Source organism: Clarias gariepinus, chromosome 14 (assembly GCF_024256425.1).
Source record: "Clarias gariepinus isolate MV-2021 ecotype Netherlands chromosome 14, CGAR_prim_01v2, whole genome shotgun sequence".
Classification (NCBI taxonomy): domain Eukaryota; kingdom Metazoa; phylum Chordata; class Actinopteri; order Siluriformes; family Clariidae; genus Clarias; species Clarias gariepinus.
The window spans coordinates 22,161,728-22,305,906 of record NC_071113.1 but is presented as its reverse complement, the minus strand read 5'-3'; the positions used below and the strand labels follow the sequence as shown (position 1 = coordinate 22,305,906).

The following is a 144,179-nucleotide window of genomic DNA, read 5'->3' as shown; positions in this document are numbered from 1 at the left end:
ATCTCAACTGAATGTGATGTAGAGAACAGACGTTATGTTGTTTTCTTTTCTGTCTGGAAATGTCATTAAGGCAGTTGTAAAACACACAGTTCCACGTTCATCTGCATGTTCTTATAGGTTCCTGCCAGCCATCCAAATAAGCCTATAGCTGATTCACAGTGGAAACTCGGGGTTGTTAAAATATGGCTATGGACATATGGTGCTCATGAAACCGGTACAGGAATTGGTCCATTTACTACCATGGAGTGTAACTACACTTCATGGACTTGGTTTGTAATGAACAGCATGCCACGGTTTAGTAGCATATGTGTAAACATGGCAGGGTTACACAGTTCTGAAAACAGATAACAGTAATGAGGAAAAAAAGTATGAATGCAACCAGATTTAAACTAATGAAGAAGCGTTGATGAGGTGGCATTTTCTTCTATTTTCTGGTAAAAAAAAAAAAAAATGGCCTGTATCATATGGCTTAAAATTATGTGAACACCTAACCATCACAATCAAATGTGTTATCCTAAATATCTTCTTCTGTTATAATAACCTCTACTCTTCTGTAAAGGCTTTCTGCCACAAGGACTTTGGTGAAACAACGTATTGATATCCAGTGTCATAAAAAGGCCTTTTTTTTTAGCCTTGGCAAAGTGAGTTGTTATTGAGCATGATTTGTGCACAAATGTATTGTCATGCTGGTGCTAGTAGAGGAAAAACTTTAAACTGCAGCATAAAACAACACATACTAGATAATTGTGTACTTCTGATTTTGGAATCTGTTCATCTTCCATCAATTTATGTTCTTTACTAATTAATTAAATAAAAGAATTTATGAAGGAATTTGCAAACCCAGCTGTCCTACCCCCATTGAATCCTGCTTGAACTGGGCTTGGGACACACAGACACACTCACACACTCATCTACACACTATGGACAATTATAAAATGCCAATCAGCCTACCGTGCATGTCCCTGAACAGTGGGAAAAAAACGGGGCACCTGGAGGAAACCCACCAAGTACGCAGAAAACATATAAACTGCACGTACAAATACCCAAGGCCTTCAGTGGGACTCAAACCATCATCCTGAAGGACAAGACTACAGTGCTAACTATACTATGCCAAAGGGCTGCAGTATATCATGTTATAAGCCATTATGTACTCATAAGAAATGTACTCCCAGGGTTTTATATTAATTATTGAGCTCTTTAAGTTATTTATACTGTTTATAGATAACTTTAAGCTCCTTTTATAGCATTAGAAAGGAGGCTCATAAAATAATTCAATAGCGAGGGGGTCCGTGGAATATAATTTAAAGATAAAGGGGGGACTCAGCTGTAAAGAATGCGAGCAGATAAACATTATATTACACTGTTGCATGTACTTAAAAGAATGAACAGGAGAACGAAAAAGAATGTCTCGCTCTTTACTGTAGCTGAGAAAATAGATTTAGGGGGGGGGGGGGGGAGTGAGATTTTACACTGTTTTAGAGCCAGTTGTGGCATGTTTCCCTGAAATGTGTCTTGAATTGATTTACTTTGCCATAACCCTATTCTAATCCGTATTCCTACCACAAATTTCACAACATTTTATGCAGGCTGGGTTTTGAGGTTTAAAAACTGTTACAAATGAGAGTGTGAAACGATGTAGGACGAACAATGGTACACAAAGTGTTTTACAGATCTCATGATGTGATTAATGTAATTATGTAGGTAAACATTTTTTTTTTTTCGACTCACCAGAGCCAATTTTTCTCACTGCAGTCTTTGTGATTTATTCAGGGGCTGGAGGTCATTCCAGCAACTGCTTTCAAGCTTGTCGTGATGAAAATGTTAGATATCTAGCACAACGTTTTTTGTGTAATGTGAAAGTGAGGGTATTACATTCAATTTAAACATTTCAGAACTTGTTTGGCACCTTAAGAAAAAAGGTGTAAATTTTTTATTTGTTTTGAATTCTGTAAGGACACATCTTTTTTGAGATTACTACTTTGAGAGTCAAAATAATATGAAGATTTCTTTATGTTTTAAAAATGACTTAGAGCACAGCTGTTTGATATCTATAAAATATGTTTGTCCAGATTGCTTTAAGCTTGAAGAGTTAAACTCGAGGATTGAGCTGTTTTTAGGACCTTGATAGTGGAAGCTTTAAAACATGGTGCAGTGAAGTTAATGGGTAGCCAGAGGCCTGCGCACACCTGAACATGATCAGAGCACAGAGGGAGGGAAGGCTATAGGGGGAATATCGGCACACGCTGACACACCCATTCTCATGAGCCCTATGTTTACACATCTGTGCACCGTCTCGCCGCTGTTTCTCTCACAATCTCTGCCCTTTGACGTTACAGAAAAGGAGGCAAATATGGGATGCTTGTTTAATCTTTTCCTGGAGTTTAGAAGAGAGAGAAAAAGGAGGGGGGGCGGGACTTTTCCTGCCTATTCTAAGCCAAGATTCTCCCAGGTCATGCCAAAGTCAATATTTATGGAGCTCGGTTGATGAAAAGAAGATGTAGGGGGTGGGGTCAATTGAATGGCTTCTGACCTTCTTTCCGATAGTCCTCATATATTAAGAGAGTGCAGGAGGCAGTCAAAAATGAGAAAACACTTATCAGCACTGCCTTTAGGCCAAGACCAAGCATGTAGTACAATTTGTCTCTGTCCATAATGTGTCAAATGTATACAACTAATACTTTCAAACGAAAACTAAAAAACAAAAAAAAACATTGCTAACTGAATGGAAGTGACAAAAGAAATGATTAGAACATGCAGTGACAACGCCATCCAAGTGGTCTGCTTCTAGCATTTAATTTCCTCCTCCCCTTTTCCACTTCCATTTCCAAGCACGACTTTGTCTGTTCTTCCCTATAAAAATAAACCACAACCATGGGAATCTTGAATTGTTAATCCAAGCTATCTTCACTGGGGCAACATCACTCTTGCTTTTGGAGCATGCAACCTAAAATCCTTGCATCACTGTACACATTTTCAGCTTTTAAAAGGGAAACTAGCTGAGCCATATAAAGCTCAGTATTTATAAATTGCTCACAGCCGTCATCAGCGGAACCTCACTCCTTCCTCGTTTTAAAGTGTGTGTGTGTGTGTGTGTGTGTGTGTGTGTGTGTGTGTGTGTGTGTGTGTGTGTGTGTGTGTGTGTGTGTGTGTGTACAGTATGTGTGTGTATGTGTGTGTGGCTTATAAAAGAATTATGCACCAAATATTATGGAAAAAATGAAGGCACAGAAAAAAATAAAAGTGAGCAATGTGAAAATTTGTGGTTGCGTATATGACCAACATTTAGTCAGAGCTTAAAATGTCCACTCAGTGGACATTTCACCCTTCTGCCTGTTACACAGAGCCTCTAAAATTAGCCCTAATTGCAGCCTGAAATGGGAGTAAAAACAGAAATGACATCCAGTCATGGCCGCAGCCTCGCAGATACTCATCCTCCCAGGGTTCGGAGGGCCAAGAACGGCATGTCCTCCGCTGGAGTTACGGGGCCCGCGGCTCAGGGAGGGCCAATCTGAGTACATTCTCTGTGACCACAGATACCACAGTCTTTAGAAACATCAGCCCATTCACACGCTCCCTGTCTGGCCCCATCCAGTTTGATCCAGAGTGCCGCAAGGTTCGTCCATCATCTGACACGGGGAAAAAAAACAGCAATATATTATCTTCATCCTGTGCAATATAATCCCTGTAGGTTCGCACTTCCTGAAACTTGAAAACAAGTAAAATGAGATGTTAAAGGAACTTTAAACTAAAAGAAATGTTTAAAATTCTGTCCGTCTCAGCTTGCATTCAATAGAGGAGAAAATGTGAGTAGGATGGGTGTGCAGAGAAGTTGCGATTTAGACGTACAGGTCTGTGATTACATGTTAATAAACACTCAACAGGCTGTGTCTCAGAAGATAGTAATGCTGATTGAGATGAGGACCTGCTATGATGACAGTCAGCTGGACTGGACTGAATTACTGTGAAATGTAAAACCCAGCATTAAACACCACAAAACTGCATGTGAAAATGCTTTACTTGTTACCCCACTGGGAGAGAAGCGCAGAGCAGAGATGGCCCTACTCTCCGATTGTGTGCGTGACGAAGATCCCTAGAGTCTCCAGTCATGTACATACAATTACACTCCCTCCCGACATTTTGGAGCTCATATGATTTTTTCATCCCCGCTACAGTTTGAGGTCATTTCCAGAGCTTGGCCTATAAACTAATTCTATTTGAATCCATGTGCATCCAATCAGAAATGACTGCACATTTCCAGGAAAATATGCAGTTTTGATTAAAATGCTGCATGTCTATTTTTCCCCCCATTTTGAAAGGCTAAAACATTCCTTAGGAACAGTCTGGGGGTTCTGCAGTTTCGTTTGGAGAAGGGAGGATGAGTGGTGGAGTAGTGATTACAATTACAATGATTATAATACCATGTCGGTCCTGTCACACAGAAGACGTCAGATGTACAGCTGTTTAATCCACTCTGCTTCACATTTCAGTCTGCTGCACTGTTAACTATTACATTACTTATATTCCTCCTCATATACAGTACTGCTATTAACAATGGATGTAGTGCTTCAAACTACGTCTATAAACTCTTTATGTATGTCATCTTGTCTTTTGCAAATTTAGGTCAGGGCTGTTTTAAGAAATCTATCTTTATATGAGGGGCTGAATGTGATTATACAGTATACTTGTGAAAACTTTCTCCAATGGTGAGTCCAGACTCACATGTATCTTACAGTTAACAACAAACCATTACTCTACTAAGTTTAATAAGTTTTGCAGAAGTTACTCATTCTTACATATGTATTAGAATTTTTTTAAACAGGAGAATAAGAAAAGAATTAGGTCTTAGAATGTTAAGTCCATCTACACTATACAGTACTGTGCACAACTTAAAATCTTAGGCAATGACAATAAATGACAATAAATGCTACAGTATAGAGCAAGAATGCCTTCCAAAAATAAATAAGCAAAATACAGTCCAGTAAACGGTATTTAATGAAACAAAGTCAGTATTTGGTGTGACAATGCTTTGAGGACCCTTCAGTCTCAGAAACAATTTGTGCACTCGTATAAGGAAATTACCTACTAAGTTTTCCTAAGCATCCTGCAGAACCACCCACAGTCCTTCTGAGGACGTTGCACCTGCTTTTGTTTGGATGCAAAATACAGCAGCTTACATTTTATTTTTGTCTAAAAATTGTTCACTTACAGTATATAATATGCTCCCCTCTTTTTTTCCGTAAATTTCAATTTTGTGGTGGAATACTCACTCACTCACTCATCTTCTATACCGCTTTATCCTGTATTGAGGGTCGTGGGGACCTGGAGCCTATCCCAGGAGGCTTAGGGCATGAGGCAGAGTACACCCTGGACAGGGTGCCAATCCATTAGAGGGCACACATATACACACACTCACACACCCATTTACACACTATGGGCAATTTGGGAACACCAACTAGCCTAACCTGTATATCTTTGGACTGTGGAAGGAAACTGGAGTACTTGGAGGAAACCCGCCAAGCACAGGGAAAACATGCATGCACACAGAGACTGGAATTGAGCCTGGCTGGGAATCGAACCCAGACTGGTGGAATACTAAAATTTGAAATCAAAAATGTTTTGTTGTGAATTAATAATAAAGTCATAATTAAAAAAAAAAGCAATAATAAAGTTTGTACTAAAAAAACAGGGTGCCTAAGACTTCTGCACAGTACTGTAAATAATTCTGTTGTTTCAATAAGAATTCACATGTTGTAGAATCAGAGCTCTAGTGATTAAAACATATGGGTGGGGATTCTAGCAGACGTCTGCCATTGGGTTAATTAAGAACATTTCAGTGTTTTAATCACACATTCCATAGGGTTTATCCTCCAAATTTATTCATGACTCATTCGACAAACTAAATCCAGATGCCCCCCTTTGGGCGTGAGCAGAAGATACCCTAATAGGCACATCAACAGCTAGAACAGGCCTTAATAAAGTGATCATTATGGAGTAAGGAAGTCACAAATTCACTTTATCACAGATACACAAACGCACGCACTAAAATAAATGACAGCTCCAGTCCCGGTGAGGAGTGGATGGACTTGTATTGAATGAGAAATCAGTGGGAAAGAGTGGGAACAGAATGTCTCAGGCACTAAACGGCTCAGCAGCTGTAAGAGATTTAGCCAAAGAAACAAAGAAAGGAAAAGATTGTGGTGCGGTTCCAACAGTTCTGCTGTGAGTTAGAAAGCGCACAACAGTATTCAGACTGAATGAACGTAGCTTAATACTCTTTAATAAAAGGTGAATCTGGAAGAACAACTCGAGCTTGCTAAGATGCACTAAACCTAAAGCGATATGTTGAAGACAATTCAATAACAAGTTCTTTTGTTGCTTTTGTCTGACAGTAAAAGAACAAGATTAGTGCCTGAGCATCTGATGACAGCTGGATGCCTGTGTATCAGATTTAACGTTGATGGCCGCTTTAAAGAAGTATGAGGCTGCTGTTGACTAGACCTTTCTTCATGTGCAATCGTGACAAAGCATTAGGATGTCCAATGTATAATGAAATGGTGAGCAAAGAGCACAAATAACCCTGACAAGAATATGCCATGATGTCAGTAAAATAAAACAGAGAGAGGTATGGCAGAATCAAATCACTGGTTAACAGTTTAGGAGATGAGGGCAAAAAAAAAAATCACTTGTAAACCACCAAAGCAAAACTCCTGGCCTTAGATCCTAAGCAAAGATTTAATACAATCAAGTCTCTACAGAGCACAGATGCTGCCTCAAAGCCCTACAGCAAGCCTCCAGGTCCCAGCATGCTGTTAAACAGAGAGAAAGAGAGATGCTCAGAGGAAAGCGGTTGGCTCGGCTCCTGTCTGCACTTGCACACCAGATGCGCTGTGCCTCAGCTCTGGAATGTGTTTGTGAGAGCAGTTTAACCACCGTCCCGCCCAACCATTACCACAGAAATCTGATCCTGTCAATTCACTCCGCCTCCTGCTCAATGTGTTTGTCTCTACATTTATGTGTGTGTGTGTGCGTGTGTGTGTGTGTGTGTGTGTGTGTGTCTTGCATACTCATTTTGCTTTCTCTTCCTCATGATTTCTCTTTGCTAGCTTTGATTTTGTCCTGAACATTTCTCAAAATTGTTACATGACGGCTGTGTTTTAATGGTGCTCATGGATCTTGTCATGGCAGGAAAATAAAACTTGATAGGGCTTAATGGAATTTCTCAAAAGAATTACAAAAAAAGGCAACTTAAGGAAAAGTTGAGAAAGGAGCCAAACTCATTTTGCCTTCCTGCTGTTTCTGTTATCCATCCTGTGATCACAAATGTCTGTCTGGTAGTGTTCTCAGTGGGAAAACTTTTAGAAATTGAATGCTGTTTGAAAACCTGTCCAAATGAATAAAGTATGTGTCTTCTATCATACATTACTTAGGGGTTCTATTATGGTCGGCTACAAAAAGGACATAACTAGAAATAATGAACAAATTTGAGTGAAGGAAGCTAATGTGGCTGGATTACATTTAATTTCATACAAAAGCACTGAGTTCTGTAAACAAATTACAGTGATTCCCAAAGTACAGATTTATGTTAAAGTTACATAATCCAACAATTCAGGTATTAGGCAAATTATATTGAAGTGTAAAATAATTGTCAATTGAATTATGGGTGAGTTTTTTTTTCACACACAGAAAGTGTTTACAGTACTGTGCAAAAATCTTGTGCCACCCCTTATTTCTTCATATTGTGCTTCAAAAGAGCCAGACTTTCTTGTATTTTAATGTAGTCTTAAGGAATAGTTATCCAGGCTTCCTGAAGGACTTTTTTGGCTCTCATGTTTGGCATGTTTTGGCTCTCATTTTCAGCCCTGTCCATGACCATTTTTTAGATGAATGTTGACCTATGAATCATTCAATAATAAAAATCATCTACCTTGAGGCAAGAACTATTGAGAAACAGGTGCAGGTAATGACAGATGATCAGGGCAGTGATGAGTATACTGGAACAGACGAAGGGGAAATTAAGTTGCTGCCGAGGTTGTTACATAAAAAATTATAATACATTTTATCTTAAGGCATTTTGCAGCCTTTCACAGTAAAACATTTGTTCAATTTTCTTTTCATTTATAATTTAATAATTTTAATCATGGATCCCTCTGGTTATACTTCATACTGTATGCCCCTGAGGATCACCAGACCCCTCTAACAAAACTGTTTATTAGCAAATGTTTGTTTCTGTTAATTCTGGGGTCAAAACACTAAACTCTTTTTTTATATTTTCATACATTCCTCATTCCCCCCCCCTTTCATAATTCCATGAGCCTGCACAAAAGGATTCATCTTATTCCATAGACCTTTGAATTAAATGCAAAGTAAGTCTGTTTTTCTTCATTGTGGAACAGAAAGCGCCATGGCTTTTCCCTCACTTCTACCATTTTAGTCGATCTCTCCGTTATCTGTCTGAAAGCTCTTTAAAGTCTATCCAAGAAGAACTGTCACCCATCCAAGTATTCCAGCCTCACGTCTCTTGGCCCGTCTCACCTGCATTATGTGCTGACTGATGCCACAGTTTTATTAGGCTGTTAGGAATCCAAACAGCTCAGGAATGTAACCGGAGGAACGAAAACAACCATAAACGTGAGATAATGTTCACAAGCTGAACATTATTCCTCATTCCTCATATACTGAGCAACGTTTAACACTTATGAGAGTGCTTCGAATTTAGCGCATGTGCATGTGGGCGACAAAATGTAATCAGTTTTTCCTCTGACTACATATCAGTAGGAACATCAGCAGGACAGCAGAAAAAGTTTGGAAAGACATTAATAGTTGTATACATGTGCTTTCCTACAAAGTAAATTATTATGACAGAAAGTTACATGATTCAAGTTTAAGTTTTGTTAAGGTTCCCAAAATGACTTATACAGTACACTTCAGGGGGGGAAAAGCTTGAGTAGTTTTTTTTTGTTTTGTTTTTTTGTTTGTTTTTTTGTAGCATTTAAATACAGCTCATTTTGTGAGTTTTCTATCTGTGGTTTACAAAAAGGAGATTAAAAAAAATTGCATAAATACATTAATAATCACAAAAAAGATAAATCAGTTTATACTGTCCCAGTTGAAATTCTGTCCAATGTCTCTATAACTAAACTTTATTTTAGGTGAAGACATTAACATTTGGTTTGAGGCTGCAGATAAACCAGGTTATAGAAAAGTAGCTAAATAGAATTATATTACAGGCCTTAAGGGTGAACTAAAATGATCTTCAGCAGAACACTTGCTCTTGATTATTGCTCTTGTACTTGGGGTGGCTTGAAATGTTAAAAACAGATATTAACCTGTGCCCTATCAGCAATGCCAGAGACTCTGGAGCTTGTCAGGGAGTGTGGGAGAAGTTAAAGGATAGCAGAGGAAAATGACTTTTTTGAAAGATTTGTACATTATTTGCTATATGATATATATTGAATATATGTACATTATATATATATATGCTTGCACAGAACCATGTGTTCCATAGATTTTTCAAGTAGGAATATTATAAATTACAGCTGAATAATTAAGAATTTCAGTATATATATTTTCATTTATTTTGGCATATATCACTTTTTAAAAAATTTACACTTTATTTAGTATAGTTTAATCAGAATTTGCCATAATTCTTTAAATATGAATGCTGTAACTTTGAGATACAAAATGCAGATTTCTCACACATAACATTACAAAGACTTCTCAATCTCTCTAAAACTGGTGCTTAATGTGCATGTGTTAATGTGTGCAGTCCAAATAAATACTTTTTAAAACATATTAATAGTTTCCTAAATGTGACATGACTGGTCTGATCATAAAAATCATCTATTATTATTTTAAAGGATCTAATCACAGTAAGATGTGGAAGTTCTGTAGAAATGACAAATTTTTAAATAACCCCAAATTACTGTAAGTAAGTCATAATAATAGAGGTCGGGGGAGTTTATTGTTCGAATTGTACAAGTATAAGGAATTTCTAAATAATCTACACAGGTTCTAGGCTCAATTAATAAAAACTGTTTTGATATCCACTGAGTTGCCAGCAGCGGTTGTGATATTAAATGGAAGACGTAATTTAAATGGAAGGGATAAGAAGAATGCTAAGCTTTTACACACACACACACACAAAAAAAATAAAAAATTAATTAAGGTAACTGTATTTGTGATATCTATGTTTGGGTGTGTTTAGATTCTCCAATGCTCTCCTGGTTCATATCACATTTACTCCAAATGCCAAATGAAAACAGAAAGGATGTAATCCTTTTGTTGGAACTAAAAAGCATCAGGTGTAAACAGTTCTGTTATCTGTCCTTTCGCCACATTTGTACTTTGGGAGAAAAATATTTTAGCTTCCTTATCAGGGACAATCTGATCATTTTTATTTATACGTATTTTCTCACAAACTTTGTACTAATTTCCCTTATTTTCTTTTGGAATTTGTAAAGCTGCTTTGTGACAATGACCATTGTTAAAAGCACTATACAAATAAAATTGAATTAAACTGAATTAAATTGACTTGAGGCAGCACAGTGGTCCAGTGGTTAGCACTGTCGCCTTGCACCTCCAAAATCCGGGGTCGTTTTCCCCCTCGGCTCTATGTGCATGGAGTTTTCATGTTCTCCCTGTGCTTGATGGGTTTTCTCTGGGTACTCTGGTTTCCTCCTGCATGTAGTATATAAATGTGTGTGTATGTGTTTCCTGCAATGGATTGGCATCCTGTCCAGGGTGTTCCCCACCTTGTGCCCTAAGTCTCCTGAGATAGGCTCCAGGCCCCTGCGACCCTGTATACAGGATAAAGCGGTATAGAATATGAAAAAGACCAATTGAATTGAAAAGTATTAAGAAAATAATCCATATTTTTTGCACTCATTTGCACACATCTTCTTAAATCACCATTAAGGACCGGTTAACTGATGTATCAGTAGGCTCATCATGGGATAAAAAGTCTTAGCCCAAATGGTGATTAAACCTAGTGTGCATTTAACTCTGTGTAATCACCTGATATGACTGTTGCTCATCAGCTGTAAAAATCTACAGCGTGGGTGAAAAAGAAATCAATCCCTGCTTTCGCTTTTCACTCTGATTATTATTGTATTTATGCCTTTATTTATTTAGCTAGCTGGTTAGCTAGTTTAGTCAGTCAGTGAGTTAGTGAGTGAGTTAGTTAGTTAGTTGACATCGGTGGTACTCTTGTGCTTCTTTCCACAAATTAAAAAATAATGATTAACCTTGATCCATTTGTTGTGGCTGCAAAAAAAAGTAACCATACTTAATAAAAACAGAGACAATCTGATTATTTTGATTTATACATTTATTTATTTTCTCACAAATTTCATACTCATTTACCTAATTTTCTGTAAAGCTGCTTTGCGCTTACAAAGAAGCGTTATACAAAACAAAAAAATACTGAAATAAATGTGCTGGCTGGAATTATCACTATTTATAATCAATTCATAAACTCCATATATTCGTTGCCTTGAGACTGGATTCCGTCAGTCGAATGTAAATGCAATGCTGCCCCCAAGCGGCTACATTCTTAACAACACAAATGTTAACCAAAAACCATCTACAAAATCTGGGTTTAAATCCGCACCGTGCGTGTTTTATAGCTTCTGGTGTGGACCCCGACTGCTTGAATAAACACTCTAACAATTACAATACATGCACTGCAGCAGGTCAAGTGTTTAAATTATTTAACCATACTCGCTAATTGTTAAAACAAAACATATATATTTCCAACACATATTAAACAAACATACCCGATGCTACACGATGCTCAGGGACTGTTGTTCTACTCTGAGAGAATCAGGAAGATCATTCCAGACGATTTCCGTTCAGGATCAAATGCGTGCAAAACACTGCTCCAGGTGAGGCTCGAACTCACAACCTCGGCATTGCTCAGCTTCGTACTGTCATATAAGTACCGCGCGCTAACCGATTGCGCCACTGGAGCTCGAATACAGCGGCTCATCAAAACCGCTTAAGAACGTACCGACGCCTATGTTATGTCTTTAGCAATCGCGTGGTTTCAGCCGTTAGAATATGCGACTTAATAATTTACTAAATGTAGTTTATCGTGTACTGTAACTGGTTGAGATTATTTTGTTGCTTACTGATTAAATTTCAATAAACAGTTGCTTTGATTGTGGGATAATTTTAAGCTTCCCTATTACTCGTCCTAACACGAGTACACAGTTTACTCTCGGTATTAGTGTCACTCCTGTACTAAACTCCTTGTAAAGAGAGCGCCATGTTAACACAGGGAGTTTCGTAATTTCCCTCTAACTCTTTGACATTTTGAGCATTAGGAGGAAACATCCGGTTAAAGAATGCTAGTGAGGTCTGAATTTATACAAGAGATCAGTAATCCTGCTGCTGAACAGCTTGTGGGTAAGTCTTACTATGATTTCTGTATTTAAAGACACACCAATGACCTATTTATCCAAGTATAACAATGTATCTTTGTACTTCAAAAACGTTTTCTTCATTTACAGTAAAGTTCAGGACTGTGCGAGCTAAAGCCTCTCGTGAGAAAGGTTTCAGATTAGATTGTAACACTTAAAAGATTAATTGATTACAAAAATTGTCATAACACCTTCCCTAAATCGTCCTTATTCACCAAAATTTATTAAATTCAGTTTCAGAGAAAGAGCCACACCTTTATCAGCCATTTAACTACTATTAATCATGACAGTCTTTATCACTACCCTGTGTGTTTTAACTTCTGCACATAGATCCTAAGCTGATAATCAGTTGATTTGTACTCCTTTCCAGATTCTGCATGATCATTGATACATTTAGTTTCTGTTATATTTCGGTGTTAATCTTTGATAATCTGTTAAATAGCTACATTTTAGTCATGTAAGAACTTGATCTGATTGTTTGTTTTTTCCGCACGTTTACTCATGTGATGATAATATTAGATGATGTGACTGCTTTCTTGGAAGGAACCTTTGCTTTCATAGCTTATCAGTAAACTCTGTGAGCACACAACGCTCGCCCATCTGGAGGAAAGGACATTTATTGGCTTGCCATTTCATACATAGTAGAGCATCTAACCAATCATAGATGAGACCGAATTCTTGTAACCAATCGTAAAACGGAAGATAGGTGTCAGATCAGCTTCCATGTTCCCAGATGGAATCTCTAATCAGAATAATTTCAAATGGATTGAAGAAGCGTTGTCCATAAAAGCTGCTACTGACATTCATTGTTAAAAATATAGACAGGTATCGATTGTCAAATAGCTCCACAGCCATTACAGTGAATAAACAGGAAGTAGAGGAAACATTGTGGCCCTAATTAAACTTAGCCCAGTAACGTACTTTGATTATTGTTAAAGATAAGCCAATACGCAAGTCCGATACTTCCACTTTACAGAAGAGCCAGGCACTTACTACACAAATGAAGCAAGCTCTCACACTTCTCTTGTGTCAGGTTCAACTTCAGCTTGGAAAGGATAACTGAATTGTGCATGAAAATATCCTATAAAAAATATTTTCCTTTCAAACGTTGCCAGAGGTGGCAAATACATGTCCTTCTTTATAGACATGTAGATTTTAAACCTTTATATAATATGAATTCTCTCTCTTTAAATGTAGTTCATTTATACTTATTTAGTTTATTTTGTTTTAACTTCAGCAGTAACATTGTAATGCTGTTGTTGTTACATGTCGGTGCCACGGTGCCCAAAAAGAGAAAAAAGGCTATTCCTATTTAATTAGAAGTATCAAATATGTAATATTACCCAATAGTTAGTGCCATCCAAGTAATTTGATTAATAAATACCTTATTTTTCTTAACCTTCAACATAATCGAGAATGTTTAAAAAGCACTTTAATGAACACTATACAAGCTGGCTACTCAAGTTGTGATAGGAAACCAACCATGCATTTTTTTATCTTAAGGATAGAAAAGAAAACTCAGGATGTGCCCTGGTGCCTAAAACCACATCATAGCCAAGCTCTTATAAAACAGGGGTAGCTTAATGGTTGAAGGTCCCAAGTTCAAACACCAACACCACCAAATTGTTACTGTTGGGCTCTTGAGCAAGGTCCTTAACCCTCAACTTCTCAGGTATTTAAAATGATAAAATTTAAGTCACTCCTGATACGGGTGTCTGCCAAATGCTGTTAAGGTAAATTTTCATGAACATACAGAAAACGCAATCCCTCACATGTCATATTACATGAAAATTTGGATTTCCCAGTAAGCGCAAATGCATGCAATAGAAGTGTGAAGCCAGGTAAATTGGGCAATTTTTCTGCTAAATGTTAAAAGAATCATAAAAATGCCAATGGACATAAAAATAAAACCTTAAAGAAAGGTCAGTTTTCCTTAAATAATATTTCCTCTTTCATTATATATTGACAATACTTTAAGTGTGCATATTACTCATATTACTTATATTACTTATGTTACTGTAACCATAATTGTAATATGTAATTATAACCATGTTCCTCTGACACCTGAATTCAATGCCATATTAATAACATTTAATAACAGTTAATTAATGAACAGTTAATTAATGAACAGTTAATAACAACTTTTTTGGTTCAGAATTGTTGATTAAAAATATATGAATCTTATTATAGAGATTATACTGCATATGTCTAGGCACTCACCTTTAGATTTTTCTCACCAGTATCTACTCAAGGAATAGTTCTACCCACCTCTCAGACCAATTAAATCAATTGAAAGACATCAAGTGCTGTTGTGGAAACAAATTGAATGGATTTAGTGATTGGCTGTTAAACTTTCGAGAGAAATTTCAATTTATCTGGTCCATTTTAGCTGATGGCCTAGTTTACCTGATTTCACATAATACAAATCAGAAAAAAACACACAACCACAAAAGTTTTTTGTAAAAAAAAAAAAAAAAAAAAAAGGCTTTTGCCAATGTTTGCTACCAAGCACTTTTAACGGTTCAAGCTTGGGTTATGTACAAAGAGCATTATTTGATGGCAATATTTGTCTACCAGAATATGCTACCAATATTTTTTATATAGTGGCAGTGGTGTAGTAGTTAGCACTGTCACTTTGCACCTTCAGGGTCCGCGTTCGATTCCTGGCCAGACTCGATTCCCGTCTCTTCGTGTGCATGGAGTTTGCATGTAATCCCTGTGCTTAGTGGGTTTCCTTCCACAGTCCAAAGACATGCATACTAGGTTAATTGGCAATCCCAAATTGGCATTCACAATTGTGTGTGTGTGTGTGTGTGTGTGTGTGTGTGTGTGTGTGTGTGTGTGTCGCAATGGATTGGCACCCTGTCCAGGGTGTACCCCGCCTTGTGTCCTAAGTCTACTGGGATAGGCACCAGGCACCCGCAATCCTAAATACAGGACAAATGTATACAGTATAGACAATGTACAATGTCTATACTGTATGTATACAGTATAGACAATGAATGAGTGAGTTATAAGTTATGAGTTATAGTTGCAAAAGAACGGTGATCGGGCCCGAGCAACTGCGCTATCACCTCCCAGGCGCACAACATAGCATGTCTCAGGTCTTCTTGCTGACAGTAACAGTAGGCAGCGGCAACCCCAGCTTTTATATAAATAAGGAAGTTATTGGTCACCTTTTACCATAAGTTTAAGGCATCGCCATGGCTGGAACTGTTTGAGATATCAGAAATCCCTTTGCAATTTCTATCCGCAATGTCAAAATACTGTATATTTCATCCATATGAATATAATATAAATAATATAATATAGGAGTTCTGCATGTTACCATCCACGCTACCTAGCAGTTCTAATGGTTCAGTGCAGGCAAACACCATCTAGCATGGGAATTAATTCATTCATTTTGTTGGTTATGTGCAGGCATCATTATTTGATAGGGATATCTGACTATCAGAATATGCTACCCTTAATTTCTAGATACAAGAAGAATGTTATACCTAATAAAGTATTAGAAGATGCTCCATGTACTGCTATAGTACATTTACCTGTTCAGCATTGAGCATTTTCAATAGGGTAGCGCGCATCGACAGACTGCTAGCTACGGTTGCATTTTTTGACAAGGCAGCACGAATTGACAGAACAACGCGTAAATTCCCGCAAATTTCGCAAAGCTCCGCCTTTCCCGACGTCAAAAAGCGGGTGTAAATGTTAACAAGGATGGAAGGATAAAGCGGAGTTACCCTCCTTGAAACACGAATCGCCTTAATAGTGATTTGTGGGAACTGTAGTCAGGGCAGTGTGTGTTCTCTGCTCTCCAAGTTTAATATCAGCGAAGGTTAATGTGATGTGTTCGCTCGCAGTGCATCTTTCTACGTCTGTTTTGCTTATCTCGTGTACTTTGCGGTGTTTTGGTCTGTCTGTCATCTCTTGGTCTGTCTGTGTCCTGCTTGTTTGCCAGCCAACTTATCTATGATTTAATACATGATAAAACGAAAGTAGAGGCTGCTTCTGCTGCGTTTCACGCGGGTTTATTTTTTATTTTTTCGGAGACCGTGTCGCGCGCACGACATAAAACTCATCAGCAGCAACATCTGTGCGGATCCGTTCAGGCAATATAGGAGGATAAAGGCAATCCTAACGGGGATAATTACTTTAAAAACAAGAAAAATGATTATCTAGTCTGACAGTCATGGTTTATCTCACAACTCAATGGGTTGACATTGATTATTGATTCAATAATGGATTTAATATGTGAATTAAGTAGGCATGTGTGGCAATGTGATTAATATTGCGATTCGGTAAGTATCCCGTTTTTATAAATATCCAGATTCAGTACTAATTTTTTTTATTTTGTTACATTTTTTTATTTGAAAAATTATTTAAAAAGTTGTCATTACTCAAACGTTTTATACTTTAGCTTTTTTCAACAGCTTCACAATTGAATTGAACATCAATAATTAAATGTAGCTTGGCAAGCTTATAGTATTATTTTTCTCACTTAAAAAACAATTGCAGCAAACACTAATATTTTAGCATTTAACAATTTACCTAAAATTAAATTAAACAAAAAGTTATTTCTTTTACTGAGCAGCACATATCTCTGTCATTCGCAGAGATACTTATTATTTTTTAAATAATTCACTTCTACCACACAGGATGCCAGCGTGGGAATAGTGAGTGAGTGCCTGTAGAGAAACAGCAATGTTCTTACCGCTTCAATCACCTCAGAAGTCTTGAGTGCATGTTGAACAACTGTAAGCAATATGGAGAGCCGCACAACGAGATGTTTTAAAGATTATAAGAGCCCTGACGCAGGGCTTTAGAGAAGGTAAATGAAATAGAAGGTAGTGAGAGTGCTTATGATAGGCATGGGAAGACCTTCCCATTTGGAGATGGCATGGGATTATTAATTAAGAAACTTAGAAGGGAACAAATGAAAAGTGATAACACAAAAATAAACACCGCTGTCTACACGAGAACGGACGGGGCTCTGGAAACGAAAACAAAAAACTATATCCTCACGGGGCCTACACCGTTACCAAGGATTTATATAGAGAGAGGGTTTGTGTTTTTTATGTGAACTTTATACTTAACCTAAGAGTGCACGCTACACGGCTGGGTGATGCTCTCTCTCTCTCTCTCGCCGGCGTCTTAGTGAGGCAGAGGCTGGGGCTTTGCCTCTGTCTCTTTACTTTCTGCGCGCTTGCCATTTGTTGTCTTTTTTTTTCTTTGACTTTGTCTTTGGCCCTGATACCTTACCGGTGCTACCTAAATGATCAAACAAAGTGCGGAGATATCAGGACCCTTATATAGACACGCCACCAGGTGCAGCATATCCAGGCTGATTGCGGTGTTGCCTGGAAACCACGCGTCTATAAATGCCCGCGACTTTGCCTGTTTAGAACTCTGTGTGGTAGCAGCCTGCGGATCTGCTAGTTCCAAACAATGCAAAGCATTTTTGCGCGGCTTTGTCCCTCATGAGACCCGCATCGTTACAGTACTCCCCCCCCACCCCTCTACGGACAGCCCTTGATGTCCGAGAGGCAATATGGACCCTGCGCAACTCTTTGATGGGTTCGGGGTCCAGTGTTTGCTGAGCACTCGATTGCCCAGATTCTTGGTCCCGAACCTTGTGCTCCGCCGCTCAGTCACCATGGGTGGGTTTATGGGGGAAATAAGGTGCATGGTGTAAACTGGTTTGGTACAGGCCTATGACGGCCCAGGACGGTTTTACATCCCAGTAGCCCTGAGGGGCAGTAGTAAGGGGTACAGGGGTAGGAGGCACTGGAACTGGGGGTTGGGCACCCTTAAGGCAGCTTAGGGCGCATTGACATCCCCAGTTCAAGATGGAACGGGTTGGCCAGTCAATGCAAGGGTTGTAATGACGTAGCCAGGGGACCCCCAGCACTGCTCTCTGCTCTGGCACCCGGGTTACCAGAAACGAGATTCGCTCGGAATGATGTCCGAGCCGTAGTATCACTGGGGCTGTCCTCTGCGTCACACACCCTGATCTAATTGGCTGGCCGCCCAGGGAGACCAACGGGATGTCGGAAGGGAGCGGGCAAAATGCAATGCCCAGTGCCATGGCTAGCATCCCGTCAATAAAATTTCCCATGGCCCCTGAGTCGCTTAGCGCCTCCGTTCGGCTCTCCGGATCCCGGTCCCTGAATGCATAGCTGTAGGAAGAGCCCTGTATGACGGGGTTTTGACTTTTGGGTCCTACCTGACCCCAACCCCCAGCCCTACCCCCCCCACTGGGGTGACCCCGTCTGTGGCTTGCTGCGCCACACGTGTCGCTTGCCCTCTGTGAGCCCCGTGGGCTACTATACTGAGGGACAAGCGTAGCAATGCCTATCTGCATGGGCTCTCCCATCTCTTCCAGCTTTTCTTTAGGCTCAAAATCAGGGATGGGATACAAAACCTCAAGCTCTGTCTCCATGAGCGGAGGTGAGGCATCGCACCTATAGCCAGGGGAGTGACCAGCTAGGCACTTGAAGTGGCTTTTGTGATGTGGAGATGTTTCCCACCTGGAGCCGCCGAAATGTCCAGCCTGACGCTTACGAAGGCGGATATCCACCCGAATGGCTAGCCTATAAAATTCTGTCAGATCCTGTGGAGGATCACGTATGGCTAGCTCATCCTTCAGCCGCTCGGAGAGCCCTTGAATATATGCAGCCATAAGGGCTGCATCATTTTACCCCGACCTGTCGGCCCGGGTACGAAACTCGACTGTGTAGTCAGCTACCGATCGCCCCTCTTGACGAATGGAAAGGAGGGGCGATGCTACACTACTCGCCATATGCAGATCGTGAAAAGTGGCCCTAAGTGCCTCAACGAAGGCAACAAAGGGTGGCGTGTTCAAAGAAAAGGTGCTGCCACACTGCAGTAGTCCACTCTAGTGCTCTGCCTGTGAGCAGAGACAACATAAATGCAACCTTCGACCGTTCAGATGGAAATGGGGAAGGTTGCAGTTCGAAAATTAGTGAGCACTGCAGGATAAAGGCATTGCACCTCTCTGACTTGCCCGCATACGGCTGTGGGGATGGTAGTCGAGTTTCGGCCACCAGATGGGGTAGTTGAGCCAGTGATCGGGGGGGGGGGGCGCGAGTCGACTCGACCATAAGCGGCCAGATGTAAACCTGGAAGTGGCGCCCGCCTCGAGCTGCCCAAAAATTAGCTTGAGGCGCTTATTAATCCCACGCATCTTCGAATTTAAAGCGGTTAGGGCTTCCTCATGCTTATCAAGCACTCTCGCTTGACCCTCGACTATTTCCTGCACCCACTTGAAGCCCGCGGGCTCTTCTGGTGGTGCGATCATTCTCTTACGTTGGTGAGGTATGGAGAGCCGTACAACAAGATGTTTTAAAGATTATAACAGGGCTTTAGAGGGGGTCAGTGAAATAGGAGGTAGTGAGAAGGCTTATGACAGGCACGGAAGGGCCTTTCCTGTTTGGAGATGGCGTAGGATTATTAATTAAGAAGGGAACAAATGAAAACTGATAACACAAAAATAAACAGAGTTTCACCGTCTACGCGAGAACAGTTGGGGCTCTGGAAAACAAAAAGGCATAGTATAAATAGTACTGTATTTTACATTTGAAAATGGAGAAGTTCATTTGTATGTGCCTGAAGCCATTGATTGAATGAATAATACTATTGTTATCTATAATTTATAGTAAAAAAAAAAGATTTTTTTATAGTGTTGAAGGAGCAATCAGATGTGGCATTTGACTGTTCGGGTGTCTTGCAGGTCAGGTAGGAGGGACCCTTTGCAGTATTTTTCTAGATAGATACTTTATTGATCCCAAAGCAGAGTACATTAGTACATTATGTACTTCATTTAAATGATATCATTATATCACTCAGATATACCATAATGGTTAGTCACTTGCCATAGCAGACTAAGTTTTACACTGGCTAAATTATAAGTCTACATAATGTCAACAAAATATAAAAGAATTTAAATTATATAATTAATAATTTCAGATAATTGTAATTTACAGACTATGCACAAATGTTATTTCTAATCTGTTTATCTTTCTTTAAATTATAAAACAGGCGAGGAACCAAATCCAGAGCTTTGTTGCTTCATAGGCAGGACGTCTCTATGCTGTACAACATGACCAACAACAGGACTTGCATGGAAACTCAGAGCCCTGTTGCTTCTGCGTTACCCCCCTTGTTGATCATGGACTTCATTTTGGGCATGCCAGGAAATATCCTAGCATTATTGCTCCTTGGCTTTAAGGCTCCCTGGAAGCCGGCCAATATTTACCTCCTCAACTTAGCGCTGGCTGATGTCCTGCTGCTCCTCGCCCTTCTCTTTCATATTGACAGTGTGCTCCGTGGGAGCTGGATTTTTGGGGATCCCTTTTGCCGCATCAGCTTCTTCATGCTGTCAATAAACCAGTCAGGAAGCATTGCTTTTTTGACTGTTTTGGTAGTGGATCGCTTCTACAGAATAGTTCACCCACACCATCCTGTTTGCCACATGAGAATTCAGACCATAGTAATGGTGGTCTGTGGAATCTGGGGAGCTGTGGTAACTCTTCGTCTTCCTCTGCTTGTGACTCGACTACAGAGATCATCAGAAAACGTATCTGCCTTACTTTGCCAACATATCGACATATGGACAAACACTGGTGCAGGAATGAGGGTTCATAATTCACTCCTTATGATAGAGTTTGTCATAGCTTTCCTGTTAGTAGTCATTTCATCTCTTCGTATCTGTTACCATATACAGGGCAACAGGAAGCTGAGAGAGCATCGGAGAGTGAAACGGACCTTGTGCTTACTTCTGGCTATTGTGATCATGTTTACATTTTGCTTTCTGCCCAACTACATCACAGGTTTTGTGGCTTTCTTCCTTGGAGATGTCTCGTCATGCTCCTCATACAGTGTTTTGGGTCAGGTGTTTAGTGTTTCTTTATGCCTTGTCTTTTTAAACTGTGCTCTGCACACAATTCTGTATGTTTTAACAAGTGAATACTTTAGAAACACTGTAAAAGAAACAGCTAACTCTACAGGGATCACCAAGTTTCGAGTAAGTGTCAAGGAGCTCAGGTCTCCTCGACGATTTTAAAAAAGTAATTTTTGAGAAGGAACATTCCTAACCACAGCTAAAAGACTTTCTAATTACTATCACCAGGACAGTACTTTTTCTAATTTTACTGGGTATGGCTGTCTTCAGTCATGCTTTTCCACTCTAGCCTAATAAGGGAGCGCTTTCAGAAAGTTAAGAGCATAAATTACAGCACAGCCTGCTGTACAAGTTCAAATCTATGAGCTTCTGAGCTAGAATACAAAATATACATAAATTTAGCTGTATTTGTAAAAGTATGCTAGCTACAGATAATTAGTGGCAAAGTCATTGTTATGGCATAGCTTTTCCATTGAAAGAAAGCCATGCTGTTTTATGGAGACACAGCACTACTTTAGGCAGTGGACACCGCTTGGTTTTAACACTCAGTCCAGGATCAAACAAATATAATTTTATCCTTTTTATTACTGGTATTTGAATTCAACAAGTGAGATACACCCTTGCATACTTTTGATTTGCAAAGCAAAAGTTATTCACTTTGCATGTTGGTTAAATAACAGCTGGCACTACCAATGCATAAAAAGCGGACAGTTACTATATATGGTGTAATATATGCTGTACTGTGTTGTATGATTTATGTCATTATTTATTCATTTTATTTGGTAAAAACTCTTTCAAGACATCATGAGAAACTCATCTAAAATTATTTGTGTGCCTTGTACATTTTTACTTTTGTATATATATTTTTTTTCTTGAAAATTGATTTAAAGTTGAATATATGTTTTTTTTAAGCACTGTTCTCTGTTTCTGCTACTGTACCACTAATTTCTTCCAGGATCAATATACCTGTAAATGTATTATATCTATATAAGTAAACCAAAGTATATCATCATGAATGCTGCCTTATTTACCAGTTTGTACTCTAAATGATAAGGATTCACATTTTCGTCTTTTTACTGTATCCAAGCTTAACAGAATAATGGACGTTATGCATTCAATCTGCCAGCGTACAGTATTTATAGAATCACTTATTCTTTTTTTTATTAAATTTAGTTTAAACCCAAATAGCCAGTGTGACTGTAAGCATTCTTAAAAAAAAATTTAACAATTGTAAGCCATAGTTTTTGACACATTCATATTCGAAAAGCTGAAAGACTTTAAAAACTAACTACAAACACATGAAAGAAAGAAATATCATCGCAATTATATACAATCTTTTTTTTTATTATTCTGCATGTTTCACTTAACACATGACATACAAGTAAACACAACACAATATATGAAGCATAAAAAAGTAAGTTGCTGATCATTATGACTGTCACATGCAGTATAAACAGCCTGAATTTGCATTATGGTGACTCCCATTCTGCATTATTTATTTAACTTGTGTCAAATCTGAAAGTTTCTATGAACATATAGTATGGAGGGGGAAAAATAGCCATCTGTGAACAAACTGCCAATATCAGGTTCTTTTTTTAAGTTCCTTTTTTTAAAAAAAAGCTTTTTTTCTTTCCTTATTTCTAACTGGGAACTCAAATTTTTCTTTACTTACAGCTGAAGAACAGCATTTCCCTGGCATATGGATAAAGTCATATACTTAGTGTACCTCATAATTTTACACCATCAAATCCCCCTTGCCATTCAGCACTCATGAAAGTGTATAGCAGTCCCTTAGAGTAACATGAACCTTCATTGATGAGCGTGATCAGAAACACATTACATAGTCTGAAATAGAAAACATGAACATAAGGAAATGTATCAAACTGGTGGCTTTTCCATCAGATAAGACTGGAGTGAAAAGGCTGCACCTTGTGTCCAGAGGTTCCATGCTATTTACATAATTCTGCTTTCCAGTAATGCCCAACACATTAAACCTTCATTCCTGTTCAAAACAGCACATGAATCTGTATTCATAATACTCACAAAAGGTAAGAGAAATAAAGGACTTGTAAAAGACTGTAATGCAGTGCTAAAGTAAAATACAAAAAAAAATAGCACACAAATACTTTACAGAATAATCTGTCAAAAGAAAGAAATGCTTTGTACATTATAACGTCATTTCATTTGACCACTGACTTACAGGACCGTGATGATTTGATCCTTACATCCACAAAATATTAAATTAAGAAAGCTGATCAGTTCCGAGTTTACAGAAGCTTAATTGAGACTTAATGGAGCCCTAGAGTTACTTTAAGTGCTTGATTCTATGGCATAGTGCATGGTGTTGGTTAACCATGCTTCACTGAATGCACTGTTTCTGTATTTCCAGAGAGAACAGAGCTGTGGTGTATGACCACTGTGTTGTATGATTAGGGGCAAGAATCAAAGAGAAGAGGCAGGCAGGTGAAACAGCATAGATGTGGGTCAGTCGTGGATCACAATGGGACCTCGCATCCGTAGACTAGGGTGAGGGGGCACGAGGATGGGTCCCTGCACTGGCCCCTGGGGGACCCTTCGCAAATTAATCTGCTCGCATGGCTGCCTACAGGCTCTTCTTAACTGGGAACGAGTGAGCAGCCTCCGGGCTTTCCTGTGACCACAACACAAGAGAAAATGATGACTGTTCACTCCTGCAACATTACTGCATCCAAGACTGTAGCTGAAGACTGAGGTTTACAAAATGACACTACAACAAAAGCAATAGTATTTCAGAAAAAACAAAGGAAGATGGAGCACATATGAGGTGACATGGTGTTTTTTAATATATTGCAGCCCCAAGTTAATAGTGTGGAGTGTCACATTACTACAAACGAGTTGAAGAGAACTTTAGAGAGAATCTACTCCAGTTTGAGAAATTGCTTAATGTGACATATCCATATCCAGATCACAAGTGTTCAGTAACTCCAATATGTTTTTATAAATTATTCACACAATGGCCAGAATGGTCTAAATTTATTGATTTCCTTGTCTCATTCATTTTAAAATGTAAGGGATATGCAAGTCAAACCAGGACTTTTGATTGTACAGAATAACAACTCAGTTATGTGAGTAAAACTCTCTATGTAATCCTGTCCTACACACTAATGCACTTATGGGAAATGTGGCAATAACTCCCAGCCGTCTTCCTCTATTCTGCAACTGATGTTCGTTAATGATTGTGCGTACACTTCCCACAGACAGATGTGTCTCTTCTTCTGCAACTTGGAGGTGTTCCACTTGCTGAATTTTCACAAGAGCGGCCTCCTTTAAAACATTTCTCATCCACCTACTGTACTTGAAGTCTTCTGTAAATGTCAATCGGATTTCCTCCTTCATTCATAATAAAAATTTCAGGTCCCGGTTTGACTTGACTTAAAGAAACGTCGTGACCTTAAAAATGTATCACAAAAAACCCACCATGTCACCTGACCAACTCCATAAAGAAAGCATTATTACAAATTTCCTCTTTCAGAGAGGAACCTAGAAGACATGCAGGAAGGATCTGGTTACATAACAGATCAATGATTTGCAATCTTAACACATTTTTTTTTTATACATAATTCCATTTTCCAATTACAAACAATAGTTTGATATAGCAGCAGTTAAAGGCTAATCTATCTATGTTTTTTTGTTGTTGTTTTTTTTTTGTTGAGGAAAACATATGATTTGTTACTGACTAATGGAATAAAAAAAAATATTCCCGAACACTAGTGACGGCTCAGTAGAAAAACACATAAATCTTTCTTAGTGGAACTGGCATGCTGTTATTGTATTACTGCAAGCTAATGTTGCCATTGTGTTATCATGACATGGGGCATTTGTGTTTGTCTAAACCACAGAAAACAACATTACCAACTGGATGCTAATTCTTTCCCTTGAGAGAAAGACCACTCTGTTACAGAGAAAACAGGGAGTATACAATATGCAAATGCACATAAACACACGCACATACACTATCCTGCAGTTCCTGAAATATCACATTATGAGGATTAAAATACAGTAGAACATGAATAAAAAAAAGTTTTTCTCAATCATTCTGTAACAGGTTGTATTATATACAGTACTCTGACACTGCCATGGTTCAGTAATGGTATTAGTGTGAATTTCCCCCTCAGGTAAACACAAGGCCAGTTAATTTGTGAGAGTAATGCTCATCTGAATGCGCTGCCTTCCAAAGTGATTACAAGCATTAAGTTTTGTAATATGAGCCAGTGACGACTGATTATATAAATATAATTTGATATAACGTTGAGAGTATAATTGCAATAATCAGGCTAATGGATGAACCCTCGAGTCCTGTGTTCATGCACAATTTATAAGGCTTGCAGCCACTGTTGCCTCTGATTGAGTCTGATGAAGATGCCATGATCAAGACTCCTAACATCAAATCCTTTTAAAAGATTTAAAATTGGCTAAGTGTATTAGTGAGCACTCGGATTAATGCAAATGCATGAATGTGCATTAATATGTTAAATAGCCATCCTGTAGAACAAAAAAATCTAGATATCTATCGTCTTCTAAAGACAGCCAACATTAACCATGGCGTGGTCTCTTGTGGAAATATCAGGGTATATGACTTGTCTATCAAGGTTACACATGCGGTTTTTCACTTTTCTTTCCTTGTGCATGTTCTAGATACTAGAAACAATACAAGTGTGAGATAACAACCATCATTTCCTGGTCACTGTATGATGAGGTAAAACATGAGTGCCAGGCCCAGCCTCAGAGTGACTCTCATTTGTCTCAGCTTCTCTGAAGCCAGTTACAGGCTAATCTTTCAGAGCAGGGGCTCTAAATTTAGCCTGGCATCCGCTCCGGCGAGCACAGACGCGCCGGTCATGTCTCATCCAGACAGGGCCCTAATGGAGAAGCATTTTCTTACAGCTTTCTCCCTTTTCTAAAAACTAGTAGTCTTGAACTAAAGTACTATCATGATGTTAGGATGACACAACATTTTGAGACGAGCTCCTGAAAGCAACTAATAAATAAGCACAAGCAACAGAACAGCAGACTTTGTGTGTGAAAGGTAACCAATCCGTCTTGTCTATGTCGTATCCATTTAAAGCATAAAAATCTTGAAATATCTAAAGAACTATTTTTATTGCACATCATGTAATTAAATGCAGCCCCAGTCTGTGAGTGTGTGTATGTGTTGTTTGTGCATGTGTTGGTGTGGATGCAGTAATGGGCCAAGGTCTTACCATGAGCAGATGTCTAACAGCTACAGCACTGAAATGAGACAAGCCGCCAGTCAATCATAGGAAGTCACAAACACACTGTGACCCACGATCTATTTGGGCATTAAATAGTCTTCTTGCTCCTCTAAGGTACCCCCTCCCCCCCAAAGCAGACTTTATTTCTTAGGATTAATTTTGGTGCCTTATTAATTTTATTTAATTAAAAAGAAAAAAGAAAGGAATCCAAATTTTAAAAGAAAAATGTATAATTTCATTAATAATCACCAGAAGTTGAGCACAGATCTAGGCAGACAGTGTACTATAGATCAAATTATTACAGACTGAGAAATGATCATTATGACTCAGAAGAGACATTTGTTGCTGCAGAACATATTTGGTAAGAAATGAGCTCCTTAATTTTGGAGACGTTTATACCTCGGTGTCTCTTGAATGAAAAATAATGAGTAAAAATCAACTAAAACTGATCGACATGTTAAAAATTGACACCAATGTTAAATGGGATGGGTGGATTAAAATCCATCTCGTCAAGGTACACAAATTTTTCTGCATATAGTTAACAACATTTAAAGACTTTTGTGTTGGAAGGAGTGGGTATCATTAATAATATGCTAACTTTCAGGTTATCTGTGGAGTCCTGCCACTCCCTGTTGGGACATTACAAACAAATGAGCATTCTATTCTATCCAAGATACCACCACAATCTCACTAATCAACTAAAACAACCTTGTTTCTGACTTCCAGTTTGACCAACTTGAGTCAATCGATAATAACCACTTTTCAGGATTAAAGAGCAAACTAATCATTCTGACACTCTTTGATGGTGTTTGTTACACTTTTACTCTAAGACCAAGGGTGTCATGTTCTGAGGTAAGCCTCTTGATTTACTGGCTGCTATCAGTGGTTTATTATTTAAAAAGAAAAAGAAAAATTATATGTAGCTTGTAACTCAATATCCACATCAAAAGGCACACATAGAGAAAACATGCTTCACATTAGGTAGGCGTACCTGGTTTCTCGGGAAACAAGGAAAAAGCTGTCATCTGGCGCATCGATCCAATTGGGCCGCCTCTTGCGCATTATCATGTTGCTGGCTTGTAAGCTTGGGCTGCCACTGCTGCGTCCATTGTGCTGCTAAGAGAAAGAGAAGTGTTAGATGTGAAAGGTGAGCATGATGCATAAGGCACTTGGTAGACACTCTCGTCCAGAGCGACTTAAGTTTCCATCCATAGACATATCCTTACACTGGTTTACTAGGTTACTACTGTAACTAGAAGTACTATCAGTCAAACACTGTTGGGAGAGTTTTTTGTTTTGTTTTTTTGTCAACCCAAATACCTAAAAAAACAGAAAGGTATTAAGTCATTGTTTAAAGATTGCCAATGAGTCTTACCCTGACAAGCCCATTGGTCTAGAATAGGATCAATCTTGACTTATCAAACCACATGACTTTCTTCCATTGCTCCAACTCCAAGTCCAACTTTTATAATCCCTTGCAAACCGAGGCCTTTTTTCTTGTTAGTCTGATTAACAAGTGGTTTTCTTATGACCACAAAGGTATTTAGTAAGAATCACAGGCTGTCATCACATTGTGTCTGTAGAAAAACTTTCACTATTAAAGGCTCTTTGAATGACTTTGAATGTCATTTTAAATTATGTAACCTCAAGCATAAGTGTTCTTCAATCAGTTCCTTGTTTAATTTTTATTCTGACCACATTTATTTAACATTGTTTACCTCTATCCTTCCAGGTTTTAATAGTGTGTTTGACCATCCTTTACTCAATTGCTGTTTGTTCCCAATTTTAGAAGTTTCCTTAGATGTTTTCTTTCCTTGATGCAGGCCAATAATTTGAATTTGGAAATGCGGTCACTAGTAAACCCACAATACAATGTACGTTTTCAATTTCCAAGTGTGACTAAAAAGCAGGATTAAATAGAAATAAATTGTATCCAGAGCTGCAGAATTAGAAAACACAGAGGGAAGTAATACAACTAAATCAAAGTTAAAACCATTTAAGTTCGTAACCTAGGAAGTAAAAACTAGTAAAATATGCTGACATTCTAACCTGCAGTAATGAACAATCGAATTTATTCAACATGAATGCTGTTTTGTTAAAAATGTCATCATTCATTTTACAAATGATGCATGCATGATGTGTTACACAACATGTCTTTCTATGGTTGCTTGTTTAAACTACAGGTGCATCTCAATAAATTAGAATATCATCGAAAGTTGATTTATTTCAGTAAGTCAATTCCAAAAGTAAAACTCACATTAAATAAATTTATTACATATAGACTGATATATTTCAAGTGTTTATTTCTTTTAATTTTGATGATTTCGACTTACATCTAAAGAAAACTACAAAAATTTTGAATTAGAATATTGTAACAAAGGTCAATATTGGAGACTCATGGTGTCACTATAATCAGCTAATTAACTCAAGCACCTGCAAAAGTTTCCTGAGACTTTAAATGTTTTCTTAGGCCGGTTCAGTCAGCTAGATGTTTACAAAGTGCTGTATCCAAGCACATTAACAGGATGTTGAATGGGAAAAAAAGAAAAACATGGTAGGGCAACACGATAAGCCGCAGTCGTGGGAGGATCGTGAAACAAAGCCAATTCAAGAATTTGGGGGAAATTCACAAGGAATGGACTGCTGCTGGAGTAAGTGCTTCAAGAGCCAGAGACGTATCTAGGACATGGGCTACAACTGTCGCATTCCTAGTGTCAAGCCACTCTTAAACCATAGATATTGTCAGACTTTTGACTAAGGACAAAAAGGACTGGACTGTTGCTCAGTGGGTCAAAGTCCTCTTTTCAGATGAAAGTAAATTTTCTAAAAGTAAATTAAATCAAGGTCCCAGAGTCTAGATAAAAAGGGGAAGCACAGTTGCCTGTGGTCCAATGAAAAGTTTGCGCAGTCATTGGTGGTTTGGGGAGCCATGTCATCTGCTGGTGTTGGTCCACTGTGTTTTATCAGGTCCAAGGTCAGCGCAGCCGTCTACCAAGACATTTTAGAGCATTTCCAGCAGGACTTAGGGTTAGGACACCTGCGCACACTGCTTAAAGTACTAATACCTGGTTTAAGGACTATGGTATCCCTGTGCTTGACAGCCCAGCAAACTCACCCAAACTAAACCCTGTAGAGAATCTATCGGGTACCGTGATAAGTAAGATGCGAGACACCAGACCCAATCGCAGAAGAGCTTAAGGCCACTATCTGAGCAATCTCCAAAACTGACCACCTCCATGCCAGTAATTCATGCAAAGTGAGCACTGACCAAGTATTGAGTGCTTTACATGTTCATATTTTTCAGTAATCCAACATTTCTGTGTTAAAAATCCTTTTTTTTTTTAAGATACTATTATAATTTTCCGGGATACAGAATTTGGGGTTTTCATTAGTTGTAAGGCATTTTCATCAAATTAAAAAGAAACAGACACTTGAAATCTATCAGTCTGTGTGTAATGAATCTATACGAGTTTCACTTTCTGTATTGAATTACCTAAATGAATTAACTTTTCACTGATATTCTAAGTTATTGAAATGCAACCGTAAATAATATGCTGTTCAGCTGCATCTTTGTCGTCTCTGATACTGTATATACCAACACTAGAAAGGTTTACGTACCAGAATGGGACCCACGATGTGACCCTGATTTTCTGTAATAAAAACAAACATAAATGTGCGTTTAAATTAAAAACATCACAAATAGTGATGACAACCAGATAATATGCTTATGGATATGTGTTTAGTGCGAGCACCTTGCCCTTGTGCATTTGCTCTTCTCTCAGAGTCCATCCTGCTGCTATGGTGGTAACTGCGTTTTCCCAGCATGCCAAGTGGTCCATGGCTGGGTAGGGAGGAAAGAAGCCGACGTGGTGGTTGGATCTGTAGACCAGGTGTACGATGAGAGCGCTGGACATGGGGTGCTGGACGTGACTCTGAAACAACACAGACCAAATCACTGTTGGTCCCATTTTCCCTTCAAGAAAATCAGGCCAGCAGCAATGGGGGACATGGTGTGACTTACCGAGATACTGCAGGACACTGGTTAGTGTGCTCCTCTGGGAAGGTTTGGGCTTGGTGGATCGCCCGGTTGTGCCTTCTGCGACTCGAATCATGTCTACACATCAACCGGCAGCATTGGACACACAGAGAACAGGGCGTAGTCAATATGTCGCAGCAAGCAAGAGAGAGATTCGTCATGTCGCTGTGTATCACCAGCCTCTTTGATAGACAAAGAGGCAAATCACTTGTTCTGCAGTCATTTCTTCAGGCATAAGCCATATGTTTGTTCTCCCTGGACTCTAGCACATTGATTTGACCATAGCTCATTAAAATCCCTGTCCAACTATGTTCAGCTCATTATAAAATTCATTAAAAACTTCAAGAATGCCGTTGCAATATATCCTGAAACAAGCCATTCTGTTGCCGGGGCAAATGAAGGCCTGTCTTAAAGGGCTCTGAAATGTCCTCGAAACATTCCCTCTCTAACAATGCATCTAATTGGATCACACATCACTGAGCCGACTGCAGTAGCAAAGAACTGCATCGAGCAAAGAAAATGCAATCTAAGAGTTGTTTTCGTTCTAGAGAAAACCTGTATTACAGCTCATAAGGTGCATGCTGATCAGCCACTCACTAACCAATAGAATATTGCTGTAATATCTCGGAAATTGGCAATTTCTTGTAAAGTAGCAGGCTTTGTCAGCAGTCTTTGTCTTTTTAGATTTAAGTGATTCTTCTATGCTACATTTAGTAGCTGTTATGTGATATTTACGTGGGTATTGAGGTTGAAATCTTGTATGCATTCCTTTTAGATCTAACGCACCAGTTAACCCTTAAACAAAATAAAATTAAGTAAAATGACTCATACCTTAGCAGGACTGTTATATTTTTACAGGCAGCATGCTGATTATTATGCAGAATAATCCAAATAGCCAACCTATTCACATTCACACGCCATTTAAAAAAAAAAAAAAAACACAAAACACGCTTGATGAGGGCATGAACAGAGCAGAATGACAGGACCTAATGGATCAGAGCTCATGCTGTCAGTGGAGGTGAACTTCATACGACTGCATCTCCACACAGAATATCAAGTGCGAGTGTGGCACAGTGATGGACAGTTACACAAGACACATGAAACTACAAGGACTCAGAAAGAATGGTTTCAGCCATGGCTTTATTTTTGTTTGTTTGATTGCCCACAGGACATTTACACCAGGAAAACAAAGATATGATAGAAAAGAAGGAAACAAATCAAAGAGCATGCCCCAAGGGTCACCATGCCATATAGCACAGAGGTGCCACAAGATCTTCTCACGGGTGCGACACAAAACACACTTCTAGGGTGGGTGGGTGTAGAAAGGAGTGGAATGAAAGCACAGAATGAAAGATGTGGTAGAAGCAACACAAAAACGTAGTGCAACTTCAGCTGAGGCGAGATGCAAATAGGAGAGATAAGGGACTATGAAATTAAATGAGACTTTAAATTCTGTAAAAACTAAATTAATATGACTAATTTGGCTGTCAGGAACTGCAGCCCTATAGAAATACACAAAAAAATTCTGTAATATTATACTTCTAACTTGGAATATTTTTTCCAAAAGCTGGTTACATGAAATGATGGCTTTCAATACCAACAACTAACTGTGTGTGTGAAATTAGCAGATAAACCCCTCAATATTCTGCACAACCTGGTAGACCAAATACATATTTCATTAAAGGCCAACATTTACATGGGAGCCACAATTTGTCTTATTGCCTATTTGACAGACCACTGGTGGAAGAGCATTATAAAATTAATATAAATAATTGCTGCCCAGTGTGCTTTTTAACATCCGTATACATTTATTTCAGGCCTTACCAGAAGGCCAAGTGCCTCATGTCCATAATACAATCTTTAGCCTGTCTGCACTGCACTGACATGAGACTGCTAGACACTTTAATGTCCAAACTATTTCTTACCACCACCATCAATCTGCTCCTTAATTTTATTTTCTCATCTAACAAAATACATAAAGCAGCAGAAATCATTAATTGTTCTTAAGACATAGTTGAACATTCCAAACCATTTCAATACATTGAAGCTAACTTCACTGAAGACTCAGATTTTTATCTGAAATCTATTTTTGCATTTTAGCTTTCCTTCTATTATTGCATCTACTAACCGCATAGAGTAGGAGTCACACAAATTTCACTCTGGAGTGATGCACTGAAGCGATGACATTATTTATGATCTCATTACAAAGGCACATAAGGCCTCAACAGCTTGTCAGTGGCTTCTTCTTAACACGAGTCATTTGCTAAATAAAGCAATTTGAGTAGTCCAGCTTTTATTTGCTTTCTCATTCCTTGAGGACAAATGATTTTAGTCTAGATGATTTTCATTTCCGCTACGACTAGGAACTCCTTTCTCAGGGCCATCGTTTGGAGCAGTACCATCATCCACCAACTGATGCAATGAACAGCTCATACAAATGAGATGCTCTTCTATTACACAATTTATTCTTTAGATTAGATGGTACCTAAAGAAAATGATCTTGATAAGCCACAAACCTACATGTTTTCCTGACCATTATTTAACATCAAATAATTTTAATCATGGAATTGGGCATATTTACATTCCTACATAATTTAAACTCATGATCATATAAGCAGTTTTCATATCCTTAAGTATTCTAAGTAAAAAAAAAAAAAAAAATTTTTTAGCTGATTGATGGTTTACACCAACAGACTTTATCTTTGGAAATTTAAAATTTCTGGAGTAATCCAAAAGATTACTTAGTTTGATAGTCAATGCATTAAATTATGTTTTTTCTAGTGCATGCAGACAAAACAGATTTTTTTTTTAATCCTTCCTGAGGTATTCTTTTCTCATCCAAGCTGTTCCTCCTACACTAAATTCCTTAAGGTGCTTAAGACCCCTAACCTGTCAAAGACATATATGGGGATTTTATCTACTCAGTCACTGTTTTATAAAACTCAGTTCAAAAGACCAGAGAGATTATGCATTCACAACTTGTGGACAGATATTAATTACACCCCCAGTGACAGCCTGAATCTGTTACAGATGCAGGACAAGGCACAGGAACTACATTCAAAACCATTTTATATAGGTGTTTAAATTTCTTATACTTTACAAACATCTTGAAGTACAGCACAAATATCACGCAGAAACATGACAAAAAGACAAGTGCTGTGTATGACCTTAATAATGAAATGGAGCTAGAAACAGTACAATGAACTGTGGCAGGGGAGGACAGGTTCACAGTGAGCATTATGTAGTAAACATCATGAAGGGTGTGCAAAATACAGTTTCTTGTAGGCAAAATAGACGTAAAAGGGCTCTGTAAACGCAATGTTAATAATTACAAGTCTCACATTATTCGCACTTCCAAGTACAACTAAAAGCTAGAGTAAAGGCAATCGAAAATGGGATCTACTTAATTTTATGTTATCAAACCCTTTTTCACAGACATTATAAATGTATTTTACTTTTTTATTTTAAGAAATGACAACAGCAAACCAAAAAAACGTTAAAAAAAAAAAATCAAATAATAATAATAATAATAATAAAAAAATAAAAAAACTGAACTGAAATGAAAAGATGATTGCAACCCAAAATGATGGAGGACAGGCTTTCTTTATTGGAAACGAGGTGGGGGGGAATACAAAAAACAAAATAATATAATAATAATATAACAACAAAAACAGTAAAAGACAGAAATGAAGGGGAGGAATGACTGCGAGATGTTGAGGTGGATGTGAGGAAGACAGCAAAGAGGGTGCATTGATGAGCGTGTGTGTGTTTGTGTGCATGTGTGTGTGTAAAGGGGCAAGGTTTAGAGAAAGACTGAAGTTAGGAATTTAAAGAGCTCTTACACTCCGCCTTTATGGCGCCACAGTTAATGGGCACAAAGGGGCGGCGCGCTGCCCGGCGCAGCCTGATGAGGTCACGGCACATGTGACGCGCCAGCTTGGTGAGGCGTGTGGCCTGTAGCAGAAAAGCCTGCTTAGTCTTCATGGAGGATTTGGGACTTCTGTTCCTCATTGGAACCATGTGGGAACCCTGACGCAGGCTATGGCCACGTGAACGCATCTCCTACAGACAGACAGACGGACAATAAAGGGAAAAGTAAGTAGGCCAGAAGCATGAAAAAGAGAAAACCGCAGGAACCAGAGATGCAGACAGATAAGGAGACGAGAGCAAGACAAACAGATTGATAAAGATGGAAAGATGGAACATGCAGTGCTTTGCTTATAACAAATATGGCACCACTATCTAGATCATATTTTTGATATGGCTTCTGTCAATAATGATCGTGACAGAAGCAATTACACTTCAGTGAACTAATTATTCTACTTTTTCAGCCATATATCCAGCGTTTGCTGTTTGTTTTATTTGTGGTATAAAGCACCTTTCAATCCCATGCATGGTCAAAATATCCAATTTCTAGCTGTCTAGAGATTATAAAGCCCCCCTATCATCTTACTGACTCCTACAATGCTAACCCTTACATTTGAAGCAGGGCTTGGAGGCGTTTTCTCTTCTGTTCCCTCAGCTCGGCTTGGCATCTTCAGGCCACCATACTTTTTCCAGTACATCCAACAGGAGACACAGAGACGACACTGCATGTTCGGAGGACCCCACGAGTACCACTGAGGAGACTGCATGGCTGGGGAGGTAAGAAAGACACTCAACCCGTTAACCCTTAATCGGTGCTGGAAACAAACATTGGTCAATGAACGTTTTTTTTTTTTTTTTTTTTTTTTTAAATGTCCTGTCAGTGCGTGTTCAAAGGCAGGCTTCAGACATCACACGTGTATTGCTGTGTTTATGGATATGTCATGTATGTAAATTATGTTGAAATAATTACATAAATTATGATTAAATTAAGATTAAATTAGGTTTTTACATTTATAATGAGCAAATGTTAAACTTTCAAAATGCTTAAATTACTATTATTTTCTGGCCATAGAAACAAACGAAAAAACAACCATAAAAAAAGAAATGATCATACGTGTCCAGTATTTCTCTGGTATTTTGCTCAGGTGACAAGTCATGTTATAAAGTTGATTAAAATGAAATAAAATCAATCCATCATATTGCCAGCCAAGTCAAGCAGAAAAAAATGATAAGACAATCTTTAATGCACGATCCTCGCCACTCATATATGTATTTATAAAAATAGGAATGCTAAAAAAAAAAAAAAAAACTGCTAAAAATGCTCTGGGTTTTAAGGGTTAAACCCCTAAACATGTGCAAGACACTGCTAATCATCTATTAAGGAATTTATCACTAATGCTCACTATTGACTGTTTCAATGATCTTTGAAGGTCATTTGGATTGCACTTGACCAGTCATGTCGATTTGATTAGGAAACATGCACAGCTCTTGACTGATTTAAGAAGTAAGTGGTCAGTTGTAAAGGGCATGGCATGCTTTAAGTGAACTACTGATTATAAAAAATTAAAATAAAAAAATAATTTTAAAAAAGGGGGGGAGTGATAAGATATTTACCAAAACAGCTTTCACATGCACGACCCCCACTGGCTGCATGAAAGCTGCCCGGTCCTGCTGCGCCATTCACGGTGGTCATCTTCCCGTTGCTGACTGAGATCTGATTAGGATTTGGCTTATTACTGCAGATTTAAAACAAAAAAAAAAATGTAATGAGTGAATAAAGGTTGGCTTTAGGGAAGATAAATCAAGAAAAATCAAAACGCAAGGCAGATGGTAAACTCACTATGTGGGGATATAGACTTGTTTCAACTTGCTTTCTGCTTCAGCTGCCTTCAGTCGCTTCTAAATCAAGAAACGACATTTAGCACCATGTGTAAAGTCTATAATCTATACCATCAGCATTACATTTATAGCAATCTTTTTCAGTGCTGTTTGTTTACCTGCTGCACGTATCTGTCTGTAGTTTTCCACATGTAGTAATACTCAATAATGCTAGTCAGGGACTTCCATGGGAGCTGAAATAAAGCAAGAAGGTACAAGCATAGAGTAAGAACTACTGTGGAAGTGATGTGTATACGCACACACACACCATTGAAGTCTTTGTCTGTCCCCGGTGAACTGTGTGCCTGCTTTGACTTTAGCAACACCAATCGACAGACTGGAACGACCCCAAGACACCTTCATATTTCTAAGCTTATTCTAAGACATGAAAATGTCTGGCTTTGCATGCTGATGAACAAATTTATTCATGAGCACCTGCCTTTGGCAGATGCCTAAAGGATGAATGCTAAAAACACTTCAGCATATCCTGATATACATCTTTACCACTGGTACTTAATTTAAAAGGCTATCAGACGGCGACAACGCAGAAGTTTTTTTTTTGAGAACTGTTGGTACCACTGCACACAGAAGGTAATGTGGATTTTCTGTACATTTTCCCATGTTTGTGTTTTGGGAAAATGATACCTGCCTTAATTGATTAGATCTGTCTGAGCCCACAAGACAAACAAGATGAAAGTCGAGGCAGAATCTTAAACAATGTGAAAGCTTATAAAATTCTACTCGTACACCAGTCACCTTGTGGACTCTAGATGGAGAGTGCCTGATGTGGCAGACTGCATGTTGAGATGAGAGCCCTCATCAGCCTGAAGGCTTGATTAGGAACAAATCCCTGCAGCTTGAAAAAAAATAATAAAATCAGCCATGTACCTATGAAGGTAGGTTTAGTGTGGCTGGTCATGCAAACATTACATTTTCATTTATTAAAATTTGGCATATGGCAAATCGTATTAAAAAGCACGCCATTTGCTTACCAGTTTGTTCAACTTTTATTTGAGGAACAGAACTGCCCTACAGAAAGATAAATAACGCTGCTTCTATATTAGCCAAGAACAATACTGATTACTGGCGCATATTCACTAATAGCACTCTACTGATCCTTATCCAAGACGCCCAAGAAAAAAAATGAGATAGAGGCCAAGCCTCTAGCCTCCACAGAATATCTCATTCATATCCAACTGAAAGCCAACAGAGCTTTGTGGCCATATCAGCTCACTGGGATTGTTCTTGCAACCCATGAATGTATGAATAACGATTTACTCTCCAATCATCATCCTCATCATCTGCTACCTTGCTCCTCCAAGTACAGGTCAACCCAAGGGCAGCTCTCCCTTTAGATGCCAAGTGGAAAGAAAGCAATTTCCCCAGAGAGCTAAAACAGTATTGTTCATCCTGATCTTAGCCTGACAAAGCCACTCAGACCAGACCCTAAGACTTGGGTACACATGAGGGCGCACTTGAGGTTTTCTATCTGGATTAACCTGATTAGGCCTTTTTTACTTTTAGGCCAAGTTCTAAGTCTACAGACAAAGAACTTGCTTGTAGACAATACTGTATTGGGGCACCATCATTCTGTCTCACACAAAAACTTTTTCATTTCATTATCACTCTTAAAACAAGGCCCATGAAGCATTGACTGTCAATCATTAGATTTCATTACAGTGGTAGAAATCATAACCCACATGATCCAAGTTAGTATATTTGGGTAGATTTAGACCTGCACTCTATCAGTAGAAAATTGTGAGACAAAGCTTTATAATCTCCCAAAAAATATGAACAAATTTTCACTAATGTAAAATAATGAAAATATTTTTTTTACTAAAAGGGTCGATTGGGATTTTCTTTTTACAGTTAAAGCAGTTCCTGGCTACAAAAGGTTTGATGCACAGACCTTCCTTTGCTTTTCAAAGAGCTTTGTTTTGTGGAGTTTGGACTTACAAAGTCTTGCCGGATGTCGTTGAAATCCTTGCCGTACTTTTCCAATGCTTCCTCAAACAGGTTGGCCTCCGAAGAGCTCCACTCCTCCATCTCATCCCTGCAGAGCACAGGCCCTCCCTGTGGCACCAGAACACTCAGCGCGCTTGAAAGGTCATAGCCATGCCGGTGTAGTGTGTCCATGGCATGGAACTACAATGCAGTGAGCACAAGGAGAAAAAAAAAATTAAGGCCACACACGAAGAACATTAATAAGGCAAAAGAGACAGAAATGAGCTCTGTAAACTTAAGTGCTGTTGAGCATGGTACCAGTGTGATGTCCCGTGATGCCGCTGCAGCACTCATGTGTAAACTGGGCTGTCTGACGGAACTGCTGCAGTCCAGCGCTCGAGCAAAAGTCCCCACCGCCCTGCGCACACATTGACAGATTTACTATCGTGTGTGGTCTCCACAAAAACATTACACCAGACACAATCTAATTATCGTCATTATTATAATTATAATCAGTAGCTTCTCTGTTTATAAACAAAACATTCTACTTCAAAGCACATGGCTTAATGAATGACCTTGAAACTTTTTTAAAGGTAGGCAGAATAATGACAAACATATTGACTATGATTTTATGTTAAAATTATTTTAAAGCACAAAGTTTTTTGCCGTAGTCACGACATCCAATATTTTATGCCATTGATTCTGTGAAAGGATGCATCTTGTTACTGAGTCAGAACACATACCGAGCCACCACTAGGAACTGGTCTATCTGCTTATTGGTCAGTGGACATTCTGGGTCCCACATCTTCACCTCCAGCTTGGACTGGTCCCTGTCATCTGCTTCCCCTGGATAAAAGAGGGCAGTTTCATTCAAGTAATTTCATGAATCATTAGATATAAGGGCTTGTGTCCCTGAAAAAGAGACTGGTGAGGGCCTCAAATTATCAATTATTTACTGATATTTGTAATATCATAATATTGTGTATACAGTATCTATTGTATTAAAACTACATTCCTAACATATCCAGAATGATTCCGTATAGCACAAAGTTTTATTTGTTTGGTTATTTATTAATTAAACTACCCACAATCAGAGTGTCAGATTTAGCTTAAACTTAAGAGACTTGGTGAGCAAAGCCCTAAAAGTCAACAAGAATGGAAAGCAGATCCTCAGATCGTCTTAAGAAAGAGGTGGGTAAGAATGGATAATCCAACAATATGCAATTGTTTTGCTGCAAATTTATTTTAATAACAAAATAAACTGTATTGGGGCACTGGAAGACTAATATGACTAATCCTGAATCATGATTATTTCCAATCCTTTTTTTGATTAAATATACAGCACTTTAAAAAGTTAGCCAAGTTCAATTCACTGTCATCAGATTCAGTGGCATTTTAAATGATCTGAAAAAGCATAAATGCAAATTAAATTGTAAACTTGTTTAAACTGAAGACCACCAGTGACTTTTTTTCCGGTAGTCATCTTAAGTCAGTCTACCAGTATCAGATTATATAAAGAACAATCTTTGCACTAAAGTTGAAGATCATCTCCATATGCAACATTACTTCTCATAAATTAAGAAATAATAAACTTTCTTGTGTTCAATATACACACAAGTGCCAAACACCATAAATTTGATTATTTACAGTCATTTACATTTTAGACATATAATTTGCCTACAAGTCCAGACTTTTGGGTCATCCTGTATTACACATGCCTACAATCCATACATAACCCATCATCCGAATCAGAAATACAACTTGAAAAATGGAGGCATGTGAGTTAGTTCTTCTAGCAATAAACAGAACAATTTCTACATTCTATACATTTTCAATTTTTTTTTGGCATACAATTGATATTATACAGTATTAAACACAGTCAATAACCATTTACATCACAGTTATTATGAAACAAGAAAAAAATTCAGAATAAGAGGACACTTTCAGAAGCAAAGAATCACTCTGACCTTCATGGTACCATCTTTTGCATTCCATAAAGCATCTGTGGTAGAGATGCAACGGCAGCAAATTTCTTGACTGATGCTGATTTCCAATTTATTATATTTATTAGTTATTTATTAATTATATATATATTAATCAGTGCCTCTCTAATCAGTATTACGAACACCAGTTTGCAAAGTATTTAGTCTAGAAACTACAGCATTACCGAATGTGTCTACTGCATGAACTATAAAACAAATGAAGGCAAAAATAACTATATTAATAAATGTTTGTGCCGTTCTGCTTTCTCTCTGTAGAAATGATGTGTACAACACATTTTGTCTTCAGAATAGTCTTCCACATCGACATCCAAAACACGGTTCATTTGTATGCAAATGTACCAAGAGAACAGGGAGATCTTTGAGTTAAGATTTTGGCAACTGGGAATATAAACAGTGAAACAGTGCAAGTGGCAAAGCAAAGCCAATGAGATTGATAGAAGAGCAATTTCACACTTGACTAATTGTAAGTGCTGATATAGTAATCTACCCTGTTCCTTTTGTAATGCACCAGAAGTCACTAATGAAACTTGTCCTGATACTCTGCAAATACTAAGCACCATAATTTAAACTATCCCAGTCAGTGTCAGGAGAAAAGTTTTACTACCCAGCCTCTTAATCTTATTAACAGAGTTTGACTGTAATTCGGTTTGAAGGCAGATGAAATCCAACAGAAAACTGAATAAAGGATAGTGGCACAGAAGGTGAAGAAAGTGATGGCTCGGTGATATGGGCTACTGATTAGTATGTCAGGGGTTAAAGCCCTAGCACCACCAAGCTGCCACTGTTAACCCCTTAAGCAAAGCTTTTAAACCTCTCTGCTCCAGGAGCATTGAACCATAGCCCATTGTGCGGCAACCATACGAGTCTTAAGTTGGCATATGTGAAGAAAGGAACTAAACTGTACTGCAAGCATGAAAAATAAAAGATTTTTAATTCAAAATTAAGCAAAAAAAACATACAATAATAATCTTCTAGCTGGATTTGTCAATGTGTGTCAGAGTGTACACTGATCACCTTCTTGAAGCATATCAGGGACGTCAGCCTGAAAGCGAGGACCCACACGGATCTCCCCTTTGTCTGCCAGCAGGGTCTTCTGTGTTGGGTCGTACACCAAGGAATAAAAAAAGGCATCCTGTAAACAAGAGAGAGAGAGACACAAGCATGACAGTTTTTTTTAAGAATGACATTGTCACACAGCATCTTCAAAGAACTGCATACATAGATTCATATTACTAATGTGCAAGCCAGAGGATATAGAGGCAAGAAAATACTCCTCGAGTCGACATTAAGTTTTTAAATCGCAGCTTCAGTTGAAGGAACTCTTCAGTTTTCTCCATCTACCCAATCTGTAGAGTATGGCTGATCACCAGAGTTCATAATTTTGCAACGGCCGTTACTGTAGCTGGCAAAAGTGTAAACCTTAAGTGCAGCTGTTCAGGTCAAAGATATGCTTGCAGAATGCAAAATTAAATCATTAACTAACATGTAAATGAAATAAAAAAATAATCCTTTTAAGATGGAAAAAAAAAAATACATCGTTTGTATTTTAATCATGCATAAATAAAACTAACTTTAGGGCTGGGCGATTAATCGAAAAGTAATTGTAATTGAAACTGAATTGACATTCAGAACCTATAATCGATCAGATTTTCCCAGGTCGATTATTTCGATTACTTTCCCTTTAAAAACACTACCGTGTGTGGAGTTATGTGACCCCGCTCTGTTACGTTATGTTATTCCGCTGACATGTCGAGCATGGAGAGCTTAAACACTGAGACAACTGAGCAACAAGAGCAGCTTGTACCAAAGAAAAACGCAGTCTCTGTTATTTGGACACATTTTGGCTTCAGTAAGGATGACATCGAACAAAATGTCAGATGTAGACACTGTAGAAAAACAGTTTTGACGCTCGAAGGTAACACCACCAATTTGTTTGAACACTGTGACTGTTTTAGGCAATGTGTGCTTTATTTATTGAACGTCAATGCTGAACAACTGAAATTAATTATAGATAGTAGATAGTGTGTGTTTCCTTCATTTTTTTAACATCAAGGAATGCACCCTTCATTCAAAAATCTCTCACTTGTAATATGTGAGCATATTTACTGTACATAACTTTTACAATCTGTATGAGGGCAATGAAAAAAAAATCATTTTTGATTTTAGGCCAGATCGCCCAGCCCTAACTAACTCCTTCAAAAATTGCAAGTAATTAGAATGGACACTGATGAACAGTGCCAAAAAACTTCAGTTTAAAAATTTGTATAAGTAATAAATCTACAAACATCAGCTTTGGAAAGGATTTATCGCTTATCTTTCGCATCCAAAAAAATACCTCTTAGAATCATTTTAAAAAAATTATCTGTATGCATCACAAATTATATATAAATTGCAAAAAAAGAATCGCTTGAAACCATGTTTGATTATTTCTTTATAATTTGCGCCATAAAATTGCAGCTGTAAAAGCAGGAACTCCGGTACCTCTTTGTCCAGATAGGAGAGTACTGATTCTGTCTCATTCAGGAGGGCCACGCTGCACTTCCCCCTGGAAAAACACAAATACAAAGCAGCTTTCGGAATTAGACACGCATATACACATACGTGCACACATACAGAAGGCAAGCCCTACACACAAGCACCTTGGCGCAGCGGGGGGAGGAGGAAGAACATGAAGTGCAAGATTACAGGGAAAAAAGTGTGAATGAAAAGAAAGTGTGAAAAGATGAGGAATGCGAGGTGAGGTGGGAAAGGGTGACACGGAGGGGGAAAAGATTATTCTGGTAGGCGGATGGAGGTTGAAAAGGAGCATGCTTTTTCAAGGTACACAGGAGCAATAACATAGGATTTCATTCTTCACCTAAAACTGGGCGAGTGTGAAATACAGAGAAGTGCCACAACCGGTTCCAAGTGGGAACTCGTTTTAAATGAGTGAACCCAAGAGTGAGATAACAGCAGGCATTATAAGATCTGTATTGGACTTGGAAGTGGCGTATGACTTAATGCTGAATCTTTCATCTCTCTCTCTCACTCTCTCTCTCTCTCACATCACTCATTTATACTCAGGGTGAAAAGAACAAAACAAATAATAGGTGTGGTTGTACATGAGTCAATAGTGTATGACAAAACATTTGCTTGTCTTGAATGCTATCAATGCAGCTCACCTTCTCCCATTTTTCCAAATTATTACACGGTGGACAAAATAATAAAAGGCTAAATCTTAATAGGTTTTTCAATTACACATGAAAAATCAGGAAACGTCTTGTAGAGGGTCAGGTTTTTGTCATTGTCAGTACTGTATTATAAATTTAACTTACTGTCAATTAAATATTACATTGCTAACTTTTTCTGGATGATGAATATAAGAAAAGTTTATTCACAATAAAAAATAAAACATTGTGTCATAAAACTAGACTGATTCCACTGTTAATGGATTTTCCTGATATTTAACTGATAAATGTACAGACCCGATTATATCATGAACAAAAGTAGTATTAGTACAATCCTAACAAAAATAATCCCTAGAATTCCAGATTGTGTACGTGAAACTGATCATGCACGTGAAACTGATCATGCACGTGAAACTGATCATCAATTAGATCGGACTAAACCAGACAGGTGTGTAACTGCAGTCATTGGCTAAGCATACCAAGTTCAATCTTAATTAAAGTTTAAAAAATGATTACAAGAGTTTTGGCAGGTTCAAGTGCTGATGTGTGCTAGACTTTTTTCAAGCCCATTAGCTTATACATCACGCTATAAAGGTGCTTAACATACCCCTCTTCATGCCACCAACCCTAGTGTTTAGTCATCGGATATAATGTGTCCATTGTGGTGATTTTAAATTCTATCATTTCTATGGAAATTTTAAAGCATTTATAATTCTGTAACTAATAAAAAAAACATGGATTTAAACTGTACTTTAATAGAAGGAGTCTTTAATAAACACGAGTCTCTTGATACAGATGAATAAAAAACCCTTCAGACACTTATGGCTGTGCTGTCAACACCTTTATCTCTTTTTGCTTTACATTTCCTAGAAACTCTGGATTAGTTCATGTGACACTGCCCCTAAAGTAAAAACAGCCATCTATGCAAGAGTCCACGCACAGCGCATGTAGAAACCTGGTCTATGTTGCAGGATCCCCTTTATGCTGACTATGCACGAGTATTCTGGAAGTAAGCCTGTCTGTGTTTACCTGATGTGTGTGGCGGGGAGAGATTCGTACTGGCGAGACAGAAAAAGCTCTCTGTGTCGGAGCTGGTGCTTCTGCTTCTCACTAAGCTCTGGCTCTGTAGGTGTTTCCTTCTCTTCCTCCAAGTCTTCTGCTCTCACACACACACACACACACACACACACACACACACACACACACACACAAATACATATAAGCACACACACAAAGAGCATTAGAAAAAGCCAAGTGCTGCAAGAGACATTCAGAAAATTCACCAGAAATGCAGTACACACACACATACACAAAACACAATATTTTAAGATTAACTACTACACAAGTGTAAGAAAAGCAAACGCCTGAATAAACAATATTCATGCACAACAAACAGAGGACAGTGACTTATGAGGTATGAGGTCCAAAAGTTTAAAAAAAGTTTCTGCAAGGTTAATAGAAAAAAAAAAAACAACTGATGCTCGTTTATCAAGTCCAGCTATCCATTTTGAAAGTGAAATGATCTAAAAAATATATTTTCTAAGTACTAAAAAATCGTTCCAACATATGATTCATTATCGTTATTACACAAACCATCAGATGGTGAAATGGAAGACAAGACACTAGTGATAATAGCACTGCATTGGGACATGAATCAAACTGACTGGCGGAAAAAGCACTACAAAAGGTATTAGCAAAAAAAGCATTTCAGCCTTGGCCAATTTCCCTATTCTTTTAGATGAATCCCTGCCAGCATCATTTCTTAGTGCTGGAAGTGAGGTCTTCCAAAAAAAACATGACAGGGGTAACCTTCTTCCAAAAAAGTAACATACTGCAATTATGCTACTGCGACACCAGGGACTCAGTGGTGTGCTATTTTTACAGTCTGGCATCATTTGGATCATATCATATCAACCCATGTCCATGATTTATCAAAGCACCCATAGAAACTGAGAACACAAGGCACTCGTTTTCTTCTGAGAACAAACTAAGTGTTTATAAAACAATAATAAAATTTTGTTAACATGCTCATATCCATATGGCAAGATTTTGTAATATTACCACTGAAAAGTCCATAATGATTAACAAATAATACTTTATGTGTCCTTATTCACCAGCAGAACACTTTAATTAAGCATTCTTGCAGCTGCCAATATCAATTAGTTAAGCATCTCTAGCCACACTGGATTAGAAAGGCCCACCATACAATTAGGACTGTAAGGAATTTGCAACTCTATAAAGATCACAAGACCCCTGCTGACACACAGGGATATGACATGGATCCTGGCTTGCTATGAAAAAGGAGACACAAACACAGACACAGACACACACATATATACACATACACAGGATATGCGTGGACGGCTTTTGTTTTTAGTAAAACACAGCCTCATTAAAACACATTCTCAACCACCAACACAAAACAGTACTCAGTCTCTCACAACCTCACTCACTCGCATGCTTGTCTGCCAGCTGGATGAGGCTCTGTGAGATGTCCCTTCTCCTGTAGAAACATACCACCTTCGCCTCCACATTGCCGCTCGCTGTCTGAAAGCAGTGACACGCATGATCGATGGTGACTTACGGTTTCACATGTGAACCACACATTGCTTAAAGAAGACAGGAACAGAAACAACAAAAAAAAAAAAGCTTGTAAAACTGATCAGTACAGGGCTCAGTACAGGCACCAGGGTGCTATTCTTTTGATAAGCCATGCTGCCAGTTTATTCAAGCTTTAATGAACAATCCATGTAAGGACTCTCTACAGTCGCAGTAAGATGGTAAACAGAGGAAAACAGATGAACTTTTAATGACCAGAATAATGCTAACTTTAAACCAGTCCACTCTTGGTCATTTCTGCAGTGTGACAGCACTTTGCAGAAATTCGGGTCATTACAAAAAGACTGGTGTTGTGTATCCGGGTTTTCACACTTGTGATTTCCCATTAGACAACCGCACAATTAATGTTTGTTTTGTTTTATCGGTGCACTTGTTCACCCCTGGCACTCTCTTCTATCAGCCACTGGATAATCAGCCAACAAGCGAAATAGCAGTCTGCATTGTCATCGCATTAAATATGCTGGATAAGTGTTATGCTTATTTTTAAAACAATAAAAGTCACATCAAAATATAGTGGACTGCCGACATTTTAGATCATTAATACCTTATTACTTTTATTTACATAAATGAACGTTCTGAATGAAAAAAAAAAAACAATTTGATCTTTAACCACGCTAATTTATTTACTAACAGACTCTTTAAATTACAATAAATAAAAGTAGCATTAAGGAGAGCTCCATGTAATGTTTCTCCAGGCTGTGTGACCTGGGCATCACTGTTTTACTATTTTACAGCTGCTGTGATTTATTGAAATATATTAAGATAAAATTTGATTGAGAAGAATAATTCTATTGCTGACAACCAGCTACAGATGGCACAGGTGTGCATCACTTTAACCTTTTTAGTTGTCACGGGAACACCACATTTAACACCCGTCACCAAATATTATATTACGGCCTGCATCAGAAACAAACACGAGCAGATATTGAAAGATATAATTTTTATATAAAATGTGTGTGTATATGTATAGTTTGAATCAGAAACATCATATTTTTTATTTAACATGAACAACATGGCCAACACAATTAGTCTGAATCCAACGCTTTTTAAATTGTGTCCTTAAGCGCAAAAACTAACCAGAGCAAACATATGTTGCGATACTTTTAAGGGATTTAGTATTGGATTAGCATGCTTTGATTCCTATTTTAAAACAGGCATGTGTGGACCACAGAGAACAAAATAATAATCAAGTCATAAAAGTTATTTGATTTTTGCTGCTTACCAAGCGAAAAAACAGGACTTTTATTTGCGTTAATCCCACTTCAATTAAGACAGTTAATTAGTTCATTGCTTAAATAAACCAGGTGTGCAGGGAGCTGGGAAAACACTAAAATGTGCATTTTACATTTCGGTACTACTGTTGTGATTTTTTTTAGTCTCCCACAAACCAACACCGTATATCATGCATCCAAACCTTACCTTGTTCAGCTCCTCTATTCTCCGGATCAGATAAGGATTGCTTGATGAGTTCTCAAAAAAGACATAATCTGCAACAATAAACATGGCATTTCATTCATTTATTGCTTTTGTATGGCTTGTGTGATCAAATTAGCAAGTACCTAAAGGAAAGCCTGTTAGAAAATGTTGTTATGCAGAATATAAACACATATCCTGTCACTCAGAAACTCATGTTACATGCAAACCATTTTTTTAATCAGACATCTAAGACCCATTTCTTTTATCATTCAAAACAGCTGCACACATTAGGAATAACTTATTTATATTTATTGTTATTATTATTTACATGTTTACTATACAGTATTATGTTTCCATTTAAATAATTCAACACTACTATAAAAAGTATATAATCAGTTATTCATTTTTCTTTACACTAAATAAACAAATGTTTGTGGACACCTGACAAATCACACCCATTTGTGCTTTTTGAAAATTCCATTCCAAAGTCAAGCCCACTTTTGTTGTTATAATAAGTTCCAGTTTTTAGGGAAGACGATAAGATATTGCAGTATGGCTGTAAGGATTTGTTTCTTTAGCCATAAGAGCATTAGTAAGGTCAGGAACATCACTAGGTCTGGGGTGCAGATGGCATTCCTGTTCATCAAGTTTAGTGGCGGTTGAGGTCGGAACCACTCAAGTTAGTTCTTTTCTAACCTTGACAGAACATGTCTTCACTGAATCTGTGTTATACACGGGGCGTTGTCATGCTGGAACAGGGTTAGGCTAAAAGCCTTTAGTTCTAGTGAAAGGAAATTGTAATGCTATGGCATTTAAAGACATCCTGTACAAATGGGTGTCTTGATGGTACTTTTTTTGTCCATGTAGTGTAACTAGTATTGTGGGTAACTGAAGACTTATGACTAAGATTGTAGAATTTCCCCAGCACTGAGATCTAACTCTAAATAAACCAGCACCCTGCAAGCTCTGTTGTTCGATTGTGCAAAACATACGTTAAAATAATTATAAGATACATGCTTTAAGAAAGATCATTATAAGAAACATACTTTATGATTGTGGCTTATATTCACACATGCGTGTTGTTTTATACATCACCACATGCATTCTCAGAACACTGCACCAGAAAATGTATGTAATGAGTTCCTGTAAGCTACAGCCTCACATCTCTCAATAGAGATGATAACCCAAACTGTTAAACCACAACCAAAACTTTATTCCTGTATCACTTGACACTAGAGATGGGAGGGGGCAGAAGAATAAGGAAAAAGAAAAAAATTATCAATTCAGTCATGAATCGCGCTTCTTTGTGTGGCAATTCATGTATCGCCACACTAACTCCATAATCTATTTTTAAAAGAATTTCTACATTTATTATAGAGGTAAACCAGTCGATCAGCCAGTAACCGGAATAGACCGGTTTTCAGTTTAATTGGCCATGACTGGCGATTGGTCAGTCAGCCCCAGACATTAAAGACTCTAAACCGAGGGCACAAGCTTCCGAGTGGCACAACAGAAACACATATTTATAGTATCGCTGCATTATCAAAAATCTTACGTGTTAAAAGCCTCCTATCTTCTTTTCTTTTAAACCGAGTGAATTACTCTCAAACCCACTCATTACACACGCTTACAGCAGTCTCAAAACACCACAAGCAAAAAATGAATTGAAAATCACATGCATTAGAAGCCCTGCATAGCCGCGTAAGAGCTACACACTCACATTTTCGCTGTCGAGTTGAGACGAGACTTTGGAGGCGTTTAGGGGGCAAACCGGCGCCATTTCTTTATAATCCTAAAGGAGGTACACTAAACTATTTATACATTTTCAACCTGTTTGTAGGAGGGCATTATTTGCTAAATTTGTTTAGAAATTATAATTATGGAATATGATAGAAAAAAAAAAACTTTGTTGAAGTTAATTTGAAATTATCTGTTCAGCTGTTTTATCTGAAGTTTGTAGGATTGTTTGCTCTGGCCTTTATTAAACTTTTTTTTTTAAGTTTTTAAATTGTAACAAAATCAGGATGTAAATGTAATATCGCATCGGGATATTTATAAAATCGTGATACTCAGAGAATCGCAATACAAATCGAATCGGCACCGAGGTATCGTGATAGTATCGTATCGGGAGGTGACTGGTGATTCCCATTCCTACTTGCACACACTGGACAAGGTGTGAATATGTCCTGGTGATAAAAGCACTTTTGTAAGGAGTATTTTATTCGCATGCACGGAGGTTTTGTGTAAGACTGGAAAGGCCCAGAGGTTAAAAAGCACAGACATGCATTTCTCATTCCGATACACTGGGATAAACCGAAAGCACTAGATTTGCCTAATAGTGTTGGGATTTTCACTTGTGCTTGTAAAACAGATTCAACCACAAACAGTCATGTAATCCACTTTTGGGTAGATGCATTACACAAATATTCCGGTTGTCTTCTGGCGTTAAATCTTTGCCACGGTTTAACGCCGCCATGTAACAATGTCGTATTCACCGGCACGCCACAGCTAATCACTGCCGTGTCTGGCTAATTGTATTAACAATGAGGATAGAAATATCAAGACTGGGATGAGGTCGATAAATGAGTTCGTGCTGGATAAATGCAAAGTTATAAACATTCGTCTTGTGGTTGTTTAGATAAATCTTGCTCAGTGGGAATAAAACCGATACGTCTGCTCGGTAGTTAATGATAGCGATAAACTAAGCTTTAAAATGCTAGTTAGCTAGCACGCCGTTAAAACCCGTAACTAATGAAAATATGCAAAATAGTGAAGGTTATTAAGAAATATACCTGCCTAAAATCCATACAGACATTCCTTCAAAGAAAACCAGTTACAGCCTGAAAAGTAAACATGCAACAACCGCAGTTAATTTGGCCCGTTCCTGCATCTTTAATAGCGTTAGCTAGCTAGATTAGCTGATGATGTGTTTATGATAGCTAGCTACGAGTAAAACTAGCATTCTTTTGCTAGTGCGGCTAAAGGCCTCAGACATCCCAAATCATTTGCAATACATTTAATTACAGGTCAATTTTAGTGTCTTCGTTTGTTTTTAGAAGTCAATCATATACCTGCTAAAAGTCAGAAATACAACTCACTAGTCCTTCGGCTATCAAGAAATCCGAAATCCGGATTGTAATAGCCTACCTCCGACCCGGTACATGTTGGCCGCCATTTCTGCCCTCCCGGAGTGGTAAAAAAACAAACCATAAACTAAAAAAAGATAATAAATAGGAAAATAAAAATATGTAATAATTATAAGTTATTAAAAGGTTACAGACTCGTGTAGAAAGGGGATAAACCGCGATATAAGCCTGAAATTTCTCTCCCTCGTTTGGGTTTCTTTTTTTTGTTAGTGGGGAGCCCCTTTCTCGGCACACTCTCTCTCACCGAGACACACAATACAGTAATTTAATGGTGAAAGGGAGGAGGAGTGCACACGGGAAGGGAACAAAGGGAGAGCACAAAATTTTACACTCTATACTGATAATACAGGTGAACCATTTTTCCCATATGTGCTTTTTTCTGTATTATCTCTTCCTCAGGTAAGCGTACTACATTTCTCAGGTTAATTAGCCCAGATGCTGAGTGAGCCCCTACCCTGTTGGACAGTATTTACACCATTTACAGTACATGCCCAATTTGTTTTCATCACCATCTGTCACTTTGTCCATCTGTTTCTGACCAAAACCAGCTGGATGGAGAAACCATACAGCAGAAGGTTATTTAAGGATTAGTTTGATAACTAGAAGTCTTTTCAAAAGGAAAACAGAGTAACTTGCAGGTAACCTCACCTGCATGACTGGGAATGCACAGACACAAGGAAACAGAGTACTGTTGGAAGTAAAATCTTGTACGGGTTTACTTAGCATGAGTGATTTCCTATACAATTTTCTAATTTATATGCCTCAGCAGTTGAGGGTTTAAGACCTTGCTTAAGGGACCATTAGCATGGCAGTGTCAGGTTTGAACTTTCCACACAGTGTTGGAGGTTTGACGCTCACCTCCAGTTTTATTTTATTTTTTTGCATGCGATTAAATGGCATTTCCTAATTGCCTGCACCGTACTGTATGAATACTGCAATAGGTTGGCACCAAATCCAGGGTATACCTGTAGATTTTATTCAAGGCAACTTATAGTTGAGAAAACAAACAGTTGACAGAAAGGGTCTTGTTTAAGGATCCAACAATGGCAGATGGGCAGTGCTTGAATTTGAAGAAGGGAGGTGACAATCTGCCCACAGATTTGTAGGTGTTCTTAATAAAGTGGCAACTGAGTCTATACTGAAATATGAACTGAATAATTTGAACTGAAACAGGGATTTCTATTTCTATATATTTAATTTTTTTGTTATCTTCAAAGAATATAACTGGACATATTAAGGGGATAAGTTTTTTAAGGGTTCTTCACAATCCCCACAAGGAGTTTACCCTAAATGATAATTACATTCATTTTTCTCCGTGTCATTTATGGAAGGAACCAATTTTCTTAGTTTGTGACACACAAAAGGCACACAGTCACGAATCAATACATACATAGTTACTGAATGAAACCTTCTGTTCATTAATTTCCTGCTGGACTTTTATGAACACAGTCTATGTTAATTTAACCCTGGGCTTTTTGCCGCTTTAATAATAAACTGCTGTGTAAACGCTCAGTAGAAATCGACAAACAAAACCAAACATGTTCTGTGGGATTAAATACACAGTTGGCAGTATTAGAAAAAGCACCTGATTCATTTGTTACGCTTGAACTGCCGGAAAGGTCCCTTCCCCCTGGTGCGTAAAATATGCGTAATGGGAACCGAGAGCCGCTGAAGAAGTGACGAGTGAGACAGGGTGAGAGAGCGAGAGAGAGAGGGAGCGAGATGGAGTTAGGATGGGATGGGAGAGATAGGCTACGTACAGAGCACACAGCTACTACGCCTAAAAATCCCACCGAGACTCCACACAAAAGCTGTGCAACTCTGTTTTTTTTCTTTTCTTGTCATTTTCTGAAACCATCGTGCCAAAAGTGCATGCAGCATTGCAATGGTTATCCAAAAGACCACGATTTTGCGCGACTTCTGCTTTTTACCTGAACGTCAGTAGCCACGCCGAGATGAAGTTCGGCAAGAATATATGCATCTTAAACGTCGGCGGCACCAAATACGCGTTCACCCGCGAAGTGATCAAGGATTTCCCACTCCGCAGAGTAAGCCGCTTGCACAGCTGCTCGTCGGAGAAGGAAGTGCTGGAGGTGTGCGATGACTACGACCGGGAACGGAACGAGTTCTTTTTTGACCGTCACTCCGAGGCGTTCGTGTTCATCATGCTGTACGTGCGCTCGGGGAAGCTGCGCTTCGTGCCGCGGATGTGCGAGCTCTCCTTCTACAACGAGATGGTATACTGGGGCTTGGAGAGCTCGCATCTGGAGTTTTGCTGTCAGAGACGCCTGGATGATCGCATGTCCGACACGTACACGTACTTCTCGGATGAGGACGGTAGAGCCGATGAAGAGTCTCGAGTGGGCGACGAAGAGTCCGACGCGAGGGGCTCGTGCGCGGAGCGCGCAAACCCGGGCTGGCTCGAGCGCATGCGGAGGACCTTCGAAGAGCCCGCGTCGTCCGTGGCCGCGCAGATCCTCGCCTCGGTCTCCGTGATTTTTGTCATCATCTCAATGGTCATCCTATGTGCCAGCACTTTGCCCGACTGGGACACTGCAAAGAACAACACCGTAGAGGAGCACAGGTAAAACACAGGGCGCTGATTTGGAGTGAACATGAAGTATACTTTATGTAGTGCTCGTACTTCAAACGTCAGCAATAGTAAAGTGGTAAATCATTATCAAGTGCATTGATAAAGTAAAGCGTTCTCTTATTCCTACACCCTTGCACTGTTTCTGTGGGATATTTCCTAATGTCTTGTCTCTGTGTCCACGTTGTGTCCAAATTGTGACGCTTTCTGTTTTACTGTCATTTTCATTTTGTTTGTCTTCCTTAAGCTCTATAAAACATTTTCCCACTACATTCTGCATAGACTACATTATGAGTTTACTGCATATTACCATAATGGTTAGAAATAATCTTAAAATATATTGTTGGATCAATAACCCTAAAACTACATTTAATCATTTATTTATCTTGCATTAATATAGGCTATATATTTGAACTTGCGGTTTTAATTTTTTTTTTTTGGTCACAGAATAAAAAGTTTCAGTAAAATCTTTTTATAGCAGTTTTAAAGGCTGCAAACCAGACTGACTGAGACAGGTCTTAAAGAGGGGTGTCCTTGTTGTCCAATAGGCGGCGCTAAAAATCTTCCGTGCGGAGCCAAGATAATAATCGAGCAAAATCAGGTGTTCAATGCGAAAAGTCTCCCTATATACAGTACATGCATAGTGCACTACAAATAGAAAAGCAGTAATGAGGTACTGTTATATATAAATGCAGGTAGACATGTGGCATCACTGGAGCAGGCTAAACACCAGGGACCTTAAATTATAACACAATTATTATACTGTACATGTTATATGCATTGGATGCAAAAAAAAAAAAGAAGCTTTTTTTTTGGTTTAATTTCTTTTGTTCAGATGAGCATTTCCACATCAACAGAAAGCAATTTTAATTTAAATGTAAAACCAAATACATATCTTTTTTTCATATATGCCTTATATTTAGGCAGTAATTTATCACATAATCATTACCAATCTTCACAGTTTTAATATTGTTGTGTTTCTGTTTCTGACTTATTTATTCCGTATTACAAAATGATTATTAACATATTTTGCCTGTTATTACTAATTGCTCTGAAAAAACACACTCTGACAGCATGATTAATGAAAGACTGAATCCATAAATCAAAACAACATAAATCCTTGTGCACATGAGAGTCTTGATTTATTTTTTCTTACCAGGCTTGATTTATACTTTATGTTGTATTTTATTGATCATCCTGCACTGCACTGTAACTTAGGTCCAAAATCTTTCCGACTTTTAATTTATGCATATTAAGTCTCTCTCTGTCTGTCTCTCTTTCTCTCTCTCTCTCTCTCTCTCTCTCTGCAAAGCAGCTGCCTATAGCTGTTTTATTTTTCTTTGCATCCAATAAAAATGCTCAGTTCTTTGATGGTGCATTTTTATGTCTTTATATTTATGCCTCCAAGTGTAATGAGCAGTGTAAAAAAAAATCGTCCTTATTTAACTGAGTTGACAGATTGTCCAAGAAGCAAATGAGCCGTGTTACTCTCTTTCACTGACTAATGTTTCTCCCTCATTGTTTCCAGCCTGTATGTTTACTGGCATTTGTCCCTTTTCTCCTGGTCTGTTTGGACAGTTTGTGTGTCCTCATGCTTATATCCTGTGCATTCTTGATTCCATGTCCTTCAGTATCACGAGGTCAGATATGTGTCACTCTGTGTTTATGAGGCATTTACAGGAGATACATTTAAAAGTGTTGAGGTTTGTAATGCATGCGCATATGAATAATGCCAGAAATGCCAGAGATGGTAGCCATCATGTTTTCAAGAGAGTGTGAACAGCATATATACTAATCCTAATATATTAAATACTAAACAGTACAATTGCTGGTTTTGGCAGTGGGATGGATGTTCTTTTAATGTGGCATAAATTTAGTGCACTAGTGTACTTAAGAACATGGCATGCATTTTAAAGGTACAGTACTTTTATAACCTGAGGTATAAATTACCTTTAGGGATACAACCCTAGTAGCAAGGCTTTTTTCTGGGATTATTTTACTTCTTAGTTTTACATATGCTTGGAGAAATACTTTACTGTCCTGTCCTCTGTACTGGTTCTTTGATTCTCTGGCATTTGTGAGCAAAAAGAAATGTGGTTTACTTAAGTGCATCATTACTAAACTTTTCTTTTTCACAATTAAGCTTGATGTTGATATGTTCTTACTACAGTGTCTGTTCTGTTTTCATGAATATGTCAGTCCAATGAAACTTGTAAAATTATTCAATTATTCAAGTCTGTAATTCATAGCAACAATAAAATATACCGCAGCATGATTTTACTGTAATATAACCTTTGAGCAGCATCAAGCTTTTCATCTGTGTAGCTATTTACGTCCAAAAGACACTCATTATCTGCATGATGATAATTAAGCTTATGATCCCCAGATTGCATGGTTGCATTTAAAATGCTGTAATTTAGACATAAGCTTAAATCACCTGTCAAAGAGCAGACAGTAGGGCTATTAGCGTGAGTTGTAACCATTGCTTTTTGCTCACTTTCTCTCTCTCTCTCTTTTTCTCTCTCTGCCAGGATCATTGAAGCGGTATGCATTGGCTGGTTTACCGCTGAGTGCATAGTGCGTTTTATTGTCTCACGGGACAAATGTGAGTTTGTACGCCGGCCTCTGAACATCATCGACCTCCTGGCTATAACACCTTACTATGTATCAGTGGCCATGACAGCCCTGACTGGGGAAAACCCGCAGCTTCAAAGAGCAGGAGTCACACTGCGTGTGCTCAGGATGATGCGCATCTTCTGGTTAATTAAGTTGGCGCGCCACTTCCTTGGCCTGCAGACTCTGGGGCTGACACTGCGTCGTTGCTACCGCGAGATGGTCATGCTGCTGGTGTTTGTGTGTGTTGCCATGGCCATCTTCAGTGCTCTTGCTCAGCTCCTGGAGCACGGGCTGGACCTGGAAAGCAGCAATGAGGACTACGCCAGCATCCCGGCAGCGTGCTGGTGGGTTATTATCTCCATGACCACCGTAGGCTATGGAGACATGTATCCCATCACAATGCCGGGCCGCGTGCTGGGTGGTGTGTGTGTTGTGAGTGGCATTGTGCTCCTGGCTCTCCCAATTACCTTTATCTACCACAGTTTTGTGCAGTGCTACCACGAACTCAAATTCCGCTCAGCACGCTGCGTGCGAAGTCTCTCTGCTGAGTTTCTCAACTGATATAGGTTTCTCTGGGACATATTGGTCCATAGCCCAGCTCATCTGATCTTTCTGTGCCTTTGTTTTGAAACCTTTATCAGCCTCATGAACGGTAAGATAAACTTTAGACATAATGATCTCATCTACAAAGAAAATGACTACTAATGACTACTTAAATGCAGCATCTCTCCATTCTGAAAACAAGTACCTCAGACAACTGTGATATATATACTTTAAAAAAATACAAAGAGTGCCAATCTGCATAGCACACAGTTATCAAAACAACCCAAAGGAACTTCATAAGCCAGTGTTTGCATTATAACCCCATTTCTGTAAAAAAAAAAAAAAAAAAAGAAAGAAAGAAAGAAAGAAAGAAACAATGAAACTGACCCAAAGAGACAGAGTTTCCTGTGTTTGGTGATATTTAAAAAGAAAAATTGTGGCAATAGCCGGCACCAGATGGCATGGCTGTCTGTGAGGGCCGTCTGGCAAGCCCTTTTAGGGTCTTGACAGTTCTCTGGACCTTTGTTGGATTTTGCTTAAATGCCTTGGCTTTACAAACAGAAACACTTTGTTCCCATGTAGAAAGTTCTCCAGCTTGATACATCAATCACATCAATTTGGATTTGAAATCACTCCAGAAATGACGTTTGTTAGAACAGAGAGGGACCACATAGGAACGAAATTAATAATAAGGACTGAAGGGATAGTGTGAAAAGATTAGGGGGAAAAACATTCAGCATGTTGTAGTCCAAGTAGATAATGCTATAATTGAGACAAAATACAGTCAGTGTTGCAGGCTCATTATGAAGATCAGATCCTTAACTTCAAGACACAAACATCAGACGTTTAGCTACACAAGGATAAAGCCACCACCTGCCCATATCTCAATCGAAGAAAATGACTGTGTGGACCGAGAGGTGTTAACCAAATTGATTAGCAAACACCTCACCCACACACTCAGCAGCCAGAGAGCTGTCACTCTCCTCCCCCTTCACTATACACACAGCAAGCACAAAAGCTAGTGTCTTTCTATCCCTGTGTCCTGTCTATTCTGTTGTTAAGGGTTTACTAAAATCAATTACACAGTTCTTGTACCTGTAGATTAGTTTTGCTTGATAGTATCAAATGAAATGTTGGAGCAAAATCTTAGATGGAATGGCACGTAATTAATGACACATCCAATAGTTTGTCAAAAAAACGTTATAAATGTTTGCTTTGCTTGGTAAGTGGAAAAAATCTGAAACAGAAAGAAAGGACAGAAAAGTTGATCCTGCACATTTATGATGTAGTTAATATTACCCAGTGAGCACCATCTGTCTGGATACATGCATGGACACTGGACTGTCCTGGCTGTAAGAGGTCAGGGATTCAAGCTAAGATTTTGCTGGTCCTATTGTGTCCATTTATATATAAAAATGTTTTTTTTTTTTTTACAGTAGAGTGCAAAAGTTTCCAGCTCAGCAGATGGACTTTAAAACAAAATTAATATGAGGACAATTAAATTATGGCATAAGATATTTAGTGTGTGAATTTTCACAGGAGTTTATCATGTAAAAAATACAAAAAGGCAAATAGTAAGATAGAAATAAAACATATTTAATGAATAAAAAAAGTGCTACCCTTGCAAGTGCTACCCTACCTTTTACTTCTTCAGCTGTCTTAAACCTCTGCCAGGCCCAGAGGCAGTTCTGGGAGTTGGGGCTGTGGATTACTGATTAAAAGGTTGGTGGTTCAGGCCCCAGCACCACTAGTTTGCAAATGTTGGGCCCTTCAGCAAGGCCCTTGAGGTGCTGTGCCATAGCTGACCCTCCCCTCCCTTCTGACCCCAGCTTTCTACCTAGGATATGCGAAGAAAAGAATTTCACTGTACTGTAATGTATATGTGACAAATAAAGGCTTCATCTTTCATACTGTTTGTTTAAAAAAAAAATCTGTTGGGAAATTGAAGGTTTGCTGTATGCAAAATGGTGGAATATTCTCTTTTTATTTTTTAATCAAATTTAGAACCTCCTATCAGAATCAACAGAAAGGTTGTTTAGTAATAAAGTTCAAGCTATGATGTTCTGTGTTTCACCATTCACCATTAACTTCTTTAAATAAAGTATAAATATATATTGAGAATATTGTACAAATATTTGGACAGAAAAGATATTTTCATTTATCAGCAAAATAGTGTAAAGACTTATTTTTATACTCTGTGAATGCTCAGATCTACAAAACATGTCAGTTGAGAGTTAAGGGTAAATATCTTTAAATACAGTTTAAACAGTTTATTATTATAAACTGTCTAAACCTGTTTATTAATATAACAGTTTATTTTACATATTGGTAAAATGTAGGCATGAACCAATTTGCTTATCAATTTCATTCCCAATTTTAAGTTAATCTATAGGTTTTATGGTTATATTTTTGTCTGCTACAATCCTTTTTTTAGCAGTGTTGGCAGACCTTCCCTGAGAAACCATGGGAAATACAAACTTTTGCATCAATTGTTTAGTTTTCCACCTCCACAGTGAATAGAATACAAATTTCTCCTTTGGGAAAAAAAATCATGTCTTTTTAAACTTATTTGTATTTGTGTACATGTTTATATTTGTGCTCATTGGGTAATCATTCACCAGGTTTCACCCTTTTAACGATTCTGCTATGTAACTGTGAAGCTATGACTATTGCAAAAGTGTCATAAAATCTTTTATGCAGCTATTTATAGATCCGAAAAATAAACCAGAAACCATTTGTTTGTTGTGTGAAAAATGTAATTTCCCTCTACTGAAAAAACATTTGTACATATGTTTTATAATTAGCATACATTTTGGCAGGCTTTATTCCAGAAATACACTTGGACACTTAGAAAATAAAGAGATGCATTTGCAAAAAAAAAAAAAAGCGTGATTATGTGTCCTTTCTTCTATGCACATTTCGTAGATAGATAGATAGATAGATAGATAGATAGATAGATAGATAGATAGATAGATAGATAGATAGATAGATAGAAATAGCATCTTAGATTAGAGCCATTATGAAACCTTTACACAGCATATGTAGCAGACACATCTCAATATCAACTGTTCGAAGAGGATTCTTAGATGTTTTTGATACCTTCAGCATTGTTTTACAATGTGGAAAGAAATAAAAATCAGGAAAATTCATCTGGACAGAAGATGCTGTCTAAACTTGACTGGTAGTGCATTAAAGGGAAAAAAAGATGAAATATATATAAATAAATTTAATGCATGAATAAATGTAATGTATGTAATGTATGTATTATATGTAATGCATGTATGGAATGTATTTACTGAACACTGGCAAGATACTATACTATGGTCTCTTGCCAATATTCAGTAAAACACCTAAAATAAATTTTAGAAGCTTGACATTTTTACAGCAAATAGTGTTTATTATCATGAATGTTTTATACTGAAGATTCTGCACTATTTCTAGGTCCCTAATTAAACATAAGCAAATTTATGGTACTGGCCATGTTTACTGATCATATTTTCTTCATGCCTACTCTCTTCTAACTGAAGCGTGTGTTCAGATGTCACTCCCATTGAAAATAAATAAAAATGTCTGCACAAACTTGTTTATTCCATGCCAGCTGGAATGCACACTACATTACATCCATTACTCACTCATACCGCTTTATCCTGTATATTGCGGGGGGCCTGGAGCCTATCTCAGCAGACTTAGGACACGAGGCGGGGTAGATCCTGGTTGGGGCGCCAATCCATCTCAGGGCACACACATACTATAGGCAATTTGGGAACGCAATTTAGTGTAACCTGCATGTTTTTGGACTGTGGGAGGAAACCGGGGTATCCAGAGGAAACCCACCAAGCATGTGGAGAACATGCAAACTCCATGCATGCAGACCCAAGGTGTGAATTAAACCCACTACGCCACCTATACATCACATATTCAAGTAACCTTAAAAGCCAAAAACTCATGTACTTCATGTACATATTGACATTTATAAACATATAAAAAGAAAAACAGAAAAAGCCGGTCGGTTGCGTGCAAAATACTGTGGTCGCGTTGTGCAGCCGGTGTGATGTATTACAGATTCAGCAGTTTCACTTAGAGTCTGACAGGGTCTGTGTCAACTACGGCATACAGTACACTTATCAGGTAATTAGTCGAAACAGTTATCCGGAAAAATGAAAACATTTGGGGCTGGCTAACTGGAGCTGAACGAGCTAGCAGTGAAAGTGAACGGTGTCGTGACCTGAAATCTGTCAGTGAGAGTGTATTTCTCTCACCTGGTTTATTTGTCACTTCATGTAATTTTTTTTTCCAGTCACTGCAGTTTTGCATTAATTTGTAAGCTGAGTTAGATTAAGTTGAGTATAATAATAATAATAAAAGATTACCCATTCCTTGTCACTAGAGTGGTAGCATTATACTGATCTCTCTGTATAACTGCAGTTTTTTTACATACTTTTAAGATATCTTTTACCTCAATTCAGCATACATAAATATTACCCCAAAACTCAAAGATCCACCATAGACGTCTTGCCTTATAATAAGGGTGCACAAAGTATTGCCTTTCTGTACCACCTCAGTTTTTTTCCCTAAGAGTGTAAGTATGTACTGATCTGTCTGTTTTACATTAGTGATACAGTCATGGTATCAATAGTTTATTTTATGTAATAAAAAAAAATAATACAAAAAATTATAGCAGACATATTTTGGGAACCACCTACTTCCGATCAGTAACTCAGAGCCTTAACATACTTAGTTACCTCTCGTCCCTAAAGTAAGTATATATTTTGGTACTAGTTTGTTGTCATAGGGTCACATGACCTGGAAGGTATTGACAAACTTCTTTGTCTTTCGGCTGTTCCCTTTCAGGGGTCGCCACAGCGAATCATCTGCCTCCATCTAACCCTATCCTCTGCATCCTCTTCTCTCACACCAACTAACTTCATGTCCTCTCTCACTGCATCCATAAATCTCCTCTTTGGTCTTCCTCTAGACCTCCTGCCTGGCAGTTCCAACCTCAGCATCCTTCTGCCAATATATTCACAATCTCTCCTCTGAACATGTCCAAACCACCTCAATCTGGCCTCTCTGACTTTATCTCCAAAACATCTAAGGTGGGTTGTCCCTCTGATGAACTCATTCTTAATCCTATCCATCCTTGTCACTCCTAAAGAGAACCTCAACATCTTTAGCTCTGCTACCTCCAACTCTGCCTCCTGTCTTTTCTTCAGCGCCATTGTCTCTAAGCCGTAGAGCATTGCTGGTCTCACCACTGTCCTGTACACCTTTCCTTTCATTCTCGCTGATACTCTTTTATCGCACAACACACCTGACACTTTTCTCCACCCATTCCAACCTGCCTGTACCCGCCTCTTCACCTCCTTTCCACACTCTCCGTTGCTCTGGACCGTTGGAAGGTATTGACAAACAAATGTTAAAAATCAAAGCAGACTTATTTTGGAATATCAAGAGGGGTTCCTTGTGGGGTTGAGCAAGTAGATTTCGATACTACTTTGCGTCACAAGGTTACATGGCCTAGAAGGTATTGAATAAATAGTGTAAGAAATTACATAAAAATCAGTGCAGATATATTTTAGGATATGAATAAGTGTACCTTGTGCGTGTGACCGAGTAAATTATCTTGGTACTAGGTTGGGGTCCCAGGGTTACATGACCTGGAAGGTATTGAAAGAAGGACAGTAAAAATGTTCTACAAATTATTAATGATAAATTTACAACATGGCATGTCATGATATATGAGAAGATACGTAGCCTGGTGTGAACCACACTTCATTCATACAGAAATCTGTGACGGTCCCTAAAATACCTCTTCTGAATGTTTGTTTAAAGTCAGAGCTCTGAGTATCACCCCTTACGTAGTGTTTATTTTAAATCGACACCTTCAGAGTAACCAAGCTGACTTTTTAAAAACTTCTGGTTTGCATAAAGTTATGCAAGGTATCAAGGACACAACACACATTGTGGTCGGTGTTGTCGAGGAAGATCTGTGTCGTGTCAGTCACCCCACAAATGTGTCAATTCGATGCAATTAGGCCAGTATTGACCCACATACTGTCAGTCTCTACGGGACTGGTCCATCTCCGCTGGAGCAAACTGAGTGAGAAAGGTTTAATAGGAAACCAGGTTTTTGCATTTAATAGCAAAATATTAATTATGTTATGTGTATCTGTGCCTGAAATGTAATGAATTTTAAATAATTCTTAGCTTTAGTGATTTATGGAATTTTAGTATGAACTATGTTATGTGTATGTGAAGTATAAGAAAAGCTTAATCATGTATTACAAATTTAAGTCTAGTGATATTTCCAGTAACCACATCATGCAGTTAGTTATGCAATGTCTATATTTTGTGTGTTTGTCTACAGCTGATTTGACAGTCTCTGAAGGTTGTTCTTATTTTAACAGGTCTCAACAGTCTATGATGGAGTTATGATCAGTTATGAATTTACAAAAGAATAAAATAATTAACTAAATGAATCTCAGACTTATTGATCTGTTTGGCAAATTTGTCTCGCCCAAATCTATAACCAGCATTTTGTTGAGTGGTTCGGAAAACTATAACACGACTTATCTGAACTGAATGTAATTTGATTTCAGGGTTTAAGGACAAGCATATTATCTAAAGCCTCTGCATTGACCTTTGCTACCCCGACCAAAATAATTTGAAGAGTTTGAATTTGAAGAGTCAGGAGCATCTCTCAAGTATATGGGTTCCAGGGTTCCAGACCTTCACAGGATATTTCAGGTGTTCACATAAAAAAATAATAAATATTACTGAAGTAATTTATATTCTGTTAATGATTGGGTTATTTGCCATATTTATTTGCCAGTCTTCTGATGGGATCCAGGTACACCTTAAGCGCAGTGTTCTTGACCGCCTCCTGTACAGGACCACCATGGCTTTGACCGTCGGAGGTGCTCTTTACTCTTTGGTGACTCTTTACATAGCTGCACAGCCTAAAAATAAGCAAAGACGTGCACGTCCTCAGACTGGTATTGGTGAACTTTTAAAGAGGCAGTAATGTGTTTGTGGATATATTTATCATCATGTGACAAATGTCAGTTCTGTGTGAAGATCATGGGGAGGACTCAGAACTTGTTCTGTGAACGTACTTTACAGTACTCAATAATGATTTGGTTAATGCAAAGGGATTAATGGTTAGCTTCTCTAACAGCAATAAGTCTGAGTGGGTGAATAATAGAAAATATTGAGTATTCATTTGCAAACGTTTTTTTTTTTAAGTGAAAGGATGTCTTACAGTAAAGGTTGTAAAGATTTCTCTGCATTGTAGGTTTCTGCAATGAAATGACATTCACACACAGTGATCACATACAGTCGGGATTTCATTTATATGCTATGGTTTTATTGAGGTTTGAGTGACAGTCGGTCTGTTTTGAGAATGAGATTGCTGAAACACCCGAACAAAACCAGTCAACCAGTCTCACCTCTGAATCAGTTCTATAAAGAATATGACAGTATGTGTATAGTGCAGTATGTATAGATAACAGTGTAAGATACCTTTTAGTATGAATGGCCTTGTTAATTAAAATGATTTTAAATAAGAAAAAAGTACATTGATATATTTCTACATTTCTTTGTTTATTCATACAAACTTTATTATGATCACTGAAAATGATCTGTTTTCTTTTCCCTGAGCCTCTAAATATGTCACTCTGTTACTCGTTCACATGGCAACGAGAGTTAGAACTAAATTCAGAGTTGTAAAAGGATTCTGTGACAAACAAAAGACTTTTTCGCTTCGCTTCTTTTTTTTTCTCAACCAAAACGATCAAGAACTTTGTATATGCTACCGATGACAACAGAGGTGCATTGTTCCTCCAGATCTTATTTTCATAAATGCCTTTGCAGTCGACGGTAATAATACACGGTGAAACTGACAGTTTGCATGACTGTTGTCTGAAGTTTGATAGGCTGTCACAATACAAAGCAGTGCAAGGCATTCTATGACAATGAGAGATGATAATTCATTCGCTATGGCTTGACGGCTGTGCTAATGAAAGACCATTTATTCCCGGCCCTAGACAGAGTCATCAGTAGCTGAAATGATCCATCACACTAGGTTTAAAAGCTCCACTCCAAACAACAAGTAATGTGTAGATACAGACAAAGAAAGCATGACAAAGACTGAACTGGCATAGTGATTCTAGAACAGATAGTACGTGGATGGTTAAATGTGAATCAATAAACACTTTGGAGGTTTCAGTAATGGGGTGGAGACGACGACTTTTTATTCCTTGCCGATCAATGGTAATCTTCCTCAGTTTGAGACTGAAATGTAAGAGAAATCTGGTAACCATGGAAACGTAAGGACTCTTTCCAGGTGTGTCCCAGTTTCCCTGAAATGTATTAATTCTAATCCAGCGAACGACTTTGCCAATGATATTGATCTTACGTCTAAATCAATTTGCCAGCAGCCGCAGCCGGTAACAAGCGTAATAGGTCAGGTGTGAGAGGGAAAGCGGTTCAGTTTGCACAGGACACTACCGCTTTATCCCTGTCTTTCTCTCCAACCAATCCATTATGGATATCTTTTATCTATTGTGGATATAAATATATGCACAAAACAAAACAGATGCCCCTCTTTCACCCAATTTATAGTTTGCACATCTTACTGACCTGTGATTTCTCATTAAAATTACAAACACACACAAGAATGAACCAGCAGGTGAGGAAAGAGCATGGAAAGAGCAGACATTGCGGGGGTGCAGGGAGCTGGGAGAGTCGGATTGGTGTGAGACCCCCCAGCCTGTGGAACTGACTGGTGGAAGGAGAGCCATCGCTCTTCTCCATCTGCAGCCCTGCTGCTCTCTTGGCTCGGACAAGCTTGTTGTCACACTGCTCTGGGGAATATGTGCTTGCGTGTGTTTTTTTTCCCAGAACAATTTGTCATTTACTTTCCCCCGCTCTCTCACACGTTGTTCCTGGGCTTTTACAAATGTAGTAAGGGAGACTTAAAGAGCATGGATAGTGAAACAGGTAGATACTGGATAAGCAACATCTCTTTATCTGATGATGCACCCGGTACAAAGTATAATCACACACAATGAGTTTTGATTGTGATTAACATTTCTTCTATCAGGCTTCATCCATGCTCGCTTCATAACAATGTACCTCATTTATCTTCATCTGCTTTGTATACATGTTGCCTTAAATGTGATTTAATATTCACTCTATTCTGGTTGGTTCATGGAGCATCCAGAACCTTTCGCAGGGATACAGGGTGCTAAGTGAAAATACACCCGGGATACATGGGAGGGCACCAGACACACTCACTTTCACACCTAGGGTCAATTTAGAGTCACCAGTCCATTTTCTATCATGTCTCTTCAAGGTGGGAAGAAACCCACATGGACATGGGGGGAATATGTTAAACCTCTACAGATAGTAGCTTAAGCGTGTGGGCAAACCAAGCTGTGAGGCTGCAAGTTCACCTCAAAGAGACTGGAGTCAAGATTTAAATCCCTGTAAATCCATAGTGGGCATTGATAGTGTTTGCGCGCAGGTAGTCCTGTCACAGCTGTGCCACAGATGCATTCTTTACAGACTTTAATGGTAGGCATCATCATCATCTGCTTTTATGTCTTTCTGTGAGAAACGGTAGCAAAAACGTGTACTTTACATCAGGCTGACCTTAGGGCTACTGGAACCCCGGTTGAGATGACGATGCATCTATAACAATGGCGCATATGACAGGCAGAAGTAAAGGCTGCAGAAACATTGTAGAAGCGTGAGGAACTACAGCAAGTTGACTCCCCATGTGTGAAGCCACGGGTACTCTCTAGTGCTTGTACAAAATAACAATTACACACGCTGTGCAAAAAACTACAGAGCCCCGGAGTGGTTTTTTTTTTTTTTTTTTTTTTTTTTAAATCAATCTCTCATTTAACTAAACTGTTCCCACCTGCAGACAATGTACAAATATATTAAAATATATTGTATATTTTACTATATTACATAATTTAGTAAAACAAGTAAATTAGTAAAAAACAAATATTATGTGTCCATTTTTGATTTAGTAAAACAAGCAAGGAAATTAAACAAACTAATAAATAAATAAGTTGTGACCATTCTGGGGCTCAGTTGTCATGAACGGGGTGTTGTGGCAGGTGTTGAACGCCATGGGTGGAAGGAGCAGGCATCCACCCATAGAGGCAGAGGGGTGGTGTAACCCAAAAGAGTCTTTTTAATAATAGTTCAACACAAAGTATAAATAAAGATGCAAACAAAGGAACAAACAAACTCAAACCATACTTAACTTTGTGCTAACAGGGGCTCTCTGGCAAGACACAGGCAGGAGGAGACACAAAACACGTCCTGTGGCGAGACACAGGCAGGGGGACAAACACATAACAGGACACAAACGAGGCGTGGAGCTGAAACTGGACACTAGAGAAGAACGGGAGACACTAGAGAAGAACGGGAGACACTAGAGAAGAACGGGAGACACTAGAGAAGAACGGGAGACACTAGAGAAGAACGGGAGACACTAGAGAAGAACGGGAGACACTAGAGAAGAACGGGAGACACTAGAGAAGAACGGGAGACACTAGAGAAGAACGGGAGACACTAGAGAAGAACGGGAGACACTAGAGAAGAACGGGAGACACTAGAGAAGAACGGGAGACACTAGAGAAGAACGGGAGACACGTAAAGACTAGAGACAAGAGAGGGACGGGACGAGGGCTAAAGACATGGCAATCAGCTAGGCATGGCTTTTAGCTAAACATGGTTAAGCTAAGCTTAACCATGGCAGTCAGCTACACATACACCTAGCTAAGCATTTCTTTAGCCCCAACATGCACTAAGCTATACTTACCTAATAGCTTAAACACACTAGGGAATAGGGGCACAGAAACACAGACAAAGGATACCCAGTGGCTAGGCAAGGCAGCCCTCCATGACTAAGCGAGGCGGCACTCACAAGCTAGTCGTTACTCCAAAGCCAGGAGGGACAGCACTCTAAACCTAGGCACACTGGGACACTAGGGGGAGAGGAAACACAGGATAGCTAGAGACACCGAGGGGCTATGGCTAGAAGCATGCTAGTACTGTAACTGTACTATAACTCAACATAGAATTTAGCTAATCATGCTCCTAGCCACACACACCTAACTACTTACCTGCTCTAGCTAACCACAAGAACACAGGAGGACAGGACTGAATCAGCTCCACTAACACAGACACACAAACATACACAGAGACATTGCCAATAAGAGAGCCCTAGTCAACACAACTAAAATCAAAGTACAAACTAAACATATAACAAAACAGAACAAAAAGCCCACACAAATGACAGTGGTGTTACCAAAAATGCTCGACCCAGTTTCCCAGTCTAAGCAGCTATTTATAGATTGATTGATGGCTACCTCGGTTCAGGTGTGCACCCGCATCACCTGACCGAGGTGCCTGCTGGGAAACTGAGTCGGCCAACAAAACTACAAAATAAAAACAGTGGCCTCTAGTGGCGGACCCTTACATCAGTAAAAATCTAATTATGCTTCATTAATCACTTTGAAATGACATTAACAGCAGGATTGCAGGATTGAAAATATCTTAAATATGATCAAATTTATTGTTTTTAATTTATTTATTATTAAATCTATTTTAAGTATTGTTTTACATATTTTACGTTTTACATTTTCTTAGTTAATCATTGGGGTTTTTTAAAACTTTTTTTTTAACATAGGAAATACTAAATAAATTTTTACTAAATTTTTTTACTTGCTACGATATACTTTCTGCAGAGCACAAGCAATTAATAAAGCATGGTCAAGAGCATAATATTTCAAAAAGTTTGAATTGGCTGAACTTTTGGGACATTGAAGGAAGCAGAGGAAAGAAGCTTTTCCTGTGAACAAGTCACGGAATACAGCTTCTGAACACTATCAGTCATCATTCTAACTATACGATGAATCATGTCCTGGTCAGATGAGAACTTTTGGCACACCATTGGCGTGTTTGGGTAAAAAGTGGATTGCATTCAGGGAGAAGCATCCAAACCGACTGTAGGATATGAATCATCTAAATTAAGCATCTAAATCAATATGACTGCAGGACAGATAATAAATGGCCACGTCGATATGTGGTTTTAAAAGATGGAAACAGCTTGGTCGGAAATGAAGAAAAGTCCACATGCACAACCCTAAGAATATGAAGTCATTTAAAATGTTTTATACCAGGAAAAGATTTAATGAAATACAGTTTGTAAGGTTGACTTTTTGCAGAAATTCAAAAATTCTGTAAACGCTTATCAATCGATACCATCTTCTTGTCATTTAGAGGTTATTCAAACAAAAAGAAGGCTCTGTGAACATTTTTTCTCACTAGTTTTCTCCCCCTACTGAAAAAAAATTCACCAGAGACCACGCAGAATTCCATTGAGATAATACTTTAATAATCACAAACTGTTCCTTTTTCTCCTTTAGATATCCACATGGAGAGAATACAAAGTGCTTTGTATAATGAAATTATACCCTTGTTTGAAGGCTGTTATAGGAAAATAATCAACAAAGTGTAAATATATATTTTCAATAAAAGCATGTCCCAAGGAGGTTAAATACCTCGTATACTTTAATGATTTGCCAGCATGAACTATTTGGTTTTATTAAAGATGAATTATATGCCATGCAGTTTATTCATGCATTAGTGGTGGTGGACTCAGGGCACCCCTACTATTATTATTGTATTTTTCAAAGTGGAAAAAATTTGGAAAAATGCATTTCACACAGATGGAGCAATTGTGCTGAAAATCGGCACAATCATTCCTCCCCCACTGGCAGATGTGCTATTGCTTTTCTAAGGGATCAGACTGACAGTTTTCTTAAAATTCTGGACTGAACGGCCATATTGCCCTGAATTTTGCAAGCACGCCCATAAAGCTTACAACAAAACGTTGAGCAGGGTCTCTTGAGTGCAGTGGAATGACACCCTTTTTTTGATTCATGTTTTTCTAATAATCCATTTGGTACTCATTCTGAACCACTTTGTTCCCAAGCTTTTTATTCCTAGCTCACTTGTGCTTGGTTTGATTGGAAAAAGAGACATGGTCGAAGGGTAAAAATCAAGTTAATAAAAATTATTCAACCATTCTAAAATGGTTCCTGAATTCAGTGCAAAACTCTCCCTCTCTCTCTCTCTGTCTATATACATTGCACAATTGTTAGCATTTTCGCCTTGCACCTCTCGGTTCCAGGTTCGATTTCTGTCTTGGGTTTGAGTGCATGCCATTAGCATGTTCTTCCCATGCGTGGTGGGTTTCCTTCGGGTACCCTGGTTTCCTTCCATAATTCAAATATGTGTGTCTAAATTAAAACAAATTAAAGGAACAGATTTATATTTGACCGTTTAAAAGCCAACATAGAGAGTCCTTACAAAAATATATAATTAATGTCTTCTTTAAGAAAAAAAAATCATTCCACTTTATTAGGGGCAACCTGCCCATTCATGCATCTAATCATCAAATCCAGATGTGTCATATCCCATTCAGAAAGGGCTAGTTTGGGTGTATGTTTCCATACTAACCAAGCAGAAGCCACACCTAATAGTCAATTAAAAATTGAGAACAACTAATTAAAACGGTGAAACCAGGTGTTGGGTTTCTGGAGAGGATTTGACATCTGTGATCCAATCAGACAATCATGTGGCAGCAGCACAATGCAAAAAAAAACCCCAAACATGCAAATAAATTTTAAGAGCTTGAGTTATGTACACATCAAACATTAGAATGCATAAAATGTGATCCCAGTAAGTGTGACAGTGGTGATGGTGACGGATGAGCTGATTTGAGTATTTCAGAAACTGCTGATCTGAAAATTTCATATTTAGCAGGTTTAATAGGTTTAAACTAAATTTTAACAGGTTTAAACAAACACACAAACAACCAACAAGCAGTAGTTAAGCTTAAGGTCTATATGTATGGACATGCCTCGTTGATTAAAGAGGTCTGATCTAAATGGCCAGCACCTAGTAACTAGAAAGCATCTTAGCATGCACGACACATTGAACCTTGGGGTGGCTAAGATGCAACAGCAGAGGACCTAGTCAGCGTTCAGTCCTATCAACCAAGAACAGGAATCTGATGCTGTCATAGAGATAGGCTCACCTAAACTGAACAGTTAATGACCTGTCAATTTTCTAAGCAGTACATTGACATAGTGGTTGGCACTGGGTCCTCGACCATGGGGTTTAATTCCGCCTCGGGTTAATGTCCGTACAGTTTGCATATTCTTCCCATGCTTGATGGGTTTCCTTTGGGTACTTCAGACTCCTCTGGAAAGATTAGGTTAATTGCCATTCCCAAATTGTTCATTTTTATTGCCCTGATGAACTGACACCCTGATGTATCCCGTCTCGTGCCCTAAGTCTCCTGGGATAGGCTCCAGGCCCCCTGCAACCTGGTACATGGTATAAACAGCAGAAAAGATGAATAAATTAATCAAAGAATAAATGGTAATTTTCTTGACTTTCCTGGTATGCTTCATTCCTAATAAAGTGGAGAGTGAGGGTATATTGTTTATATAGAATGCCTAGGGTTATAACATATTGATTGAGTGCATTAATATAATAATATAAATAATTTGCCTTATGGCTGGAAATAACATCGGAGCTGATATTAAATAATCAACACCTTTTCCCATCAGATTGGAGAAGCCATCAGCTCTATGGAAATCCAATTTAAATTCAAACTTTTATGCATATTTTTGCAAGAGATTAATTTTCTCACATTTTTGCAGTGACATGCCTTTTCTCACAGACTTAATCAAAAATTCATGCCTTTTTCAAGCTCATAATAAATATGTTGTGTTGACTTTTACACATATATGCTGCTTTAATAATAAAAATAATCAAGTTTATTCAAATTATTCAAGGTCAAATTCTTAATTTGTAAATGTTGAAGTCCAAAAAGTCCCTAATTTACAACATATGGGTGGTTAATACTTTCATGTGTTAAGAGCCAAGCTTTGATTTCTTAATTAACTATCAAGCAGAAATAGTAGCACAGCATTAGCACTGAAAGGCTTTCAGAAATAGCTTTCCTTAGCTAGTCCCTGCACAGTGGGGTAGCAGGAGGGAGCGGCACAGCATTTGCACTGGCTTAAAGCCACACCAACCGTTCCACAGTCAGACACCCACCACTATGGATACAGCAAGCCAAGTCTGTTCTCCAAACAGTCACCATGGAACGATCCATGCCAGACTGTAACCTGTAGAGTGTAACTAAAGATACAATCACTGCTCCAGGACCAGTGAGGCTGGCAGAGCGCTGTTGAGTGGTTTCATGTCGACAGCCTCTCAGGATTGACACGGCTCTGTGAAACTGACATGGGTGAGGGGGGAACCATCTGCCTCTGCGAGACCAGCGCCAGATCAGAGCGTGTACTGCAGACAAATTCACAAAGTCAGGATTGCCCTTTTCCTACCTTCCATTTCAGAGACATTCAACACATCCAAAGTTTAACTTCAAAGGCAACGTGAAAATGAAGGCTCTAGTTTTAGGCTGGTTAGAATGAAATATTCTTATATCTAAGATGAATTCATCGCAGAAGATTTAGACTTGAAGTCTAATTATTGCAGTCTGCATGTAGGCAGGGGTCATTAACCTAGCTAGGTCATTATTAAACCCTTTTTCTGTCATTTGTCTGGGCTCAGCTCAAAAGGTGCTGAAAACTTTCATTTGTGCTTTTCACTCACTGTAATTATAGAACAGGTTTGGGTTCTACGTTTTATTCTTTTTAATTTTTAACATTTCTAACGTCTGGAATTATATTGCATATTAAAAAAGAAGCTTATACTGTAAATACAGAGTTTAGTTTTTTGAGCAAGGAAAACAAAGCAAAGAGACAAGGTACAGTAGTACCTGCGAACAGATGTGCAGTGAAGCAAATGTTTTAGTAGAGGCAAATATTACAGTCAGCTCTAAAATGACTGATACCTTTCATTTAAAAAAAAATCATGACATTTTGAGCTTTATAAATGTCAACCCTGTGTTTATGGGAATATATTTTTTGCACTGCTTATCCCTTGTAGGATTGCAGGGGGCCTGGAACCTATCCCAGAGAACAAGCTTGGAACTTTGAATAGGGTGCCAAACCATTGCAGGCCACAAGAGCTCAACCACTCTCACACCCAATCATATTATCTGGAATTTAGAAATGTCAATCAGCCTCCAATGCATGTATTTGGCCTGTTGGAGGACAGGAGCACAGGATTACCCTGAGGAAGTCCACAAGAAATGGGGAGAATATGCAAACTCCACACACAAAGGTAAGGGCCGAGATTTAGGCCTCTAAACTTGAAGGTGGCATTTTTTTCCCATAAAATAAAAAGTTTCATACATTAAAACTCTGTCTTAAATTAGATAGTCTACAGACAATCCACACTGATATGCACACGATCCAATTCACATGTGCAATCCAATCTCTGCTCCTACTGTACACACTTTTTTACACTATTTGATTTGATTTCAATACACATGTCCAAAGCATACACAGATACAATACTTAATGTAATTAGATAAAATGGTTTGCATGACATAGATCCTGACTATTTTTTTTTTTTTATGATCCAGCTAGTTTGCTTTGATAGAAATATCCTTTGAATTTAAAGCCTTGGTTGGTTTACTCTGTGTCTTTTCTCCTGACAGAGCTAGCAGTGAGATTATTGCTAGATAATTAGGATGCATGTAAGCATTAGCTGTTGTGACGTAAAATCCACATGCACAAGTGCTCCAGCGGTGAAGGAACAGATATTAACACAGAAAAGTGACAAAGCCCAATTTACACTGCATGCACTGGGGAGGGTCACTATTTTTATGCATGCACCACAGCTCAAGCACAGCTACACCAGCTCTAAAATAAATGGATCATGATTTAAAAAGGAGCATGCATTGGTACATAATAAAACTGAGAATGTAATGTCCAAAGAAAAATCTAACAAACTTGTAGTGCATAACACAACCAAGAATTAAACTATAACATTATTATACCAGGGTCCCATGTCTTGTGTGGATAAAAAAGAGTGAACATTTTTGTGCGTGTGCCATTTTAAACCATGTCATTTCCAAGATGTTTAGCTGCCCTGCATGGTCCACATAAAAACCCTTGAGGCCTGCTTTTGCCCTTGCAGGATATTATTTAATAAGGGTCAGTTAGTGGGTGATGTGTTCTTGTCCAGCAGACTCATGGGAATTTAGCTCCAGGAAATTGCCAGGTTGTTGCCACACAGAACAGATTTTTTTTTCCCTTCCAAAAATGACCATACAGAGTATCTGCCCTGAATTGGTTGTTTCTGGTTTCCTATTTCCAGTAGATGTTTGGATCTGAGACAGAATGAAATCACTTGTCTATTAATAATATACTATATAAATATATTAACAATTCCATTAAAGCATGTGGAAGCGAAACCCATTTTACCCAGATACACCATCATACAAAGCCAAAGATGCATGGTCAGCATTCAATCAAATAATCATTTACAGTTTACAGTGCTATCCTGCTATCCCAAAAGACCATTCATTTGTCTTTAACCAAAAAAATGAGAATCCTACTTCACCAGAATGTTATGGTATGTTTTGTTTTTCAGCCTTCATACAGTTCAGCAAACCCTTAGAACAGCACTTCTTGCACACCTGAGAGACTTTGCTGGCTTTTCTAACTTAATATTTCAAAGGACATCAACTGCAAAATTGCAGCAGGGTGCACACTTCCCACTAAACTTTCATTCTTTCATTTAACACACTCTGCGCTGTAGGAGCTCTGATGACGGCAATACAGCGCTGTCCATATGCCTGTTCAATAACTCGCTCGGCACAGATGGGATTTTCCAAATGTGTGATTTCAAGGATTTTGATTCACCTTACAGATGATGAAAGCTCAGATGGGAGCATTTTTGAGCTCCATGTTTTATAAATTACTCTCACCTTGAAGGCTGTTTCAGCTCATTCCATGCACTCTTGATGTATCAATCATTACTTTCCATGATCCTAACACCCCTCTATTCTGGTCTCCCACACTTTCTGTTTTTTTTTTTTGTTTTTTTTGTGAAAAAGACTGATGCTGTCGTACCTCTCCAAAAGTTCTAGTTGAAAATAACAGTACTCAGTGTGATTATACCTAAGCTCATACACCTTGTGGTCTGTCTGGACACCAAGTAAGACTTTCTTATTGCTTTTAGTAGAACACTGGGATGGAACAAAGTCATTACATCATGGGTGGAAAGTCTATGGTTAATCAACACAGCTGCAAGGAGAGGTCATCACTCACATTTCCCTAAGGTACCTGATATGTGTAGGGCAGTCCACTGGAGTTTCCTAGACAGAATTCATTTTGCCCTGAGTGGACATAATCGATATCGGTTCCAAAATGGAAGAACAAAATGACAGCGAGTGGGCTGGAAAGTGATTGAAATGAATCAGCAATACATTCATTCTCTTTTCATTATGATTCTTCCCACGCCTTCAAATACTCTGTCCTGACTTTGCTTTGAAATGGTGCAGTCGGTCTTGTCTTGCTCTAGGATGAGAGCTGCGAAGTTATAAACAAAAACTGTTGTTCCAGACTGTGTAGTCAGTGTAATTAGTGTCTATCATGATGCCACAGCGCCACACCCAAGTCATGATTTACCCTTTTAATGCCTTCATAAAACATTTGACATTGAGTGTTCAGCAAAAGAAATAACTGTGTACATAACATCACATGCAAAATAGTGAAATGAGCAATATTTATTTCCTTTTAGAAGTCTGAAACTTACTGAATATATGCATCATTGCACATGAAAAATAAAGCAGATTCGAAACAGTAGCATGCCTATGGAAGCTGTAGAATTGAAGAAATGAATGGTCTAGCCATTAGGTATGTGCTAAAAGTAACTTTTCAGAGGATGTCATTTGGTAGCACTGAAGATGCTAATGTGTGATGAGGATCTACAACAAGACCAGATTTGAAAATACATGAATAAAAACAAGAAAATTGTTTAAATAGTCAAACGTCTTCCAGAATATTATAACTGCTCTATGAACATAATTTCATCAACACTGGTCCAAGTTTCTGGCTTGATAAATTACACAGCTTGCACTAAAATAAGAAGAAAATGCATTAACACCACTAATTGTTTTGTACTCTATGATGAAAATGCCCTTGCTTAAATGGGCAAGGTGTGATTTCATCCTCTGTAGACCTGGTTTTCTAGTATTATTAAAACTGTATGTGTTTTCACACGCACACACACAAACCTTTAGTAAATCAGTGAGCACTTTTGCTGCAGGGCCATGGCCAATATGTCTCCATTAGTATTTCAGACAGCACCTTTAATAACAAGCAACTCTGTTGTGTTTGAGGCGGAGTCTGATTCAATCGCCTGTAGCTTGAGGGCCGAAATTGCCTTGGAACTTGGAGCCTATCTATAGAAGCTGGGGAATGTCAAAAGTGTTGTATTGTATTGTATCTTACCAAATCTTAACACTGCTCTGTTTTTTATCCTATCAGCAGAACTGCCTTTAGCTACATACTGTAGGTGCCGATCCTACCGCCACCAACTTACGGCAGCATATGCTCCCGAGCTCCTTTGAGAGATCTCACCTTCTCTGCACTCCAGCTGCTGCATCCATCACCCTTCTTATTCTCCCTTTCTCCTGTCATCGTGTAAATATGGAAACCCCCTAGGGCTTAACTGATTACACTTTTTAGAGTAGTGCCCATGCTAGAACATCATAGCTTTAAGCGATCGTCTTTACTTTTACACGGTGAAGTAAATGAGAGCAAACGTCATTTTTAATTCAATATACCGTTGACACGTGTTGCTAATTCTTAACAACAAACATATCTTGCTTTTTTTAAATTGATTGCCAACTTTAATGACATTATGCACTTTCTCTGAGGGTGTGCTATGCAGAGGGTGGTCATTAAAATAAGCCATTACACAGCCAAAACCCTGGGGAGAGCAGACAGAAGTGTGATTGCAGCTCTGATTAGCTCCACTACTTTTGTTTCCTGTGTGGCGTTTATTCAGAAGAACCCAACCAGTATTATGAGCACTATAAGACGTTCTGCAAAAAACACCAAAGAATCCAGAATAATTTTCTTTCACAAGGATATATGTGTGTAGGTGTAAAATAGTTCTATCACTAATGGCATGTGACACTTATATGTTATTGTTCCTCAAAATGTTGCCACAAAGTTGGACGGTAAAGAATGTCTTTGCATTACAATTTCTCTTCAGAGGAACTAAGGGGCTCAAACCTGTACCAGCACGACAATGCTCTTGTGTGCAGAGAGCTCCATGAGGACATGTTTTATCAAGGCTGGAATTACAGTATTTGAGTGGCCTGCATAGAACCCTGGCCTTAACCCCAAGGAACACTGGGATGAACTAGATCGCAGACTGTGCGACAGACATCAGTTGCTGTGCTCCTGTGACTAAATGAACAAATCCCCACAGTCACGCTTCAGAGTTTCTGTGCAACAGTGGAAAGTGTTCACAGGAGAGTAGAGGTTATTATAACAGCAAATAGGACTAAATCTAAAATGGGATTTTTAGCAAGCACATATGTGTGATGGTCGCTTGTCAACAAATTTTTGGCCATATTGTGTAGCGTAATATAACAAACTGGAGTCCTATCTCAGACAATAACAAATCTTAAACTAATTGGCCTGATAAAATAAGACCTGACACTGAAGCCCTTAAAACTTAGAGCATTTTAGTCATTTCTGTTTGGCTATTTATTTATTTTAATAAACACATATAGTGCTGGCAGCATGGTGGTGTAGTGATTAGCACTGTCGCCTTGCATCTCCAGGGTCCAGATTCGATTCCAGGCCAGGCTTGATTCCCGTCTCTGTGTGCATGGAGTTTGCATGTTCTCCCCATGCTTGGTGGGTTTCCTCCGGGTAATCTGGTTTCCTCCCACAGTCCAAAGACCTGCAGATTAGGCTAAATGCTGTTTCCAAATTGCCCATAGTGTGTGAATGAATGAGTGAGTGTATGTGTGTGCCCTGTGATGGATTGGCACCCTGTCCAGGGTGTACCCCGCCTCATGCCCTAAGTCTCCTGGGATAGGCTCTAGGCTCCCTGCGACCCTGAACACAGGATAATGCAGTATAGAGGATGAGTGAGAGTAATTGAGTAAATAGTGCTTAGGATTGTCCAGTATAGAGTGGCATATCTTTTTTTCAGCACAACAGGTAATATACAGTACTGAACCGAATTTCGTTTCGTTTCGCAATCCTGTACACAGGATAAAGAGATATAGATGATGAGTGAGTAAGTTAACAAGTGGTTTTTAGGAGAGGAGGTGATCCTTTGCCAAATCATTGATTCTGTTTTTTTTCCGACATGTTGGTGTTGTATCCTTCACTTGGATGTTAAAAGGTGCACTGAGTAAGTGCAGCTGGCTGAAACAAAAACTGTGTCTGTCAGGCTGCAAAGCAACAAAATGTCATTATTTTAAAGGGGTGGGGGTGTTCCTTTCTACACTCGTTGTACTAACTATTATATGCTTTGTTTAAAAAAAAGGTCCATTTTAAAAACATTGTTTATTGTTTGACTTTAACTGTGCACTCTATCCATCATGCACGTTTGTCTGAATGAACTATTACTATAGAAAAGACAAGCACAACTAATTGAAGTAATGATCAGAGCTGCAGTTATAGAGAATCAATCAACATCTTTTTACCAATTAAAGAATCAAGAATATTGAACAGAGCTGTGGAATCAATAAAGACATTAACTGCTGATTTAATTCTAACCTCATTTTAATTTTCCTTTCTTTGACTCCTAATTCGGGAACACAGTTGGAATTATTTTAACATTTAACATTTGTTAGTAAAATTATCCATTTAAAAACAACAACCGCTTGATTTTTTTTTTGTTATCGTTGTTCTTTAGATACACTGCCCAGATAAAAAAAAAAAAAAAAAACAGTCATACACTATGATATTTCCTTTGACCACCTTCACCTTGCACCTTGGGATTACCAATTTATATGTGAAAGTCCTGGAATATGCCCATGCCTTCAGAATAAAAAAAAAATCCATAGATGTGATAACCTGGTCATATAGTACTTTCAAGTTGACCAACTGAAGCCACCCCAAGTCATAATACTCCCTCAAGAACCTCCAGGGCCACTATGCATGATGGGTCCATTTCTTCATGTAACCATCCCTTATTGCCCAGCTGCACCCATCGCTTTGGTACAACCTTACTAACAGACCATATTAGCTTTTCTCCACTGGACTAATCTTCAATCTTTATGCTCCCTAGCAAATTTAAGTGTTTTTATTATTATTTTTACAAGTGGCTTCACTAACAAGTGGCTTTCTTATGGGAACACAGCTTTTTAGTCCCAGTCCTTTGGTTTATTGTTGCATGTGGTAATGGTCCACTTTCAGCACAGCTGTGATTCATACTGTAAATTTTTTTAAACATGCAACTTCAGCAAATATTTTGATATAGGTGCAGTGGTAGCTTAGAGAGCTAAGGCACTAAGTTAATGATTGGAAGGTCGGCGGTTTGAGCCCCAACTCCACCAGGTTGGCAATATGGGGATCTTGAGCAAGGCCTTTAACCCTGCCTGCTCCAGGGGCGCTGTGTCATGGCTGTGCCTGTATTCTGACCCAACTTACGCTGTGTTGGACAGTTTCAGCCCAATTCCAGTAATTTCAACAATCTTACTAGTTGTTTTCTTTGTTTCATGCAGGCCCTTTAAAAACAGTGACTGTTTTGCCCAGCAGTTCACATATTGTATGTATATGACCATAAAATTCCCAAGTATGAAATGAAGGCAATTTATAGTTTTTTATAGCTTTTAAAAATTATTTCCACACTACAAATCGATCTGTCACATTGAATTATAGCTGTAAAAAAGAGAAAAATGTTGTGTTTTATATTCAGTCTATTTGATTTGCACTTTATTTGGGTCTGGAGAGATCCTTCTGTTCAGCTCCAAGACCACTGGCCTCATAAGTATGCCTGTCAGAGCTGTACTTCTAAAGCAATCACTAATCACCCTGTACTTCACCCATGGGCCATTCTGACAAGAGGAAGAAGGAGAGAGAGAGAAAGAAGAGAGTGAGAGTGAAATAAAGAAGTGCGATGCATTATACAAAATTTTTTGAAGGGGAGTTTGATGCAACCTATAAATCACAACAAGGTCCTGAAGTGTAAAGAAAGCTGGGAGCCTGTGCCACACATTAGTGATCAATCCATTGATGCGGAGTGGCATAGAAGTGCACACTGTATGATAAAGCACCATCGAGCAGCTTCTTATCATCTGGTACATAGTAGTGAAGGATTGTTTACTAGCCTCACCCTACAGAATCCCATTATACATTCTAATCATTACATCAAACCCACAAATCAGTGTGTTGGAGCACCTCATATGTAGACAAATGGGAAAAGCTTTTACATAATTATGATGCAGAACAACAGCTATTTCTTCCCGCTTGTAATAGAACCTGTGGATGTTGGTGATGGGTGTATAATAGACGTATAGCCATGCAGCTCTTCCTTGGACACTGAGCAGATTCATAATAGCCCTTGAGCTTGCAGATCTGGCCAATTCCCCAATCAAATACACACCGTTTAAAGACCAGAAAGGCTGGCGATTAGGCATATGGCACCGCTAAACAGAGTTGTTTTGACCACTGCATTGCATATGCAGGAATATAAGATTTATGATGTGGTTCTTTGTACAGAAATAATAACAGAACAAAAAGACAAAAAAGACAAAAATCTGATGTTTGTGTGGTCACATTGTTCATATGTAATTCCTTAATAATATGTTATTCCTTAATATATGTAATTCCATAATATACCATGTTTAATTTGTCCATCACTGAAAAGGGTCACTGTTAATGCTGATCCACTGGGATTGACCACTGTCAGCACCACACCACTGACACCGATGATATTTCCCAAAATAAGATATTTCATATATTTATGCCATCTGATGGGGTTTAAAGGGAAAAAGACAAATATTGACCTTGTTTTTCTGGTATTTTTCAGACATTCCTTTGACATTTCGATGTCTCTGAGCCCTGCTCACCCAGAGTTTTATGCATGATGAGCAGATGTAAGCTCCATCTCTCTTCTCTGGGTATGAACAATGGTCTGGGGCTAAACTTAAAGCTTTCAATAAAACATGACTCCATATTTCAAGCTGAGATAAAAAATTCATGGTCCTTCCCTCATAAAGCCTACAGAGTGTGGTGCTGGGTGCAGCTCTAATATTAAAATGGCCTTTTGTTTCTTTAGCAGGGACGAGTTCAAACCAACCAAACTTTCTGATATTGCACCTCATGATGTTACACAAGGAAGTGTAAATTTAGTTATACCAAAGTTTATTATAGAAGTCTTTTTTTTCTGAAAAAAATATTGGCTAAAATAAAGCAACATTGTGCAGACAACCACCATCTATATTCAGTGTAATAATAATAATAATAATAATAATAATAATAATAATAATAATAATTGGATTATTGTTAAATAACCAAACATCTAAATGCTAAAATCTGTTTTTTAATAGAAAATAGTTGTGTTAACTAACCTTATATAGTGGACATGGAACATCTCCATCCAGTAAATCAATATGGCTTCGTTTAATTGAATTCAGTTTTTTATGGGAAATTGCATTTATTCAAAGTGTATGCTGCAGTAATTTTAGGTATGACTATAAGGTCTGCTGCATTTATTGTGTTTTTTTATTTACAGTAAATCTATGCTTTTAGGACTTGATATTACAGGACAACTCTTATGGACTGTGGAATCAGTTAAACATAACCTATAGTTCATTTAAAACCATGTCACAACCATGTCAACAAAGGCATTACAGGAGATATTTACTCCATAGAACCTCAACTGTATTTCTCTTTAAATTGTATAAAAGAAACAAAGGGATCTCATAATATAAATAATAACACTAATAATAATAATAATAATCATCATCATCATCACCATAATAATAATAATAATCATAATAATAATAATAATAATAATAAAATAATTTTGGGAAAGCCAATGAGCTTAATCTGCATGTCTTGGGACTGGGAGAGGAAATCAGGAAGAAATCCCACCAAGCACAGGAAGAACACGCAAACTTCATGCACATAGAGGCGGGAATTGAACCTGGTCGAGAGTCGAAACCCAAACCTAAAGGAGCAAGGTGACAGTGCTAATAATAACAATTATTATTATTGTTGTTGTTGTTTTTATTATTATTATTATTATTCTGTAAAGACCATCTCTATATTTTAATATGTATATCAAAATATAATTTTACTTCCATTGAATTCAATGAAGCTACAGCACTTTTTTTGTTGCTTAACACAGTGGAAGCTTGAATTGTTTTAATGATTTAAAATCAAATCTCTAACCTAGCACCCTGTCACAGTTAGCCAATATTTACAACTGTTTACAATATATAATGTCACTTCGTCTTATAACTTTTAAGAAAATGATAAATGACTTTTACAGATGTGAAACCCCAGATAACCAAATTATTATGGCCAGTTCCAAATGCCAAAGCACACTTCAACAATTATTGCATATTTATAGATAAATAAAATAAACAAACAATAAAGCACTTTACTACACATATATATTAAGCACATTATTACTTGGGTAACCAAATATTTATCGGAATAAACGTCTACAAATAATTTAAAACAAGCATGGCTATAAACTTAGAATTTGTCACTAGATCTGTGAAAAGATGTAAACAAGATCGATGTTTTTTCAATTAAATGTACATGTCACATTTAATTTTTATTTCATTTGTCTACTAAAGTCCAAAATGCTATAAAAATTGTGATAACCATTAACTCGAACAGCTGTTACACACTTCTTGACAGATGGGTGTTTGATGCTTTGGGAACATGATGGCTGTTGTTTTTTTTTTTTTTTACTAATTTGTCCACTAATAATTTCGAATAAAAAGACACACCATAAATTTTTTTAAACCTGACTTTGTAAATGTATTTTTATTTAAATTTAACATTTATTGCATGTTTTATTTAATAAGGGTAAAAGGCTGTATTTGTTCAGGTAAAACCCATAGTTTCAAATGTATCTATTTTGGAAGAGGAATGAGAAGAATGATGCTTGTCAGAAGTTGCTGATCCAAGGATCATGTGCAAATAATGGGATCCTGCACATAAGAAGCTGCAGGACTTCCACTGCATAAAACAAGAGAAAAAAATGTTAAGATGATAGGCAAAAGGAAAGTTTGAATTGTAGGCATAGGGATAGGGGAAAGAAATGACAGATTAATGTGCTCAGGGAGGAGGAGAGTAAATGAGGAGGAGGAGAAGAAGAAGGAGGGTTGTAATGGTCCAGTTATTCATGGTGACTGTGGGAAAGCATAGATGGAGCACAGGAAAGCCAGTGTTCCTGATTCATCTGATCTCAATCAGTGCCTGAAAATGGAGAGATCTCCTGTTATATTGAACTTCCAGCCACCTAACATACAGTATGACTGCAAAACAATTCCTGTTATTCATTACCACTTAAATGAAGATGGGCTCCCTGTTGAGTCTGGTTCCTCTTACGATTTCTTTCTATTACAATCTCAGTTTTTTTTTTTTCTTGCCACACTTGCCCTCAGCTTGCTCATCAGGGACAATATTTTTGATCTTTTTTATTTAACTCTGGGTCAGGGGTAGCTTAGTGGTTAAGGCTTTGGGCTATGGTTCGGAAGGTCCCAGGTTCAAATCCCATTACTGCCAAGTTATCCCTGTTGGGCCCTTGAGCAAGGCCCTTAACCCTCAACTGCTCACATGTAAGTATAGCTCTAAATAAAGTGTAAACATATTTTCTCACTCATTTCCCTGATTTTCTTCCGATTCTGTAAAGCTGCTTTGTGACAATGACCAGTTAAAAGCACTATATAAATAAAATTGTATTGAATTGCATTGCATTGAAAAGAGTGAAGAGCTGCAACCAATACTGTTTGGGATTGACTCAACAATATGGGGAGGTGTGGTAGAAGTGGTAGAAGTGGTAGAAGACCATGAGGTCAAAGCAGAGCACTGCCAATCTGCCACTTTTTAAACCTCAAGCAAGATTCTCAATGGCTTAAATATATAAATAAGATTTCTGGATAAGAGCATCTGACAGATGTTGCAAATGAGGATCCTGATAGGCCTGCCAATGTGTCGTGAAAACAGACATTGAAACATGTTGTGCATCACCAGGACTATAAAAAAACAGCTATTCTTACACTATTTTTGTGATCCACTGTTTTCCACAAAAAAATCTGTTTTCACAGATGAGTCACACATGTTAGAGGGACAGTTACTGAAGGTAAAAGAGTAATTGAGATACATAGCTGAAAGATGCAGATTTATGGTGATTCTGATGCTCAAGCAGAGGGGAGACACTGTTTCTTGGATAAGCACTCATGCACAATCATGGTAAGCACTGCTCTTAATCCATATTTGATTTTAGCCAAAGAAACTTTTAACTAAGGGTTAAGGGCCTAGCTTAAGGGCGAAAAACGGACAGTACTAACAAGCAATTAATAAGAAAGTTACCAGAAAACACACTAAAAGAATCTTAAAATCAATAATACCAAGTAAATAAGGTTAAACAGGTAGTACAGTAACCATCATAAGCCTGCCTTATCAACCAGAAAATTGAAAAAAATGAAGCAAAAAATAATGGAATCTGTCTCCATTGGCCCCTATATAAAATCTGTAACATATGGGAAACATTGATTTAAACACAGTCAGTGTGGAAGTAGTTACTCACATTAGGAAAGCAAGGGAAATATAAATTTGGGGACCTTTGATGAGCAAGAAGTGAAAAGAGTAAAATTATTGTGTGCAATAAGAAATTAGGGTGTATTTGTTCAAATGACCTGAGAAACTTATTTAGCCCAGTAGTTAAATCCTTGGCCTGCATGTTTAATGTTTAATCTTGCTTTAATAAGCCCACATCAACTCAGAAAGATAGATCAGTTGAATCAGGTTTTAAATCCTATTTGCATTGGATTTTAGGGTAACAAAGGGTGAAATTGAAAGTGTATTTTTGCATATGTTTACATGTATGTGTACTGTATGTGCATATATGGGCAATGTATGCGTGCATACGCAATGGTTTAGGCATGGGTAAAAAACCATTGCATAACACATGATGCAGCTTTCTTATTGTGCTGTGGTCTGTTTCTACTGTATTTGTGCCTAACAAATTAAATTACTCATCAGAAATAACATGCAAATGCTATTATCCACAAGTAGCATTAAGGAGTCTTATACCCTCCTTCTCGAAGCTGGCATATTTCAGTCATGTCCTTGATGATCATTATTTACTAGCCCAATACTGAACAGAAATGTAATGAACATGATCTTATGCAGCAAAATTCATTAGCTATTTATCCTTTTTCCTTTCTCATTTTTATTTTCTTTTTTTTTTTCACTCCTCTCACTCTCATTAATATCCATGAGAATGAGAAACAAAGCCTTCAGTCTACACTTGACGGCTGTTAGTGGAGATGTGTAATAAACACACTGTGCACATCCATCTGTTGTTTAAAGGCCAAGTGGCACTCACAGTGGCCTCATGAGTATTCGACCGTTGCCGCTTACCTGATCTTTCACTCACCGTCTCTTTGTCCTCATCAAGTGTCAGGAAAGAGAGGACACACAAAACTAATTTGAGGAAGGGGAACAAAGAGAACTCAATTACAGCCTGGTGCATGGAGGATAGAGAATAGAGCTGAGGGAGCGTAGAGTGAAAACAGAAGAACTAGGAGTGGAGTGCTGAGATGTGTACAGCGGGAAAGGCTTGTGAATGTGAGATGAGACAAGTTTCAGGCTGATACTGGACTCCTAAGCCTCAGGCGACCAATTAAATCCCAGAGAAGAGGAAAGGCCATGTTTCAGTAACACATGCATTATTTAATAGATCTTATACTCATTCCACATCTCTCATTTATATCCCTGAGGTCTTTAACTGTCTTAAAAAGTCTCTCCCAAAGAAATCTCTGATTCAGCAGTACTGGGTCCTCAGTGGCACATCCCAGACCTGGCGAAACTGTTTTATAATGCTGTTTGACCATTTAATCCATATCAACTGCCTAAGCCCTATGCTTTAATACTAAATAATTTAAATTATAATTGAGGAACTATTTAAAAAGAAAGCAAAAAAAACTTGCAGGGTATATCCTCCAAATTTGCAGGGTCTGCACTCTTAATCAACAGCACCACCTTGTGAATAAAACTGGACTCAACCCTAGTTAGGGGGTGAAGAATAAATGCTGAACTAGAAATAGCCTTTTGAATTTTCCAAAAAGGAGCATTCCATGCTGAGGAACAATAAGCATTTTAGGCTAAAAGAGGTTGAATGGTTCAGTCAGAATTAAGTAGTGTAGGTAGAGTAAATTCATGCTTCAATTGATCCAATCAGTGATTTTTTAAATATATAGTGTCACATTGTTGAGGATAACAACCTACCTCTAGCAAAGAGATTATATTTATCATTCAGTACATACACCGATCAGCCATAACATGACAACACAAAACATTATGCCCAGTATTCTGCATAGGTTCCCCTTGTGGGCAGCTCTGACCCCTTAATTCCTCAATTCCTCTGTGTGCTATGTTCTGTAGCACATGAACATTGGCAGCATATCCTGTGGGTGCTGTGGGATGTAGGGTGGGGCCTCCGTAGGTCGGAGGTGTTTGTCCATTGCATTCCAGGGTGCTCATTTGGATTGGGATCTGTGAAGTTTGGCAGCTGGGTCAGTGGCCCTGGGTTTTTTGCAGGCGTGCATGGTGGCCTGTCGTGCACTGGGTGTTCTAGTCTCTTTCTATTGGGGCCAGTATTGAGGTTTTTTTGCGATTTGTGCTACATTGGCTGTTCTGTGGGATCAGACAGGATAGGCTGGCTTTTGGTACCTGCAGGAACGGGTGAGCCTTGGTTTCCCATGATCCTGTCACCAGTTTACTGGTGTACAGTCAACAACTAATTTTAATCTTATAGCTTATTGGTGAATAGTTATTTGCCAGTCGTTGGGTGGGTGTACTTCAATCCTCAAATAAGGGGGCTTATAAATAATATCGACTTCTATCGAAATAAAGTTCAGGAATAAAAAGCTCTATTGCTCCAAAAGGTGCCTGGAATTTATTTTACAATAAAATATGGCTGTAGACAGTAACTATATACATAATTTTATATAAACCATAGGATATTGAACACTTACAGTATATAAAGTAACTGCAAATTGCAAATTTTCAGCTTGACCAATATGATATTTATTTCCCAAAGTGACTATTAAGACTCCTCACATTGCTGAAATAAAATTGATTGATATTTTCTAATTACCCTTATAGGAAATTACATAATGGACCTATTAAATTTTACTTATAAGATGGATGCGGAGTATATTTTTAAAATTTACTCACTTAGCCCTGTTTTAAAATTCCAAACTCATCCTGCTTGTTCTGTTTTAATTTAAATAAATGCTTTTTAATAACAGGGGAAAATCTCCGTGTTCACTCTCGGACACGGTTCCATTGCTCACACTCTAAGACATGGTTCCATTGCTCTTATTGCTCAATTATATTCACAAAGTCATTACATCAAGTGTCTGTAATTTTGCTCTTTCTCACTTATCAGCAGGGTATTAAAATGACTAAAGAGGTTAAAAAAAAAAATGAAAGGGTTTCTCAGAATGATCACTCTTTATGATTATGAGGGATTACATACAGGCTACTGCCACAAGAGGGAAGCAAAACACTGGGAAACTTTGATCTTAATTCTTAACCTCAAGGCACCTCAAGTTATTTACTGATATTTATAACTGATATTTATTTACTTATGTCTAAACTTATAATTAAGTATCTGCAATAAGGTAACACAATTATTTTTTTGATTATGAGTAATATTGAGTAAGAATTATTTTTTTCTAAAAAAAAAAAAAAATTCCTAGGGAAAAAAATATATATATTCTTAGCCCGAAAATCTGATTTCCTCAAATTAGATAGCTCTTTGTCTTTACTCTTGTAGTGATGTAAAATGTAATAAGCTTATGTAATAACCAGTGCCACCTATTATTATTATTATTATTATTATTATTAGTGCATAGTGATTTTATCCTTTAAGCCAGTAATTCTCAACCCTGGTCCTGGACCAGCGATGAGAACCATTGCTTTACACCACAGAAGTACAAGACATGTTATGGTCTGATGAGTCTAACAGAATATTTGGGAAAGATTAAGGTAATTAAACCACGAAGCATGCAGAATTTGCAAAGGTTGCAAAATTGTGGAAATATTTTAAAAAGCTGATCCAAAATTAGCTCATAATGTTTTCACTCAAATCAACCTGATTATAAACTTTATGCTTCATGACATCATGATTTATTGACTCTGTACTGGTATTACTGGTGAATACTGGCTACAGTCCAGTTTTACCACATAATTTGCTGCACTTAATTGTTCAACACACTTTTTGTTCAAGGAAGAACCCGGAGTAAACCCCCCAAGTTCGGGGAGAACATGCTAACTCCCCGTGCATAGATTTGAGGCGGCAATCGAACCCTTGACCCTGGAAGTGTGATGCCACAGTTTTAACCACTACATAAAATATAATTTAAAAAGATTTTGTCCTTGCGAAAAAGGTTCTTCACTATTTCTGAAAGATCTTTGTCGATTTTATACATAAAATATTATTTATCATTTTATTTAATAATTGTTATTATATGTCAAAGAAGGGCAGAGTGTTAGATGAGATTCTTTTTAGCCTCATTAAAACACTAGAGTCAAATGTGTCTCATGCACTACACAGTTTAGTTTGAACTCTAATTTACTATACCTGATCCTGTGAATTCGATGTCTGGAACACTGCATGCTAGTTGTGAATGTACCCTTGATATGACACCTTGATCAAGGGCTTATGTTAGCAATCACATCTAATATATGCTTATTGAACAACCCATTCCAGATTTAGTCCCCTTTTCCTTTATAATAACCTCCACTATATTGGATTTCCAGGTTTTCTATTAGGATTTGGAGCATGGCTGTGGAGATTTGTCCATTTAGTAATCAGAGTATTGATGAAGTCAAGCACTGATGTTGGACTAAGAGACCTGGCAAGTAGACAGGATTTAAATTTATCAGATTGTTCACTGAAAATTTCGGCATTTATAGCCCAAAAACCAACAACAAAAACTTTATGCACAACGACATTGTCATGTTCTGGCCCTTTAGTTTCAGTTAGTATGTTCTAATGCTAGAACATACTAAGATATTTTGAATAGATGTATGCTTCCAGCTGTGTGGCGACAGATTGAAGAAATCCCACATATTTGGTAGTCATGTGTCCCAATTATTTTGGCCATATGGTGTATTTATGTACCTTGTGTCACTTACACCTGAAACACCATAAGATATAGTGATATTTGAGGTGTAAATCAGTCTAAAACTGCTATTGGTAAACATACCAAGACAGCACTGTAAATAAATCATAGGTCATGTTGAAGTCTTTTAGGCACTTCACACACCTAGTGTGAATCACACAATGTTATCATAGAACATATTTCCTAATTAGTACAACTGATGTGTTAAGCCATTTGCATGTAGGTGACAAAAAAAATAGCTAAGCTGCATCTTAATTAAAACACAAATTAAATTAACGATTTCATCTGGATTTGGTTGTACTGTATGTTTTGCTGTAGATGGAGGAAAAATAGAAAAAAAAATTAGAAATGCTTTATTTGTACCACTGTAGTACCTCATTGGTGAGTTGATTTATTATGGTCATAGGGGGCAAAAATCATATTTGCATGGCTAATGGTTCTAGTCTACATTGGATACCTTTCCTGAATAAACACCTCTGTTGTAGTGTTCTACATCAAACATTAAGGAATTTTCTTAATTTTAGATTCATCTAAACAGGCTATGATTTTCTTGTCTTCCAATGTACAGTTCTGGTGAGCCTCTTCCTACTGCTGCCTCAACGTCTTTTTTCCTGACAGAAGTTGATACCGGCATAGTCTACTGCTGTCGTAGCCCATCCGCCTCATGGTTCAATGTATTCCGAGGTGCTTTTCTGCTGACCACGATTGTAAAGAGTGGTTATTTAAGTTACTGTAGCCTGTAGTCAATTTCAACCTTCTTATTCTTCATTGATTCATCTCATCAACAAGCATTTCTATCCAAAGAATAGCCGCACAATGGATGGTTTCCTTTATCACCTTTATTGCCACATTGTCATTGTCAGTCATACCACATCTCTGAGTTCACACTTTTTTTCCATTCTGATGGTGATTCTGTTCTGGACTATGATTAAGTTGGTGTATATGTGTTCCTAATAAAGTGAGCAGATATTTTGGTTAAAAGGAATAAGAGTGAATAAAATTCATTTATTTTAATATTCTTTAGAAATATTCTAATTTTGGCTTGTATGTTTAAAAAAAAACACTGCCAGCTCACTGTTTTGAAAAGTACAGTATAGGTAATTAATTTTAAATGAGTTATGCGTATTTCCCTACAGAATGTTGTGCAACACGTAGCTAACCAGTAGCTATAATAATAGTAATGAATAAAAGTCAGGTCTAAATCATCCCTCGTGATTGCAGGAGCCACGTTTCGTTGTCAGGTAGACTACAGAGTGATGACCGAGGAGCTTCAGCGTCCAAACGAATGGGTGCGTCTCGAGACTTGTACGCCTGCGCGCGCGTCTCCGGCACACACACACACACACACACACACACAAAGTATGAGGTAATTGTTTGGTCACGTGACTTCTGCAGTGGCTGTCAAAAGTGATACAGCAGCGCATCCTTACCCAGCCCACCCACTCCCAGCTGATTGGACTGCAAGCGTGAGTTAGGGATCCTCTAAAAACTACACTAGTCACACTGACAAGGCTGGACACTCAATTTCGTGTTATAATAGTGATTTTAATCTGTAAACTGTTTTTTTTTTTTTTTGAAGATTAGAGACAGCAATTCTTATCTTTCTGCTTTTTCTTATGCTTCCTCACACTTCATTCGTAAAAAGCCTGTAGTGTTTTTAATTAAAAAAAATAATAATAATATTAATAATAATAATAATAAAATAATTTTGGGAAAGCCAATGAGCTTAATCTGCATGTCTTGGGACTGTGAGAGGAAATCAGGTTACCTGGAGAAATCCCATCAAGCACAGGGAGAACACGCAAACTTTATGCACATAGAGGTGGGAATTGAAACCCAAACCTAAAGGAGCAAGGTGACAGTGCTAACCACTTAGATATCGTGCCCCCAATTATTATTATTATTTTTATTATTATAGTACATAGGTATTTTATTCTTTAAGCCAGTAATTCTCAACCCTGGTCCTGGGGACCCTTTGCCTGAACATTTTAGTGTTTTCTCAGCACACCTGATAAGCTAATTAGCAGCTTTTTTTTTACTGGGTGTGATTAAACAGAGAAAACACTAGCATGTGTAGGACAGGGTGTCCTCCAGGACCAGCAAGGAGACCCACTGCTTTACACCGCAGAAGTACAAGACATGTTATGGTCTGATGAGTCTAACAGAATATTTGGGAAAGAGTAAGGTAATTAAACCATGAAGCATGCAGAATTTGCAAAGGTTGCAAAATTGTGGAAATATTTTTAAAAAGCTAACCCAAAATTAGCTCATAATGTCTTCACTCGAATCAACCTGATTATAAATTTTATGTTTTATGGCATCATGATTTATTAACTTTGTACTGGTATTACTGGTGAATACTAGCTACAGTCCAATTTTACCACAAAACTTACTGTAATTGTACTACTCTTTTTTTATTATTTCTTTACACATACTTTCAGAAAGGAAGAAACCAACGTACCCGGAGTAAACCCACCAAGTTCGTGAGGAACATGCTAACTCTACGCGCATTGACCCGAGGCGGCAATCAAACCCTTGACCCTGGAAGTGAGATGCCACAGTGTTAACCACTGCACCACCGTGCCTTTCTGTGCAATAATGGCGATACATTTTTAGCCATTTTAAATGCAGAGTAAGAAACACACAATTCAATTTATTTGTTTAGTTGAAGCAATTTGTAGACCATGACAAATCTTTCCAAAATAATACAAAATAAAAAAGACTGAAAGTAATTTTAATAAAGAAAACATTTTTTCTTTAACATTGCTGTACATTTCTTAAATGTATTTGTATTCATATGACATGAGATCATTATAAAATGTGAGGAAGAATCATGACTAAAACGGTCGAAAAGTAAGAAAAGCAGTTACAGATTCTGCAAAAAAGAAACATTAAATGGCTTTTTACACCCTTCCGATTTGCATAAATTAAACTTTCGCAAGGGGTGCTGTGACTCAGTGGTTAGCACTGTTGCCTCGCACCTGCAGGGTTGGGGGTCTGAATCACACCTCTGATATGTGTGTGTGGAGTTTGCATGTGCTCTGTGGATACTCTGGTTTCCCCCACAGTCCAAAGACATATGGTGTAGGCAGAATGGTGTTTCCATATTTCCTGTAGGCAGGTTTTGATGGGATGTTTTTTGAGTGTGTGAGCCCTGTGATTGGTTGGCAGCCCAGCCATTGTGTCCTCTACCTTTCATCCCGGGTGCCCCACACAAAGGCTTTACACAGGATAAACGGTGCAGAAAATAAATACATTTCATAAAAGGTTTCATGAAAATTCTGCAAGTTATTAAGATTTCATAACATGTCTGGATTGCATTTTATTTTATTATCCTTAAAGTCATAAAAATCATCAAAGGGTTGAAAATTCTGCAAGCTGTATACACTGATCAGTCATTACATTATGGCTATCTGACTAATAGCAACTTGTTCCCTCCTTTTGCCTCCATAACCGTGATGCACTGTGTGTTCTCTCACCTTTCTAACACAACCAATAGCTTTTCTACTGGATCGGACTACATGGGCCAGCTTTTGCTCCCCATGTGCCTCAGCGAGCCTTGGACGACCATGACCCCGTCACAGATCACAGGTCATTCATCCTTGGATCACTTTTGGTGTGTTCTGACCACTGTAGACCAGGAACATCCCACAAGAGTTGCTGTTTTGGAGTTGCATTGTCCCAGTCCTCTACCCATCACAATCTGACCCGTGTCAAGTCACTCAAATCATTATGCGTGCCCTCATCGACATCAGGGAAAAAGGTTAACTTGCTGCCTAATAAATCCCATGCAATTCCAGACGCCGTTGTAACAAGATATTGAATATGTAGCTACTGTGAGAAGGGCCAAAGTGGCATGGCTGGGTCAGAATAACTCTGTACAAAAGTGAACCAAGAAAGAAAAACAGGGTCATGGTTATGGTTAAGGCTCACTGATGCACATGGGGAGTGAAGGCTGGTCCAAGTAGTCCAAAAAACAAAAACAAAAAAAAAAAAACGTTTAATGCTAGTTGTGATAAAAATGTGTCATTACTGTTTTTGGATTAAAAAGTGAGGACCTGCTCAATATTACGCGGATGGTCATAATGTTATGGCTGATCAGTGTACATCTTTAAATCCTTTGCACTAAAAAGAGAGACTTGCACTTTTCACTCGATCCCTTGATACGGAGGTTCTCCCCCCGCCCTTACAGTATGAGGAGCGCGGTCTGAGCTCGTGGAGTCAGGACAGACCAATTTTGTCTTTAGAAAGTAGGCAAAGTGGAACAATAGATGATGTGTTGAGGAGCACAGAGAGGGCGGTTATGGGGACAGAAGGGGTTTAGAGAGCGCGGGGTGTGTGTGCATGTGTGTGTGTGTGGGTGGGTGTGTGCACGCACATGTAGACGCAGAAAGGAGGAGGAGGAGAGGAGAGGAGGCGTGTGAGGCGGTGAGTCAGGCTGAAGCAGCTCTTTAATAGCGAGAACAAGCGGCTCAGGAGCTGAGCATGATGATGATGATGATGATGTGCTGTGTGTCATGGCCAGCGAGACCGGTGCGATCATGTTGAAGTGTGTGGTGGTCGGCGACGGCGCCGTCGGCAAAACTTGCCTCTTGATGAGCTACGCCAACGACGCGTTTCCCGAGGAATATGTGCCCACTGTGTTCGATCATTACGCGGGTAAGTCGCGTGACTCCTGGCGCTCCTACCACGCACGAGCTCCGCGCGCGAAGCATTCAGTGTGTGTGATGTTTTGTGCTGTGGCTTTCATTGTCTCGTGCTTGCTTCCTCTAATCGAAACCACCTGTGGGCTGCAGCAGGGAAGGCAGCTGATGTGTTCAGCCACACTTCCTCCCTCACATGCCAGTCACATCGTTACATCCCTCATGACACATTACAGAATCTGAATCATCACATGATTTTAGTCAAGTAACTGTTGCATGTTTGATTTTGCAGTGAGTGTGACAGTTGGGGGAAAGCAGTACCTTCTTGGGCTGTATGACACTGCTGGCCAGGTATGAACAAAATCCATCTCCTTGTCTTATTGTATCATCTGATCTCTAGATATACAGTAACTCTATAACAACACTACAAGCTCAAGCTCATATGTACTGTACGTCTGTGATGTTTTAACCTGCCGCCTTATACAATGTCTAAATAGTGCAATCATGACTCATGCAACAGGTGATGCAACTTTATATACATAGAGTCAGACAAATATTTTCAACAAATGTGTAATATTTTCCTTAATCACGTGAAATATGGTATTATGTTTATTCCTTGATGATTCCCCCATCGGCGACATACAGACATATTTCAGCATGCGGTTACACTCCTGTCAATGACACATAGGCAGATTGTATTTATTGTTATTTAATTATACTAAAATTGCATTTAGAGTAGATTGCTACCGAAACCTTAAATGTAAAAAAAAAAAGGACCTATGAACAATATAAGGCAAAAGTGAGGTGGGTTCAATTAATATATAGTACAGGCGGCGAGCACTGGTGCATTGCTCCTCCAGGGTCAAAAAGGTTGGGGTTCGATTCCCGCCCCCGGTGTGTGTGTGTGCATGTTCTTACTATGCTTGGTGGGTTTCCTCCAGTTTCACAGTCCAAACACATGCAGATTAGGCTGTTCTTAAATTGCTATAGTGTGTGAATGAGTGTGTGAGTGTGTTTGTGTGCACCCTGCGATGGATTGGCCCGCCTTGAGACCAGCGTCTCCTGGGATAACCTTCAGGCCCCCCCCGCGACTGTCTGATTCCTAACTGTGCTGATGTATACATGGATGATTTGGTAAATCTGTGGTGTGATCATAAGGCGATCTGGAATGATTTGCTTTCGACGTCTTACTGGGTTAAACAAAGTGCAACCATACGATTGAAAACGTGAATCAGTCAAAAGCACTAATCATGGACGCCTGCTTTCAGAGTTGGAGAGGAAGGTTTCTTTTCGTTCTTTCAAGGTGGTCTGCTTTAAAGAAATAGATCTCCGTGGGTCTGACGCTCTAATGAGGTGGCCAAGGAGGTATAAGCTGTGTGACTAGAAGCAGATCCCCAGCACTGTGCTGACAGTGCATTATAAGTGGAGTTACGAGACCCAGGCTTTTCTCCTGAGCAAAGCCGTAAGCTGCGTCTGACATGGTCGCTATTTTTCATTTACTTTAAAGGGTGCCGGAGATGAAGGAATGAAATTTTGAGGAGTGGGCCAGATGTTGCAGACGGGTCAGGGAGGGCTAAATGCTGGGTTTGATTTTCAAAGCAGAAGAAAGTCAAATCCTGCCCTGTGCTCGCACAGCTGGATTCAGTTAGAAAAACACTACAGACTTTGTGATTGAGCAGATGCTCAGAGGCCTTGTTTAGAGGAGAAATGAGAGGGTGTGTCTGCAAACCTGACTGTGTAACTCTGATGGAAAGAGAACAAAGAAAAGTTTTCATGTTTAATCTGAGATGATGATGATGCAGACATTGTGTATTTTAGTATATGCTTATATTGTATTTCTGATGTGTTGACACTGGAAAACACAAACAAATGCAGTAAGCTAAACTGTATTTAACACACAGATGAATGGTGGAGCAATAAAGAAGATTCAACAATGACCGTGCCAGTGAAAGAAAGTTTCCACAATAATGTTATACGTTCATTAAATTGAAAAACAAGAATGCTTTTAGTACAGCTTACATTATATGTTAGGATAGCTAGCTCAGTAATTCTAAACTCTGCACATTTTAGTGCTTTCTCAGCTTCCAGCATGCATGATTTAATTAATCAAGTAATTAACAGCCTTTTCTTAATTGAAGTGGGTGTAGTAGAGCAGGGAAAACATTCAGATACGCAGGGCAGTGGTCCTCCAGGACTTCAGGTCCTCCGGTTGAGAACAGTGCAGTGAGATCAGTCTCGTGCTCATAGGATCAGCTTCTTACAGTATATGGACTGTCAGTCGTGGCGTGTACACGCTGCACAAAAATGGTTAGTATTTTAGTGGTTAGCTAACCTAGCCATGCAACTGGGTTACGTTCACACTAGATCTGTTCATCACTAATTGCTGTTATGAATTTAGTCGCGTAAAAATGTATTAACAGATAAGGTTTGTTTTCTATGTAGTGGTAACCTTAACTATGCTAACATTATCTCCATCCATATGCTTGCTAATGAATGATTATTTGATGAATTAGGTCTCCACGATTCCCGTTGTGACCACTGGATTGATTCAGCATACTACCTCCTCTTCCTCCATCTTTTTTTTTTTTTTTTTTTTTTTTACGGAGAGCTCTGTCACAAAACTGATTGCTGTTGTTCTAAAACACTTTTGTTTACCCGCTTGTTTAACAGCGTTCATGAACACTTTATGTCACAGCCGATGTGTGTGCATGGGGGGGCGGGGCTATACACAGACAGGCCTGTGAGGTCATGTGTTTAAAAGAGAGAAAGAGAGAGATTGATTGAATCATTGCTTTGTGGAGAAATAAATAAGACTTAACTTATTTTAAATAATAAAAATATAAAAAGGTAATATGTGGAGGAGGTCAATGGTGATACGCTGGCAGTCCTCCACAAATACTGTAAATGAGTGTATAGGAAACACTGGATTATCTCGCTAGGACTGTTTAAATAAAACTTAACCCAAGAGTGGTTATCGTTCATTACTTATCACTCGTTGTTCTACTATTGATTATAAAAAATGTGTGAAATTTGCAAACTTGCTTGGGCTAGACCTATTGGACAAAACTGATTGATTGATTTATTTTAGTTTATAGATATTTTATTTATCATAGTTCTCCTATGTCCATGTTCAGTGAGCTCCTTTGTGATCTCTTCAAACACTAAGCAGTTGCATTATGCACCTTTAAATTTTGCTTGTACAGCAACATCAATCCCAAATGTTTGTTACCTCACTGTCCTATCAATTATGACAAACGTTGTAAAAGTTGCGTGATTTACGATCTGACCAGTTCAGACTGCGGTCGTGTTGCAAAAAAAAAAAAAACAGGCTTGGATCTGATTTGGGACTACATATGGAAGTGGCCCAACTCAGAATAGAAAAGATCAGATTCCATGTGATTTGTGCTGTTCACACAATTCATGTGACTTTTACAGGTCAGTTTATTTTCCTAACTTCGGAAAGTTCTGTATACATATTTAAAAGACGAATGTGCTGTATATATGTACGAGTTGGGTCGGAGTGTGTGGTTTGTCTCAGCTACAGTTTGCTTGTGGAGTGATCAAAGCAGCTGGAGATTTTGACTTTGGCTGTGTACCGCATGCTCTCTTGGCTCAGACGACCTTCATTCTCTCGCTCTAAAACACACACACACACACACACACACACACACACACACACACACACACACACACACAGACTCCTTGCACACATTAGCACACAGGACTGATATCTTGCACAATAGTGCTTTGTTCTTGTCTTTCCAAGTTTATATTTTAGTTGCCAAACATTTCTTTATTTATTTGAACCGTAAATGTAGCGTTGAGTAAGAATATGTTGTCCAGAGCAGTGTCTGAGAAAAGAATTATATGGCTCCTAATGCATTTTTAATTGCTACAGATTTTACTGTACAATAATTTTCTATGTGAATGTGCCCGGGAAATCGAAATTGAACGTCAGAGATGCTACTTCTATCTCCTGGTGTTCTAGCCACTTAGATTTTTATATACAGTGAGGAAAGGAAAAAAGCCCTTGTGATACCGTAATATTGGGGAATTATTATTATTTTTTAAATATCTTTTCAATAAAAAAAAAGCCTATACCTGGGGTAGTTATAATATTTGCATCTGTTTAAAGGTACTGTAGAACAACAGCTACATTCCTATTATCAGCCTGAAGTGACTCAATCCCAATATTTTTACCCTAATGTGACCAATATCTGATTTAAAAAAAACATTTTTTGGGGCTATCCAAATGCACAAATCTGATCAGATCTAAGTCACCTTCAGTGTTGCAGGATATTACTTTTTACTGTAATATTATAGCACTACTACTACGAAAAGTAACTAGTTGAAGTACTTTTCCATTGCAGAAAATGAAAATTCTCACCGCGAGTCAAACCACATATGTTAGATAGATGTATAACAGCAGAAATAACAGAGGGGGGCGGGTTAACTGGGGCGGGGCTTGTAGGACGACTTTCACTCACTCACACGCACACACACACACACACACACACAATAACTGAATCACTGCTGTCTGGCTCATGGTTTACATAAATTGTCTGAATAACGGATTACATTTTTGAAAATATAACTAAATAACGGAGTACTTAAATGGTGGACCTAACGTGTTGGATTACTCGTTACATCAAAAAAAATAAAAATAAATCCAAGTACTCTAACTTTGTAACGCATCACACCAAACACTCGTCACCTCCATATGTGGTCCGAGATCGGATATATTTCAGACATGCGGGCATGTGACTTAAATAAGAACGGGCAGAACGGAATGCCTCTGCACATGCATGGAGCTGATATCTGTCAGCAATGGCATGGTGGGGATTTCATAACAGGACTATCAATAGCTGCTAAATACAGCCAACTAACTGTACACTTGTATAAATATCATTTGTTTTAACTCGGATAACGTAAGCAAATGTAGTGTAGACGTGTAGAGTCAGATAAAATTCACACTAATTATGTACATGAACTGTCATAATTAGGACATGCTGATCTGACCCAAAAAATCTAAATTGATCAATGTGGCTTGTAATACGAACGTAGCCAAGGAGTGATTGTTTTGTCAACATAAATACAAATTATACCAGTATTAATTGATTTATTAGGAGTATTGATAATTTGCATCTGTTATAAAATTTGCATCTGTTTAACGGTATCTAACACCCCTCTGTACTTGTGGGTGTGCACTGGATTATAGCTGCTTTTTCTGGTGGGAAAGTGGCATAGTGGTTAGCACAGTTCTGTCACACGCCCAGGATCAAGGGTCTGTGTGTGTGGAGTTTGCATGTCCTCTCCATGGGTTTGTTCAGTTTCCTCCAGGTGTTCCGGTTCTCTCTCAGGCATTGGTGGCTCAGTGGTAGGTTTCTCGCCTGCCATGATGAAGAACCACGTTCAATTCCTTTCCAATACACAAACCCCAGACACTAGAAGTAGTGCTCGTCCCAAGCCCAGATAAAAGGGGAGGGTAAAACCCATGTTGTGTGCGGATCGGATGGTCCGATGTAGTGACCCCTCTATGATAGCAGCCGAAAGACTAAAAAACGACTCCGGTTCTCTCCCACAGTCCAAAGACCTGCAGATTAAACGAAATGAAGTGGCTGCCCCATCCCGTGTGTACCCCGTCTTGTGCCCCCGAGTCCCCTGGGATAGGCTCCAGGCCTCTCGTGACCCTGTATGGGATAAAGAGTATAGAGAATGAATGAGTGAGTAAGAGTAAATGCCTTCTTAAACGCTTCCGTTCTTCATAATTTATGATGCTTGTTAGATGATATGGCAATATTTCAAGCTCCTCGAACATACCTCCAACCTACCCTACTGTTTAAAATAAAAAACACACCAGTAAGTGAAATCTAATTAGGACTTTCAGTTAAGTCTGTATTGACCGAACAGCTCAGAGCAGGCAGTTATGACTGTATGATGTATGCAGCAGATTCCTTTCAGTCTTTATTTCACTGGCTGTGCTGTATGATGCTCGTTTTCAGTATGCATGTTTCTGCTTCTTGACTTGTTGTTTCTCTTAGGAGGTGATGGATGAACTGTGCTGTTCTTTGAACTCCATCATATTCCCAGAACCAGTTGATTAAAAAGCCTCAGACAGCCTTCATTTTATCTGACAAAACTGTGCACCGCTGCGCGGAAGCCCATTAAACTGTCTGTTCCATGTTGAACGAGTCTGTGAAGCTAAAATGAGGTAGTCAGTGAAGTAGCAGTGATATTCCAGCTGCCTGGGATCATGTTTGAAACATCATCTCTCGCTCGTAATTTCTCATGTGGATGGAAACAGAGCTTCGCTCGGATCGTTAGACATGTGGATGTACGACTTCATGTGCACTACCTGATTGGTTGTGACAAGTGGAGCGCTCCAGCAGTGAGCTAGTAGTGTTGTGAGGAGCGAAAGGGAGGATTTAGCTCCTTCGTCTAACAGAAGATATTAATGGTGATGGTGTTCAGATTGTCCTAATGTTCTATTTCTGCCTCATGATTGTCTTTCTCATTCTTTGTCTGTATTAACATACAAGGATCGAAGCAGACCTACTGTTGCTGAGCATCCAATCCTTCCTCTTTCTGAAAATTGCATTTTTAATATAAGTTAACTAAAATACGAATGGTGTTCACAGCACGGTGATGAGACTTCTAGCCTGTAAAACATTTGAATGGTACAAATAAGGGGAATGTGTGTGAATGAGGATTCCAGCCGAGGTGACTCAAAGCCTGCTGCGGTGATTCTTGTGAACAACACAGAATGGAACGCCTGATCCTTGAAATTCAACGTGTAACTTGTGACCAACTTGCGGAAGTGACTCCTCTGTCTGTAAATGATTGCATGTACAGTTACTACAAGCAAATTACAGGAAATCAGCTGGGAGTTATTGCAACATCCCTCGGATATAGTCCTGACCTCCACATGTTTGGGCCATTAACGGAGTTCCTTGGATTGGATACAAAGATTGGAACTTTGGACTTTCCGCCGTACATGGCTCTGGGGTACTGGGAGAACGTTCTACCTTGATGGGATTCAAGCACTAGGGATAAGTGCATTAGTGTAGGAGGAGATTATACAGAGAAATAAAAGGAGTTTAATGCTCATAACTCATAACTTCTGTTGTTCTGCACAATCAAAACTCCCAGTTTGACTTGTGCATATTTGGCATTTGATCATGTTCGAATATTAATGTATAATTTTATACTACCACAAACAGTACACAAAAATATAAATGGTGTTCTGCTATTTAATATTTGTTAAATTATGATGCAGTTCTTATACAGCTTGAGAACTACATGAAAATCCTCCATCTAAATTATATATAATATCTTAATTGTAGGGCATCTGTTATGTTATGCAATTGTTTAATTGTTCAATTGTTGAGTCAAAGGTCTGTTTCAAGTGTGTCTGTACAAATTTTGCCCAATGAGGTTCTCTTCTGGTGAGGTGCTCCTAAATTGCCTGTAGTATGTGAATGAGTGTGTAGGTGTGTGTGCCTTGAAATAGATTGGCACCCTGTCCAGGGTTTACCCTGTTTCGTGCCCTAATTCTCCTGGGATAGGCTCCAGCCCCCCCGCGACCCTGAATACAGGTGAAAACGTTATAGATGATGAGTGAGTTTTTCCTCTATCATGACATCATATAAGGGAAACCCTCCCCCGACTTGTTGTTCAGTTCTGCAAGAATTCTTCAGTGAGGCATTGCTCAGCAGTAACTTATTTACATAGACGCTGACATGGCGTGTTCAGACGAGTGAAACAGAGGGATTTTAAGGTATGAAAAATGCATAATCTCAGGAGGAATTCCGATTGAGCGTTAGCACAAACGTTGTGTGGAAGCTTTGAGACCTGTGTTAAGAACCGCCAACGCATGGGACGCTTAAGACTCCTTCAAATCCCAAATGACTTTTTTTTTTTTTTGCATGAAAATGTTTAAAATAAAACATTCAGCACTCACAAACACAACACTGATTTTTGCTTTCAATTATCCATGAAATGACTTTTTGTGGAAGTCAGAACATTTAGGCAAACCCATCTGTTGTTTTCGTTTGTGTGTGATGGTAATTCTCTTATTTGCGTACTTTAATTATATATGGGGGGGGCTGATGTCAGCTGATGAACTAAATGTACTGAATGACGAGGTTATCACATCTATGGATTTATTTTCTTTGATACCATGAAAAGTGGCTAAAAGTGACTAAAAACAAGTTAAATAATAATAACAATAATCATTATCATGAATTATTACAATCATCATCCAGTATATCAGCAAAGTATTAAGACCGGCTGCAGTTTTTTTCTGCTTTCAGTGAAAAATCTGTGGTTCTCTTGCTGGAATGAATTTAAGCGTCTTTTGAGATTTCCAGATTTCCAGACTACTTATCTTTTTCTTCCTCGTGCAATCTCCTCCTGTTCACTCCCTCTTTCTGAGCTGCTCTGCCCTCAAATTCCTGAAGGGATGAAAGTCTACTTTGGCTCTCTGGAAGGAACAGGAAAGAAGGACGATTATTGATTTTGTTCTCTCGCACACAGACACTTTCTTTAACCCCTCAGTCATTAAAAGCGGGGCAGATGAGTCAGACCAATAACAGCTGATTATTCCATGTGTGTGTGTGTGTGTGTGTGTGTGTGCGCCTGGTCAGGGTTCGAGCGGTGCATGGAGAAGTTGACACATGCTGAGTGTGTGTAATCCCAGGTGCAGGAGGCCTGGAACATAACATCACGCCGTGGCACCCACCAACTTCCAAAGAAAAGACAGGAAAGGCTTAGCTAGGATGATTGTATATGCTGTGTGCGCTTGTGTGTGTGTGTTCGTGCTGATGCACCGGCAAGCCTCAATTAATCTGCGCTGGCTGAGTAAATACAGGCATGAATTATTCTCTTTGGATATCAGCTCAGAATTCTCCCACGCCCACCCATCTTTCTTCTACTGCTTACCATCTCCGTCGCATTTCATCTCCTGCTTGGACTTTTTTTTTTTTTTTTTTGCTTGTTCGCCGGAGCAGGGACATAAATATAGCTGTCTTATATAAAGAACTGAGTGCTGTCAGTAATGAAACACTGAGTGGAAAGTTGACCCATTTACCACTTAACATTAAATGACAGATTTACAGCATTGTGTACTGATAATAGAAAACCAACGATGAATGAATGCACGATGGTCTCCAAAGGATAGACTGACCAGACAGTGAGATGCATGCCCATGCAGATACACACCTAAAAGCAGGGCTGGAGTGGGGTTGGATGCATGGGAATGACACCACTGGTTAAAAAATTGAAGGTTGATCAGGTGACCACGTTCTTTCGTAAAACCAGACATCCATCTTTGATTTAATGCACTAGCAATATTTAAGAAGAAGCTCTGAAGTATGATACAAACCCAACTGGACAGAGCAGAATTGTTTTTTTGTTACATAATTTCTGAAAAGATTATAAAATGCCATGTTTTTCTCTCTTTAGCTGTTTGGAGGAAAAGCGGCTAATTGGGATATATTTTACTTTGTCAAGAGCACCTGTTCCCGTTGGCTTTGACTGCTGCAGTCCCACTCTGGATCTGCTCTAATAGCTGGCTGACATTTGCAACAGAATGGATATTTTGGTGTGGGATTTTCTTTTTATTTTTATTATAATTAAATCAGATTTCATTATTGTCTCTTTCTAGGAGGAACTAAGTTAGTCGATGTTAACAAAAAGTCCTGGTAATACTTTCTTAAAATTCCCCATGCTTTCTACTTCCCTTGAACATCTCTTCAGGAACATTCAGTTTCCTCTGTTATTTCAAGTTTACAGAAATTGACAGCATCAAGAAAAAGAACTACACACCAATAACCGAGTGATTTTGACCAGCATGCAGAAGTGAGAAAGTTACAAACAGACCGAGACATTAGTCATCCAGAAACCACTGTTTAACGCTTTAATGCACTTGCAAAAAAAGAAAAGACTGCGTGGAGCGACATGTTACCCTCTAAAATTTCTTATGTGGCAGTAATGATTAAATGAAGGTTATTTAAATGTTCATTCTTTTTCGGTGAAACAAAATCAAAAAATCAAAATCAAAATTTCACATATTACTTTAAAGTATCGTTCTGCAACTCTTCGACAACTCGGCCTACTTAGAAAAGTCCATCAAAGCAAGTAGATGCATTGCTGATGGGAGTCGATTGAGGCTTTGCTTCGGTGAGATCCTATAACAGGTTCAGGTTTACTGTGTTTTAATGGAGCAAAGATCATTGATCAAAGGTTATTGGACAACAGGCTGTAAATGGTTTTGCTAACATACACCGCTTCATACACAGGTGGGTTTTGCATAGCACAGTAATTTAATAGAATTGTTGGACAGTACACCCTTTATGCGATTTTGTCCTGCCTGGAAGCAAGGATTCCTAATATGATGGTACAGAATCTTTCATACAGTCTGACTTTCATAACAGCCTGGCAGTCACTGAAATGATGAACATAACTTATCTGTACAGCATTTCAAGCTGCCTACCTAAAAAAATTACCATTTGGATTTATGTAATCAAATACTTTGAGTATATAATTACAGCGAGATTATCAATGATAATCAATGCATTGAGTAGTTTCTTAAACAACCATGCCAGAGGATATGTCCCATTGTCTTGGAATTTTTTTTTACTGCATTTCAGAAAGTCCAAATTTTTGACCTGCATCAAGCAAAGAAAACAACTAAGGAGATTGCTAAAATGGATGAATTTGGGTTAAGAACTGTCCTGAAAGGATAATGTTGAACCGGTATCTTTGTTGGAGAAATGTGGTGGAAGGAAATTATGAATGATCAACAATGAGAATAACCTGATCATAAAAAAAATGTGTTTAATAATGAAGTTAAAAGCATGTCCACATGTACAGTGTGACAAAACCTCACAGAATTGGGAACTGAACAGATGTGTGGCCATAAAAAAACCACTTGTTAGTGAAACTTATGAGGTGGTTCGGCTTTTTGTGCAAGGTCTTGCCAAAAAAAAAAAAAAAAAAAAGTAATGCAACTCAGAATGGAAGTAAATGTTGTAAGTTTGTTTAAAAAAATCCCTTTGTGAATGTCTGCCGTAATCAAAGGTAAAGGTGATTCGTTAGAATATTACAATGTGTTAATTTATTTTTAGGCAGTGCGGCATCACCAGTAGTAGTAGGTCAGTAGCCTAATTCATAAAGGGTGGACACAGCAAGCATTTGCTATCTGTAGATATTTCAAACAAATGATAAAGTTCTGTTTGATCATTTGCATTTGTTTCAATTTATAGGTATACCTACGGAGTCAATACCTTTCTCAGTGAAATTTATAGGACCTTCGCTGCAGCTTATCTGCTTTCTTGCAGACACTGCAAAATGCTGGTGACCTGGTTTTGGAAAAGATTTTTCCTGCCCTTGCTTATGAGGGGAATTAAACAGGAGGGCAGATGAATGTCTAAAATGGATTTCATTTAGATTGCATGAAACAAAAAACGATCTTTTCAGCTCTCGTGACGTTGACTGGCAGAGCAGCATGATGTAACCAAGCAGATGTGCTACAGACCTTTTTTTGGCATTAAATACCTATTTAAAGTAAATGCACAAGAGCATAAAGTCCTTTACATCAGTGTTAATATAGAATGATGTGTTCAGATAAAGTAAGCTTGATTAAAGTCTGTTCGTGTCGCACCCCAAAGGGTGTAAACATGTACTGTACATACCTGGTCTGCTCTTACAAGACCTACTGCAAAGCTCTTAACTAACCCTGACTTGGCATTACTCATGCCATTATGCCACTTTATACATCATTCAAGGAATTCGCACAGCAACTTTAACTTTGGTGGTATCGGTGTCAATCTTGCCATTTACAATTAAGAAGGTTTAATCTGGATTACAATCATGACTGTTTTGCATTAATAAGCTTATTGCCATCTACGCCACTCTTCCTTACCATCCATCCTGGTGGAACCCACCATACTATTTAAGATTTGTATTTTCTCTACTTTGACCAGCGCTCAGTGTGAATCCTGTGAGCTCAGTCGCAGTGACAGACACGCACATATGCACTGAGCAGCGGGCCGTGAGTTGAATGTTTTATCGGACTAGTTGCCTGAAATACACTCGCTATCTCTTTCTTTTTCTACCAGTCTGTGTTTTTTTTTTGTTTTTTTTGGTCAAAGTTAAGCTTAACAGTAACTGAGCACAAACTTTGCAGATGTCAAGCTGATGTAGAAGACAAGGGGTAGTGGTGGAAAAGAATGGAAGAGGTGGCTTGATGTGTGTGTGTGTGTGTGTGTGCACGACTGTGGATAATGTGTATGTGGAAACAGAAACTGATCTCAGAGGAGCTGTAGAAGCAGAAAAGGTAACACACTCCTGCTTATCCAACATAGATATTCAATTCCAGGTCCATATAACGCACCAGTGTGGGTGTGTGTGTCTCTGTGTGATGGCGCTTGTTTTGAAGCAAAAGAGAGCAGTGAATTCCTGTACATCGGCTTCTAAAATGTGACATTGTGACACAGGCTTGCTCAATATTTCTGGATGGAAGTACATACACGACTGGAAATGCATGCGTGTGTTAGACCTGGGAAAATATATATTATGTCTGTATGTGTTTGTGTGCATGTGTGTATATAAATAGCCTTAAAATCTTGGCCCCTTGGATGGTAATCAAATTCCCACTACTGTACCCGGCACAGAAACGTCTGCATGTGTGGGAGTGCAGTTTACAAACGACACTATTGTGGAGAAAGCGAGCTTTGTGAGTGCTGGTATGTGTGTGTATGTGTGTGCTGATCTGTGTGAGTGTTGCACGCTGTGAACTGTGTGAAGCGACCTGCAGTTGTTGGAGAGAGAGAGAGAGAGAGAGTTTTATGGTAATGCTTAAACCACAGAGGGAAGGGTGTTTCCAGGTTCACTGCATTAGACTGCTGTCTTTCTTTGTTCCAGTACATTTCCCTCAGCTTTTAAAAGAGCTGGCTGAGCACACACACTACATACACACGCGCACACACACAATGTGCTCAGCTTCTAAAATGTCTTATATTTCATTATTAACGAGATCCAGATTGTTGCCACTGGTAACCTGCTGCAGGGTGTAGCCGGGGCAGCCGGGCGCTCCCCGTAATAGCGTATTAAATCAGTGTTATTTAAACCCTGAGTGTCGCAGTACATCTGAACTTTACTATCAATGAGCTAATGAATTTCATAACCCCGTACAGATCACGCACCGCATCACAAACACGAGTTCTACAAACGATCCAGGGAGATCTGGTGGGTGGACGATGAGTTTGCCTGGGGAACGGCCAGCTGTAACTAATACTCCTCTCTCTCTCTCTCTCTCTCTCTCTCTCTCGCTCGCTCGATCTCTCTCCCACCAGAATGCTTCAACAGGCTGAAGGAACAGTTGAGGGATATATTTAAGATATGCATACATGTGTGGTCACACCTTACCAACACTTGCTCCATGCCGTATATCAGTAAGCATGACGAGATTACAAACAGGACAATCCACTGCTTTCGAATGACTGTAGTTGAGGTGTGCACAGGTCTGCTCTGTGTAGAAGAATAATGAGACTCATCTGTCTTTGACCTTTCGACGACATGACTCAGTGCAGGGAGCTGGCGTCGCCGGCGCTCGATGAGGTCACCCGCTTGGTTCTGCAGAAGCAGAAGGGCAGCGTTGCTCAAAAAGGGCCAACAGCAATAAGTGTGACTGTCAGCTGTTTAGAGGTCGAGTCACCAATTATGTGAAGTCGATGTAGTGTCGTTTCCACAAGAAGCAGTGCAAAGAGCATCAGGTCTTTCAATGGAGCAGTCTCAGCTCTCTGCCTCAGAGCAGCCCTGAGCCGGTGCTGCCAAGCGTCTGTCGCTTGATGAAAGGTTTATACGGTGATGTCTGCATGGCCGGAGGCATACACTGATACAGTGGAGATGCTCAGACATGAAATAAGAACCATAAATAACTCGAATAAACATTCACACATGCACACACGCACACATGCACACACATGGTCCCAAAAATATCAGTCACATGTTCCTTGTAAATCCAGGCGTAAATCAGTTGTAGCGTCTGTAGTCTCTAGTTTCCGAAGCACGTTCTAGTCTTTCAGTCTTTCTGCAGCCTGTTCTAGCCTGCTAATGAATGCTAATTAAATAAATCGCTAATTTCTGGGTCATAATTTCTAATGAGAATCAGCTAAACATCTGGTAGATGATCAGATCAGATTTTTTGAGGCTTAAATGAGATTTTTAATGTTTTTCAACTTAATCTTTATCTATCTGAACGGTTATTATGATTTATGATTATTATTTTTTTTACACTTACAAAGACAGTGGATTCAGTCAGTAAAAAGCTCAAGAGGTATAACCATGACACGCTTTTACAGTAAGGTCTTTGATGGTCTTTTGAGTTTATTAAGAGTAATTCAGATTACATATACTTTCTTGAAGGTTTTATGTTATCCATGTCCACCACTACAAATAACCACATGCTTCCTTCTGTAAAATCGAATCTCCATGTAAAATGACGAATGTACACCGCATTTTCGAAAGCTTGTACAAAAAATACAACTGGTCATAGACTTGTATTGTAAGTGAGCATCAAGTAAAGAGATTTTTTTTATTGTTCTTAAAGCAAAAGAATAAGAGATTCTTTTCTGTGGTAATCACCCCTACACAACAGATGTGTTGGATATTACAGGAATTATGTATTATGAAATATGAGTTCTCCTTTATTGATTTATCAGGGTGGGTTTGTGAGTCTTTATTTTATTAAAAATAAAAGGGCCTCTGGTTTTTATTGTTATTTAAACCTGCTCGCGTGATCATACTGAACGCTTCCTCCATAGGAGGACTATGATCGCCTCCGTCCCCTGTCTTACCCCATGACGGACGTCTTCCTGATTTGCTTCTCGGTGGTGAATCCGGCCAGTTTCCAGAATGTGAGGGAGGAGTGGGTCCCTGAACTGCAGGAGTATGCACCCAACGTACCCTACCTGCTCATTGGCACTCAGGTATTCTCCTTCACCTTTTAAAGTGTCCGCTTGGACGTTTTGCCATAAGGCTGCACTGAAATCACAGATCATACACCAACCATATCGAGCATGGAATTTGAGGCCACGGTTTAACACAAGACTGATAGCACTTCTTCCGTCGTTTCATTTAGTGTTTTAAATGAACTGTACGTCTCATACCACAGTGCTATCTGGTTGGTCAGAAGGTATGCCCACATGGCTTAATACTAAAGCTGGCTGCAGGACTAACCATGGGTTAATATTAACGTGATTGTTCCAGTGTGATACAAAAGCTTGAGACACATAGGTTAACAATATAATTTTGTGGATATTTAGAGGGTTTCTATAATCAACCATTTATTAGGCATTATAGGAAGGAGTCACCAGTGTCGGCAGCAGTGGTAAAGTCTTATTTTAAGCTTTTTACTCAAGGGAAATTCTTTAGGCTGGAGGGCTTTTCAGAGTCTTGGTACCATGTCAAGCTGCATTCTAGTGAGAGAATGAGGGAACCAACACACATTTCACAACATTAAATAACTATAAATTAATGATTTCACTACAAATCCAAATTTTTTTAAGTCATCTCCTGCATCACCTGATATCCAAGTTGGCCCGACTGATCTTTTTGCCAGATTTCATTTCAGCCTGATGGACACACATGCAAAAGGGACTGTAGGCCAGGACAATCACTTCATGTATGTCCTTGTAGCTGTAGATCAGTTTTCATCGCGCACTACTGCTATGGCCTCTCGGATCATTTCTGTAAACGATGGTGCACACACATCACATATGGCTCACATACATCACATGTGACTTTATGCAACTCAATGTTTTTTTCCATCTGTGTTAGACTTTCCATCTTCCTGACTAACAGACAAATACAGTACGGTGAAGCTGTAAATGATTGGCTCACTCGTAATCTGTTAAGAGTGAGTCCTGTCCAATGAGCATGGATTATCCTTCACAAGCCACAGCTTATTAAATTAGGATAGACTAATCATTACAGTGTTACCTGTTGCCCAGGTAGACGTTGTCCAGAAGATAAGCAACATTCTGATTATTGATCTGTACTAAAAGGACCATTTTTTTTTTTTTTTTTTTTTTTTTAGCATGACAAAGCAAGCTCCATCAATAGATGAATTCCAAGAAGAGTGTAGCTTATTTTAACACCAGTGGGGACTTTGTCTGGACTGGGATTTTCGTTAAGCACATACAGTACAGGGATGATAGTCAGGTGTCCACATACATTTGATTGCTGTACATGTATTAAGGATAGTTTATCGCTTAATACCTTTTATCGGTGGGTAAAAAAACAGCAAGGTTGCATTTTGTTTAGAATAAAGGAGTACGTTTTGTTCTATTCTCAGCCTCTGTTGCAATCTGATTGGCTATCTAAACTGTTTATACACACTTCTATGTGTATACACTTCCATTTGCTGGTTTTCCTTAAGAACACAAACATATTTTTTTTGGAATAAGATACGGTCGCTGGACTCCAAGTTACCGGAATCCCATTCCAAAAAGTTATTAGTGTATTGTGTGAGGCTTATACTCATAAATAAACTAAATCACTCGTGTTTGCTGACCCGTTCGGACAGGCTATGGGAAAGCTGTGTATTTGGTCAATTGCCACATTAGTCAGATTGCTTTTTTCTGTAAATGTAGTTTATCAAGAAATAAAATATACCAGACTGTAGCAAATCTCGAAGCCTGACTTGCAAGACTACTTAGTCAGGTACAATCATCCAACTCGTATACAAATTATTTTAAATGCAAGAAGTATTTTGAAATCTTAATTATATGTATAATCACAATAATTATGACATAGTAACTCGGATAACATCTGTTTCAGAAAGTTACCTTTTGTCTAACTTCCTGATCTACTGAATAGTTTCACTTTCCATTAAACTGTGCGAAAAATTACAGATAAATTTAGCATGAAATTGGCGAGCGAGAAGAGCCATTTATTTCAGAAATTTCCAACTTTTGTTTGTGAAGCCCACAGTAATGTAACCCGTAAATCCATCAAAATCCACATTCAACAAGCAGCTGAACACATGGCGGCTGATGTTTGGCATTTGTACATGTAATTATAACTACATCTTCTAAACCACTGTCATACTTTAGTGCATTTCTCAGTTATTAGTAGATTAATCCATGTTTATTATGCAGATGTAGCATAATACAGGCCAGGACATGACTATACGTTGCTTGTGTCCGTATACTGTACATATGTTCCAGTTTTGGTCAGGAGTTTATTTCCCCTCACATTAACACGAATGCCTTGGCAATAGTATTAGGTCTTCAATGAATCTGTATAACAGGAATTTTTCTGGAGCAGAATGATCATTCAACATTCTTCGTTAATAAAGGAAAACCTCTAAAAGTTTTAACAGAGATTTTTGGTAGCCATCAACAAGATTCTGTCTGAATTCGGCTTAGATTTACATTCAGCATTTAGTAGACGCCCTTATCCACGCAACTTACATTTTGATCTCATTACACATTTGAGCAGTTGATGGTTAAGGGCCTTGCGCAAGGCCCCAACAGGGGCAACTTGGTGGTGGTGGGGTTTGAACCTGTACTGTAATATTCTAGACCATAATCCAACACTAACATTAGAGCAGATATTTGTATAAGCAGTTTCTTGGGATGGACCTGACATTGGTAATCCAGCGTCTTCCAGTGACATAATGGTTCCTGAGATGTTCCTGACCATTTTAACCAATTTTCTATTAGCAAAAGATTGGATAAGGTTATTTTCCAGACCTTGGCATAGCTCCCAGTAACTTGTAATGATCATTGTTGAAATTGTTTAAACTGATCATGGAATCTTGTGCTCAAGAGATAATAACTGTATAATAATTGTGCATGATTTCCTCAATTCTCTCAGGTTTTATAGATGCCCATTCCCCTTGGCCAAAAGCCTTAATTTCGTGTAAATTTTATGGTTGTCTTGCATGAACAGCACGTTTGAGATCCCCCTTGCTTTTTAAAACACCACTACCACTTTTTTCCAAAGCAGCCAGTATTTCTATTTAAGTGGCTTAGTATCAACAGAACCTCTTATTTTCCACCTCTTTATCAGAGTCAGTACAGACTGGCCTTTTCAAGTGTTGAGATCTTTTTATATCCTTTTCCTGCTTTATAAAGTTCTAACTACCTTATTACGCCGGTCCATTGGCAGTTCTTTTGTCTTCCCCATGGTGCAGCATTCAGCCAAGTTAGTGCATCACCTCATGAGCTGAGAAACTCACTGACTATTTATGCACAGACACTAATTACAATTACAATGAGTCAGAGGTGTGGAAACTTTTCTTTAATAGCCATTTAAACCTGTGTGTGTGCATGTGTGTGTGTCTCAATCTGTGTGTTTATAATGTGGCCAAACATTCAAAGATGTGTAAACTTTTGATCAGGATCGTTTAACTCATAATGATAATTAATGACTTCATGTGACCACTGTCCGTAAATAGGCAAAAAAAAATTGCATCATCACTGATAATTTCCAAATAGATTACAATGTTTTACCATTCCTGTCAGGGTGTAAAAACTTTGAGCACAACTGTATATGCTTTCTATTGACACCTCTTTTTTGGTGCATGGTAATTTGTGAAACTGTATCACATGAAGACAGACAGACATAACTGCATGACCACCAAATGTTTCTAGGAGGGGTCACATTGTGCCATTTTCAAAACTTGCAAATGAAAATGTCTGATGGTTTCTTTAAAAAATCTTTAGTAAACGACTTGATGCACCAAATACGCAACACGATAAAGACCAAGCCGAGTAGTGTGGAGATTATTCTCGAAGTCAAGATGTATAAAAAGATTGTGATCCTTCCATTTTAACTGTATGGGACCTTTTTAGGGCAAAGGGCAGAGCGTGCAGATGAACACCAGCATCTGGCTTTGGGTCAGATATCCTGGAGCCTTCTGCTCTAAAAACAAACCCCGACATATGGACTCGCGTCCGCAGATGCCATTGGCCACATGTGCTGGCTTAGTTAACTTCTCACTGCTCTTGCTGCCTTAAGGACAGTTTTAAAAAAGTTTAAGTTTGAGAGTGAAACTGTAGTTGACACATTCCTTGCTCTTAAATGTTTCCTTTTTCTCCTGTGCTACAGATTGATCTAAGAGATGACCCCAAGACCATCACCAAATTAAATGATGTGAAGGAGAAACCGATAGTGACAGAACAGGGACAGAAGTTGGCAAAAGAGGTAAGGCCCAAAAAAAGCACAAGCTAAAACTAGATCTAAGTCTATCTATAGATGTAAACTGTGTATGTGGGGGTGGAGCTAAATTACAGTCCTTTCCTTCAGTTCTTCACTGTACTTTCTGTGTAATTACAGACCTCATATTCCTTATTCTTCCTCTTCTCTTACAATAAATGTGTTTAGCTTAAATAACTGATCGATAAACTACAAGATTTTACTGGTTACCTACATAAGAAATAAAATATGATGGGTCACGCAGTTATAACCACAAAGTTACAAAGATTCTATTCCAGTAAGATTGTGTCCTAATGTGTTTAATTCCCCTAAAACCACAGCAGTTTGCCAATAATTTAAATATATAACTGAAAAAAATCAGGTTCCTGATATCACTTACTGTATAGTGTTGTGAAAAAGTATTTGTCCCTTTCTTTTTCTTTTAAGAATATTAATAACACTTAAATGATTCAGATCATCAAACAAATTTTAAAATTACACACACATAACCCTTACAAAATGCAAAAAATATGAAATACTGTAGTATTTGCTACTAAACCTAACAACCCTGGGCAGCAACAAGTGCAATCAAGCGTTTGAGATGACTGGCAGCGAGTCTTTTACATTGTTGTGGAGGAATTTTGTCCCACTCTTCTTTGCAGAATTGTTTTAATGCAGCCACATTGGAGGGTATTCAAGCTTAAACGGCCTGTTAAAGGATCTTAATCGGATTTAAATCTGGACTTTTTAAACACTTTTCACAGTTTTGCATGTCATTTACTTTGTTTCTCATCTGTTACTTTAGATCGTGGCATTATGCGAGATCTTTTAGCATGCTTGACCTTTTTCAGACAGGTTCTACCTGTATTTGTGATTTCTTGATTCAACAGGTCTGGCAGTAATCAGGCCTGGATGTGACTCTGCTTTAGACAGCTTTTTTTCCCTTAATAAATAAAATAATCATTTAAAAACTGCATTTTTAAAATATTTAATCGGGTTATCTTTCTGTAATAATAAATTTAGTTTGATGATCTGAATCATTTAAATGTGACAATATGCTTAAATAAATTAATAAATAAATTAGGAAAGGGCAAATGGCACTATATGTTTTCATTTTATAGCAGCTATAGAGTTGTTCCTCTTACCAGCCTCTTTTTACACTCATAAACCGAAGAAAAAAAAAAGCTGCATGTCATGTTACTGAGAAACCAGTGTGTGAATTCCTCTGTCCTAAAGACTTCCTATTAAATCAGCAGCTTTATTTCTCACTCTTACGAAGCACTGACACCCAAGGTTTTTTTAATAAAACTTTTACGTCAACACCCTCTCACAGAATTTCGCAATACATTATGCTTTTATCTTAAGATTATGCTAGATGCACAACATACCGTACAAGTCTATGCAATTCACAATACAAAATGTTAACCTATTAGAATAAACATTAATATTATAGGATAATTTGTCTTCTAACCTAGTGTCAAAGCTATGCTTCTTTAGAAAAGTATATGAAAATGATCAGAATTAGCACTCTGATAGAACAAGAAGTAATTATATACAGTATAAAGTGGCATCCAGAGTGTCATTATTAAAAATCTATCTGTTTAAAGTTATAGTTGGATGTTTGAAACTAAAAACAAATAAAATTCATGTTCAAATACTTAACATTTCGTATTGAAGATTCTGCACTAGTTCTAGGTGCCAATTTGTAAGCAAATAGTAAGCAAAAATGTAAGTCTAATTTGTAATCTTGACCATGTTTTGTACAAACATAATAAGATTTTCTCGATGTCTTATCTCTTCTGTGACAGGATTTAATCTCGCAGACCATAAGATTTGTGGAGTCCATACCAGCTTGAGTGTACACCGCTAAAAACACGACATACAAATTAATGAGAAAAAAAATAAATACTCACCGACGTTCATGTCAGTATTTTAAAGACTGAACCTAAAAATTACCCAAGTTGTGGTCAATAATATTATTTGTAATAAAAATTGTTATGCAAATAGAAATAAATGCAAATTAGAAGTATTTTCATTAGTGGGTTCAGACTTTAAATTTAATTAAAATAAAATTTTTAATATTTAATTATTTGTCACATGTATTTGCACAGTGTTTTTTTTTTTTTTTTCGCATATCCCAATTAGGAAACTGGGGTCAGAGCGCAGGCTCAGCCAGCTTACAGCGCCCCTGGAGCAGATAGGGTTAAAGGTTGTGCTCATGGGCTCAACTTGGCAGTGCTGGGGGGGTTCGAACCCCGATCTTTCAATTAGTAACCAACAGCCTTAACCGATTACTCTTAAGTAATTAAATACCAATGGTTAGTGTTTATGATATGTTATGGAATAGGAGGGGTAACACATATTGGGTGGTAACAGTAACTCCATTCCTTCATTTTCCCTTGACAGCATATCCCAGTGTGTTTTATTTCTTAATACTGTAACTGAATTGTGAATAGTTTATACAAATATGAAAATGAAACATTAAGAGAAGGAATTCTGTGTGTACAGCAGAGCTGTTCTGACATTCTAACACTTTTGTGCATTTTTGTGTAGATCGGTGCCTGCTGTTACGTGGAGTGCTCAGCGCTAACCCAGAAAGGCTTGAAGACGGTGTTCGACGAGGCTATTATCGCCATCCTGGCTCCCAAGAAAGGTGTGTTAAAGCGACGTCTCGGCCCACGGTGCATCAACTGCTGCCTTATCACGTGAGCATCCTGTCACACACCAGCTCAGGGACAGTTCGGTGTCAGAGCTACAACATGCACTCCTAATAAAGGTGGGCGATTTAAAAAATAAAAATAAAAAAATCAACTAGAGTGCAACCTTTCCATAAACCGATGACGACAAAAAATTTGGAAACACATTCTGGAATATGTGAAGGGGAATAAAAACACAGGTATGAAATCTTGTACTGTTTAGAATACAAGAATTAATGTTACTCTGGGATTGAGGGAGTGAATGAAGGAATGAATAAATGAATGAGCAGAAAAAAACAAAACAAAAAGCATTCAGCTGCAAGTGAGTGACCATGAAGGACACTAAATATGAATGAAGTGGCACCAGAACAAGTAACAGAGAAGCACAGCAAATTAAAAACTAGCGAAGGCAAGACAATGAATGGCACACTACAACAATCCTGATGATTGAAAACACTGACTGTATTTCCAGTTTTGCTTCTGTAGGCAGGTCTGGAGAGAAAATGCAGACAGCCTAAAGAGCACAACCAAACACCCCTGACATTTACAGAAGCAAGACTTTATTTGAAAAAGGGAACCTGCATCTGGAAACATGGGGTTGCAAAATGAATGCCTTTTACAAAACATTTCTCTTTCCAGTCTGGGTTTTTTTACGTCCTTTATTTACAAGAAAGACAAGACAAGAATGCTCAAGTGTACACGTATACAGCGGCTGCAACTATCGAAAGAACAAATCATTTAAAACCTGAGGGGAACATAGACTTTCTACCGCTGCAGTTGACCTCAGAGGACGTGACTTTTAAAAGAGCTGGTGCAAGCATGAGGAACTTGTAGGGAGTATGATTTATAACGCAGCCCTTGGACGCTCATCCAGAACAGGGTCCTTTGCCTGTAAGCTCCTGTCCTTCATTTGAGTTTGTAGGTGAGCTGTTTGCGATGCCAGCGGATCCAGATTGGAGCAGCAAGCAGTCCTGTCAGAAATCCTCCGGTCGCCCCGAGGGAACAGGAAATGGGCCACACCTAGTGGGAGGAGCCACAGAAAAGCTGATAAATCAGCATCAACCAATGAGCTCTGTAACTGCACAACTGCAAACAAAGATCACTGTGGTGTTTTAATGGTCAACTTTCATATTCAAAGCTTTAAACTTTTTTTTTTTAATGCACACAGCTTTGATTTTTATGTGTGTTCTTGAGGCTCAGATTTATTTTGCATTTTCAAACTGTATGAAGTACTGAATTTAAGCATCAATAGCTATTTTAAATGGATTTTATTGCACAGTAAATGCAAGCAGTGATTGAGTGTTTTTTGCAGCTTCCAACATTTAAAATGAATTTTTACAAAAAAAATAAAAATAAACAGAGCTTTATGAATATTGTGAATTAAATACCTAGTGAGTTGTCAGTCGGGAAACTCAACAAAGTCTATTAAATGGTGCAAATTATTTTCTTAAAGTAAAAAGTTACAACTCAGTGAATAGTGATCAATACTTTATGTACATTTTATCTGACTTGCCTCAAAACTGATGTTTGCTGAACATAAAATTGTGTTTTTTTCCATAAACATTGCCTCCGTTTAATCTTATTGACTGATCTTCTCTCATCAGAGGTTTTTACAGATGCAAGCATGACCTCATAGTGGGGAAAACTGTGGTGCTGAAGTGAAATTCAATCTAATCCTTTTCTCATGGTGGTGATGGGCTTGACATTTGAGCAAGATTTACTGAATGACTAAATCTGTCATGAGTATTAAATTGTTGTCATGAAAACATCTCAAACTGTGAACTTTAAAGATAAAAGAGCGACGTTTCTGTGCTACGCTTTGATCCGGGCTTTATTGAACTCAGCAAAGTTTAGGACCTGTATTTTTACTACAGTCAGAATTTTCCACTTTGATCTCCTTTTGTCATCTTTAGCAGATTTACGGTAATTGGCTCCAGCTGTCTCATTACAGGAAACATTAGTTGATTTTGTGCATGCTCCCCTCTGCTATTTTCCATTCCTTATTAGACGAAGAAAGACGACTTGACTCTCTTAAAAACAAAAAGATTTAAAGAGAGCCCCAAAATTAAAAAAGCGTCAGCGTGATTGATTCCTTAATTATCTCCTGAGCTGTGCTGGTGAAATAGGTTCCATTACAGTGGCGTATCATTGTGCTGAGAATAGCGGTTGTGTGAGTCAGAGCTATCTACCTCTCTATGGGAGAAGATCCTCCGCCAAGCTGTTTTCTCATTAGTTAAAGCTCACTACATCATCCTTTACCCTGATGAGGAACGCAGTGTTCCAGCATAACCGCACACGTTTCTTTTATATGAACACTTTACTGCCTAATAGACAGGTCTGTGTCTGGGAAAGAAAGGACTAATGGGAGACTTCAGTGTGACATTTTGAGGGCAAACACCAGCCCCTATTGTGATCGATGTCTCTGTACCGTGCATCAATAATTGAAGCCGCACTACAGCCCTTTAACACTTGGGTGAACTTTTAATTTTTCATGAACATCAGTTCATTCCTGATAAAACTTCTCTCCCTGGAGACTACGACAGATTTGTTGGTCACTTCTGTGAGTGTGCCTAATATTATTTTGCCCGAGTTGTTTGCTACCTGATTGTGATTCCTCCTTACAGTTCCTACAGGGATTACTTACTATTACACTATTAAACTTACTACCTCTGGCATTGATATTACATCTTCAGCCACAGACAGAAACTGTGCTAAATTTGAAGGACTGCCAGACAGAAGGTTAAACGAAAGACCAAAGAGGAGATTTATGGATGCAGCGAGAGAGGACCAGTAAGTTGGGGTGAGAGAAGAGGATGCAAAGGATAGGGTTAGATGGAGGCGGTGGCGACCCCTCAAATGGAATAGCAGAAAGACAAAGAAAAAAAAGAAACTGTAATGGTTTTTAAACAAATCCCATAATTAGGTAATTTTACAAGCCTTAAGAGAAATGCTGCTTCTTTAAAGATAGTTGCTGAAACTGCTGAAGGGGTTGAAAACAGACGCCGTTTGGCGTAAATCCCTCAAATCTCAAGTCATATGGTAATCGGATTTGAAACGCTTTACGACGAAGTGGAAAGAAATGTCTTTGCAAGGTTGTCGTACCCGAATAACTTTCAACTTTCTAATGGTGGAAACCACCTCCCACAGGGACACTTCTCTTTTACCTTCCTGTTTTCTAAGTTTCCCCTTTTCTCTGCACAACAGTCAGACCAGTGACACAACTTTATATTTCTTAGCATCAAAAGTGAAAACATCAGCATATTTACCCTTATTATGCACACTTTACACAGTGTATCCAGGTTTGTGCTCATTGCTACTAAATTGACACTACAGTGTGATGTTAATGTGTGTGTGTGTGTGTGTGTGTGTGTGTGTGCTGTTTGATTCTGTACTGACCTGCCAGGGTCTGTCCCAGTCAAGAGGAATGGGGAAAGCTCCAAGCCAGGCTCCGACTATGCTGCAGCCAGTAGTAATCTGAAGTGAAGTGTCCCACACAGACATCGCCCTGCAACAGACACACGCTTTTGTCTTAACACTGCAATCCAAAGCACTTGGACATGACGCACAGTGTATTGGTTTATAGGTATCGGATAAGAATCTCTCTCATTCAGGGTCCGTTCCTAAGATCCGGTATGTACTGTACCTGATCAGGCCAAAGCAGTTTCTGTGAAAGTGTCCATTGAGATTCCAAAAAAACATTTTTTTGAAGCTCATGAAAATAGGAGTGGGTTGGGAGATATGTGGGACAAAAAGGTCATGCTTACTTGAGAGTGTGTAGTATGTAGTGCTGCATCAAAACATTTCCACATCTGGTCTAAATCATATGTTATTTATTCATCTTGCCTAACTGCCTTATTTTGATCACAGTTGCCGTATTTTAATAGACCTGACATTTTTCTTCATGTTTTGGGAAGTACAGTGAATTAATGTCTTTGGAAAATAAGGAAGGAAGGTACAAAAGAACCCCTTGAAGTAGAATTTTTTAAATAAATAATAAATGTTCAGTGTGAATAACATTTGTTAAAAGCCCTTTGGTCACTAATTGATCTAATTAGGGAAAGTCTGCTCGTTGTTCAAACCCATGAATCCTGTTTCTTATTTATTTATTTCAAGATGATACTTTCCTACAGACTTTCACGGTGGCTTATTGCTTAGCCGTGTCGCCTTGCACCTCCAGGATCAGGGTTCGATTCCCGCCTCTGGTCTGTGTCCGGTTTCCTCCCACAGTCCAAAGACATGCAGATTAGGCTAATGGTTGTTTCTATATTGCCTGTAGTGTGTAAATGTGTGTGTGCCCTATGATGGATTGGCACCTCGTTAAGGATGTATCCAGCCTGATGCCCCAAGTCCCCTATGATAGGCTGCAGGCCCCCCGCGACACAAAGTACTTTAGATTGCAGTGTTAAAGTGGTATAGACGATGAGACGTTCATAGTATTGATGGGTCAAATCGGAGAATACAGTAAGTCTGATCCGATATGGACCTGTGTGATTATCTAATCGCAAAAGCCTGCAATTTATTACAGGTAATATACACATAATCAGAATTTACTGCACCTAGATAAATACACTTAAATACTTAATGGCACATTTAATAGTTACTGCGATGAAAACGGCAATCATTGCACTGTGTACAGAGATGGGAATTCTGGCTCTTTCCAGAGAAGCAGATCATTTGGCTCCGTTCAGCACTAAGAGCCGGCTATTCATTTAGTACTACTTCTGGGTTGCAAAATTCAGACAAATTTAACCATGTTTTGGCCTATGGTGGGTATGTGTGCCCCTATAGCACTATTCAATGTAATATACTAAACTTATACAAATTCCAGAATACCATCATTTTACATTATATTTGGTATAAATCCATTAATGTACAAACATCCAGCACTATTACATACAGGGACGGGAATAACCATGGAGCGCCAAATACAACGTTATCACAACACCTAAGTGCCTAAGTCTGTATTCAGATAGTCTACGTATCTGCGTTTCTTTTATTATTAAATATTTTTTCAGGTTGTGTTACAATTATATACAAATTACTGTATTTGCTAAATACTCTACTGTTGAAATAGTGTAAAGGGCACCACCTGTAGGATTATAAAGTAATGTCAAGATTTTACCACTTCAAATGCAAATAAATCTAAATTAAGAATTGACCAAAAGAAAAAAAAAAAAAATCCAAATCACAAACCATTCACAACAAATTGCACCCATAACAAAAGATTCAGTCAGTACATGGAGTGGCCGTGGTCGACTAGTGTGGTAAAAATATCAACCATCATTCTGTTGTGTATAACAACAACAAAAAAGAAAAATAAAAAAATCATCTCTAAGACAGGAGCTGGCTCATAGACCGGTCTGGATCTCGACCGACACGTGCAGCCATGATCCAAATACAATTATCTGATTACATAAAAAGAAAACGACTGGATTAACAAACCTGTATTAATTAATGTCAGTTTAAATGTTAATTACATGCTATTGCATTATAAACCTACTGACTTGGTTCCATTTATGGCTAAAGTCAGTCAACATTTACATAGTTACAGTATGTTTCTTTCACTGCTCCCAACAAGGAGTCGGCACAGCGGACCATCCGATCTGCACAACAATTTGGCACAGGTTTTATACCGGATGCCCTTCCTGAAGCAATCCTCCCATTTTATCCGGGCTTGGGACCGGCACTGCACCCAATGGCTGGGGTTTGGATAATGATTGGGAATTGAACCCGAGTCTTCCACATAGCAGGTGAGAAACCTACAGTACCACTGAGCCATCAATGGCCCAAGTACAGCATGTTACTAACTGTTGAAATTGTTGAAATAAAATGCTGACAATAAACAGTGATCAATGCAAGTAGTTTAAATGTGTCATTTGAAAAAGATCTTTTAATGCTAACATTTTTTTTCTTTTACATTAACTAAAACTGTAAACAATGCTAGTTAGGCAAAACTAAAACCACCAGTAAATAAAGTAAAATAGAAATATTCACAATGATATCCCATTACCGTTTGTCATTGCAGCTGTAAGATTGTTTGTGTCCAAAAGAGACAAACTTCCTGCAGTGCTTAGGCTAGAGATAACAGCTGTATAAACACTGGCTGTTCTTCTGCGAAGTGTTTTCTCAAAATTATATACACCCTTGACTCAGAGTACACCTGGCACAAACACTATGCGTTTACTGTTCAAGATCTCCACCTAGTGGCGCCCGCACACAAAAAAAAACTAACTGCCTTTCTTCTTTTATGAGACTTGGTCTTGAAAAATATAAGATTATGATTGAGCTGAGAGTTTTCATACTTGAAAGTCATGTGACAAATATCCCATCTTAAAGCACCATACACTGTACAGCAAAAGTATATGGACACATGACCATCACATTCGTCTACGAGCTACAAAGCACAGTTGTCTGGATTGTTATTGTATCCTGTAGTGCTATTATTTGGGATGAAATAAAACGCTGACTGTGCACCAGGCATCTACTCTGAACAATAACGCATGGGAATACTAAAGCACTTGTTGCTAAATGAGCAAGTCAATGAGACCAAATCTAAAATCACTATACTTGGCATATGGTGTCGGAACAGTATTGGTGCTGATTTCATCTTTTTATGTTTTACATATAATACAGAAACTATGTGTAACTACATGAAAGTGATCAATCTTGCTTCCCTAACAATTTCAAGTTGTTAACTCCAGCTGTTTTTAAGAGATAATTTTTCAGTGTTAAACTGGTTCACTTCAAACAATAATTTAAAAGGACAATAAATATATTATATATCATTGAGTATCGATACTGATGTAAGCTTCTAGAAGCATAGGACCTGCAAAAATGTTTGCTTAAATTAAGGCATTTCCTGAAAAATTAAGGATTACATTTTTTTTTAACTGTAGTGTCCGTAACCATGTCAAACTCATGTTGCAATATCTTAACAGTTTTGCTTTTTAGATTAATACACCTTTTTAGGTTTTTGTCTTTTTATGTGAAATCTAAATTGGCCAAGTTTCATCTGAATAACAATTAAGATCATCAAAAGATTTGAATTCTAAAAGGTTACAGACACTACATAAAAGGACATGAAACTGTTTCTGTCTAAATGTGTTTCTTTTTATCTGATAAAAATATATATGTGTGTATGTATATTTACAAAAAATGAAGCATGGATCGGGAAATAGGAAGCATTAAGTATTATGAAAAATGGCGTCATATGATCCTATCTGAAAATTCACTTTTTCACCTAGGTGAGACATTTTTTGGCACCGATATCTATAATGTCTAAGCCGTGTACATGTAAAGAAACTCACCCATCTCTACTGAAAACCCGTATCCATGCCTGTACATTTGGACCGAGCATACACAGACACCTCAGTGTGGTCAGACTGGACAAAAGGACAGCCAGAGAAAACGTCTCCAGAGCTGACCTGCAACAATGACAAAACAGCATTCAGTTAAAAACTTAAAGACCACACTTATCCACACTTTACATTGTTTCTACTGCCACTAATAATTTTTTTTCTGCTGTGTTGGTTACGGCCCACAGATCCAGCTACTAAATGTTACCTTGAAACAGATACAATAATGTTTATTAAAATTCATTAATAATTTTGTACTTATGAATTTGTTATTTGGCCCTAAGCAGCTTCATTTGTAGTGTAACCTGCTTTGATAGAACATGGTAAAGTTTTCAGGTATTAATTTTTCTAAGTAAATTACTTACACACTTTATACACTTCTCTATAGCGCTTATTCTCTTCAGGGTCAAGGGAAGCGACAGGGTGCCAGTCCATCTTACATTCATCATACAAGCACGCACGCACACACAACCAACACACTATGGGCAATTTGAAAACATCAATTAGCCCAAAACTCTGATGTATATGGTGTGTGGAAACCAGAATACTTGGTTTGAACATGTCCCTTATTTTAGCTGCCTACACACAGACCAAGTTTATGGACACTTGACCTTTACATCCATAGTTGGAAGCACAGAACCCGATTAGATTAAGATTAAAGAGTACCCTTTACTGAAATAAAGGCCTGAAATAAAACCTGTTGCAGTATCTCTGTGTGCCATGCATCCTCACTTGACATTAATGCCTGAACAACTTCTGAGAGGAGTAAATCTTGTTATAGCTTCAAGTATGGACTAATCTAGAACAGGAGCTTCAAAAGAACATGTGAGCGTGATGGTCACACAATGTTGTGTATTACTTACTCCAGCAGAGGTGCACCATACAGAACAACTACGGTGTGGAAGAAGAGGCAAGACAGCAGAAAATACACACAGGATCTAATCAGTCGAGACAACTGAAAGAAAAGAGAGATATACAGATGAAATGGATATAACAGAAATTTTGAATGAATATCCTGAACATGAATAGTAATACCTTATAGCTCAGTGTGTTTTTCTTTGTCGGTGGACTGATGCCAAGAAGCCAAAATACAGCAATGTTGACTATGGCAACACAACCAGAAACAGAATAAAGCCACACCAAGTGTGTCCCATACACTGAAAAGTTCTCCACGGTGAGAGCGGGCATCAAGCTTCCCACCAGCACAGAGCCAGCGAGGAGGGCATGGGCTGATGCCATGCCTCTGATCTCCACTTCCCACATCCTTCAGCCAGGTCTGGTTTAAGTAAAAAAGGAAGTTAATTAATAATGGATTAATTGATAGATTAAATAAATGAATTAGTGTTTTGATATGCAAGTAATAACATTAAGGGAAACAAAATTCTTGCATTGGACAATTTATGTTCCTACTATACAAATTTCTTACAAAACAACAAAAAAATCTAACAACAAAAAATCTATCATAGCACACCAAAATCTGCAGTAATCACCTTTGAACAGTTGATACTGAGATGTGTCTGCTACTTATGCTCTGTAAATCCTTCATAACGGCTCTAATCTGTGATGCTTGTTGTTAATTGGTGATTTTTGAGGCTGGTAATTCTAAACGAACAACTTCTCTGCAGCAGATCTAAGTTTTAGTCTTCCTTTCCTGGAATGGTCTGGGATGAGAGCCAGTTTCATCATGGGTTTGCACTCGACAATACTGTTCTTGCAAGAACTGTTCCAGAACAGCTGAACTTCAGGTCTTAAAATAACAACTGACTGTTGTTGCTACTTCATTACCAAATGCCATACAATATATGTTATTTTATGGTTTTTAAATTTTCAGTATTGTTCTAGAACAGGCATCACGGCATCGCAGCAGTCCGGATCCAGACAGAGTGACAGTTCTATCTGGACCCTGATGCTTTTTCTGATAAAAGAGAATAATTAATATATCAGTAATCAAGCCCTTTTTTTTTTTGAGAGGTAGGCGTTGCTATACTGTACGTGTCACTTAACAAAGCTAATCAACATGATACCGTACCGTATATAAACAGTGTGTGGAAGAAAACAGAAACAAACTTTTGACTTCTCTCTCTCTCTCTCTCTCTCTCTCTCTACAGTACCAGTCAAAAGTTTGGACATACCTTCCAAACAAAGTTCATGGTCTTTTTTATGTTTTATAAATATTTGGTATGTTCCCTAAACTTTTGCACAGAATTGTAACAGATTGCACAACAGTGTGCTGGAAAATATAAGTCACTTTCTACATCTATTTTCATACAAAACCCAGAAGCCTACATTAGGGGGTTTGCTTCCATCTGCAAACTGGTCTTTCATGTAATATGTTGTTTATATATATAATATAATATAATATAATATAATATAATATAATATAATATAATATAATATAATATATAATCCTGTAATGTTGTTTATATGCTGCTGAAGACTGTACATAAGCATTAAAACTCAAAACATGTAGCTAAAAACCCTATGTACAATATATTATAATATAATATTTGCACTGTATAAACCACAAATTGATCAAATAATATATTTTACAAATTATAACACTTTTATAAATGAAGTCTTGCTTACCAGTACTTACAAATCAAAGGAAAACAAACACCTCGGTTCTTCCTCGGCTACTTCGCTATTTTTAAATGTGAAATGAGGAAAGAGAGCTTGTGTCCTTTGTAAGCGTTTTAAATAAGGATCGGATCCCCTAAACTGCACTTTTCATGGGGAAATAATCCCAGAAAGACACGACAAAGGTGATTCAATTTAGGTCTAATACTTCCGGCATCACGAGGTCACGTGACATATATTGTGAATGACGACAGCAAGAAGGTCAAAATAAATTAAAGGAGTCGCACCGATATTCTGTAGAGCGCAAAACTAAAAATTCAGATTAATTTAAAACAAACACGCATGACAGGGGAAATCAGGAGCATAATTAATTGTTGTTAATTTTTTATTTAAGAAATAATGGATGAATTGTGTTAAACATGACAGTTTGATTTCTGCACTTAATAGGACTTTTATTTTGAAAGTGGTAAAAGCATTAATTAATTGATTAATAATTTAACGTTTTTGCCCTCATTTACCAAATAGTGTGTGGCGGGGGGGATGGATATGTAGGTTTGTTTTTAAAATAAGGTGTTAATTAAAGTTGTTTTTGGGTTTATAAGTTTAGCTAGAGACAGCTGTCGTTATTTTTCCAGCTTGAAGTATTATTTGGTTAGACAGTGTTATAACTCACATACTATGTTAACAGCACAGTTAGACATTTTATTTAGTCTTAGGTAACATAGTCACTTACAGGAGATAAACTGGAGATTACACCTGCTTATCTTAGCTTAGCTTGGTTTAGTTTAGGTTAGCTTGCTCCTCTTAACACCTAAACACCTGTTTGTTTATTTACTTCTTGTTTTATTCTTCTCAACATGTTTCTTCTCACTAACATTTGCCATCTTGGAGTTCTGTCGGTTGCATCATTGCCACCTATAGGTCTTATTCTCCTCAGCTTTACTGCCCCTAAAAGACAACTTTCTAGTTCAATCTTTCTCAAAAACAACATTAAACACTTTATTCCCTGATCAGTGACTCCACATTCTAAAATACTCCTAATCCTTACTTTCTACTTTGCTTAGATTTAATGACATAAAAAAATGTCATTCTGGATTAGGTCGTCTGCCAAATGCAGTAAATGTAAATCTAATGCAGGGGTGTCAAACTGGATGCATAAAGAGCCATGTGGGTGCAGGCTTTCATTCCAATCGAGCAGAAGCCACACCTGATAGTCTACTGAAAGCTAAGGATGAATAATTAATTAGTTGGAATGAAAGCTTGCACCCACATGGGCCTTTCTGAATCCAGTTCGACATTCCTGATCTGATGTACCACCTATTTTGTCTCTAAAGTCATACTCCGCCCAAACACTTACTCACTCACTCATTGTCTATATCGCATTATCCTGTATAAAGGGTCACGTTTAGCCTGGAGCCTTTCCCAGGAGACTTAGGTCATGAGGCGGGGTACACCCAGGACACGTTGTCATTCCATCGCAGGGCACACACACACACACACACATTCATTCACACTCTACAGATAATTTGAAAACGCCAGTTCGGAGAACATGCAAACTCAATGCACACAGACCCAAGGCGGAAATCGAACCCTGACCCTGGATATGCAAGGCAACAGTGCTAACCACAAAGCCATCATGCCACCTCTGCCGGGACAACAACAAAATGTCTCACACACTGGACTGCACATTGGACCGCCTTTTGCTTTGATTACGGTAGTAATCAAAGCAAATTGGGATAAGCTTATGCAGTATTGTTGTTGTTAGTCGTTTAGCAGCTTCTGTCAAGGAGTCGCCACAGCAGACAGCCAATCCACACAACTTGGTACCGATTTTTTATGCCAGATGCCCTTTCTGAGCAACTCCGTAAAATTCCATTTTATCTGAGCTTGGGACCGACACAGCCTCCAATGGCTGGGGTTTTGGCATTGGGTGGGAATTGAACTTGGGCCAGATAAGCTTTTGCAGTTTTACAACATTTATTTCCATCCACAGTCACATTTCTTTCCAAGATCTTGTATTTATAATGGGAGAGTTAGACAGATGCGTAGCGTCTTCTCCAGCACAACCCAAAGATTCTTAACGGAATTAAGGTCTGGAATGTTAAACCATAGCAGTGGTGGGGCTGAAGCCTCTGACCCCCCAGCAACCCATAGCTTCAACTGCCTGAGATACCACTGCCCCTTATGTATTTCTATTATTTAGCCAATTTAATCAGCCATTTTTTTTTTTACTTTATTATAATGGAACACAAAATAGGCTTTCTTTTTGCAGTATAAGCCAGCATTGCTTTCAATGTTTAAATGTAACCTTGGAGACCAAGTGACTCCATCCAATCTGACATAGCTGGACCAATTTGGCAAGTTGAATGGGGAAAAAATATGAGCATTTACATAGCTGAGAGAGTGACATATCCTAGAGGATTTTTGTTTGTAATTGCAGCCCGAAATGGTTCATGTCTGTGTATGGCTGATTAAACTAACTTCATTTTGATATGCACTCTGCTTCAATGACTCCTGCTGGCTTCAAAATGGCCATGGAAATTTTATTTGGTCATACACTCTTGTACTGCAGTGGAAGAACATCAGGAGGATTAAAATATTAAGCATAGAAAGCATGTTATCTCTACTGGTATTTATTTATGAGCTCTGCAAGGATATTACAGGGACATTTGTTTCACTAGTCCTTGCAGAGCGACAATATTAGGACAGAAAGTTAAATATATCACAGATAACAGATTTAATTTGTTTTGAAAGAATTGTGGTATTGGCTCTGGCTGACTTGAAAGTTATTTAAAGCCAGTGTTTGTCCACACTTAAGTAAACCAGCCTACAGCCTGATTATTAGCCTGCAGTAATCATTAATCTTTTGATCAATATCCCTGTTTTTAACCAGGTCTGGCCTGGTTTAGCCTCTGAACCTAAGTTTTACAGTGATAATACAGTATATATATATATATATATATATATATATATATATACACAGTGGCTTGCAAAAGTTTTTGGCCCCCTTGAACTTGTTACATTACAGCCACAAACATGAATCAAATCATATCATGACGAAAATCATACATGATTCCAAATATTTTTTACAAATAAATAACTGCAAAGTGGGGTGTGCATAATTATTCAGCCCCCTTTGGTCTGAGTGCAGTCAGTTGCCCATAGACATTGCCTGATGAGTGCTAATGACTAAATAGAGTGCACCTGTGTGTAATCTAAGGTCAGAACATATACAGCTGCTCTGTGATGGCCTCATGGCGCCCACAGCCGATGGTGACTCTGGACGAGCTGCAGCGATCTACAGCCCAGGTGGGGGAATCTGTCCATAGGACAACTATGAGTCGTGCACTGCACAAAGTTGGCCTTTATGGAAGAGTGGCAAGAAGAAAGCCATTGTTAACAGAAAACCATAAAAGGCCTCGTTTGCAGTTTGCCCCAAGCCATGTGGGGGACACAGCAAACATCTGGAAGAAGGTGCTCTGGTCAGATGAGACCAAAAAACTTTTTGGCCAAAATGAAAAACACTATCTGTGGCGGAAAACTAACACTGCACATCACTCTGAACACACCATCCCCACTGTCAAATATGGTGGTGGTAGCATCATGCTCTGGGGGTGCTTCTCTTCAGCAGGGACAGGGAAGCTGGTCAGAGTTGATGGGAAGATGGATGGAGCCAAATACAGGGCAATCTTGGAAGTAAACCTCTTGGAGTCTGCAAAAGACTTGAGACTGGGGCGGAGGTTCACCTTCCAGCAGGACAACAACCGTAAACATAAAGCCAGGGCAACAATGGAATGGTTTAAAACAAAACATATCCATGTGTTAGAATGGCCCAGTCAAAGTCCAGATCTAAATCCAATGGAGAATCTGTGGCAAGATCTGAAAACGGCTGTTCACAAACGCTGTCCATCTAATCTTAGCTTTAGCATCACAGTGTATTAAACAGATTGGGATAGTTTTTGAATTTCTGAGCACATACACTGGAAAGACTAGACAAGGCAAAATAATCAGATTCATGTGGATTCCAGCTCATATGGATATCCAGGGAAATTAAATGGCAAACAAACTTGCAAAGTAAGCAGTTAAGAGAGGAGTGTTATATATTTACATTTACATTTAGGCATTTGGCTGACGCTCTTATCCAGAGCAACTTACAAAAAGTGCTTTAATGTTTACAACATTGGATACATACTTACACTGGGTTAACTAGGTTAATAACTAAGTACCATTAGTCCAACACATCTGAAAAGAGTTTTTATTTATTATTATTATTTTTTTATTAAACTGTCAGAGTCAGAAGGGAAAAACCAGAAGGGGTCCACCCTGAATGGAGTGCCAATCCATCAGAGGGCACACATACATACATACATACATACTTACATACATAAATACATACATACAGTACAGTACACTCACACACTACAGGCAATTTGAGGAAAGCCAATTAGCCTAATCTGCACGTCTTTGGACTCTGCAGAAAATATAAGCAAGAAACAAATGAGATAATGGCACAACTAGTGGAATTTGGAAAGTTTAAGGACACCTTGCTTGTGAAAATTATTTTAGAAAATTGAAAAAGAGGACAAGGAATAAATAATTTGATGGGTTTCTGGTGGGTTTAAACTGAAAAGAAGATTAAGGAGATTAAGACCCGAAGGTGGCAGTAATGCAGACAATGATGGTGGATGCCAACCGCCATTAAACACACAGATGAAGGGGAAAAATGAGAAGGACTGCATTCATACTAGCTGAAGATCCCTGAGAAGTGTACTACACAGTGTGTTCAGCCATGTTAAGTGCGATTCTAAACCGTATGGAAAGAAAGTGCTCATTTTTAAGGGAACTCTAAACAGTGTAGTGAGTATGTGAACAATGGGACATTACTTCACCGGAAGTGGACATGCAAAATTTCCCCTCAGCCTTAATGAAGCGCGGAAAAAATGGAGCTTGTAAAGGGACTTACTGTATATATAAATTAGCATTTTTACTGTAAGGACGACATAATATTATTATGAAAATAAAAATGTAATTAATATAATATAAAAAAGGAATTTAATCAATATATCCCCACTATTCCATAAGCTAGTAATTGTAAAATAATTCACTATATATATATTTTTTTTTTTTCACATCTTCCAAAGTGCACGTTTTGTTATCAAGGAAATCATAGGCGTCTTTGCGTTGCCAGGGTAACGCACAGAGGAAGTGGCGTCTGCGGTTGTTACGTCACAGCGTCTTCCGGACGGTCGTGAAGCGACAGGCGGAGTAAAGCCTTTCGTCCACTGTTTGTGTTTTCACGGTTGTTTTTGACCTCGACTTTGGAATCTGCTTTACACAATGGTTTGTGAAAAATGTACGTATTTTTTCGTTATAAACACGACAACGTAGGATTTCGTAAAATAAGGTGTTAATATGAGTGTGTGTGATAATATTGTGTGATAATATAGAGTGTGTTAGTTTAGCTGGAGGCGGCTGGCTAGTGAAGGTTGGAGTGTTATTCTGTTAGACAGAATTATAATAACTCACACTGAACGGCTCAGTTTAACAGTTAATTTAGTCTTAGGTAAAGTAATCACGTACAAGACATAAACTGCCTAGAATAACAATAAGGAAATTAGATCTAATTAGCTTAGCTTAGTTTAGTTTAGGTTAGCTTGCTCCTGTTAGCACCTAAACAAGCTTAGTTTGTTTATTTACTCTTTTTTTTATTTTACATTTTATTACATTTTATTTGTATAGCGCTTTTAACAATTGTCATTGTCGTAAAGCAGCTTTACACAATTAAAAGATATAATACATGATTAATGTCAAGAAGATTTTACCAGAATTAATATAGCTGCTGTTGTATTGCCCCCAAAACAGTTAACAGAGATACTATTGTAAGCAAGGACGAGTACCATGTTGAAGCTCATGGTTTTGGAACGGGATTTTCATCAAGCGAATCTGTTCTTGATGGTTAGAGGTCCACATAATTTTGGTCTTATATTATTGTATGAGGAAGCATTTTTTCTGACATTATGGCTAATATATTGTTGACATTTGAGTGTATACAGACACTCGCCGCTTTGATAGTACCAGGTTGGAGCTTTCATAACTGTTAAATTCTTTGTGGCAGACATTTAACAAGGTGCTGGAAACATGTCTTAGAAGTTGTGGTCCGTATTGACCTGAATCACACAGTTGCTGCACATCCATAGTGTGAATGTTCCGTTCCACCACATCCCAAAGGTACTCTATTGGTTTAAAATCTGGTGACTGTTGAGGACATTTGAGTAAGTGAACCCTTTGTAATGTTCAAGAAACCAGTTTGAGATGATTTTATCTTCCTGACATAAGTGTTATGCTGTGGTCATGAAGGGATTGATATTTGTCAGGAACAATACTCAGATAGGCTGTGACATTTAAACTATGCAAAATTTGAACTAAGGGGCCGAAACTGTGGCAAGAAAATATTTATCACACTGTCACACCACCATCACCAGCATGAACAACTGATTCAAGGCAGGATGGATCCATGCTTTTGTGTTGTTTACACCAAATTCTGACCTACCATCTGAATGTTGCAGAAATATAGTCTCCTTAGGCCATGCAATATTTTTATTTATTTATTGTCTAATTTAGGTAGGCCGATGTAAATTGTAGCTTCATTCACCTGTTCTTAGCTGACAGGAGTGACACCCAGTGAGGTCTTCAGCTGCTCTAGCCTGTCTGCTTCAAAGTATTATGTATTCTGTGTTCAGATATGCTCCTTGCCTTACCTTTTTGTCAGCTTGAACCAATCTGGCCATTCTCCAGACTGCCCAGAGAGATTTTTTAGACCATTCTCTGTAAATCCTTTAAATTGGTCGAACATGAAAATCTTACTAGCCTGTCTGGCACTGACAGCCATGCCTCATTTTAAGTCACTAAAATGTCTTTTCCTCCCCATTTTGATGCTCTCTTAGAAATTCAGCAGATAATATTGGCCATGTCTAAATGTATTGGGTTGCTGCCATGTGATCGGCTGATTAGATATATACATTAGAATAGTTGAACGCGTACACAACGAGTTGACCAATGGATATGAAAGATAGTTTTACTGCATTGTTGCTGTTGTTGTTACTTTACTCATTTAAGTATAAACTGTGATGTAAAAAAAAAAAAAGCCGTGAGCATTTCTGTAATGAAAGAGAGAAGGTGTTTTAATAAGCGCATGGTTTAACCTTATGTACTTATTTGTCCATAATATTTTTCCTTTTGTATTGTTTTGTCAAGTTTTCATCTCTTGATTTCATGTGTTTGAATGTTCTTCCTTCAGGTGAGAAGAAACTTGGTCGAGTTATCACTCCTGATACCTGGAAAGATGGTGCAAGAAATACAACAGGTTATGTGCTTTATCTGTTGTTGGCTCATATCTGTAGTCATTGTGCAAGCACTATACAAAAAGCCATAATGTCTGTTTTGTGTCTTGCAGAGAGCGGAGGACGGAAGCTCAACGAAAATAAAATGTTGACATCAAAAAAGGCCAGGTATGGTTATTCTGAAATAAACATAATTTTGCGAATGTTTTTCCATTGCAAATAATATTATATGAAATGCAGCATTTGCGTTAATATTGTATATATACAAAACATTTCTCTGTCTTCATTAGGTTTGATCCCTATGGAAAGACAGGTTTTGCCACATGCAGAATTTGCAAAAGCTCTGTCCACCAATCTGGGTCACACTACTGTCAGGGATGTGCTTACAAGAAAGGTAAGTTAAGCGAAAAAGCAGTAATTTTAGTAGTACTGGACAGCGTAAACTGCTTAAATAGTACATATTGTAATGTTTTTTCGCCTGTATTCTGTTTTTGTAGGGATCTGTGCCATGTGTGGCAAGAAGGTCCTGGATACCAAGAACTATAAACAGACCTCAGTGTGATTGGCAGAGACATAAATTACATACCTTTTAGAAGTTGGTTTTAGTGCCCGATCAATTTGTGATGGTGTTTGTTATTATTCAGTGCAACCGTGCAGTTATATTTAACTGTACCCAAGCTGGATATCTGTCGTTAATGTTATTTTCCTCAGTAAATTACATTAAAGCAATATAGCACCTTGCACTGTTTGAATATAATTAGATGCCTTTCCTATATAAAAAGGTCTAAGTACTTGTTTTACTCATGCTTTCTGGGCAGTCTTCACTATTTAGATGGTGATGTAATTGCAACCCATGTTCAATATGTATATTGCGTTTGAAACACAAATCACACTGCTTCCAGCACAGGTTATTTTATTACCCAGTATGCACCGACATTCATCTTAACATTTAAATATCAACTTTTTCCCAGAGGTATTTTTTTAGGGTTGTGTATAATCATTAACAGTTTAATGTAAAGTTCATCCAGTAATCATGATCATGACATTGTTTTTATTATTATTATTGCCATGTTTTCTGTAAGCACATGTTCATTTCTGCTTCATATTATTTTCTGGCTGTAAATATGTTTTTGCTATAATAAAATGGTGGAGTTAACCATTGAAATGTGTATGCGTGTGTGTTGGAGGTAAGAGTGTGCGCTTGCGTTTGGGTCTGAGATGAGAGAGAGAGTGTATGTGACGTAGTGCACCACATTCACTATGATCCTGAACCGGATAAAGCAAACCTCTCAAGAAATTCAGTTACTAGTACTCATAATTTATTTTTTTCTTCTTTTAAACAATTCTATCTCGCCAAAAAAACATGTGAACTAATTATAATAAAGACAAACTAATTCTTGTAAAACGCAACATTGACTGTTGACCTGCTTACATTTATAGATCACATAAATATTAATCAGACCAGTAAACAGGATCAGACCCACAATCTGATCATAGTTTGATTGCATGAAAATTTAAGTCACAATAGTAATTTGAAATTGTAATTTGTAGTAATTGTAGAAAACACTTAATAATTAAACTTGACATTTACACAATTTAAGATTGTCAGTATATTAACTTTTTGAAATGAATACTAAATATACTAAACATTTTCAACATGTATAATTATAAGTATAAAGCACCATGTTGCAAAATACATAACTTCTGTAAGTAATAATAAAATAACTGCCTCTATGACGGAGGATGAATGAGTGGTTGATGTATAAGGCGTAACAGCATGTTGATAGTAGATAGTTGGAGTGCATGAAGTCCTGAAGTTCATGTTTAAAAATAGAGTACACTGAAAAAATATGTTGATTATTCAGTAAACTGCAAAGGACTTAAGGACTTAACAGCAAGCACATTTATGTTGTGTGGATGTGAGTGTTGTAGCTCAGTTAGATGTGAAACTGATTTGCTGGTGCTTTATGTCGAGACGAAATTTCAACAGAGGTGCGGTAAGACTTTAAGGTGTCTTGGTCAGGACCAGAAATTCGTCGCGAGTCTTCGGATCCTCTCTGAACACTCCCAGCATTGTACTAGTTACGGTACGACTGTTCATCTTCTGCACGCCACGCATGACCATGCACATGTGACTGGAACAAAACATGAAACTGTTCAGTTTCAAAGGGAAATGTATGATAGCGTGCTAATAATGTGTTAGTAAAGTTAATAGGGGTGTAATACTATGAAACATGCGATGATAATCATGCAGCTTAGTATGGAGATGAAAGATGAAGCTGCAAAAAAGCTGTTTTATACTGTATATATATATATATATATATATATATATATATATATATATATAATTTGTTAACGGAAATAGATGGACAGTCATGTAAAAATTATTGCTTCCTCTTTTAATTCTATGTTTTTTTGTGTAAAAACTGAAAGCTTGATCATAGTTGGTCTTAGTATTAACCAAATACAACTCCAGACAAACAACACATAACTTTTCTCCACCGTGCCCTTGTTAACTTAACAAAAATGAAGGCCAAAAAGAAAACCATCATGTGGCCAATACTAAGTACCCCCCATGATTTAATACCTTGTAGATTCGCCTTTAGCCGAAATAACTTGAAATAATCGTTTCCAGTATGCCTTATTAGTCTCTCACATTCTTCTTCGCAACATTGCTTTAGTTTATTGAGATTTTTGGCTCTGCTTACTCACAGCTCTGTTAAGGTCCCGCATTACAATTGGGTTGAGGTCTGGACTTTGACGGGGCCATTCTAATAATCATTCTATTTTTTCAAGTAGTCTGATGTAGATTTGCTGGGCTGCTTCGGATCACTGTCCTGTTGGATGACCCACTTTTGACCAAGCTTTACGAATCGGACAGATGCCCTCACATTAGGCTCTTGATGCATGGTCGCAAAAACAAGGCCAAATCATCATTCCTCTACTGCCGTGCTTGACAGCTTGGTCAAAATTAAGTCATGAATACATGCAAAAAACAACAACGACAAAAAAACAGCACGAATTGAATGCTTTTCACAAGAACATTGAATTCCAAACGGTTTAAAAATGGTTTTATAAGCCTTGATGTGTAACAACAATTGCTTCTCTAAGACCATTGCTTTCCTTCTTTCCTTCTTGGCATTGTGTTAATGCTGATGTTTAGCAACACCTGATTGCAACTTACCCTATTAAATCCTGTGAAAGCAGTAAGGAAGTACTTATGTTGTATTTGAGGTTGTATGGTCCTAATACGGTATTAAGACCCACTACAATCAGATGATTTTTATGATGTTTTTGCACAAAAAACATAGCCTTAAAAGAGGGGGCACTAACCTTTAAAAATGACTGTATCCTAGAGGATTGCATTTGTAATTGAAGCTAAAAATGTTTCTACCAATAACTGCTCATGGTAAAAGTACAGCCAACAACTAACAAATATCTGCTTTTTTGTTCAATTAACCCCCCATTTCACAATAAAAAATGTTTAGACATTCAGTTGTTGGAAATATGATATAAATCAAATCAAAAAAAGAAAGTAACATCATTGTGTAAGGCCTTGTATATCTGTGTATAAAGGAATAAACAGGATTAATCAGTAAATTTTGATACTCACGCTGCTTCAATGACTACTGCTACTCCTGCTGGCTGCAGAGCTTCAAAGATGGCCATGGCAATTTGCTTCGTCAGACGCTCTTGTACTGCAATGGAAGAAAATTAGGACATACAGTATGTAACATATTAAGCATAAAAGGCCATCAAATGTCATCTCTATTGAGATTTCTTTATGAGTTCTGCAGAGACATTAATTTGTTCATTTGACTGGACCGTGGGTGATTACCTTGCAGTCTGCGGCTGTAGATTTCTACAATCCTGCAGAGTGACAATATTAGAACAAGAAGTTAAATATATCCAGATGACAACCAAATGTAGTCTGTTTTTCCCTAAAAGCATTTTATTTGGTTTGGCTATGGATGACATAAAAGTAATTTAAAGCCAGCAAAGTCCTCACCTGATTTCTGGCCTGCTGTAATCATTAATCTTTTAATCAATATCCTTTTTTTTTAACTAGGTCTGGCCTGGTTTAGCCTCTGGACTCCATTGATATACAACTGGAAATGCTTGGTCAATCATTTTAACTCGCTATCTGTATACAAATGCATCCGAATATTTGTTTTATTGTTTTAAGCCTTTGATTTGTTTTAAGCCTTTAGCGCACAATCAAGACTAAAAAACGGCCCAGGTCTGCAGCCGACAAGTTACGTAGTAAGGGATCCCACAGGCTAGATGAGATTTCCTCAGCATCAGAAGCGGGTTTGGATTTTTGTTTTCAGATCCAATTGGATGCATTTTTAGCCCTTGCGACTAAGCTTCAAGTGAATGGGCTACCATGATGGGAGAACTCGCTGGCAAGTTACTAACGCGCTTCCTCAGTCTTTGGAGTGTCACTCTGATGAGACGCCATGTGTTTTTACAAACTGTCACATACATGCACTGCATACTCACCTGGCAAGTTTACTAAGACCAACCACCTTCTTATTTGGCAAATATCCTATGTGGACCTATAGGGATCAGAAAACAAGCAAGTAAAATTATATCACAACCGCCTGTTCAGTCTTCTTGTCTGCTATCTGTTCTCGGTAACATGAACCTGTTAACTTTGATCTCCTGGCACTGCCCTTTATTTCTCCCTAGCTAAACATCGGGCAAAATGATACTGATTTGATAAAGTTTACCTTGCCGAAGAACGGTACTAGATGATGTTCGCAAAGCGAGAACATATCGATGTCTTTCACTATAACCATCTCGTCATGATCTTCTTCAAAAATGGCATTGTTAAGGACGTCTGTAGATATCAGAAGGACAGGAACAGATCATTGGTTTAGTCACTGTCACTTGTGTGCAAGGCAAAGGCCAAAAGGATATATTTTATGCATGATTTGCATGTATCGTCTGGAGATAGCAATAAACCTAACAAATCAAAGGCATGCTTTAACCCATTCATTAGAGTTTTAGTCCATAAATTATAACACGCTTTCAGAATTTACCTGACTGATGAACCACTGGTTACAACTACTTAAAAGCTTGGTGAACATGAACTTGTTTGATTAAAACTGTATTAAAACCCATAATATTCCAAGTAAAGTCTAAGTCAGTTTCCCCAAATCAAGTTAGAAGTCGCAGGTGATACGGCGGTACAAGGCGCAGAATGGCTTCCTCACCGTAGATGGTTTGGTGGTAGCCCTTGGTTAGGAATTGCATGGCTTTGGCGGCTCGGAGAGGAGTTTGGAGCAGTCCCTCACGCTCGGTGTCCTCTCCCAGAGCGCTCAGGATGTTAGTGTAGGCTGACTGCATGGCCGCCTCCCGCCGCTCGTCCGCTTTCACGCGCGCCGCTTCGCCTCTTTTCATCTTCTGCACGGAGCTCTCGCTGGTGTAGCCGTTATGGCACCGCACCTCTATCACGCCGTTCATTTCCACACCAGTGTGGCACTCCATCGCGCACAGGTACGTTTTATGAGCCGCACTGAACTATATGTCAGCAGATACAGATATGCAGGTCCTGGTTACAGGAGTCCGTGTGTCACGTGCTGGAGGCACCTGCTGCTCTCCGCTTCTGCTCCACCAGTCTCGTTGCGTCGCCCTATTTATACAGCTTCATCCCCTCACTGGCTGCTCACGATACGTTGCCCAATGGTGTCATTACCAGGAAAATTTAGGCTGGTGAATGGATTCGGACAGGTGAATTGTGAAAAGACACCTCACACTATGGATTACTCTTTTTCTGATAAAATCTCATTCATCCCCTAACTTATCGTCTAAAATCCCCTAACTTATCATCTATATAGGGTCCAGATAAGGCCTGGAGCCTATCCCAGGAGACCTAGGGCACACCGTGGAAGAGGTGTCAATCCATCACAGGAGCACACACTTTCATTCACACATTAGTGGCAGGTTGGAAACATCAATAACCTTCATGTCCTTAGACTGCGTGAGGAAACCGGAGTATCTGGACGAAACCCACCAAGCACCTGGAGAACATGCAAACTCCACTCACATAGACCTGGGATGGAAATTAAACCCCAGGTCTAATGAGATTACCTAGTCCTTCTATACATTTAGGTCCTCAGCGGGCTTCAGTTTATTGCCACATAACATTGCTGAGCGTAGACAACCTTAGATCCTAACTCCAGGCATCCAAAGGTCTGATACAGTGGGCACTATGCATGATGAGTGCATCTTCTTACCCTGACTCACCCATCACTCTGGAATAGGATCAATCTCAATTAATTAGACCACATGACCTTTTGTCCATTGTTTTAAAGTCCTATACAGTGATTTCTAATGTGAAGTTTCTACAGGTTAACTTCACCAAGCAGTTACATAATCTCTTATATATATATATATATATATATATATATATATATATTCGCTCAGCAAAAAAGGAAACGCCCCTTTTTCAGGACTGTGTATTTCAACAATAATGTTGTAAAAATCCAAATAACTTTACAGATCTTCATTGTAAAGGGTTTAAACAATGTTTTCCATGCATGTTCAATTAACCATAATCAATTAATTAACATGCACCTGTGGAATGGTCGTTAAGATCTTAACCGCTTACAGAAAGTAGGCATTTAAGGTCACAGTTCTAAAAACGCAGGACACTAAAAAGACTTGTCTACCGACTGTGAAAAACACCCAAAGAAAGATGCCCAGGGTCCCTGCTCATCTGCGTGAACGTGCATTAGGCATGCTGCAGGGAGGCATGAGGACTGCTGATGTGGCTAGGGCGATAAATTGCCATGTCCACACTGTGAGACGCCTAAGACGGCGCTACAGGGAGACAGGAAGGACAGCTGATCATCCTCGCAGTGGAAGACCACGTGTAACAACACCTGCACAGGATCGGTACATCCGAATATCACACCTGCGTGACAGGTACAGGATGGCCACAACAACTGCCCGAGTCACACCAGGAACACACAATCCCTCCATCAGTGCTCAGATTGTCCGCAATAGGCAGTCCATGAGGAGGAGATGCACAGCAGTACTTTAAGCAGCTGGTGGCCACACCAGATACTGACTGGTACTTTTGATTTTGAGCCTCCCTTCATTCAGGGATGCACTGTGAAACATTTTTAGTTTATGTCTTATGGTGTTGACTCTTTTAGTGTTCATACAAGTATTTACACATTAAGTTTACTGAAAGTAAAAACAGTTGAAAGTCAGAGGACGTTTCTTTTTTTGCTGAGTATATATATATATATATATATATTATTTCCATATATTTTGCATATTAAATGTAATATTTTTTTAGGGCAGGGGTGGCTCAAATATTTAAGGCTGTAGCTTAGTGGGTTACTGATCAGTGGGTGGGAGGCAATTAGCCTAATCTGCATGTTTTTGGATTGCGGGAAAAAACCAGAGCACCAGGAGGATTGTGTACATTATGTACTTCCCACTCTATAAGTATTAACATTCCGCATATCCCATAGGAGCTTTATTGTAAAGTTATCTTTTGTCTTAACATGTGCAACACACGGCTACTTTACATGTGTTCAAACTGTTTTGAGATTAAAGATTATTTAGCAATGTATTTCTAACATAAGCAACTCTATTTCTTGTGCTATTCTTAAACAAAAACCCACTAAGTACATCTTTGGCAATTATACATTCATACAATCTGTTAATACAGCCCATTGTACTGAAATAGCATGGCCTATTGCATCAGTGTGTTGCATCACTACTCATTTTCTATGCTCCTTCAAAGGTCCTAATAGACCCTGGAGGAACAAGGAAACACATAAAGCTTTTGTCTTTTAAAAATGATTCAAGACCAGAATGGAAACAGGGTGAAAGATTGGATTAGATAGGAAGTGTGATCTGAGTGGAGATGATGGATCTGCGTACACTAAAATGGTCTATTATAGAGCTTCTCTGACGTGGCAAGGGATGCTTGTGGTGCTCTGTTTGCACCAGGCCTGACATCATCATGATAGGTTCATGCGTCAGCCTATGACATTAAACACAGCTGCCCTGGAGTCAGATCACATCAATCATATCGCCATGGAAAGCAGGTGAACAGACTGCATGGGCTCTGCAAGGCTTCTCTTTTTTATCGAAGCTTACAGGTATACTGTTACAAAGTTTCTTACTGTATAATGGCATTAAATAAAATATAATAATGAAATGAATACAGTAGAATTATATGGATACAGTATACAGTATGTGTCCCGCGACCCTGAATACAGGATAAAGCGGTATAGAGGATGAGAGAGAGAGAGAGAGAGAGTATATGTCAATCAGCCATATCATTACCACAACATAACATTAACATTGGATATCAGTTATACACTAGTGACATTATCTGCCGCCAGTGTCCTGGTAACGGAGACCACAGCGAACCCCCAGGTATTATGGGATCATACCTAGAGGGGTAGTGCTTTCCAAGTGGGGCAAGGCAAATCTTCACAATACTGGGAATTATGTTTTTGTGTCGTAATCTTATGATATCTTTCTTCAATTTCCAGATTATGAAAAGCACACTGAATGACCTTTTGTCTTTGCTTCAAAGTCTAATCTTTATGCCCCATAGCAAATTGAAGCCTTTTTTCTCCGATTAGTCTCACTTAAGAAGTGCGTTTCTCAAGACCACACAATTGTTAAGTCCCAATCATGTGAGTTCTCATCACAATGTGTGCATATGGAAATGCTCTTACATTCACTTTTTTTTTATTTCATTGATTATGATCAGCTGTGAATTTCTATTAGATTAGACTCTGCATCTAATTTCCTCTGTAAGGTATGAGTAGAAAAACTGATTCTGGTACTTTGTTGACTTGAGCTACCTTGTACTACTGCAACCAACAGCGGAATGTGCAAAATTAAAGAAGCTGCAATAATAAAATAAGATTGTACTGTGCAATATTGTGCAGCAAAACCAGTTTGCAGATGCAAACATTTAAATGTTTAAGTTCAAAGTAACATTGTGGAAAAGATAAGATTTTTTTATGGTGAGCTGTACTAGGTAGCATGTTTTGACTATAGGTAGCATGATTTTATGCATGAGCAAAACAGTTGGGGCTGCTGAGGAACTGAAGTACTTGAAAAAAAAAACCTTATCCTGTACAGAGTCATGGGGTCTCAAGGCATAATGCAGAGGACACCCTGGTGCCAATCCACTGCAGGGCACACAAGCATATACACTACAGGCAATTTGGAAAGGCTAATTTGACTACTCTGCAGATCTTTGACTGTAGGAGGAAACCAGAATACCTGGAGGTACATAGATCCGATCTGGGAATCGAACCCTTGACCCTGAATGTGAGAAGCGACCATGCTGCGCCTTTCACATTAGACATAGGCGAACACTCAATTCCCACTCAACCACTCTTGCCTCTGCCTTCGTTATGCCGTGCTATAATGCAATCTAGAACGATCATTGGATGAATTCCCCACACCTCTTGGTGTGGAGCGTTGCAGCTAGATGTGAAGGAGCAGAGGAATGTGTGTGTTCATGCGTACTATGCATGCATAGTGCCATGGAATTGATTGCAAATGTTACTGATACACTGTAAATAGACCAGAATAAATTGACACCAACATACAGGATGAGGATGGGTAAAATTATGAACCCCTTATTAAATGCTGTAATATATCATATGCTTCAATATGCACATCAACATCAAAAAGATCAAATCGAGACCAATGGGATAAAACTGTCAAAGTTTGTTAGTTAATTAACAGAATTCTTTTCAGCCCAACTTAAAAAGAGGTTTATCAGGGGAAATCAGATTATCAGTAGGCTTATGTACTGCATTGTGAAATCAGATAAATATTTGGAGACGATTAGACGTACATGATCAAAAGATTTGCTTCATTTCTTTTTGCTCCATTTCTCAATGTGGCACATGTGCTTCCATATGTTTTTTTTTTTTGTGTGTGCTTTTTTTCACACTTTGAAAGAACATAAAGTAATATCAGCACCTCTTTCTGTCCTAAACAATGAGCAAAGCAAGACTTCAAGGCAAAAGTCATCAAGGCAAATATTGCAGTTCAGTTACAAAGGCCACAGATCACTCAGCAAAGATAAACTCGCTGCCCTGATTAACCTGAAAATACTCTAGGCTCACTAAAAAGAGAATGATTACACTAAAAAATATCAATTAAAATTAAATATAATAAATATTTATTATTAATTAATACATTATAATATAATTTTAAAAATCTATATTTAATTATTTTAACATTATGTTAAAAGATGTTCATTATTTTACAAAACAGTTATCTTGGTATACTGTATATATATGTTTCATCATGTGCAATCAGAACAATCCATATTAATTGCCATTTTAATTGGTTGACACCACATCCTGGGTGTACCCTACTTAGTGGCCTAAGTTACCTGGGATAGGCACCAGGCCCCTGCACCCCTACACGGGATAACCAGTTTAGCAGATGATGGATGAAATAGATGGATCTCAGGCATATCAGCATCCTTACTCTCATAAACTCTTCTTCTCTCTAATGGTATGTATATGGTTACACTGTAAACCCTAATGCTAATGGGCCAGGGGTAGCTCAGTGGTTAAGGCATTGGACTACGGTTCGGAAGATCCCAGGTTCAAACCCCACAACCACCAAGTTGCCACTGTTGGGCCCTTGAGCAAGGCCCTTAACCCTCAACTGCTCAGATGTATAATGAGATAAAAATGTAAGTCGCTCTGGATAAGAGCGTCTGCCAAATGCCTAAATGTAAATGTAAATGCTCAAAGTAATTAAACATATTGAGTACTGTTAACTTAAATAATTACAATTAGTTCAAATTAATTAACCTTTATGAGTATTTAGAACTTTTTGGTATTTATGAGTTTGTAGAAATGACACATTTCAAGTTAGCTGAACAAATTTTATTTTATGTATCTTTTAAGTACTTAAGTAACAGTAACTGTCACCTTAAAGTTCCACCAACTGAAAATCTTTCAGACTAGCGATTTTGTGTCTGACGTCATCAGGGCAATGGGGCACTGGTGGCTCAGTGGTAGGTGTTTCACCTGCCATGTGAAAGGCCCGGGTTCGATTCCCAACAACTGGTTGAAGTGCCTGTCCCAAGACCAGATAAAATGGAAGGGTTACGTCAGGAAGGGCATCTGGTGTAAAACCTGTGCCAAGCTTGTGTGCGGGACGGATTGTCTGCTGTAGCACCCATTGCCAGGAGCAGCTGAAAGACCAACAACAATTTATTTGATTTGCAACAACTAAAAAAAATACAACAAACTCAAAAACTCATAGTTCCATTTACTTAAAACTGAAAACATCATTACTTAAAAAAATTTATGTAACTGATTACCTCAGAGTTTTGCCAACTTATTCGGGTTTACAGTGTAGTCTTGATTCATTTAAATTGTTGTCATTTAAATCACTGCTTCAGTGCAAACTGTCTGATCATTACACCACTAATTCATATGTTGTACTACACTGTGAATTTATTCTGACATGCCTTTATGTACATTCACACATGTTCATTATATCTCCACTCCTGCATTATACCACCCAAGGATTTTGTCATTCCTTCTATCTG

At 38.4% G+C, this 144,179-nt stretch overlaps 8 protein-coding genes and 1 non-coding gene across 10 annotated transcripts; 5 read left to right on the top strand and 4 right to left on the bottom strand.

Moving 5' to 3' along the window:
- Nucleotides 1-11,868: 11,868 nt before the first annotated feature.
- Nucleotides 11,869-22,355, top strand: hcar1-4 (hydroxycarboxylic acid receptor 1-4). Its single transcript, XM_053512199.1, has 3 exons — nucleotides 11,869-11,882; nucleotides 12,324-12,405; nucleotides 20,478-22,355. The coding sequence occupies exon 3, from the start codon at nucleotides 20,527-20,529 to the stop codon at nucleotides 21,499-21,501; it is 975 nt and encodes a 324-aa protein (XP_053368174.1). The 5' UTR covers nucleotides 11,869-11,882; nucleotides 12,324-12,405; nucleotides 20,478-20,526; the 3' UTR covers nucleotides 21,502-22,355.
- On the bottom strand, nucleotides 11,875-11,968 carry trnai-uau (transfer RNA isoleucine (anticodon UAU)). Its single transcript has 2 exons — nucleotides 11,931-11,968; nucleotides 11,875-11,910 (listed from the first exon to the last, which is right to left on the bottom strand). It is a non-coding gene; the product is annotated as a tRNA-Ile (tRNA).
- A 626-nt stretch (nucleotides 22,356-22,981) lies between the features above and the next one.
- Nucleotides 22,982-50,907, bottom strand: mta3 (metastasis associated 1 family, member 3). Its single transcript, XM_053511126.1, has 19 exons — nucleotides 50,669-50,907; nucleotides 47,525-47,592; nucleotides 45,940-46,033; nucleotides 44,516-44,642; nucleotides 42,801-42,864; nucleotides 41,334-41,451; nucleotides 39,060-39,162; nucleotides 38,635-38,734; nucleotides 38,329-38,517; nucleotides 36,492-36,566; nucleotides 36,335-36,393; nucleotides 36,109-36,230; nucleotides 35,106-35,263; nucleotides 34,470-34,689; nucleotides 30,613-30,705; nucleotides 30,344-30,523; nucleotides 30,210-30,241; nucleotides 27,583-27,707; nucleotides 22,982-23,989 (listed from the first exon to the last, which is right to left on the bottom strand). Exons 1-19 carry the CDS (start codon nucleotides 50,694-50,696, stop codon nucleotides 23,824-23,826), a joined length of 2,121 nt encoding a protein of 706 aa, XP_053367101.1. The 5' UTR covers nucleotides 50,697-50,907; the 3' UTR covers nucleotides 22,982-23,823.
- Nucleotides 50,908-52,382: 1,475 nt separating this feature from the next.
- kcng3 (potassium voltage-gated channel, subfamily G, member 3) lies at nucleotides 52,383-57,811 on the top strand. The gene is made up of 2 exons (XM_053510909.1): nucleotides 52,383-53,251; nucleotides 55,789-57,811. The coding sequence occupies exons 1-2, from the start codon at nucleotides 52,623-52,625 to the stop codon at nucleotides 56,432-56,434; spliced, it is 1,275 nt and encodes a 424-aa protein (XP_053366884.1). The 5' UTR covers nucleotides 52,383-52,622; the 3' UTR covers nucleotides 56,435-57,811.
- A 2,656-nt stretch (nucleotides 57,812-60,467) lies between these two features.
- On the top strand, nucleotides 60,468-63,440 carry LOC128540843 (cytochrome c oxidase subunit 7A-related protein, mitochondrial). The gene is given in 5 exon segments (XM_053510834.1): nucleotides 60,468-60,544; nucleotides 62,050-62,080; nucleotides 63,016-63,087; nucleotides 63,122-63,163; nucleotides 63,249-63,440. Coding segments are annotated over 5 exon segments (414 nt in total).
- A 29,621-nt stretch (nucleotides 63,441-93,061) lies between these two features.
- rhoq (ras homolog family member Q) lies at nucleotides 93,062-116,909 on the top strand. Its single transcript, XM_053511069.1, has 5 exons — nucleotides 93,062-93,446; nucleotides 93,723-93,781; nucleotides 108,256-108,420; nucleotides 112,550-112,645; nucleotides 115,190-116,909. Exons 1-5 carry the CDS (start codon nucleotides 93,305-93,307, stop codon nucleotides 115,343-115,345), a joined length of 618 nt encoding a protein of 205 aa, XP_053367044.1. The 5' UTR covers nucleotides 93,062-93,304; the 3' UTR covers nucleotides 115,346-116,909.
- pigf (phosphatidylinositol glycan anchor biosynthesis, class F) lies at nucleotides 116,212-125,473 on the bottom strand. 2 transcript variants are annotated; one of them, XM_053511068.1, is made up of 6 exons: nucleotides 125,274-125,473; nucleotides 123,723-123,963; nucleotides 123,551-123,642; nucleotides 122,640-122,756; nucleotides 118,729-118,837; nucleotides 116,212-116,352 (listed from the first exon to the last, which is right to left on the bottom strand). In XM_053511068.1, the coding sequence occupies exons 2-6, from the start codon at nucleotides 123,948-123,950 to the stop codon at nucleotides 116,239-116,241; spliced, it is 660 nt and encodes a 219-aa protein (XP_053367043.1). In that variant the 5' UTR covers nucleotides 123,951-123,963; nucleotides 125,274-125,473; the 3' UTR covers nucleotides 116,212-116,238. The 2 variants fall into 2 exon arrangements, with proteins under 2 accessions (XP_053367043.1, XP_053367042.1); XM_053511067.1 differs by having other exon boundaries at nucleotides 125,284-125,473.
- A 5,030-nt stretch (nucleotides 125,474-130,503) lies between these two features.
- On the top strand, nucleotides 130,504-133,769 carry cript (cysteine-rich PDZ-binding protein). Its single transcript, XM_053510767.1, has 5 exons — nucleotides 130,504-130,617; nucleotides 132,562-132,627; nucleotides 132,718-132,772; nucleotides 132,895-132,998; nucleotides 133,102-133,769. Exons 1-5 carry the CDS (start codon nucleotides 130,602-130,604, stop codon nucleotides 133,164-133,166), a joined length of 306 nt encoding a protein of 101 aa, XP_053366742.1. The 5' UTR covers nucleotides 130,504-130,601; the 3' UTR covers nucleotides 133,167-133,769.
- Nucleotides 133,770-133,856: 87 nt separating this feature from the next.
- On the bottom strand, nucleotides 133,857-138,159 carry gch2 (GTP cyclohydrolase 2). The gene is made up of 6 exons (XM_053510766.1): nucleotides 137,824-138,159; nucleotides 137,338-137,447; nucleotides 137,108-137,163; nucleotides 136,443-136,474; nucleotides 136,218-136,302; nucleotides 133,857-134,739 (listed from the first exon to the last, which is right to left on the bottom strand). The coding sequence occupies exons 1-6, from the start codon at nucleotides 138,095-138,097 to the stop codon at nucleotides 134,610-134,612; spliced, it is 687 nt and encodes a 228-aa protein (XP_053366741.1). The 5' UTR covers nucleotides 138,098-138,159; the 3' UTR covers nucleotides 133,857-134,609.
- Between the last annotated feature and the right edge of the window lie 6,020 nt (nucleotides 138,160-144,179).

What these genes read in the sequence shown, in the direction of transcription:
- cript (XM_053510767.1), top strand. An exon ending in TGGTGCAAGAAATACAACAG is followed by an intron (nt 132,628 to 132,717) that starts GTTATGTGCTTT and finishes TGTGTCTTGCAG; the next exon opens with AGAGCGGAGGACGGAAGCTC. An exon ending in GGGATGTGCTTACAAGAAAG is followed by an intron (nt 132,999 to 133,101) that starts GTAAGTTAAGCG and finishes CTGTTTTTGTAG; the next exon opens with GGATCTGTGCCATGTGTGGC.
- pigf (XM_053511068.1), bottom strand. Translation starts at nt 123,950, where the DNA reads ATGTGGGAAGTGGAGATCAGAGGCATGGCATCAGCCCATGCCCTCCTC. An exon ending in TATGGTGCACCTCTGCTGGA is followed by an intron (nt 122,757 to 123,550) that starts GTAAGTAATACA and finishes TCATTGTTGCAG; the next exon opens with GTCAGCTCTGGAGACGTTTT. An exon ending in ACTGGGACAGACCCTGGCAG is followed by an intron (nt 116,353 to 118,728) that starts GTCAGTACAGAA and finishes TCCTCCCACTAG; the next exon opens with GTGTGGCCCATTTCCTGTTC.
- kcng3 (XM_053510909.1), top strand. Translation starts at nt 52,623, where the DNA reads ATGAAGTTCGGCAAGAATATATGCATCTTAAACGTCGGCGGCACCAAA. An exon ending in AACACCGTAGAGGAGCACAG is followed by an intron (nt 53,252 to 55,788) that starts GTAAAACACAGG and finishes TCTCTCTGCCAG; the next exon opens with GATCATTGAAGCGGTATGCA.
- gch2 (XM_053510766.1), bottom strand. Translation starts at nt 138,097, where the DNA reads ATGGAGTGCCACACTGGTGTGGAAATGAACGGCGTGATAGAGGTGCGG. An exon ending in GGTCTTAGTAAACTTGCCAG is followed by an intron (nt 136,475 to 137,107) that starts GTGAGTATGCAG and finishes GTCACTCTGCAG; the next exon opens with GATTGTAGAAATCTACAGCC. An exon ending in CTACAGCCGCAGACTGCAAG is followed by an intron (nt 136,303 to 136,442) that starts GTAATCACCCAC and finishes CTTCCATTGCAG; the next exon opens with TACAAGAGCGTCTGACGAAG.
- mta3 (XM_053511126.1), bottom strand. Translation starts at nt 50,696, where the DNA reads ATGGCGGCCAACATGTACCGGGTCGGAG. An exon ending in CTCCAAGCCCTGCTTCAAAT is followed by an intron (nt 34,690 to 35,105) that starts GTAAGGGTTAGC and finishes GTCTGTCTGTAG; the next exon opens with GAGATGCGTTCACGTGGCCA. An exon ending in CTTGTTTCCCGAGAAACCAG is followed by an intron (nt 23,990 to 27,582) that starts GTACGCCTACCT and finishes TTGTGGTCACAG; the next exon opens with GAAAGCCCGGAGGCTGCTCA.
- rhoq (XM_053511069.1), top strand. Translation starts at nt 93,305, where the DNA reads ATGGCCAGCGAGACCGGTGCGATCATGTTGAAGTGTGTGGTGGTCGGC. An exon ending in TGTATGACACTGCTGGCCAG is followed by an intron (nt 93,782 to 108,255) that starts GTATGAACAAAA and finishes CTTCCTCCATAG; the next exon opens with GAGGACTATGATCGCCTCCG. An exon ending in GACAGAAGTTGGCAAAAGAG is followed by an intron (nt 112,646 to 115,189) that starts GTAAGGCCCAAA and finishes ATTTTTGTGTAG; the next exon opens with ATCGGTGCCTGCTGTTACGT.
- hcar1-4 (XM_053512199.1), top strand. Translation starts at nt 20,527, where the DNA reads ATGCTGTACAACATGACCAACAACAGGACTTGCATGGAAACTCAGAGC.